We start from the raw sequence: 144179 nt of genomic DNA on the forward strand, positions 1-144179 counted from the left end.
AGGTATTGGAGCTTCACTTCAGCATCAGTCCTTCCAATGAATATTCAGGACTGATTTCCTTTAGGATGGACTGATTGGATCTCCTTGCAGTCCAAGGGACTCTCAAGAGGCTTCTCCAACACCACAATTCAAAAGCATCAGTTCTTTAGCCCTAAGCTTTCTTTATGGTCCAACTCTCACATCCATGCATGACTACTGGAAAAACCATAGCTTTGACTATATGGGCCTCCATTGGGAAAGTAATGTCTCTGCTTTTTAATCTGCTGTCTAGGTTTGTCATAGTTTTTCTTCCAAGTAGCAATAGTCTCTTAATTTCATGGCTGCAGTCACCATCTACAGCTTTGAAAAAAGCAGACATTAATATAATGAATGCTATAAGTAATTAAAACATGACTCACTCCTATTGTTCTTTACAGGTGTGAAAGTCTGAAATACATCTAAACTCTTAGAGTTGAGTTTTGAGCTGTATTTGAAAGATGGGAGAGTCCCAGTAGCACTTGCTTATTACCACATTTAGATTTCTTAATCCTATGCTTGTGGGTAAGAATGTGAACTCTTTCATGGCAGTAACCACACAGTATAACTTTATATTTGGAAGGTTTGATGGAGGATCAACTGTGCAGTAGGCATTCAAGAAATGTTGGTACAGTAGCATCATTTAATTAAAAAAGAGTGTTAAGAGTGCGGAGTGATGATAGACAAATCTAGATGGTCTGGAGGCACATTTTCTTCCTCCTTTAAGGTAACTTAGCAGAGTGCTGGCTCAGCTTGTTCAAAGAAAAGGCAAGAAAGGCAAAAGGCGTTTGATTGATGTCAGTGGTCCTGCAAGGCAAAGCTGTTTCCAGGGACCTCCCAGAATGGAGGCCTTGACCTTTGGTCCATGTGCTCTTTTACTGTGTTTCTGAGCCTGGAGTTATCTTTCTTAGAGTCTCACTTAGGAAGCTAGGTGTTCTCTAGCTCCTCATAAGTCATATAAAATTATTAAAATTAGAAGAGTTTAAGTTATGTTAATAGTATGAAGACTTGGCTGTGGTGTTTGTGCAAGGAGAGACAAATAGATTGATGGAACTGAGTAAAGAATTCCACGTATAACCACACTTATGTGTGTGTGTGTGTGTTAGTCGCTCAGTCGTGCCCGACTCTTTGCGACCCCATAGGCTGTAGCCCACCAGGCTCCTCTGTCCATGAGATTTTCCAGGCAAGGATACTGGAGTGGGTTGCCATTTCCTTCTCCAAACCACACTTATAGGGCCACCTAATCCACAACAAGGGCACTACTGCAATTCAGAAGTGGAAAGATTGTCTTTTCAATAAAGGGTGCAATGAGATATCTATATGAAAAATAATAATTTTTGAGATGGATAGACTTAAATATGAAAGGAAGACAGTAAAGTTCCTAGAAGAAAACACAGGATGGTCTCACAATCTTGGGATAGGCAGTGATATCTTAAAGAGGACACGAAAAGCAGTAACCATATAAATGAAAGGTTGATAAATTGGACTTCAATAAAGTTTAAAACTTCATTTAATCAAAAACATCATTGACAGTGAAAATGCAAGTCACAGAGAAGAGATCAACAATACATGTACTCCACTCGAGCTTATATTCATGATATAAATTCCTACATATTCAATTAAAATCAAGGTACAAACAACCCAATGAAGATCTGGGCAAAAGACTCCAATAGGCACATCACAAATTAAAATATCAAACAGGGTTATAAAAAATCAGGCAATATCATCTGGAAAATACAAACCAATGCCATGAGATGCCACTACCTATTACCAGCGTTACAGCTAAACAGGCTGATGATATCAAGTATTGACAAAGATACGGTATAGCTGGAACATTCATATTTTTAACAGGGATGTAAGTTGGTACAACCATTCAGGAAAATTTTTGGCAATCTATATTGAGGCTAAGTATATGACTCAACAATTCTATTCCTAGTTAAATGCTGGAAGACTACACTGTAATATAGTGCATATTCTATAAGTACTATCCTACCCTTTTCATTGCAGCTCTGTAAATCATCAACATCAAAGCAGAAAACAATCCCAAAGTCTATCAGCAATTAAATGGATAAATAAATTGTATCATATTCATATAAAAGAGAATACTGCATAATAATGAAAAAATATACTCTATTGGTACCTGCAACAGAAGGATAAGTAACACAGATAAGATGTTGAGTGAAAGAAGCCAGATACAAAAGAATGCATATTGTGTACCATTTATATGAAGTTCAGAACAGGCAAACAGCTTCTGTTGACAGAAATCAGAATCGTGATATATCTTTAGGGGCAGAAAGGGAAGGGTACGAGGGAGGCTTTGGTGACACTGGAAATATTCTATATTCTCATCTTGGTGGTGATTACATGATGTATAAGTAAACATGGATTGACCAATTATTTAAGATTTTTGGTCTTTATTGTAAATACATTATACCTCAACAACAGTAACAAAAACTATAGTTTTTCTTAATCTCATATTACAAATTTTCACTCATATGCAATATCAAAGACCAAAATTTCCTGCCTTCTCCTAATTCCCATTTAGAGACACCTCACCCATACATAGCGGCTATATGCTCAGGGGCAGTAACATGCAATTAAGGAAAACCAATGTGGGGCTTAGTCAAAAACCTGATTGTAACTGTAGTGAAATAATACTCCAGACCAGATTATTCATGTTGTCCTGATTCCTAGTCAGTCTGAGGGTAGGGTGTTACAGTGAACATAATTTTACTTAGTGTCCGACTCTTCCTCACCCATCCTCAGCCTCTTTTCACTCCATCATTAGAACGGGGGGTCTCCTCACCTCCACCAGCTTGCTGTTACATCTAACTCCAGCCCCATGTCCATGAACTCAATCTATAGCTCTACTGATGAATTATTCGGTAGCTTTTGCACAGTCTTTCTTCTAGCCTCCATTTATGGTGATAACATTGTATTCTCTTCTTTTAACATTGTTTAACCATCTGTTAACCCAGCCTTCTGCCCAAGGGGATTAGTCGGGAGAAATGATTTGAAGGCTTTGCTTAAGTGCTTTACAGTTGGGGATAGTCCATTAATTGTTGATTTTGTTTATATTCAGCATTCTGCTTCTATCTGTGGTTTTAATGATGTGAGGGTGTCCCAGGGCTTCTGCTGGACCCAGCTGTATAAATCAAATAAATAAATAAATAAACAAATAAATAAATGAAGTAAATCTCCCCTGAAATAAATAGATAACACAGCTTTCTCAACCTTCTTTTTCCAACAGTGCTTGTAAATGTGCCCTGAGGCTTATGTGTGAGGGATGTATCTGAAGTTTAAATAAATAAATAATAAGCTTCCCTGGCGGGCTACAGTCCATGGGGTTGGACATGATTGAGTGACTGAGCATGATCATGAGCTAAAGATGCAATCACATAACTGTATTCACCTTTCATTGTAGCATAGATGCTATGGGAAGATTTGGAAAATTGTTATTCACCTCATTACACTCATCCCTTCATTTCAGATTGATTTGGGGTTGCCATTGCTTTCTGTCAGTTTCTTTAAAAGGTAAAACAGAAGCAAAATAAAATAAACAAGCAAAACGTAAAAGGAAATCAAATCTCAGTGGAGTAGTACCACCCACAGGACACTGGAGAATTCTTAAGAACTGACTTTCTTCTCTAACAAGGGAATGGTTGACATCTGCTATGGTTCAAATGCGGGCTATTGAATGGGTACAGGGCCTGTCCTGGCCGAGAGCAGAGTGAGAGTAAATAGGATGGTTCTCACATTGGAACAGAGGCTTTACATGTGCTTTTGAGCTTCTGCCCTTGTGTGTGAACAACACACCCAGCTAGCAGCTGCTCCACGAACTCAAGTCCCAGCATGAGAAGCAAAATGAGGCCAGCTGGACCCTGACCTGGCCACAGCTGGCCCTGAGACCTGCAAGTGAGAAATAAATGTCTGTTGTTGTAAGACACTGAGATTTGGGGTTGAATTCTCCTGTGGCAACAGCCACCTACCACAGGGCCCACAGCTTCTGCAAATTTTCAGAGATGGAATCATAAAATCTCGGAACTGGAATGGTCTTGCTGATCGATGGCTTGAATTTCTTGTATCTCCACCATCCCACCTGGAGATGGTCATACTCTGTCTCTAGGATTGGGAGATGAGCTAAATTTTGAAAAGGGTTCTAACTATAAGAATTGCTTTCCTTAAGACAAATTCTGTATGTTGAGGAGGCAATTTAGCATTGTGTGAAGAATTTGGGCTTTGAATCAGATGTCAGTTTGAATAGTGATTCTGCCAGTTACTAGCTGTGTGGCCTTGGGCTTTGAACCCCAATTTCCTTAAATAATTGGATAGAAATACTACTACACACTCTTCATAGGATTAAATGAGGTGGTATGCATGCCTGGCACATAGTAAGGGCTCCTTAAATGGTTATTATTCTTCTTTCCTCAAACCACATAGCCTAATCCATCTTCCCTAGAGTGAACTTTCAAATATTTGGAAACATTTTTCAGCCGCTTTTCTTGTACAGTTGGTCCTTTGAGCCTTAGTTTAGTTAATTTCATCCAGATCAAATCTGTTCAGGCTGGATGTGGCTTACTGGCCCAGTGGCTAGAAAATCTAGCAATGGCTAGATTCTCAGCTCCTAATTCTGCCACCTGCTGTATTCACTATGACTCTCAGCTTTGTTTCAACCACAGATTTGATCAGTATGCTGTCCATTTCCTCATCCTAATTGTTAATAAATATACTGCAGGTGTTTCATTAGCCAGGCTCTTGGAGTCCTTCAGAGTTGTAAGCTCACATGTATTCACATGACACTCAGATGTTTAAAGAGAATGTAAGTTCTTTATTTCCAATAACTGATCTAATCTTCCTCGTGAGCCTCCCACCTCAGTGTGTTGCAGGTAAAAATAGCTTTATTTTAAACTTTTGAGTGCAAAATATTTCTTTTGTGTGTGTGAGTTTCAGTGGTTTTGTTTTGAGCTCAGACTAGAGGAGGTGAGTGCTTAGCCTTTCAGATTTGCTTTCTTCCCCAACTCTTCTTCAAGATGGCACCTGGGTAGGTTCTGTGACCTGGTGGGTTTGGGGTTGAAGGGGCCCAATCCTGCTGACCTCAAGCTGGTCCTTGGACTGGTCTCCATTGTGGTGGTGGTTGGAGGTGCCCAGTTCAGTAAGTATGCCTGGGGGCAATCTGTGGAGGTGTGGTAGTTCTGGTCCACCCTCTGTTTTGTCCACACTGAAGTTTATGGATGATGGACCTGAACGCTGGTTCTTCTTCTTCTGCATAGTTAAGACCCCAGCATGGACCCACCTTACTCCACCCTGGCTCTGTGGATCTCCAAAGGTCTTGCTCTGCCTCCCTGACTTTGGAGACCCCCCTGACTTTTAGGGCCCCAGGGTCGCTAGGCACCTGTTGTTCAATCCCCAGCCAGATATTCAGCCAAGTTCTTGATTTCCTCTAAGGGGAAACTGAAGGAACTTCTGATTAAGAGCCTGGACTTGAGCCGAACTGCCCAGGTTTGATTTCCAACTTGCCACTTATCAGCTGAGTAAGTTCAGAAAGTTGCTTAGCATAATGGGTACCCAACTGGCTTATTTAAAATGTGATTAGGGATAATGCTTACCTTCTAGGCAGGGTCCTTGTGAGGGTTACATGAGTTAATACGTGTAAATCGCTTGGAGTTGTGCTTGGTAAGCAAAGACATGACTCAAATGGTATCTGCCTATAATGTGAGAGGCCCTGGTTCAATCCCTGGCTCGGGAAGACCCCCTGGAGAAGATCATAGCTACCCACTCCAGTATTCTTTCCTGGAGAATTCCATGGACAGAAGAGCCTGGTGAGCTACAGTCCATGGGGTTGCAAGGAATCGGACATGACTCAACAACTTCACTTTCACTTTCACAGACACAGAGAACATGCTTGGTTAGTGTTAGCCTAGAAAACTAGAAAATCACATGTGGCAAGTTATTCAACCTCTCTATGCCTAAGTAGTCCCATATGTAAAACAAAGAACATGATAATAACCCCCTCACAGATTTCTTCTGAAAATTAAATGACTGAATATGTAAAGGGATTAGAACATAGTTTGGTACAAAATAAGCCCTTATCATTATCGTTATTGTATTGCTGTTCCCAGGTCAGCCGTGGGAAGCCAGGAGTGCCAAATCAGATTCCCTCTCTGCCAAGGCTGCAGCTGTCCGGGTGGCTGGTTGGGATATCCCTTAAGAATGGGATGAAAGCTCATTATCTGCCAGAATCCACCTTTCCCTTCAACCTGCTGTCATGTCGCTCTCCTCCCACACTTCACCTGCGGGCACACCTTTCCATGGCTAGCTTCCTCTCTCTGCCTCCTGTTTCCCTTCTATGCCAACCAGAGGCACACGTGCGCCTCTTCACTTTCTTTCTGGATGGCACCTCCCTCATGTAAAACTCCATTATCAAATCACTCATGTCTGATTCTATTTGTTAGTTAATGGAGGCTTCATAAAATTAGGATTCCTTTTTCTGTCCATAGAAATGTGATGCTCAAGTCTATTTCCAGCCTGTTGACTCAAATAGAAATCAGCATTGAAATAATGACCCTCAAATGGATAAATACCACTAATTCAATGAGTGGAATTCACAAGACAAGGAGGTGTATGGGAGATAGAAATATATATGAAAATATTTTTTAAAATATCCTGGTGAGACAGACAATGATGTCATTTAAGGATCCCTTTGCCCCCTTCTTTCTAGCTGCTGCAGGGTCACCACTTGGGAAATGTGCCCTAGAGCAGCTGACCAGGGAGAGGAATAAATTTTGCAATCACAGAGCATCTGGGATTCAGGATTTATTTCTTGCTTCTGCAATAAAGAAATGGAAAATAGGGGTTTTCCTGGTGGCTCAGTGATGAAGAGTCTGCCTGTCAGTGCAGGAGACATGGGTTTGGACTAGTTTCAGAAGACCTCACTGTGGGGAAACTAGCCCTGTGTATACCACAGCTACTGAACCTGTGCTCTAGAACCTGGGACCCATAACTGCTGAGCCCACATGCCACAACTACTGAAGTCTGTGTGCCCTAGAGCCAATGCTCCACAACAAGAGAAGCCACTGCAGTGAGAAGCCTGTGTACCACAATGAAGAGTAGCCCTCGCTCACCACAACTAGAGAAAAGCCCATACAGCAATGAAGACCCAGCACAACCAAAAATAATTATATTGAAAAAGAAGTGGAAAATAAGTTTGAACACCAACTCAGTGTCAGGCACTATACTTGGGGATTTACATATGTACTGTCTGTCAAGATGATTCATTCGGCCTCCTATGTGGCCAACATGGCCTATAAGTTTCTAGAAGTGCAGTGGTGAAAAAGACATATTGTCACAGAATTAATAATAGCTCTATGTGGGGGGATTATGATTATTTATAGAATGAAGGAATGAAAGTGTCAGAAAAGGTAAGTAACTTAGTTGATGTAGGGGAGTCGGTCTAGCTCTGAAGCCCATGCTCTTTGCATGGTGTAGCAGTGAGCTTAATGCTTGCAGCAGGTTGACAAAGACTCCAGAGATTTGTGTTCTGGAATGTAAGGACTGACACTCTGAAGTTTAATGCAATATTATGCTTATGTTGATATGTGTATTTTCCTTTTTCTCAGGAGAGAGAATCTATAACTTTCATGAGATTCTCAGGAAGCCCTGCCAATGGCAGAGATGGTTTCCCTTGAGAGTTTGTGTGCGTGCATGCTAAGTCACTTCAGTCATGTCTGACTCTTTGCTACCCTATAGACTGTAGCCCACCATGATCCTCTGTCCATGGGATTGTCCAGGCAAGAATACTGGAGTGGGTTGCCATTTTCCTCCTCAAGGGGATCTTCCTGACCCAGCGATAGAACCCACGTCTTTTACATCTCCTGCATTGGCAGGCAGGTTCTTTACCACTAGCTCCACCTGGGAAGTCCTGAGTATTTACAGATAACTTCATTTGGCATTAATGGTGGCTCAGTTCAGTTCAATTAAATCGCTCAGTCGTGTCCAGCTCTTTGCAACCCCATGGACTGCAGCACGCCAGGCCTCCCTGTCCATCACCAACTCCTGGAGTTTACCCAAACTCATCTCCATTGAGTCAGTGATACCATCCAACTATCTCATTCTCTGTCATCCCTTTCTTCTCTTGCCTTCAATCTTTCCCAGCATTAGGGTCTCTTCCAATGAGTCAGCTCTTTGCATCAGATGGCCAAAGTATTAGAGTTTCAGCTTCAACATCAGTCCTTCCAATGAATATTCAGGACTGATCTTTAGGATGGACTGGTTGGATCTCCTTGCAGTCCAAGGGACTCTCAAGAGTCTTCTCCAACACCACAATTCAAAAGCATCAATTCTTCGGCACTCAGCTTTCTTTATGGTCCAACTCTCACATCCATACATGACTACTGGAAAAACTATAGCCTTAACTAGACGGACCTTTGTTGGCAAAGTAATGTCTCTGCTTTTTAATATGCTGTCTAACTTGGTCATAACTTTTCTTCCAAGAAGCAAGTGTCTTTTAATTTCGTGGCTACAGTCACCATCTGCAGTGATTTTGGAGCCCAAGAAAATAAAGTCTGTCTATGTTTCCACTATTTCCCCATCTATTTGCCATGAAGTGATGGGACCAGATGCCATGATCTTAGTTTTCTGAATGTTGAGCTTTGAGCCAACTTTTTCACTCTCCTCTTTTTACTTTCATCAAGAGGCTCTTAAGTTATTCTTCACTTTCTGCCATATGGGTGGTGTCATCTGCATATCTGAGGTTATTGATATTTCTCCCAGCAATATTGATTTCAGCTTGTGCTTCATCCAGCTCAGCATTTCTCTGCATGATGTACTCTGCATATAAGTTAAATAAACAGGGTGACAATATGCAGTCTTGACATACTCCTTTTTCTATTTGGAACCAATCTGTTGTTCCATGTCCAGTTCTAACTGTTGCTTCCTGACCAGCATACAGGTTTCTCAAGAGGCAGGTCAGGTGGTCTGGTATTCCCATCTCTTGAAGAATTTTCCACAGTTTGTGATGATCCACACAGTCAAAGGCTTTGGCATAGTCAATAAAGCAGAAATAGATGTTTTTCTGGAGCTCTCTTGCTTTTTCGATGATCCAGCGGATGTTGGCAATTTGATCTCTGGTTCCTCTGCCTTTTCTAAATCCATCTTGAACATCTGGAAGTTCACGGTTCATGCCTGGCTTGTTGAAGCCTTGCTTGGAGAATTTTGAGTATTACTTTACTAGCATGTGAGACTCAGATGGTAAATAATCCACTTGCAACGCCAGAGACCTGGTTTTGATCCCTGTTTTGGCAAGATCCCCTGGAGGAGGTCATGGCAACTCACTCTAGTATTCTTGCCTGGAGAATCCCCATGGATGAAGGAGCCTGGCGGGCCACAGTCCACGGGGTTGCAAAGAGTTGGACACAATTGAGTGACTAAGCACAGCACAGCATTGCTCTAAACTGTATTTTCTCAGGTCCACCAGAGGGCAAGTTCTAAGCAGGGGAGAATGCTAGGTGGTCATGAAAACACACAGAAGGTAGAGAGAAAGTGGCTTTAGAAATTAATGCTCATATACAGTACTGAGCCTTTTATATAGTCAAACTCTGACCACCAGAAGGGTGGGACTGCCCCTGTCTTCCAGATGCCACCTGCTTCAATGCTCAGTATAGCCTGATCTCCTTGCATAAGAAAGTGTGGATACCTGTGTTGATCTGCAGCAACAGTGAATGGTGAAAAGAACAACAGTGTGATTCATTTCTCGTCTTATTCAAGCTGACTCTGGCCTCCATCCTAGCAACTGTATGATGTGCATGGATGAGACCCACTGGAAAAAGAAAGACACTATGTCTGGGCCAAAGACCAGGCACAATTGGCTACTGGTTCCTCCTGTTGCCAAGAGCTGCCTACTCAGCATCTGAAAGTGATTGACCACACTCTCCTAAATACTATTCTATCTGTGACTGGGCCTCAGAGGCTAATCAAGGAAGTGGAGGAGCGAGCAATAATTTCTATTTTGAGGTGGAGAGGCCATGTCTTGAAACTTACAGATGGAAAGAGAAAAACAGAACTGATTACATATCCTGAGGTCTCCTGGATGATACCTTGTAGTGACTATTATTATTATTCTTTATGTCTTGTTGTTCCTTCCTTCTCAGCATAGGGTTAAATGTCTGTGGATAATTCTCATACATCCCCATCTGACATATGACTTTGTCAATCATATTCTTGAATCCAAAATATTGTCTCATTTGAGGTGCTAAATGTATTAGTCTGGAGAGGTAACTTTGAAAAATGTTATTATTGTGGTGTTCTTTAAGCCCTTCTAAATATAGAGAACCACCACAACAAAACCATCTCTTTTATTCTTGGAAATAGGATTTAACCAAGCTAATGTTTATCACAGCATAAGATCTGGAAACAATTAGAGATGTGACATATATTTGCATTTTTGATGACATTTGCAATGTAAATGATAGAATAATGGAAGGTTTTGGGAGAGACATTCATTCCCCTCTATGCCCCGTGTGCCTCTTCCCACAGAGGACACGGATTTAAGGAAAGCAGCTCCCCAAACAGAATAGATAATCGAGGTGAGAATGTTATTTTAATTTCAGGTTGGTACATTTCTCTTTTATTGGATGAGGTAGGAAAGCATAGAATAAATGTCACCCAAATGACAGGTGTTAAATGTTTTTGCTGAGTGTGTTTGTCTGAGCACTTGTCAGCAGTGGAGAGGTGTCTTTGGAAGTGTGATCACATCTCGGGTATCTGTGGCTGTCTTCTGTGTGTCTTTGCAGGCAAGTCTATGGTGTCCAGCTGGTAGGGGGATAGCTCTTGGCGGGTGTCTAGGAGAATTTTTTGCTAGGATTTTCTGTCCATCTCTGGTGGTGGTAGTTTATGTATGTGTGTTCATTTTCTGTGAGAGCAAGAGTGGATGTTTATAAGGAATGAAAACATAAAATCATAACCTCTTATAATTAGAGACAGCTTTGCAGGTCATTGACTAGCACTTCCAAAATAGAAATCTCTTGTCTGTTGGGAAAGAGAGACTAAAGTGGAATAAATATCCCCAAGGTGAGGCCTGGCCAGTGAGTGGATATTCGATAAGCACCCACTGAACACTGGACACAGGGCTTGACCAGGGGAGGCAGTGGTGAGTGAAGCAGTCTTGGTCCTCTGGAAAGTTTCTAGTACAGGGAAGGAGACGGCCATTCAACAACAAAGTCAGTTATTTGATTATGTGTGTAAAGTGCCGCACAGGAAACAGGCAGTATTCTAAGGCAGCATGTAAGAGGAGATCCAATTTGAGCAGTGGGATTAGGGAGGGCTTGCAAGAGACAATGACAAATAGAAATTTCTTGTTGCCCGATATGATGGTAGTATTCTGTGCCCCCTCACAGCCCACAGGAGAGTAGTGGTCGGTACCACTTGCCGCCATCTCACATGATATTGGGGATTAATGCCCCCCTCAACACCTCCTTCTGCATGTCAGATACCTCCCTCCCTACTCGCTCTCAAATTTGGCTTATTTTAGTCATCTAAAAGAAGAACTCATGTACCTTACATGCATGCCAAGTCACTTCAGTATGCATGAAGCCTCTTTACAAGGCTATGGACTGTAGTCCACCAGGCTTCTCTGTCCACGGGGATTTTCCAGGCAAGAATACTGGAGTGGGTTGCCCTTTTCTTCTCCAGGGGATCTTCGAGACCCAGGGATTGAACCACATCTCTTATGTCTCCTGAATTGGCAGTCAAGTTCTTTATCACTAGCGCCACCTGGGAAGACCAAAGGCAGACCAAATGACAGAGCAAACAAGTGAACGTTTGTCAATGTAGAAGCTGATTTCCTGTTTATGCATCAGTCAAAACCAAGTGAGATAGGGGTTCCTGGTGTTGTGCCCTCCTTAACTGACCTCCTCTCAGCAGCGACTTGACCCAGGTTCCCTCTAACTGAGGCTTCACACTCCTCAGAGGTCTCCACTTTCCTTCAAGGCAGAAGACAGAGAAAGAGAAGGAAGCATGATCTTCAGTAGGCTTTAGTCTTGGCCTTGGAGGGGAGCGCACCTCTGGTGCTCATATCCCTTTGGCTGGAATTCAGTTACATGCCCCATCTAACTTCAGGGAACAGTGAAAATACAGTCCACCTCTCTGCCAAGAAGCAGTTTAGATGACTGCTTGGCAGTCTTCACTCTATGGCTGGAGAATCAGGTACCCACTTTTTAGCAGAGAAAGTGAATGAACGACACAGGAAATCGCAGATAGATGATTTTGATGCATTGAACTCTGAACTAATTGCTATACCATTATAGATGCTATCTTAACTTCCAGGGGACTTTTCTTCTGTCCTGCACTTTGTAGACATTAAAATCCTTAGAGGGGATAAAGAAAATCATTTGTATGTCAGAACTGTGATACATCTGTGAATCTACTTTGGGAAAAATCCACTATGAATTAAGGTCCTATAGTAGTACAGTATTTATAGTATTTCTATAAGATGATACTATTATAACATTTATTAGTACAGTATTTATAGTATTCTAAATATGTATAGAAAATTAATATTTTCACTAGTTATGTTATTAGTTCTATTACCAATCCACATCCCACCCACTTCTCTCTTTATCAGAATTATTGGCATACACACTGACCTTTTCTCTATGCTTCTGTTTAAAAGCATTTCAAAGTAATATTGAAATGATACATAACTATTAGGCTTAGAAGAAAGATACTTTATTCTAATAAGCAAAAGAGTTTCCATTCACTCAGCTATTAGGTAGCACAGTATTTGTAGTTTATTGCTTAAAATGATAATACCACCATTAAGAGAGAAAACAAGTTTCTACCAGTTTTTCCTGGAAAACAGATTTCATTCTTCAAGAATCAGCTTACTGTTTCCTTGGCAAACCTTCCCTGACCTACTTGGGTCAAGTAGATCATTCCTTTCTTTGTGAGCATGTTTTTAATGGAACACATCAAATTGTCATAATGTTTTGTGTGTGCCTGTTTTCACAATAAGCATGTGAGGCGTCCGTGACCACAGAGGTGTTCTTATTCATCATTTAATATTTTTAATTCCTCTTTTAAGGAATTATTCCCCTTTCACATGTCTGGTGTAGTAGGAACTCAGAAAATATTTGATGAATGAATATATGGCCTGATGGATGAAACAGAACACTTTACATGTCACTTTAATTGAAAGAATAAGCATGCCCCAAATGTTCAGTTCTGTATCCATCCTTTCCCTACTCCCTCCTTGTTCTGGGTACAGGCCTGGAATGTGAGGATCCACGGTTTCCTCAGCCAGCTGGCAGGCCTGCATCCCTGGCCCACCTCACCTGTGCAAACAAACATACTTACAGAGGCTCTGCTTGTGTTTACACTGCCCCATCTGGCAAACGTGTTCTGAGGGGCTCGGCTTCACAAGGTAGGATGCAACAGCAAAGAAAATTGCAGAAAGTGTGGCCTCTCTTCTGGAGCCTTTTATTTCAACGTGGCATGTGAAGTCTTGCCAGATTTGGATGACTTCTGCCCTAAAATGAGTAACCCCAGCATGGGATGGCTAAGGTTTAGCATAAAACTTGGCATAAAGCAGGCATTTGATCAATGCAGGCCATTCTTCTTCTGATGCTGTCACCACTGCTTGTTTTATTATTTTACCACAGGCTTTCTGCCAGCATCCCTATCTAGCCAGCTCACCCTGATTCAGAGAATGGGGAGAATGAAGTCCATTTCTTCCTTTGTGTTAAACTTTGTGAGTGTTGGTTACTGACCGCAGTAACTACTATTGTGGTCATCTACTGCATCATCATCTACTGCAGTGAAATACCCTCAACAACAGGCTGAAATCTCAATGTTCTACTAATCATCAGTTGGGTCTCCCAATTTAACATTCTGAAACAAGAAGCTGGCCTTTCAGAGTTCCACAAAATGGTTGTCTCTGGATAGTCTGCGATTGTGTTGAAATATAGAAATTGTAGCTAGAACCAAAGTTAATAAAATTGTGTGACACATGCAGCCCTATGACAAATGGCGACCGATAGTCCAATACTGTTTTATTCTCTCTAATATACTGTTTCTCTGCAAAGGCCAAGAAATTAAAGAACAGTTTTATTCTCCCCTTCCAGCCTGTGCAGGGTAATTATGTATTATTAATAATGCAGCAGCACAAATGATATTAAATGAACTACATTTGTTAATGCAGATCTTATCTAACTGCTTTTTCCATCAGTGGACTGTTTCTCATCAGGGGGTACTAATTAGCTGTAATATGTAGAAAGATGGGACAGAAATCCAATCAGATAAATGGGATCTATTTGGAGAGATCCAGGAAGGAGGAAGAAAGGCATTCATGATTCTGTGAGAATTATTACAAGTAGAAAAGATGAAAATTTCTGCTGTTTCAACTTCATTTACATTTTGTGGCCACAGAAGTTAAAATGCAGTACTGCTGAGTTGCCCAGGCTGCAAAGACCTGCACATAATTTTATTTATCGTGACTGTAACAGTGTTGTCTTTTGCAGTAATAAAAGTGCATATGGCTCTATAAAAATCCCAAATGGTTTACATGGCCCTTGCAAACATTAAACCTAATGTATTAGGGTAAAAACTGATGTTCTCCAGCTTTCCCTTAATAATGTGGGCTGACTTGCAGGAAGCACTCAGGCTCTAATTTTTTTTTTTTTTTTAAGTAAAGGATCACCTGAAGTTCTCAGATAGTATATGCTCGATAAACCCCAGGCTGCCCATAAACATACATGCCAGATTCTCACCCTTCATAAATCTCCTGGGAAAGTCCCTATGTTGAAGAGTTGATAAGTCAGATCCTTTTTAATTTCCCATCAACTAAGTTGGATGGACAGGTGGCCTTATTCCAAACTTAAAGCAATCCTACTTGCTCACCCAAGCCAGGTCTACCTCACCAGTGTCAGGATGTAAAGCAACCCTACTTGCTCACCTGACCCAGGTCTCTATCTCCAATGTCAGGATGCATCAGTGATCTATTTACAATTGAAGTGCCTCAGTAACCTGACAACACATTCATCACTATTCTTGGGGGACTATGGTCTCTTGAGGCTACCTTGAATGAGCTGGCAGAGACTCAGAGGAAGGACAGATACTCTCATTTGAAAACAGATGTAAAGTGAATTATTTCATTTCAGTTAGCTCAATTCCTCAAATGTAGAGAAGGGCTTGCCACACACTACTCAAAAAAAAAAAAAAAAGAGAGAGAAAAAAAAAGCTTGCTAAGATTAGGCGGAACACTGAAGCTAATTTTTAGAAAAAGCCCTGTTTTTGCCTGCCTATTTGGAGCCAGTGATACCTGTTTGATCCTTTCTAACTCCTAAGCCAGTAGGCACTCCAGTATTGACTTGCTTGTGTTAGAATATCGTATTTCTGGGAACAGCCATCTCACTAGGAAAGCATCCTGGTCCAAACCACAGTTTATGCCTGAAACTCTTAGGACAGTAGCATTACACTTAAGCCTTGGAAGATTTGAATTTATGAGTCCTCAGTGCTTCTCAATTGAAAACATTCATTTTCTTAGTTCTTGGTGGTTCTACAAAACAGCCTGGCAATGTTTTGAAGCATTTGAGCTCATACTTTAACTGCTTTTAAAAGGTGATGTCATCATTAATTGGAACAGGATTGGGATGGGCACAAAAGATTTTACCAGTTGAGATCCCATTGATCACTGGAACAGAGGATATGTGGCCTGGTCAGAAAGAATGAGGCCCAGTGCCTCAGCCATCTGCAAATATTCAACACCTTCTTGGCAAAATAATCACAAAAATGCAGGAGACATCATTATAATATAAAATCATCCAGGCATCAAGGGAAATATATTTGTATACCTCATGACAAAAGTTGAGTGGAAGCTCAGGAGTACTATTTACATTTATATATACTTATATCATGTAATTAAAGCCAACAGATAAACACATCAATATGTTAAAACAGATGTAAAAATATATAGATAGACATATTGCACTGAAACCTTGATATTGCATCCAAATGAAATCCTGTATTCCAAATATGCCCCGTAGGAGTTTTGCTCAAGGCTATGCTTAGGTATACTCAAAAATTCCCGATAGCGAGTCACCGGGGAAAACATGTTCTTTTACAGATAATTGCTACTGGCAGCCAGAGACCTAGAGAATTTGATGTGCAGTAATGTGACCTGACTATGTATTAAACTTTTTTGAAGGACATGTGTAAAGTAATTTTTATGTCTCTCACACATCTTGTTTTTTTTCCCCACTAGCAAGCACTTTTTTTTTTTTTAACAACTTGCCTGTTTTTAATATATCATTCAGGTTTTATATTAATAGTTTAATCATGCAAAATATGGTACTGTTTTCCTCATAAGAAAAAAAAGCAGTCTGGAGACAAGGAAAACTCCCATCTGAGTTGTAAGGAATATGTAAACAAAGCAAAGTTATATTATTTATTGGTAATGAACTTCATTTAAAAAGTGAGAAGTAATAGTTGCTGTTCATAAACAAGAGAAATTAGAGATGAACTGATTTCTTGAAGGTTGGGAAGCATCTCTGCTGCTATTTAAGGCAATAATCATTGCCTTAGCTTTTCATTAAATCTAGGGACGTTTAGGAGATGGTTCCTGAGGTATTTTAAATATATTGCTTCAGAAGCTATAATTAATAACTGGAAAAAATTATAAATTGGCAAGGACACACATGTGCAATGATACAATTCAATGAACAAGTATCATCGCTACTAATTACTTTGGTTCTATTTTTTTCTGTGTTATTATGCTGTCCTCATTTTATTGTTCAATATTAATATGTAAACCTTAATTAAGCATAATGTCAGAAGGTTCCAGGAATATTGCTGAAGATTTCACAAGGTAGTTTAAAAGCTTGTTTGGAAAGAATCCTTGGATCAACTAGAGAGTGTAATCTGTAAATAATGTGCTTTTGTGTTGAGAGGTACATGAATTATTATGGGCTAACATTGAAAATTAGCTTTTAAGATAAAAAATCCAGAGAGGAAAAAATGAGCTCAAACCAGCATGTAGTACAAAAATCAGGTGTGGGAACAGGCTGCAAAAGCGGGGAATGTCACATCAGTTTCGTTAATGACAGGCGGCAGTTCGTAGATTTACATGCTTGTATTCTGGTGCCAGGAAGATGAACATCCAAAATGACAACTTATCAGGAAAATGATATATTTCTAGTTTCCATTAAGATCATTAAAAGCCACATTCCTTCTTCAGATATGCAAATGGGTTCTCTATAGAAATCCATGAACAAGAGTAAAATTTGCCCTGTGTTCACGAAAAGTTGCAAAGAAAGTACTTTCAGAAAATGCTAGATACTTGATGGATTATGTAGGTCATACCTTTGTACCCTTGTATCTTGTGTTTTAGTTATTTTAGGTCAGTTGGTATCAATGCAAAGAAAAATAAGGTGAAACTAAGGCACACAATTTTGTCACTTATTAATACCTGGTAAAAAACGTGGTGGGATAAAATCAAGATGAAAGCAAAACTTAAAGAGATAGTCCCTCAATTTCAAGGTGGCCTTTGAAGTGTAGCAGATAAAACCAGGATGGAATTATCATCATGAAGTATCTTTATCATAACAATGAGAGTGCAGCACAGAGTCCAAAGCCAGGCTTAGCAGCCAGCATGCCTGTGTTGGTTAATCTTTTCTTCATGTTCATTACCTGTGTGACCTTGTATAAATTAACCCCTCCATGCCTCAGTTTCCCCATCTGTAACATGAGCATAAATTTTGTTTCTGCTTCAAAGAATTCTTGTCGATATTATATGAGATCTCATATGTAAAGCATTTACTAGCACCTGGTAATATATCAAGTACTTAATAAATGCCCACTATTAGTATTTTTCAAATCCTGGAGAATATCTTATGGGAGCTCACAAATCTGTGATTTGTGCCAATGGGGTTTCCTCACCCAGCAGTGAAGCCATTGTGTTCCTTTCGGTTAAACTTTGTTACAAAAATCACTCTCAAAAAACATAAAATACGATGAAAATGTAATCTATACCACACTCCTTGCTTCCTTTTAACACTTAAAACTTGGTCTATTAAAGTTCTATAAATGAGTTGGACTTTGCCAGTTTTTTTTCATTAGGAGTATATTCTCCTCAAGGGCAGGAAGGACACTATTTTATAAGTTCTTATACACACTGGGAACACCTCATAAACGTTAAACTCATTTCAAAACAGACTGAGCTTGTTGGATAAATAGGCAGTGCATGAAGGAAAAAAACAAAATATTTGATTACGAAAAAGCCAGTGTATAAAAATGGAAAGCAGCCTTCTTTGCAGAGGCTAAGTTCATTAAAAATAATGTGTCTAAATTTTACAAAAGTTTCCATGTCATGTCTTGAAGAGAAACTAAATAATAAGAATACACTTCAGTTTTGGTGTTTGAAAATTTCTTTCCAGAGTGTCAGAAAAACAAAAACCTCAAGTGTCTTTCCTTAACCAAGTTCTAGAAGAGCAATACCCAACAGAAACAGAATAAGGACCATGTAATTTTAAGTCTCTATTTGCTGCATTGAAAAATGTAATTAATTTTAAGAAGCACATTCTATTTAACCCAACAGAATCAAATATTTTCATTTCACATGCAATCAAATGTAAAAAAAAAAAAATAAATCAGTGAGATAGTTCACATCCATCTCTTTCCATACATAGACTTCACAATCTGGCATGAGCTTTGCGATTACAGCACAACTCAGCTTGGACCAGCTACATTTCAAATGCTTCATAGCTTCACGTGGCAAGTGGCTACCAGATTGTATGACACAATCCTGTAACAAGAGATGTGGGCTCTACTTTGAGAAAGTATTCTGAGTGGCAGGATGGTGCTTGTTGGGGCTTCGATATGAGTTCTTCTTCAAGTCTCTCCTTAAAAAGGGATTTTTACCAGGGCCTTTGGCTTTCAGTGTCACTGCTGTTGGACACATCACTGTTTCTGTCTGCTAATTTTCCTTTTAAGTGTATACAGGGTACTCCAGTGCCTTTTGACGTCTTGCAGCCAGGTTTGTTCTCTTAGAACAAATGGAAATCGGCTTTGGAATTCACATGTCTGAAGCAAACTCGTCTCGACAGCTGCTGGGGCAGATTCAAGCACACACAAGGTGAGACAAAGCCACCTGGGGTCTTTTTTTGAATCCTAGGAGGGGGAATAAGGAGGTGGAGGAATTCCTTCTTACAGTGCCAGATGAGACAAACAGGTGGCACGGGAAAGGAACAAATAAAGGATGAAGGGAAGGGCAGCAGGTTAAGGCCTCAGGCAGAGCAAATACAAGATTCAGCTGCTGCAGGTTCAAGCCCGAGGCAGGATAATAGAGCTAACCGTGGCAGAAAGGAAATCAGACCTGTCAACAGTGTGGCTCATCCGTGAATGTGTACGGATCCAAGAGAATAGGAGTGTGTTCTCCAGAGTCACAGGTCAGCCTCACCGTCCACAGAAGCTGCACCGCCTCACAGAGAAGCCCTGGACCTCTCCAGGACCCATCAGGTGACACCTACAAACACGATGTTGTGACAGGGACTGACAGAGCTTTCTATGGTTTAAATATTTCTTTTCTCACTTTGCACACCAAAGGGATATAGGCAGCCGACCCCCAAAGGAAGCAAATGCACCGTAACTGGAAAAAATATGAAGAGAAATAAAAATGTTTCTAAAAATATTTCTCTGCAAGGGGCCCTACATATCAATGAGGAAAAACCAATAACCTCCCTCTTCCACACAAATAAATCATCACAGAGCCAGCCCCAATGCCTTCTGAAATGAAACCTGACACTAAAAAATACAAATCCCCAAGAAAAAAAAAAGGAAATATGTGCAAAACCTACCATAGTTTAGGGAGAAAAGCACGTTTTTCTTTTTCTTCCAGTACTTAACATCTTCCACATCCGTACACACTCGAGGGATATTGAGACATAAACTGCAAAGATTCTTGCATCTAGCTACCTTTTGGTGACGAAAAAGCCCCAGTGTGAACAGCTCACAAGTGGTAAGGCTTTGCCTTCCCCCAGGAAATCCAACATCGTGGGCTTTGAAATGCCCTCACCAAGTTTCAAGGCCAAACTTCTTAAAAAGTCCAGAGATAAAAGTATATTTGGCATAATATTTAGAGAAAGCACTTAATTTCATAAGTAAAGAGGGAGTGATATTGAATTTTGGAATGACTCCAAAAATCTTTCTTGGAATTAGTTATATTTTCACTGGTATTTCTCAAAAAAAAAAAAAAAAAAAAAAAAAGGCTGACTAGCTGACTCCCGTACCCTCCGCTCTGTGTCTCTGTCCCTTTTTCTCTGAGTCCTTACCTTGTAAGAGTGGCCTCTGAGGAGGTGCTTCAATTTAACTCCTTAGCCCAAGAAGAGGATTTCAGTCTTAGAAGCCTTCCTGTAGCTGCTGACAACTGCAAACACAGCCTAGCAGGAGAAGGGGCCTCTGTCTTTCCACTGCAGGAACTGGATGGGCGGTGGGTCACCTTTGCTCAGAAGCCAATCAGAGCAGAAGGGAGAAGGCTTGGGTGGAAAGCCCTTGGTCAGTGCCAAGGAGGGGGGGTGGCGCGGGCAAGAAATTACTGACATTCATACTCCTCATGTTGGTGTCTGCTACTCACCAGCCTGCTTTGTTTTCTAAACTCTTCTTTCTTAGGGTCATGACGGTGTCTGTCTCTCATACTCTTTCCTTGAAACCCTAATAATTTAGAGCCAGCTGGTATCTTTAGGATCAATCTTTCCACTTTTTAAGTAAGAAAATTGAGGTCCAGTGGAAGCACCTCAACTGGTATAAAATCACCACACCGTTATTATCACAAACAGGAACCACATTACAGGAACTGGTGTTTCCCCTGACCCTTCATAGCACATAGACAGGCTTCCAAGTGTCAAAGCTTTCATTTGTGGGAGTTATGTCGAAAAGAAAGAAGGAGATTAGATAGAAGCTAGAAAGACCCTAGGAAGACATAGAATGGCCTGCAAAGATACGCACACCCTAATCTTCGGAACCTGTGACTATGTTACCTTATGTGGCAAGTTAGCTACTGTAAGTTGCTCAGTTGTGTCTGACTCTTTGTGACTCCATGGACCATAGCCTGCCAGGCTCCTCTGTCCATGCGGTTCTCCAGGCAACAATTCTGGAGTGGGTAGCCATTCTCTTCAGGGGATCTGCCCAACCCAGGGGTCAAACCTGAGAATCCTGCATTGCAGGTGGATTCTTTACCATCTGAGCCAGCCCCTTAATGTGGCAAAGGGCTTTGCAAATATGATTAAGTTTAAGGACCTTGAGATGAAATTATCCCAGATTATATAGGAGGACTCAGTCTGATCATGTAAAGCATGGCAAACAGAACATTTCCAGACTGTACAGAACCAGAGAAAAGGCAGCATGTGGGAGAGATGTGCCTTTGCTGGCTTTGAAGATGGAGGAAGGAATCAGCCTCTAGAAGATGGAAAAGGTAAGGAAAGAAATTCTCCCCTACAGCCTAGAGAAAGGACACAGCCTGTTCACATCTTGATTTTAGCCCAGAGACCTGGGTCTGATTTCCGTTTTACAGGCTCTAAGATGATTGATTTGTATTGTTTTGAACCACCAAATCTGTGGTATTACAGTAGCAACAGAAAATGCATGCAGACCTTCTCATAGCAAATATCCTCTTTGCTCAGCGTCCTTGTTTCAGCAGCTCTAGCTTCTGACCATCTAGCCAGATCAGTGCTGATTTATGCTGGGGCAAGGGGTGGGAGCTGGCAGACCCATTGAAGGATGAAGGATGGATGAAGCAAACAAAGATGGTAACTGCAGGAAAACCTACCACTCCTGAGGTTGGTTGAATGCAGGGAAGGAAGGGGTTAGAGTTACCAGAAACTAGAAGTTTGGAAGAGGGGCACCGGGCAGGTGAGAGTCAAATCTTGGAGGACAAGGAGTTATCCTGAGCCATGAGGCAGCTGGTCCTGGGGGCTCCCAGACTGGAGCCTGGGAGAAGCTGTGGGGTGGTGGGGCCCTGCTAGGGTGACACTGATGGGAAGAGCAAGCAGGGGAAGAAGGAGTCCTTCTCTGCCTCTCCTCTGCCAGTCTCTCTGTTGGGCTACTCAGGCTGCCACAGAGCAAGTTGAAAGCCTTACAACAGGAGTTTGTTTCCTCACAGTTCTGGTGGCTGGAAGGACAGCTCAAGGTGTAAGCAGATTTGGCTTCTCCTGAGGCCTCTTTCCTTGGATTGCAGTTGACCACCTTCTCCCTAAGTCCTCATGGGGCTTTCCCTCTGGGCATCTTGCTGGAGTGGGGTGCCATTTCCTACTCCAGAGAATCTTCCTGATCCAGGGATTGAGCCCAGGTCTCTAGTGTCTCCTGCATTGGCAGGTCAGATTCTTTACCATTGTGCTACCTAGGAAGCCTCTGAAAAAGGCTCTAAGTGACCCTAGACCTTAGAATCCCACAGGGAATAAACAACAGCTATCAGTCTAGGACCTGGGACTCCTTTTCCCAAGGTCATCACTACTGCTTTTATGAGACCTAAGGATTGAAGGGCAGAACACAAGGCAATCTGGGGAGGGAGCACCAAAGTGTTCTTGTCTTAGAGATCTGATGAACAAAAGGCGTTTTCAAAAGTACTTAATACAACACGAAGGAATCAACCTCCCTTGGTTAATTTATTCCAAGCAAAGAGAAAATCTCAGCACTATGTTAGTGTTGTAATCTTTTAAGTCAGTTTGCCTTTCTTGAACTGGAGCTAATTTGTACAGTTTGGATTGTCCTGCAAGTTCTCTTTGTCATCAGCGACTTAAAAATATTGCTACTGGGCAAAAGAAATCAATGATCTCTACATTGCAGGCTGAGTAATTACATAATAATGATTTGCATTAATGAAAAGACAAGTTGGTCCAGATACAGACGTGCCAGTGACCACAGTTCCCCGCAACATCTAAGCGGAATGCTGAGGTCGAAGAAATTTCAGCATCAGTTGTGAGACAAAATGACTGGTTAAAAAAGTCTTTCCTAATCAACATCACTTAATCGCTCTTTAATGACTGACTCATCATTTTCCTCCAAGTAAAAGTAAATTTAAATTTTAAAATAAAGCAAATTTTACTTATATCTGTGGTACAGAAGCAGATGTTTCTCTGACATGTACCCACAAGCTGTTGGCTGTGACCTTGCAGGGTAAAGCAGTTTTGAAAATTAGCTTTTGTCTCCCAATCTGGGGGAAAACAATGCTGCAGTGAAGATTTAATAAAAAGTCATAGCTTCTCACAGAAGCTTATTTCAGCAAAGTAAACTATTAATTAAAATAACAAATGTCAGCTGTTTCAGAGGCTGACAGTTAACACAAGGCAGCATTTGCTTACCTTGACGTTCAGGATACTTGGGACACTGGCAGGATCCATAATTCATTCTAGCTATGGCTCTCTCCTGCCCTAATATAGTGATAACAGAGTGATAAATTAGCTGCTCTTCAGCAGTTTCGTTTAGCAGAAGTACTTGGGGATTTGAAGAAAACCACCTAGAGAGGGTCTTTTGGCAGGCTGAAGGAATACATGCTCGAACAGCTTGAGGAAAAGTTTCATGGAATTCCTGGAAAACTTGAGTACCAAGAAAAACAGGTGGGAAAAATGTAAAAGTAGGTGAGAGAAAGAATAAGAGACATGGCATGCCAGAGCAGTGCGTTACAATCTGCTTTCTGCTGAAGTGGGGAAGAAATTATTAAGCAGAGGAAAGACCACATCACCCCCAAGAGACCAGGACCAAGAGAAGTTAGGGGAAAAGCAACAAGGGTCAGATTTCAGAGACAGAGGGGGACGGAGGAGGCAGAGAGAAAGGAAATTGACAAACCGTACCCACCGTCTCTAAGGCCAATGATTTGAAAGAAATTTTGGATAACATGAGGAGCAGTATAACATCTGGGGAGACTGGCTCAGAGCTATTCTTCTAACATGATGGCATAGGTGAGAATAATAAGTATAAAAAGCTATATTGACTCTATGAGGCGTATTGATGGGGAAGTCTATTTTAGTGTCTATTAAGACAGTTCAGTGATATATCTATCATAACATCAAGGAGGGAAGAAAAGCCCTTGGAGTTAGGGCACCCTGAAAAATATGCATAATAAAAGCCTAAAGAGGTGAGATGTGGAAAAAGAAAGTTGACTTAGGAGAAATGTCTGGGTATAGCAGAGTAGCAGGGTGGTGAGTGTGGTGTGGGTATGTCAGGTGGTGTGGAAGGAAAAGCACTCTACCATCAAGATAGATCCACTTAAAGAAATATAAACCCATTCTGTGGGTTCTGTGACAAATAAAAATAGTTCTGCGACATCTTTCAGTATTATAGAAGTCAGAACAAAAGCATGCATCCTACAGTTCAGGTGTTCCATGCTTCTTTTCAAAACAGTAGAAAAGAAAAAAAAAAGTAGGAACCAATTAAATTAGGAGCTGGCTACATGAGGTAAGCAGTTATTCATTTCTCTTTAACAAAACCCATGATGGTCCAGTGAGGGTTCCCTGCCGCCACCCCTCACCCGCCCCAGATTTCTGAGACTATTTTTAGTATGTTTTTACAGTATCAGAATCTACATTTTAAAACTTACTTATTGTCATTTCTGGGACTTCCCTGGTAACTCAGCTGGTAAAGAATCTGCCTGCAATGGAAGAGACCCTGTTTCAATTCCTGAGTCAGGAAAATCCCCTGGAGAAGGGATAGGCTACCCATACAGTATTCTTGGGTTTCTCTGGTAGCTCAGACAGTAAAGAATCTGCCTGCAATGCTGGAGACCTGGGTTCGATCCCTGGGTTGGGATGATCCCCTGGAGGAGGGCCTGGCAACACAGTCCAGTATTCATGCCTGGAGAATCCCATGGATAGAGGAGCCTGCTGGCCTACAGTCAATGAGGTCTCAAAGAGTCAGACACAAGTAAGTGACTAAGCACAGCATAATGTGATTTCTACTGGAGTCAAAGCTTAGTGCATTATTAAGCATGATACAGTTCACTGGACTAAAATGAGCCAATACTAATTAGAGTCCAGAGCAACCCTTGTGCACCATACCTGTTCCCCATCATTCTTTCCTTTTGTTGGCTTGGGGCTTCAGCTAAGATACAGGTTATAGGTGAAAGGTGTTTAGCTTTCATAAAAATGAAGAACATCAGAGGCATATAAACAAGTCTTTTGGTTATGTGGGCTTCAATCAAGCTAACAAAGTGAAAGAAAGTGAAAGTGAAGTCGCTAAGTCGTGTCCAACTCTTTGCAACCCGGTGGACTATAGCCTACCAGGCTCCTCCATCCATGGGATTCTCCAGGCAAGAATACTGGAGTGGGTTACCGTTTCCTTCTCCAGCAGATCTTCCTGACCCAGGGATCGAATCAAGCTAAAACCTGCCCCAAATTAGTGACAAAATCAATATGTAAAGCAGAAGGATGATGAGCCAGTTTGGATGAAATCCTATCTGAAAACTTTATTAAAAATACAAAGCAAGCTGAGTCCTTTCAAGTGATCTGAGTTGGCAACCTTCAAGCCAGATCTTTCCTGTTAGAGGCAGACTTCTTAGGTTCTAGGTAATGCTGCCTTTGTAAATATGATAGAATAAGGGGCCCTGAGGGTTAGCGGGGGTGGGGGGGGAAGCACTTTTTCTCTCAGGGGTGCCTGATCCACGTACCAGTCATGTGCAGGCTCTGCAGGGCCACCTGCTCCCCGTGGGTCCCCCCAGCCTTGAGATCAACGTTTGCATCCAGTATGAATGTGGTGTGAGCTTCCTGCATATCTTCCAAAGGATCCTGTCAACTCACATCCCAGTGTAAGAAACCCCTGCACTGCATAGCTCTCATTTTCTCACTTTCCTAGTGCTAAGACCCATAGGAGTTTTAAGGCAAGCTGGGTCTGGACAGTGTTATTATAAACTCCCGGAGCACCAGAGAGAATCGCATTCCCACACTAGTTTACTGAAAGCAACCTAAATCAAGGGCAGCCAGTATTATATGATTTCTGCTTTCTCCTTTTTATTTTCCCTGCAAATGCTCGGCGACACTAAGTTGTCCCATTTGATGGGCAATTTGCTTCTGTGCTATGCTGCCATTAGCACTTGTCTCCAAAGCACTGCTTCTCCCTCAAGGGGCTTTTCCACCAGAGTTCAAATCTGTGGCAGAGCTCTGGCTGCACTCCAACTTCAGTGCTCCTGTACGATATGCAAAAAGAAAAAAAAAGTTGGAATGCCATTGAAGAAGTAGGACATGGCTATATCTTTCTATTGAGTTTATTTAGGGATGAAAACTGAGTTCTGTCACTGCTGTAGTTTGCGGATGCTTTACTTCTGTGTAATTGCTGAGGAATTAACGTGATTTAACAGCCACAACAATAAATATAGCCTTGACAAGGTGATTATCCCATAAGACTAAAATCATGATATAGCATAAATCAATAGCAGCCCTAAGTATGTCTCTGAACGGGGTATATATTTCTATATTCACTGCGAGATGTTGAACTAATTTTGGAATTAGAAGCTGTATGAAATGCAAAAGCTATTTTTCTCAGTGAAAAATTACAGAATATGTATGATGATCACTCAGAATATATATTGCTCATAAAATGAGTAGAACGAAAAAGAGTAGGTGAAAGTAGGCAAACTTTGAAAGTAGTTCAAGTGTAAACCTCTGCTCCTGAGGGCATGCTTCTCTCTACTTCAGACCAACCCAGCTCAGCCAAGACCCTCTGACTGTTCTTTTTCTGCCACACTTGTGGACCATCAGCCCATCCAAGAGACCCTTCTTGTGCGAATTGGCCCTTTCAGCCTGTGCTACTAAGGCAAATCAATTGATTCTCCTGCCTGAGAGAGCTCTGCCTACTGCAAAAGCCTCTTAGAGTCTCTGTGCCTGGAGTTGAGTCATACAGAAAGAGAGGGTTATTGATCAAGAGAAATCAGGCTTAGCTTGCATGGGGAAGCTTCCCGGGGAGACATAGGCACTTGATTTTGAAGGTCAATATTAACCACTCTCTTAGCTGTCTGCTAACTAAGGTAATCCTGTTTGAGCTGGCTTTTCTGGAAGCCTGACTCTGCTCATGTCAACCACTCCCCACTCCAGGGAACCTCCTTGGAGGCAAATTGCTCCTTATCCCTCAACACCCGACATGCTCAGACACACATCCTTCTCCCCCACAGCCCACTGCACATCACGGGCAGATACTAGACCCCTTCCGACCTCCAGAGCAGCTCTTGCTTAGTCAAGAGGGCCCTAAAAAATACTATTTAAAACCTTAATATATGAAGTGCCTTCTCTCAGAGTTTCCCACTGCCAGATAAGTGCCACCTTAACTGCATTTTTGTGAAGTAGCTGCAGTGGCACTTGATAGCTGATTATGTTAATCCTTTAGGGATATTTGAGAAAATATCTGCAGATTCTTCCTATAGGAGAGTAATCAAGATTGATTCAGGTATCAACCACCGACAGGCCTTCTAACTTACATGTTCTCCGTGTGCCACATATTGTATTTTTACTTTTCAATATTGTACATTTTTTCCTTTCCACTCCCCCCTCCCGCAGTGCACACAGAGATTTCCTTAGTCACAAAGGATTAAATAATTCACCTATGAAGAATCCTTTTAAAGCATCAGTGCCTTGAAAATTGCTTCCCCTCCTTGCTTTTCCTTTTTTTCCAAACAGAACAAAGGAAAGTGTTAATCTTTTGATAATTGACTCTATTTTTACTGGAATTTCTCTTGTGATTATTTAATACATCTGCAGTCAGTTTCAAACAGTGTCTGTTTTCAGTATCTATCCTCTAACCAGAGACAAGTTGTCCAAGCAGGGGGGCTGGGGTGGAAACAAAACCCTAACAGTAATGAATGCAGCCCAAAGCACACTGTTTGAAAATGAATTTGGCATTACTTATTTAGACAAAGACACAAATGTACTTGCAGCTCTATTTACCACACAGAGCTCTTACAGAGAGTCTGTCTGCAAAGGGACAGAAAACTTCCTACTCTGACGGGCATATCAGTAGGGATTTTATTTGTGTCTTCCTGTAAATGCAGGCGAGCTCAGCTATTGATGACTTTAATTCTACAGGCACCAGTGGTTTGTATTTAGCCTGAGAAATAACATTAGGCAAGTTTATCTGATGAGCCCCAGAAAGTTTCCCCTGTGTGGGATGGACAGCGGGTCCAGTGTGACTACCTTGCTCCTTCTGGAACCTCTTTCCCTCCTCACCTCCATTCCCCACCTGGCTCCCACAAGCCTCCTGTCTTTTCACAAAAGCAGAGAATTCAACAGATGTACACCACTTCCTTCATTATTTAGGCTGATGCTGCGCTATCGATTTAGTCAGCGCTGTCGAGGTTGTGAAAATCTGTATTAACACACGGGTTAAATGGAAAAATATTTATTTAATGCTTTTGTTTACTCTTCCTCCTGCTTCTGACCCTGGGAAACACCCAGGGACAGGAGCGGCCCCAGCCGGCCTCTGTCTGGCCCCTTCCCGGGTTAATCACATTTCACACGTCCCCGTTCTGGCGAGAGCAGCACCTGATCTCCCCTTTGTCCCTCTCTGGATGAAAGTGTGAGCTCCGTCATGTCCCCCAGGCACCAAAACAGTTTGCTTTCCTGCTAGAGGTGAAACTGATTCCGGGAGAAGGCACAGCTGGGGCTTTTATCTCCCCTTCAGTAAGTACCCGGCGGCTGCGCTCTTTCACTTTGCATGAAAATAAGACCGAGGTTGGAGCCACGACATTTGGCTCCTTACCACGTCGCTGGTAGGGGTAGGGGTGAAAAGGACCCGGGGGGGCGGTTCGCAGTGGAGGAATTAAGCTGGGAGCGGAGCCGGCTTTTTCGGTAGGAGGTGGCCTGCGCTCCGGATAGAGGCCGCGCTGGGGCTGCTGCAGCATCTGCGGCCGACGACGAAGCGTGCTTTGCAGGAGTGAAAGCGCGGGCGCAGCAGGGAGAGCTGCGGCAACTGTCTTGGGGAGGTGGTGGAAGGGACAGGTCTGTGACAGGAGCTTTAAGAGCGCAGACAATCGGGAGCGTGTTGGCTGGGGCATGGCTCACCCTGGACAGCTCCGTGATGACTCCGAGACGCACATCTCTCCCTTCTTTCCCACTGTTCTCGAGGCAGCCGGCTGACCCTTGCTCTCCAGGGGTTGGCCTGCTGCGAAGTCAGTAGCGGTTCTCGGTGGAACTGAAGTCAGCAGATCCATTAGGTTGACTAATGGTGATGGAAGGCTCCGTGGCCATTGGGTTAAGGTGACATTTACATTTGGACACCCTGTGATTACTGGCAGGCACCCCCGTTGCTTGGGAAATGTTCTGGGAGCTGGGGCTGCGGAGTGCCTCCCTGGGAGGGTGGCCGGGGTGACAGGCGAGCCATGACAGGGAACGAGCCCAAGTGGCAGCCTCTCCGGTGGAGACCATGCCGAGTGGCAGCCGCTCGCGGGCGCCTGGCAGCGGAAGGCCATGTCCTAAGGTGTTCTGCCGACATCCACCAGAGCAGCTGGCGCCTGGTGGAAGGCAGATGGTGTTGGATCCCCCAAGTGTCACTGTCTAGCAAGATGCCATGTCCACTGATTAAAAATAATTAAACATTCCTTCCTCCAGTGAAGGAGGATGGCACGGCGCGCCAGGCAGGGAGGTTGACAATGGCATTATGCAGCAAGACGTGGCAACAGCAGTGAGTGCCTGGGGTAGCAGGTGCGCCTGGCTTGGAGAAGGTGGAGTGGGAGTGGGGCGCCTGGTTTAGCAGTGACAGCAGGAAGTTTAGTGAGGATGCATATGCATGAGGGAGGCATGAACAGATCATATTGGATGACTTTCTACTGCTTAGCCTAGTTTATGGAGAACATTTTCCACTTGCTGAACGAAAAGAACACATTTTATGTATATGACCTAATCAATATGCACTAATCTGCTGGTATATGTCTCAATGCTAGGTGCTGTGGATAGAATATATTAATAGATGCTACTGTCCATGTCCTCATCATTGTGTGTGTGTGTGTGTTAGTCACTCAGTCATGTCTGACTCTTTGCATCCCTATGGACTTGAGCCCTCCAGGCTCCCCTGTCCATGGACTTTTCCAGGCAAGAACACTGGTGTGGGTAGATATTCCCTTCTCCAGGGGATCTTCCTGACCCAGAGATAGAACCTGGGTTTCCTGTATTGCAGGCAGATTCTTTAACATCTAAGCCACCAGGGAAGCCCCTCTCATTGTCCTTGTGCTGTGCTGAACTTAGTCACCCAGTCGTGTCTGACTCTTTGCAACCCCATGGACTATATATGGCCTGCCAGGCTTCTCTGATTCTCCAGGCACGAATACTGGAGTGGGTTGCCATGCCTTCCTCCGGGGGATCTTCCCAACCCAGGGATCGAACTCAGATCTCCAGCATTGCAGGCAGACTCGTTCTTACTTTGGCTGAATTGACCCACTTTGCTCCTCTATACGTGTGTATTTTTTTTTTTTTTTCTTCTGCAATATTGAGTCCTGGAAAGAGTCTGACCAAAGGGTTCAACATACTGCCATTTCTCAGGTGTACTGTCATGTTTAAGGACTCAGCTGTATTATCACGAATGGGACCACTTTCCAAATCTACCCAGACTCATGAATTTCACTATCCTGTCCCCTTCCCCACACTCTTTTCTCATCCTCATTCAATCCCCTTTCCTTTCCCAAACAATTTCCTGGATATTGTCAGGAACCTCTGAAAAGGCAGGCCACTTTACTGTGTATCTGTTAATTGTCTTGAATTTGTACAGTGCTAGTGTGTTTTCCTAAGTTTCTAAGACATATGAAAGATTTTAATGTGGATTGGATAAATCTGATTTCAGGCAAATTGAAATGTTCTAGTCTCCTGTTAACTCTAAAAAGGAATTTTCTTCTTCCTCTTATTTGTGTTTGAAATCATCAGTATTTATTTGATAAATATCGACTGTATGAGTTCTACATGTCACTCCATTGTGAGAGTAGGGTTGTAAGAACAATGTATTGTATACATGAAAAAATGAGTAAACTCTTGTAAATCAGTATCACTCACTCAAAGGGAAGACTGAGAGGTTTAGGATTGAAGGGGTGATTACAATATGATAACATTACTTAGGGAAGTGAGGTATACACTGGTTCTTGGAATTTGGGGTTGCATACATTGCTGTGGTAAGGAATAGAAGCATTTCCCAGGGATGGAGGAAAGATTTCAACAAAGGCATTAAAAAACGAATGAGTGAACAAGAAAGTATGGCTTGGCTAGTGGAGAGAGCCTACATTTTTAAAAGGAAAGTGAGTACTTCCCTGATCATTACCCAAATAAGGACAGCTGCTTACCCAATAAGGTATTCTTTATCGTGATCTCTGTAGACTGAATGACAGACACTGGAATGTTGACATTCAGAATTCTACTGTGGAGGACTCTGTATTTTGGCTTTTTCAGCACCCATTCTGAACAGTGACCTTGTTTGATTCTTAAATCACAAAGGTTTAGAAAACTAAAACTTAACAATTCCACAAATCCTTTGTATCTAGGACTTTACACATGATCTAACTTCTGCTTAATTGATGCCCTCTTGTGAAACTTGCAAGTGGAGATGAACTCCTTGAGTCAGCAACACCAGAGGTGAGACTTGATCACCAGGTAAATTCAGTGACAGAGGCACCTGGTCCTTTAGGGAAGCCAGGGTAGAATTTCTGGGGTTACTACCAAATGACTTTGGTGCTGAGCAGTTGTCAGAAATGGTCTTTCTACACACCAGTCCTCAGTGATTGGACATTTTTCCAGGTTGCTGTCTTCCTGAGTGTGAATCATCTAAGCCTGGTTTTCTGGTTTTACTTGAGATTTTGTAAGTTGTCTAATACCTTTGACTATAACATTTTTCAACCTTAAATTAAGTGGATATTTTTGCCCACAAATAAGAACACTGATTATTATAGTTCTCTTCTGAGTGTTCCTTCTATGTGGTGCCATGTAAGTGAAGAAATCTTAATATACATATGGGTGATTACGTGATATCCCATCTTGCCTTGGATGCAACTGACCAGATCAAGGAAGAGTACCTGACCCAAAGGGGCAAATTGATTGGTTGACTAGTAACCTAAGAAAGAAAGTGAAGTTGCTCAGTCATGTCTGACTCTGTGACCCCATGGACTGTAGCCTACTAGGCTCCTCTGTCCATGGGATTTTCCAGGCAAGAGTATCGGAGTGGGTTGCCATTTCCTTCTCCAGGGCATCTTCCTGACCCAGGGATTGAACCCCAGTCTCCTGCATTGTAGGCAGACAATTTTACCGTCTGAGCCACCATGGAAGCCCAGTAACCTAAGAGGTGAGCTTAAAGAGACTTTTTCCAAACAGGACCAATAATTACATACTCAACCAATATGATCCTCTTTGTCAAGAGGTGCAACTGCAAATATTAAAAAGTCAGTTGACTAAAAAAATTATGAAAGACTTACAGAAAAAGAAGGCAGACAGTAAGTTCACGTGTAATGAAAAGCTGAAAGCATAACAGGATATAGTGATCATGGTTAATAGTAGCAGGATTAGTAAAAGAATATTAAGAGTTTTAAGGTTATGTCAAGATGGTACCTGCTAGATCCAACTTCCCTTTTTAGATGATTCTGCCTCATTCACAGCTTCCAGCTTCAGAATGCAGGGTTGGTGGATTCTCTGTTCAAAGAGAGCCATAGAATTAGACCAAGGAGCCCATCTGCAGGCTTGCAGGTAATTCATGGAATCACTGGTGTGAATGTCTCAGCCCCTTAACCAGTGTAGTACTAGCCAAGCCAATCAGACCAGTTTATTTTCGAATGGGTTGGCAAGTCTATAATGAGAGAATATAATAGACATAAAGGGAAAGCAGAGATTCACAGGAAAGAGAACAAGTCAGTGAAGCTGACTCCTAAGTAGGCTCACTCTGGGCTGGCGTCTCCCTCCCAGTCCACATACGGTTCTAGGACAGACAGTGCCCTCTGAGCCCTTTTGCTGAAGGTGGTGTAAGGAGCCTCTTCTTCCAAGAGATTTCCAAGAACGTGACCACAGCCTGAATTCGACCTGAAGAGATTACCCAACTTGCAGAATAATACTGGGTACTGAGTAAACTCTCCAGTCCCCAAACTAGCTTGGCTCATCAAAGCCAGCTTCATTATGCCTTCTCTTCTGACCGCCTGCTTCTTCACCTATTGTTTCTGTGCTTGTTCTTTTTGTTTTTGTTTTTTGAGACCAGGCTACCCAACTGGGGTTCTTGCTATGTTTTCACAAAAATACCTGAGGTTCTGCCCCCCACCTCACCCACAGCACTTAAGCTACCTTGAGCATTTGTTTCTTGTGTTCTAACGAGCCCCGTTTACAGAGGACATTCACCTTAAAAAAAAAAAAAGTCATTCTTCTGTCTTGCTCCCTTGGGAATTTCAGAAGGAGGAAGAGGAACAAGGGCAAACATCCTTGACTTGGATTTAGAAAAGTCTGAAATGACTTGATTTTAGTTTTTTAACTTTGAAACATGGGTGAATAACCCGTGGAAGTAGAATGTTGTCCAACTGACATGTGGGCCGCTATTAAGTCACCCTTTAAATGTAGTATTTGATTACCACGCCTACTGAATAAGAGTTCTCAACTAAAATTATCACCAGTAGAAACCGCACGAGCAGATCTCAGCACAAGAGTGGTAATATACCCTTAAATTAAACTATTTTGGCCTTTTTGATGGTCAGACCATTTTTAGTAAGTGCTTTCTGAAACCTCATTATTATTATGACTAGTACTAATTTATGCCTATATAATGCATTCTGCCTTCTTGTGCTCTGAAAATTATATTTCAGAATCATTTTACCCACCTGTAGAGAAGCATAACAGCTATTCCATAGCACTCATGTCTATGTCTCAGACCTGGCAATGAACAGAGAAAATGGCCATAAATATGCCACTTACAACAGGGAGGTGGAACATTCTTTCAAAAGGGAGTTTGGCTTTGACAGGTGGGTCCAGCTATTTGGGAGGATTGTATTTCTTCATCCTTACCTATCATTCATCTCAGCCTTGTTGGGTGCAGAAAAACACCCACAAATGATTTTCAACTTTGGCTGAATATTAGAATCTCCTGGGGAACTTAAAAAACATCTATACCCAGGTTTCACTCCAGCCAACAAGAGTTATTTCTGCAGGTAAGGCCAGGGGTTTAAGTATTTTAAGCTTTACAGATGACTCCCATGGACAACTATATTTGAGACTTACTCACTGAAAATCAGTTTGAAAGTTGATTTTCAAATTTTGGTTGCCATTTTCATCACTGGGAAAGAGTCTACTCATACTTACTGAATCCAGATGGTCCTGATGCACAAGAAAGTTTACAATCCACAGACTCATACATAATGAATTTGGTCCTTTTTGTCCCAAGGTTCTGTCCTCTACCTTCCTCAATATTCTGCTCCAGTCCTGGCAATAGCTACCATTATCAGTTCAGTTCAGTTGCTCAGTCGTGCCCAACTCTTTGCGACCCCAACGACTGCAGCACGCCAGGCTTCCCTGTCCATCATCAACACCTGAAGCTTACTCAAGTTCATGTGCATCACGTCAGTGATGCCATCCAACCATCTCATCCTCTGTCATCCCCTTCTCCTCCCGTCTTCAATCTTTCCCAGCATCAGGGTCTTTTCAAATGTCAAATGAGTCTTTTCAAATGAGTCAGTTCTTCGCATCAGGTGGCCAAAGTATTGGAGTTTCAGCTTCAGCATCAGTCCTTCCAATGAGCACTCATGACTGATCTCCTTTAGGATGGACTGGTTAGATCTCCTTGCAGTCCAAGGGACTCTCAAGAGTCTTCTCCAACACCACAGTTCAAAAGCATCAATTCTTTGGCGCTCAGCTTTCTTTATAGTCCAACTCTCACATCCATACATGACTAATGGAAAAACCGTAGCTACCATTATACATCCTGGTTAAAATGCAATAATGTTAACTGGAGTAATAATATATCAAATCTGCCATCATCAGAATGCTCTCCACAGAGAGCAGGAGGGGACAAAGGATGGGTATACTTCACAGATGATAAGAGGAATTGAAGGCTCTGCTCCTGTCTTCATAGATTCCTAATGCATCCAGCAATCACTGTCCACCACAATCAAACACTGAGTCATGGTTCTTTTACTCCTGGCAAAAAAATAAAGTGTTATTTATTAAGGGTCCACTCCAATACTGGGACACTCCTAGGATTTTCTCCTTCTATTCTTACTATGGCCTCTTGTGATGTGTATAATTATTTTTGGGACCTAGACGAGAAATCTGAATTTCAGAGGAAGCAAGCATTCATCTGAGGGCCTCTAACTAGTGAATGACTGATTGAAGATTAGACCTCAAGCCCTTAGATCAAGGCTACTCTCTCAACTTCCATGTTATCTTATATCTGGCAGATGTTTTGAATAGAGAAGGAATCTGGGTTCAAATTTTTGAGGAGCTGTCATGCAAAGGAAGCAGATCCACCCTGCATTGCTGCAGAGAATGGAATATGGCTTGGTAAGTAGAAGTTCAAGAGAGGCACATTTCACCTTAATAAATTATGTACTGTGCTGTGCTTAGTTAGGTCCGATTCTTTGTGACCCCACGCACTGTAGTCCACCTGGCTGTTCTGTCTATGGGGATTCTCCAGGCAAGAATACTGCAGTGGGTTGCCATGCCCTCTTCCAGGGGATCTTCCCAACCTAGGAATAGAATTGGGATCTACTGCATTGCAGGCAGATTCTTTACCAGCTGAGCTACCAGGGAAGCCCAATGATAGCTGTTTCTTGAACACTTTGTGGTCATCACTGAACTTTCAATGTTTAAGCTAGTTCATCTCATCTCATCATCCTAACAACCCCATGGTGACAGAGGTACTATTATTAACCCTATCTTTAGGTCAGCAGACGCCCCACATGTGCTCACACTGGGACAGGCAGGATCATTCTGTGAGCAGAGGAACAGGCAGAGCAGGAAACTTCGTGGAGGGATCTAGGGGCATAGAATGTTTGCCTGCTCTCCTTTCCCATCTTGAAATCTGTTTGTAACATCTTGCCACACTCAGGGCTTTCCAGATTTTCCCTTGTGTTTGCACCCAAATGTAGAGGAGAAGGAGTGACCCTCAGTGGCTGTGTCCGGTAAGAATTTTTCCAAAACCCAGTATTTCATTTCAAAAATTCTTATGAAGCTTTTCATATATAATATACCTACATTTGTTTTATTGTGAAAAAAATGTAATTTTCTGCTGTTTTTGAATAAAAACAGTGGGTCAACATCTATGTCCTGCTTACTTTGTGATTGGTCTGCCCCTGACAGCTACAGCTTGACTTGGAGCTAGCATTGCTTCTGTGTATCCTTATAAAATGTGAATCTTCTGGACAAGGTAGCGGAGTAAGGCCTTAACACCTTAACCTAATTCTACTTTTATTTTCTAAAATAATTTTTGTATTTACCAAAATACTGTCTACAGATCATTACAGATATTCAATACTAAGAAAGTCCTTTAGCCCCTCTCTGCCATGGGTTTTCCTAAGACAGTCCGATTGGTTCTACTAAATAAAAAACTCTGGAAACTATTCCCCTGAAACTAGGGTGGCTACACATCCTGGAAAGCCCTGATTTATATCTTATCACTTGTATAAATTATTAATATTATTTTACTCCAAAATATCTTGATTTTGAATGTCAAATTTTGTGGTCACTGTAGGTACCTACAGGCTGCCACTTTTGATGCTGTCCGTGTTTGTTTTCTAGCAATAGCCTCCATGTTTTAAAATTTATGGTTCTGTCCTTATTTCTTGATAGTGTATCTAATTTAGACATTTCCCATTGACTTCCTGCTATCATGATTAAGTATTTAGCTCACACATAGCCCCATCTCTTTTCCTCACTTCCTTTGAATAAGTACATTGCTCTTTAGTTCCTTTGCTGATTACCTCTGTAACTCTATTTCTTGTTCCATTAATTATAGATCATTTCCCTTGACTTTTTAGTTTATAAAGTAAAGATATTAGCACCTTCACAACTTTCTTTACCTGCCTTCTCTCTTTCACTCAAATCCTTCTCTTTTACATTGTCAAAGTTGATAATAATTATATTCTGTCTTATAACTAAAATGAATTTTGTGTTTAATCTATGGGATGACTCTGTTGAAAATCAGTTGCATTTGTGCTATTATGTCCATGTGTTTATTCCATGCTAAATAAGGCAGAAGTGTTCTGTGATTCACTCCTTTAGTCCTAATAGTAATACTGAACTAGAAAACTATTATGATTTTTTTTTACAGAGAATAAAACTGAGGCACAGAAAGCCTAAGTCTTGCCCAAGACCACACAGTTATTAATAATAGTCAAATTTGGTCACAGCAGCTGGTTCCAGAGTCAGTGTTCATATGTCAGCTGCTTGGGCTACTGTTCAATGGCCAAGATGTCTTTACTCTTCACTTTTCCTTTAAATCCAATATTGCTGATGAAAAGTCAGATGTCAGCCTGATTGGGGCTTCTTTATCAACGTACTTTCTCCTCTGATCTCCGCTCCAGTCCTATGGTTGCTTAGGATAGTCTCTTTATTGTTAGTATTCTGAAATTTTACAATACATTGTCTAAGAATGAGTCTCCTTGTCATTCATACTGGTCATTATCACTAAGTCCTTTAAATTGGAAGATTCATTTTTCTAACTCTGAGAAATGCTTTTTACTTTTTTTCATTGAAAATTTCTTGCCCTCTTCTTTGTCTTGTATCTCTTTCTGGAATTCTTATTAATTGCATATTAAATATACCATGAATCTTACATCACTTATATTTTATCATATTGTCTCCTTGGTTTTTCATTTATTTTAACTCCAGAAATACTCATTGGGCACTTTATATTTTCACCCAGAAAATAGAGTAACACAAAAAATAGAGAAGTAGACAAATAGTCTGATTTCAGAAAAATGTCACTATATAGGAGAAAATAAAGCAGTGTTTTGGGGACACTTGTCTTTTTGTTTCATCAACTGTAAGATTTCCTTATCCACTATTCTATGGACTGTTTTATTTTGATAATCAGCTTATCCTCATACTTTTTTCAAAGATATCTATTTTTGTGTACAAATGTAATGTATTCTTGAATATCATGATGGCAAATCTCTGAGGATAAAAACTAAGGTATAATGAAACTTCTTTTTAATTCCAAATTAACTCTGCTTGCTCTTTTTATTTTCTTCCATTCTTATTATGTTGTTATTTCTCTGTCATATTTCTGGCTTTTCTCAAATATCTTGGCTTTCCATTCATATTTAAGAATAAGGCTTCAGAGAGGCCGCCTGGAGTCTGTGTGTGTATGGTCAGAGATTGTCAACTGGCCAGCCATCTGAGGGAGGAAGCCTGAGTGCCAGGATGACCAAGAATTTTATTTGAGGCACTGAAGCTCACGTCACCACCCCAAGGCTTTTCAAATTACTTGTTCAGTTTATTTAGAGACTATCCCTCGAGTTTTATTATATGGCTTTGAATAATTTTGGATGAGGAGGTGAGTTCAGGGTGGTTCCATTCCAAATTAACTCCCATTCTCCACCCTTTTTCTTCCTCCTGCCCACCCCCCCATGATAATATCCTCTGTGCCTCAAGCCTCAGAAGGATTTGGTCAGGAAGTTTGGCTGCCTCTTTGCTGTACCTTCACATCAAGGAATTGTGGCTTCCTCCACTTTGTTTCAAAGTTTTCAGCTTCCAAGACATTTGAAAATCTCTCATCTTTGACCATAAGTGTATTTGGGATTTAAGTTGCTGTAGGACAAAAATATATCTGTTCAGCTTGCCATCGAATTCTCATATTTTTAGAAGATGGTAGTCCAAGGGTGGGCTTTATGAGTACAGAAGCATGGCAGAATTATCCTGGGAGAGGAGCTTTGATGGAAAAGAGAGAGAAAGTCAGAACTGAAGAAAGACTGTCCCTGAGAAGGACAAGCTGGTTTTAAAGGAGCTTCATGATTCCCAAGGGGCCAATTACTATGAACTGACTTGTGGCCCCCACTCCAGATCATATGTTTAAGCCCTGATCCCCAGTGCCATCAAATCTGGAGATAGAGTTTCAGGGAATAATTAAAGTTAAATTAGGTCATATCAGTAGGACCCTAATCTGATAGGACTGTGATCTTATATGAAGACAAAAAGATCTTTCACTGCATCATGTGAGAATACAGAGAGAAAGAGACCATCTGTAAGCCAGGGAGAGTACTCTCACCAGAGTCTGTATAAGCCGGCACCTTGATTTGGATTTCTCATTCTCCAGTACAATAAAAAATAAATGTCTGCTGTTTAAGGCACATAGCCTATGCTATTTTGTTATGGCAGCTTGAATTGACAAATATACCAACATTAGCATGAAGTTTCAGGGAGAAAGCACAAAAGGAGTTGCTGACATGTTTGCTGTGCACCACGGTACTCTTGAAACATTGAACTTGAGCCAGGAGACCTGCTGAACAAAGTTCTAGCTTTGCTATTAACTGGAGTGGCTTTAGTCAATCACTTTACCCAATGAGCTACGGTTTTCTCATCTCTGCTGCTGCTGCTGCTAAGTCACTTCAGTCGTGTCTGACTCTGTGTGACCCCATAGATGGCAGCCCACCAGGATCCCCCATCCCTGGGATTCTCCAAGCAAGAACCCTGGAGTAGGTTGCCATTTCCTTCTCCATCTCTAGAGTGGAGTTAATAATTCCCATTCCCTGAGTCTTGGTATGAATATTAAATCCATTATATTTTACCATAATCATTTATTGTACCTAGTTATTTATTCACAGTCATTTTCCATGACTGATCCTTAACCTTGGCAATTGAGTCTGTAAACTAGAAAAGGCAGACAAATATTAACAGACATGGCCAGTGTGGTGCTTGGCATTCAGTAGATGCTCACTAAATTCAACTAAAGTCTATGTGTAAAGTCTATGTGTAACCAGGTGGTTTTAAATTACATGACTCTCTGATTGTGGTATCCCCCTAGGGAGGCTCATGGAGACCTTGGAAGCTGCTATTCTCAGGAAGGTGTTGCCCTTGGCCAGTCTGAGCTAGCAGGCCTTCCCTGGTGGCTCAGCAGTACAGAATCTGCCTGCAATGCAGGAGCTGCAGGTTCAAGCCCTGGGTGTGGAAGATTCCCTGGAGAAGAAAATGACAACCCACTCCAGTCATCTTCCATGGGAAATCCCATGGACAGAGGAGCCTGATGAGCTACAGTCCATAGGGTCAAAATTTGGACATGATTAAACAACTAAACAACAACAGCAGTCTGAAACAACACCTCTGGGTTACCACTGCTATGTGTCCTAACCAGCCTTCTGCATTTCTGGGAATCCCTCTCTCTATCTAATATTTAGCTTTTAAATCAAAATTTTTTGGCTAGCATTTATGTCTGTCTTTCTAGACTGAGATTTTCTCAAAGATGTGACTATATCTGAATTATTTTTTGCCCAGCCTTTAGCCTATTACCTGTTAAACAATAAGCCTTCAACAAATATTTATTTCATGGGTGGGGGGCAGGGGGGTTATCTGGGAGACATTAGGACTTCTAACTTCCCTCACTTTCTCTTTAGAATTGTTTGAGGTTCTCCGGTGTGCATCCATCTTTCTGCATATGTCTAGGACAATGGGTCTCATTTCTAGTTACAGTGACTTAAATGAGATCAGACTGTATGACTCTAGGGCCATGTTGCTGCCATTTTCAACTTTATATTTGAAGTGAATTATGGCACAAGGGGGGATTCTGATGAGATGTTGAAGAAGCTATATGTGTCATGTGTGGCAGCGTCCAGTCCCACTGCCATAGATGATGTTGAACACAACTTCTATGTGATTGACCTTTAATCTGAGTCTGGAGGTGAAAGCCACGTTGACACTATGCTTTGTCAGCCTTTCTCCCAAAGGACAACCTGATCTACTGATACAATTTTCCACTTTGAATCTAACACATAATCTGTCATTGTTCTCTCAAGAAAGTGAGAACGGTAGTAATTTCACTTCTCTACTTCTAACAGCAATAGTGGGTGTTAGTGCTAAGTGGTACATGATGTTAGTTTCTTAGATAATTAGACCACAGTACTTTGTGGAGTCTGCAGTGTGGTTTAGAACTTACCAGTTTGTCGGTGGTATTTATGGTTTCAGGATATTGTAGATAACTGTAATAAATTAAACTCCTTTTCATTTGTATTGCTTTATTCATCAAGCATATAGTAAGAACTGTTTTTGACAGGTCAAGTGTAAGCCTCTGACTTTCTCATACTCAAACCTTTAGATACTGATGTTCCCAAGCTATTAAACTGAAAAAATAGAACAATAAGTGTAAGCTCAGTCTAATATTAGCTTCCAGTTAGTTTGCTACATAGTAATATTAATATATTGTGCATAAATAAATGTATGTATAAGTGTATACAAAAATACATTTATGTATGTGCTCATTTATTCTGCAACCTCAGACACTAGCGCACCAGGATCCTCTGTCCATGGGATTATCCAGGCAAGAATACTGGAGTGGGTTGCCATTTCCTATCCCAATATATGCATGCACACGTTGCTAATACTAATATCTCACAGAAGTGCATGGAATTTTTTTTTAATTAATAAAGTACTTTAGCACTTAAAGAAAAATCTTATCTTCAATAACTCTGAAAGGCATTCAGCATAGGCATGTCATTTCCACATGACTAAAATGTTTCAGAGTAGATAAGTAAATTGTTCAAGACAACAACATCAGTAACTGGCAGAGGTGGCATAGATAGATGACTAAGGCAGTCTTCTTTTTACTTAAGATCATTGCCTGCAAGGAATTTAGGGTTGAGATATTATTTAAGGCATGCTGTGCATACACCAGCAGTGAAACACTGCCCAGCAGCATGTGTTTATGCATCATTGCAAAAAGAATGCAACATTTTCAAAGATAAGGCAAAGCAGCACTGGCTGGAGAAGTGGAAGAGCTTGATTTTGCAGTGGTAGATCTTAAAGAAGAGCTTTAATTGGGGCTGAGGAAATAAATTTGGATAAATCTGATGAGAAGAGAAAAAAAGTGTACAGTCTAAAATATCAGGTTGAAAACAATGAAGTTTATTATGTAATTAGCAGTAATTCATTAAAGGTATGTGTGTAGGTAAGTAGTTTGCTGTAATAAGCAATTTCTCTGTAACAGTTTGAAGAAAGGATTAGAGTAAGAAGATTCTGGAAATTTTGTGTTTTATTGTATTGGAGAGTAGTGACAATATTCTGCTGGTTAATTCTTACACATTTCTGTCATCCCTTTATCCACAGCTGGGACCATTTGGGGCCTGCTCTGTCTATTGAACTTTGACTAGCTTCAGTGAAAGGCTGTGTCTCAGATCTCTACTCTTTGAGTGTATCCATTCCTGGGCCGTGAACCGGAGCAAGCCTGTCTCTGCCTGAAATATGGCTGTGCCACGGACTTTGTCTCAGAGTCTTGAAGAGCTGCTCTGAACATCCAGGCTAATTTACTAGCTGATAGATTCTAAATCTATCAGTACCGACAAACATGACAAGGACACAAGCTTGAACACGTGGCTGGTAGGTCTTGATTAAAATGAATCTTAGCAGGATCTTTTTAAAATTTAATATTGCAAGATTTCCTCAATATTACTTCAGTCAGCTTAATTTTCTTTTTTCTCCTTAAAGATAACAATCTAATATTCTCAAACACTGAGGGCATTTGTGTTAGGCTCATTTGCTGATGAACAATCTGAGCCTACATTTAAGTAGACTCTCTCTTAGTTTTTCCTGTGAGCTTTGGTTGGCAGAGATCATCTGTCACACATGGAGATGTGGTAAGGAGAAAGGTGCTCAAGTCAGCAACCACAGTGTCACAATCCTGGGGGATAAGTGCTGAGCTTGACTCATGTAAGGCCTGTTTGGGGACCTCAGAAAAAGAAATGACATTTGGTTTACATAGGGAAGGATGGTATAATCTGTGGAGCAGACAGAGGGCCACTGATGGGTACTTCCTGGGGCAACAGTGTTATCAGATTGGATTTATAGAGCTCACTTTGGATTGTGGGGATGATGGAGTGAAACAGTGAGGAAGGGGCCTAGAGCAGGAGATCAATTAAGGGCTATATTAGGGTTCTCCAAAGAAACAGAACCAATAGATGTGTGTGTGTGTGTGTGTGTGTGTGTGTGTGCACATGTGTGTGGAGGGTAGGCTAGCAAGCCAGAGATTCAGAGAAGAGTTGATGTTACAACTCAAATCCAAACGCAGTCTGGAGGCAAAGTTCCTTCTTTCTGGGGCACCTCAGTCTTTCATCTCTTCAGACCTTCAACTGATTTTATGAAGTCCACTGACACTATGGGAGTTATTCTGTTTATCAAATCATACTGATAGATGGTGACTGCAGCCATGAAATTAAAAGATGCATGCTCCTTGGAAGAAAAGCTATGACAAACCTAGACGGCAGATTAAAAAGCAGAGACATTACTTTGCCGACAGAGGTCCATCTAGTCAAAGCTATGGTTTTTCCAGTAGTCATGTATGGATATGAGAGTTGGACCATAAAGAAAGTTAAGCACCAAAGAATTGATACTTTTGAACTGTGGTGTTGGAGAAGACTCTTGAAAATCCCTTAGACTGCAGGGATATCAAACCAGTCAATCCTAAAGGAAATCCGTTCTGAATATTCATTGGAAGAACTGATGCTGAAGCTGAAGCTCCGATACTTTGGCCACCTGATGGAAAGAACCGACTCATTGGAAAGACCCTGATGCTGGGAAAGATTGAAGGCAGGAGGAGAAGGGGATGACAAAGGATGAGATGGTTGAATGGCATCACTGACTTGATGGACGTGAGTTTGAGCAAGCTCCGGGAGTTGGTGATGGACAGGGAAGCCTGGTGTGCTGCAGTCCATGGGGTCACAAAGAGTTGGACATGACAGAGTGACTGAACTGAACTGAACTGATAGAAATGTTAGTATCATCTAAAAAGTGCCTTCACTGCAACACCCAGACTGATCTTCAATCCGACAACTGGCTACCATAGCTTTGACACATTGACACCAAAAATTAATCATCACAAAAGCCAATGAAATTTTATCCTTCAGGTGAGAGGTGAGAGAAGAGAAAGAATGATAGGAGAATTTGATTTGGTGGACTCACTGAGTAATTGGATGCACAGTCTGAACATCTGGGGCACGGATACCTAGGACAAACATGGTCCTGCCAATTCATTCATAGATGTGGTCCAGCACTCCTACTCCCTTCTGAGTTCACTTTTTCTATCATTTATTGGGTAACAATATGCCAGATGGCTCATGGTAAAGAATCTGCCTGCAATGCAGGAGACCTGGGTTTGATCCCTGGGTTGGAAAGATCCCCTGGATAAGTAAATGACAACCCACTCCAGTATTCTTGCCTGGAAAATCCCATGAATAGAGGAGCCTGGTGGGCTATGGTCCATTGTGTTGCAAAGAGTTGGACATGACTAAGCAACTAAACGATGCCAGTTACTCTGCTGGGAACTGAGGGTATAAAGGACAATGGAACACACTGTTTACCTGAGATGGTCTCTCAGTCTATTCATTGCTCTGCAGCCTTGCAGGCAAGGCTGAGAGCCACTTCATACCTTTTAGTCCATTCTTCACGTCACTCCGGCATTTCCTGGAAGTGAGGACAGGTATGCATGGCAAAAAAAAAAAAAAAAAAAAAAACCACCCAAGCAAAGCTAAAGCAAATGCAATTCCTCAACCTTGATTAAGTTGCTCTGGGTCCATATTTCTGGTGAGGGTGAAGCCAGCTTTGTGATTCTCTTAGCCAGTTGGTCACAAGCTCCTGAGTCCTACAGAGAAGCCTAGGGTGGTGTTTGTCCTACCTTTGTCTCTTCACTCCCAACGCACAGACTTCCTCACTTGAACAAGTGTTATGATGCAGGATTCCATACATTTCCTGAAAAAACAAACAAACAAAAAAACTGAATCTCTGCAAACTCTTCTGTCCTGGTCCCCAAGAGACTTGCAGAAGTTGCCATCAGAATGATGAGAATAGGAGTGAGGAAAAAAAAAAAAAAGCTTCTTTGGAGAAAGATATACTTTAAAACGTTTAGTATAATGTTATATGGGATTCCACATCTGGTTTTGCCACATTTATCATGCCAATAAAACATGCACCTGTTCGTTTTTCATCACAAGCCATATTTCTCATCAGTCTTGTTTGACCTTGTCACAAGACATTTCCCTTTTAGTACTCACTTGGATTTTTGTTCTGAGTGGAAGTTGGAAGTGATTGTAAAGGAAGGCAATTTTTTTTTGACATCTTGTGTATGATCCATTTATCTCCTTATGGAATATGGGGAAGTACTGGAGGGGAGCACTAGAGAATAAGAAATATTTCTATAAATGACAGGACTCCAGTTTCATTTTAGGTCTGTCTTAGTGATTTTAGCTAAACAATATGTTATAATTACGTGGGTGTTTGGATTTGGAGACTTGGGATGCTTTGGAGAGGGACAGAGAGTAAAAGAAAAACCATTTCTTATATTCCTAGGTACTGGCTTCTTTCTGTTCTGTCACCCATTTTATTATGGGAATTTCAAACATGTAGGAAAGTACAGAGAAGAGTATAAAGCACTCCATGTACCTGTCATCTGGCTTCAGCTATCATTAACAAATGACAAGCTTGTTTCATCTCTACCTCCTTCCCCCAAACTCCTTTGGATTATTTTGAATCAAATTCTAGATGCATCATTTCATCTGAAAACACCTCAATATGTATGTCCCTAAAAGGTACATAGTCATTTTATAATGTGACTATGATACCATCAACATACATAAAACACAATTTCTTATTATCACTAACTATTCAGTCAATACTAAAATTTACTTAATGATATCATTTGTTCAAATCAGAATCCAAACTAGGTCCAGACAACACATGTAATTGATATTTCTTTAGTAGCTTTAGATCTAACCTCTTACTTTTTTAACATTTCAGTTTACATGTTGAAGCGACGGGATCGTTTGTCTTATAAATGAAAGTGAAAGTCGCTCAGTTGTGTTCGACTCTTTGTGACCCCCACGGACTATATGGTCCATTGTTGGTCCTTTAATGGACCGGAACCCGGTGGTCCAGAGTCGACGATGATAGAGTGGAAGAAGTAAAGAGGCTAATATTCCCTGGGTTATGCAGCCAGCTTCCGCACTCCAGGGAATCAGCCAGAAATAGAGAGATAGAGAGAGAGAGAAAGAAAGAAAGACAGACACGGGGACCAAAGCTCTGATGGAGCAAAGGTGTTTTAATCAACATGGCGTGAGCATATATACTGTCTTACAAGGTGGTTATTCTCAGCAAAGATAAAGATTAAAATTTCAGACTTACAAAACACAAGGTGTTTATCACCATAATGAGAAACTAACAAAGGAAATGCCTAGATTCCTCAGCTCCGGGAAAGGCGTGCCTCTCCTCTTAATTCCTAAATATTCCTGTTAAATGCATCCTGACAGTCCATGGAATTCTCCATGCCAGAATACTGGAGTGGGTAGACATTCCTTCTCCAGGGGATATTCCCAACCCAGGGATCGAACTCAGGTCTCCTGCATTGCAGCCAGATTCTTTACTGTCTGAGCTACTAGGGAAGCCCAAGAATACTGGAGTGGGTAGCCTATCCCTTCTCCAGGGGATTCTACTGATCCAGGAATTGGACCGGGATCTCCTGCATTGCTTAGCTCATTTACCAACTGAGCTACCAGGGAAGCCCATTTTAAACCATAGAGCTACTCATATTATTGATGTGCTGACTGAATCCTATAATGTCACATAACATGTTTCTCTGTTATATACCCACAACTTATATTTCTGTAAATCTGGAATTTGATTCAAAATAATCCAAAGGAGATTTGGGTTAGTTTTTTTTGGCAGGAACACTTCATAGGGCAATGTTCTATTGCATCATGTCAGGAGACACATACTGTCCACTTGCCTCTTTTTAAGTGATGTTAAGATTGATCAATGTATTTAGATATTGTTGGACTGGTCCATTATTGTCAAATTCCCCATTCAGCTATAGAGGATCATTACTTAGATCTAACTTTTATTTTCATTAGAAGTTGCAAAAGGATTATTCTCTATCAATCTTTTTTTGGTCAGTGAGAGATTTTTGGTTGATTCCAAAGTCTTCCTTTTTTTTTTTTTAAACAAAACCCCTTAACATAAAATAAGGGGCTTCCCCAGTGGCTTAGATAGTAAAGAATCTGCCTGTAATGTGGGACTCCCAGGTATGATCCGTGGGTGGGGAAGATCCCCTGAAGTAGGGAATAGCAACCCATTCCAGTATTCTTGCCTGGAGAATTCCATGGACAAGAAGAGCCTGGCAATCCCATGGGGTCGCAAAGAGTTAGGCACGACTGAATGACTAACACCTTCAGTTTTCAAAGGGTTAAGTATTTGTAAAAGATGGAAGCTTATTTAACATTGCCACATGAGAGAGAAATTCAACAGCACTCATACTTTCCTAAAACAATGGTTTGACTTACCAGGACTTAAAGGGAAATTCTAATAGATGAACTTTTCACTCCACAGATAAAGCAAAGGGGAAAAAAAAAAAAAGGAAAATTAATTGCCACTGATATGACTAAAACCTGAACAATAATACTAAGGCACATTGCCAAGAAAACCAGTCAATTAGCAATTCATAATGTCTAACCTGTAACTTTAATTCAAGGCATTAAAACAAATTAGAAAACTATCTTCACTGCTTTTTTTGTGCGTCTGTTTATGTCTGTACAAACAGTTTATGTCTGGATAACTCTAAAACAAAGGCATATTTTATTTTGGTTTTAAAAAATTTGAGGGCTGAAATACATGTACTTAAGTAGTAGAATGTATGATATATATCATTCATGTTTTCTGTGTGGTTTCGATAATTGTACCTCATAGACATCTAATATCTTAGAAGGATTTCCTGAGGTTCGTTTTCCTGAGCTTTTATAGTTTCCTTTAAATATGGCAGCCATTTACAAGATCTGTCTGTCGCTTTCTGCTTAAATTAAGCCAAAACTTATTTGAATGCTCCTCTTGTTACCTGTAGTTTATCAGATGTGTGGTGGGATAGCATTTTAAGTCACTGTTTGTTTACCACATTAGGTGATGGTTGGTGCTTCCAAAGTGGCACTAGTGTTAAAGAATTTGCCTGCCAATGCAAGAGATGTAAGAGACATGGGTTTGATCCCTGGGTCGGGAAGATCTCCTGGAGAAGGGAATGACTACCCACTTCAGTATTCTTGCCTGGAGAATTCCATGGAGAGAGGAGTCTGGTGGGCACTGTCCATAGAGTCACAGAGTCGGACATAACTGAGCAACTTGGCACACAGGCACAGGCACATCGTGGTTTTAGAAAACTTGACCTGTTCACTGTAATAATGCATAGTTGGGAACTGAGAAAAGAGAGTGAGAGGCAGAAAAGCCATTTAGTACATTCAGACATGCATGTTGTATGTCCATTTAATTTCCCCATATTTGAGTGGTTGGGAGAGTTGGGGGATGCACACAGATAACTTTTCATAAATATCAGTAGACTCTCACTCTTGCTAGATTTTTTCACTGAAGCTAAGTTTTAAAATTAGTAGAGAACCATATTTGGTAAATATTGTTGCAGTCATTTTGGAGACAAGGAAACTGAGACTCAGACCATCATCTGTGCAAGTGCAAACAGCTAACAAGGGAAAGAGCCAGCTCTGCACCCACACATCTGTGCAATTCAGAGATCCTGGCTTTCCCCTCTGTCATTTATCTGCCTGCTATCCATGCCCAAAATGGGGGCAATAAACAAACTAGCTCAGTTTCCAGAAAATGTACAGTGTCAGTTGTTTAGTACAGATTTTATACTGACTGGATGTCACCGTATGCTTGTTTTTCTTTGCAAAGAACACACTGTCCGGGAGATAGGGTCTCTCAGAAGGTGCACAGTGGCCGGGTTGTCCTCTCATTGGAAGGATTATAGAAGGTAGAATCGTATAAAATAAAGTAATCTGGTATGGTGCTAGGCGAAGAGGAATTCTGAAAGCCCTGGCTCAAGCAGAAAGTCAATATGTTAAGAGCCAGAAATCACCAAGGAGCAATGTGCTTGGAAACTCAATACAGTAATAAGTAACTCAGTACTGTGTCTGGGAAAGATCCCTTATTGTTCACCAAAAAATGTTAATGCACTGCCCTTCAGTGTCAGTCAGTCCTGCGTTTTAAAATATACACATAAAACAAATCAATGAGAGGACTTTTCCCTCCTTGAAATTTGCCACGCAGTCTTGATGATATTATCAAGGCAAAAACTCTATGGGACTATTTAACAACCCTGGATGCTTTTATTGTAAAATGGATATTGAGTACATTCAGAATATGCATTTTTGTGAGAGGTTTATAATCACATACATGTAACTAAAATTTACAAGAATATAACAGAATGAAATCTTGTCATTTGCAGTGACATGGATGGACCTTGAGGGTATTCTGCTAAGTGAAATAAGTCAGACAAGGAAAGATACCATATGATCTCAACTTAAATGTGGAATCTAAAACAAACAAAAAAATTTCATACATACAGCGAACAGATTGGAGGTTGCCTGAGGTGGGGTGTAGGCCTGTGGACAAAATGGGTGGAGGTGATCAAAATGTACAAACTTTCAGTTATAAAGTAAATAAGTTCCCTGGTGGCTCAGATGGTAAAGAATCTGCCTGCAATGTTTGTGTGTGTTAGGCTGATTTTTTACCACTAGTGCCACCTATGAAGCCACTTCCACTTTCATGGATATCTATTATAAAGCATGGCTACTATAATTAATAATACTGTACTGTATATGTGAAAGTTGCTAAGAGAATAAATATTAAGACTTCTCATCACACACACACACAGAAGAATCAGTAACTGTGTATGATGACAGATGTTAACTAGAATTATTGTGGTGATCATTTTGCAATATATATAAATACTGAATTATTAAGTTTTAAACCTGAAACTAATATAATGATATATGCCAATTATACCTCAATAAAAATTAAATTAAAATAGACTGTTTCTCTCTATACAAAATATTTCATCTGTTATCCAGTCATTGTGTTAGTGGTAATTGTGAATGTATCTAATGTAATAGACATTCTGCATTTTATAGCGTTGTATGGACAGGCACCAACCTACCTTAATCAAGACTCTTGATAGTCTTATAATTTTATGGAGTGCCTATGATATGCTGGGTTCTTAAGTCAATTCATTTCCTTGTTTTGGATTATATATTACAGGTAGAAGGGGCAAAATCACATTTTGAATCAAATGTCATACCCACCAGAGATGTTCAGAGGGCTGAAACAAACCTCGTGTGCACCAGGACCCAGAGACCCCACAGAGACTGAGCCAGAACTGTGTTTGAGGGTCTCCTGTGGAGGTATGGTTTGGCAGTGACCTGCTGCAGGGGCAGGGGTTCTGGATGCAGCAGGCCTGGGTATGGCATAAGCTCTTTTGGAGGAGGTTGCCATTAACCCCACCATAGACCTGCCAGAACCTACACAGCACTGGGGAAACACATTCTTGAAGGGCACAAACAAAACCATGTGCACACCAGGACCTGGGAGAAAGGAACATTGACTGAATAGACTGACCCAGACTTGCCCGCGAGTATCCAGGAGTCTCCAGCAGAGGCGTGGGTCAGAGGTGACTTGTTACAGGGTTGGGGGCACTGAGTGTGGCAGTGTGTGCATGAGACCTTTTGAAGGAGGTCTCCATGATCTTCATTACCTCCACCACAGTTTGGCCTCAGGTCAAACAGCAGGGAGGGAACACACCCCTGCCCATCAACAGAAAATTGGACTAGAGATTTATTGAGCATGGCCCCACCCATCAGAAGAAGACCTAGTTTCCCCCTCAGTCAGTCTCTCCCATTAGGAAGCTTCCATAAGCCTCTTATCCTTCTCCATCAGAGGGTAGACAGAATGAAAACCACAATCACAAAAACTAACCAGTCTGATCACATGAATCACCGCCTTGTCTAACTCAATGAAACTATGAGCCATGCCATGTAGGGCCACCCAAGACAGATGGGTCATGGTAGAGAGTTCTGACAAAACATGGTCCACTGGAGAAGGGAATGGCAAACCACTTCAGTATTCTTGCCCTGAGAACCCCATGAACAGTATGAAAAGGCAAAAAGATAAGCCACTGAAAGATGAACTCCCCAGGTCAGCAGGTGCCCAACATGCCACTGAAGAAGAGTGGAGACATAACTCCAGAAAGAATGAAGAAACAGATCCAAAGCAAAAATAACACCCAGTTTTGGGTGTGACTGGTGATGGAAGTAAAGTCCATTGCTGTAAAGAGCAATATTGCATAGGAACCTGGAATGTTAGGTCCATGAATCAAGGCAAATTGGAAGTGGCCAAAGAGGAGATGGCAAGAGTGAACATTGACATTTTAGGAATCAGCAAACTAGAATGGACTGGAATGGGTGAATTTAACTCAGATGACAATTATATCTACTACTTCTGTGGGCAAGAATCCCTTAGAAGAAATGGAGCAGTCATCATAGTCAACAAAAGAGTCCGAAATGCAGTACTTGGATGAAATCTCAAAAACAACAGAATGATCTCTATTCCTTTCCAAGGCAAACCATTCAGTATCACAGTAATCACAGTAATCCAAGTCTATGCCCTGATTAGTAATGCTGAAGAAGCTGATGGTTCCATGAAGACCTACAAGACCTTCTAGAACTAACACCCCAAAAAGATGTCCTTTTCATTATGGGAGACTGGAATGCAAAAGTAGGAAGTCAAGAGATACCTGGAGTAACAGGCAAATTTGGCTTTGGAAGACAGAATGAAGCAGGGCAAAGGCTAACAGAGTTTTGCCAAGAGGACACTGGTTAAAATAAATTAAAAAACAACAATAACAACAACAAAAAAACAATGGTCATAGCAAACACCCTGTTCCAACAACATAAGAGGAGACTATGCACATGTACTTCACCAGATGGTCAACACCGAAATCAGGTTGATTATATTCTTTGCAGCCAAAGATGGAGAAGCTCTATACAGTCAGCAAAAATAAGACCAGGAGCTGACTATGGCTCAGATCATGAACTCCTTATTGCCAAAATCAGATTTAAATTGAATAAAGCAGGGAAAACCACTAGACCATTCAGGTATGGCCTGACTCAAATCCCTTATGATTATTCAGTGGAAGTGAGAAATAGATCGAAGGGATTAGATCTGATAGAGTGCCTGATGAACTATGGACAGGGGTTCGTGACATTGTACGGGAGGCAGTGATCAAGACCATCTCCAAGAAAAAGAAATGTATAAAGGCAAAATGGTTGTCTGAGGAAGCCTTACAAATAGCTGAGAAAAGAGAAGCTAAAGGTAAAGGGGAAATGGAAAGATACCTATCTGAATGCAGAGTTTCAAAGAATAGCAAGGAGAGATAAGAAAGCCTTCCTCAGTGATCAATGCAAAGAAACAGAGGGAAACAATAGACTAGGAAAGACTAGAAATCTCTTCAAGAAAATTAGAGATACCAAGAGAACATTTCATGCAAATATAGGCTCAATAAAGGACAGAAATGGTATGGACCTAACAGAAGCAGAAGATATTAAGAAGAGGTGGCAAGAATACACAGAAGAAATGTGCAGAAAAAGATCTTCATGACCCAGATAACCACAATGGTGTGACCACTCACCTAGAGCCAGACATCTTGGAATGCAAAGTCAAGTGGGCCTTAGGAAGCATCACTAGGAACAAAGCTAGTGTAGGTGATGGAATTCCAGTAGAGCTATTTCAAATCCTAAAAGATGATGCTGTGAAAGTGCTGCACTCAATATGCCAGCCAATTTGGAAAACTCAGCAGTGGCCACAGGACTGGAAAAGGTGAGCTTTCATTCAAATCTCAAAGAAAGGCAAAGGCAAAGAATCCTCAAATACCACACAATTTCACACATCTCACATGCTAGCAAAGTAATGCTTAAAATTCTCCAAGCCAGGCTCCAACAGTATATGAACTGTGAACTTCCGGATGTTCCATCTGGATTTAGAAGATGCAGAGGAACAAGGGATCAAAATTGCCAGTGTCCCTTGGATCATTAAAAAAGTAAGACAGTTCCAGAAAAATATCTACTTCTGCTTTATTGACTATGCTAAAGCCTTTGACTGTGTGAATCAAAACGAACTGTGGAAAATTTTTAAAGAGATGGGACCACCATCTTCTGCCTCCTGAGAAATCTGTATGCAGATCAAGAAGCAATAGTCAGAACTGGACATGGGACGACAGACTGGTTCCAAATCAGGAAAGGAGTATGTCAAGGCTGTATATCATCACCCTGCTTATTTAACTTCTATGCAGATTATATCATGTGAAATGCCAGGCTGGATGAAACATAAGCTGGAATCAAGATTGCTGGGAGAAATATCAATATCTTCAGATATGCAGATGACACCACCCTTATGTCCGAAAGTGAAGAACAACTAAAGAGCTTCTTGATGAAAGTAAAAGAGGAGAGTGAAAAAGTTGGCTTAAAACTCAATATTCAGAAACCTAAGATCATGGCATCTGGTCCCATCACTTCATGGCAAATAGATGGAGAAACAATGGAAACAGAGAGACTTTATTTTCTTGGGCTCCAAAATCACTGCAGATGCTGACTGCAGCCATGAAATTAAAAGACACTCCTTGGAAGAAAAGCTATGACCAGCCTAGATAGCATATTAAAAAGCAGAGACATTATTTTGTTAACAAAGGTCCATCTAGCGAAAGCTATGGTTTTTCTGGTAGTCATGCATGGATGTGACAGTTGGACAATAAAAAAAAACCAACAACTGAGAGCCGAAGAATTGATGCTTTTGAACTACAGTGTTGGAGAAGGCTCTTGAGAATCCCTTGGATTGCAAGAAGATCCAACTAGCTTATCCTAAAGGAAATCAGTCCTGAATGTTCATTGGAAAGGCTGGTGCTGAAGCTGAAACTCCAATACTTTGGCGACCTGATGGGAAGAACTGACTCATTGGAAAAGACCCTGAGGCTAGGAAAGATTGAGGGTGGGAGGAGAAGGGGAAGACAGAGGATGAGATAGTTGGATGGCATCACCAACTCGAAGGACATGAGTTTGAGTAAGCTCTGAGAGTTGTTGAGGGGAAGGGAGGCCTGGGGTTCTGTAGTCCATGGGGTTGCCAAGAGTTTGACACGACTGAGCGACTGAACTGAACTGATTACAGGTGAAGACAGATAAGTGAGCAATCAATTGTAATATTGTGTAATAATTGACACTTTCCTAAACATATAACAAAGCCAACAAATGCAGCCCGGGGTCCAGGTGAGGAGGGATTTCTGAGAAGGCTTGTAAGAGAAAGTGACATTAAGCTGAGGAAAGGATAATTTGAACTTAGACTAGAGTGCAGAGGTTACAAGGCTCAGGATGGAAGTAGGCATGTGTGTTCAGGAGAAAGTGAATGGTATCTGGGAAGGCATACAGACTAGAGAGGGTATGGGGTATTGGACAAACTTGACAGTCAGAAATGTGGAAGTGAGGATAATGGAAAACATAGAGGACTGGTGAAGGCTGAGGCTAGAGAAATCAGGAAGAGCCTCGGAAGCCATGTTCAGATAACTGGACTTGAGTCTGGAGACAATTGAAGGGAAGTGAGGTAGAAAGAAAAATGGTTTAGTTTGTGTTTTATAACTGGCTCCTGGGGAAGAATCATCATCATCACATAGTCATCACATAGTTGCTCAGTTGTGTCCAGTTCTACGCAACCTCATGGACTGTGGCCTCCTGAGCTCCTCTGTCCATGGGATTCTCTAGGCAAGAAAACTGGAGTGGGTTGCCATCCCCTCTTCCAGGGGATCTTCCAAACACAGGAACTGGACCCACATCTTCTGCATTCAGGTGAATTCTTTACCATCTGAGCCACCAGAAGAATGAATAGGAGCAAATAAAACCACTTGGGAAGCTTTGCAGCAATCCAGGTGAGAGACGATGGTGGCCTCACCTGGAGGACAGTCAGTGGCAAAGATAATGCACAGAGATGGAAGGGTTTGATAGTTGATAGGACATGATGATTGTTTGGATGAGGGTGGTGAGAGAGGATAGAATCCAGGATGATGCCTAGTTTCTGGCTTGGGCAACTAACTGAGCCAGTGCAGATAAAGATTACAGGATGAGGAACACTGGTTTGCAAGAGAAGATGATGAGTTCATTTCTGGTTGTGTTGGGTTAAACATAGTAGGAAATGAATCTTCATTTTCTACTGTTTTACAGAGAGTGAGATGCATTGTAGACAAGCATAGACAAGCTCTCAGCTTAAAGTCTATGTGGGTGCAATGGCATTCAATAATCATAAAAAGCTGAGTTTCTTCTGCTAGTACTCCTTTATAGTGACAACCGATATTTACCGGGCTCTTAGAATTCATGGAGAATATATTTGGACAGTCCCTGTGATAATCTGTGTGGCTAAGAATTATAAAAACAAACAAGCTGGGGTGGCAGTGATGAGCAAAGGTATCTCTTTCCCAACTACTGTCCCATCCCCTGCTTCCTCACCAGTTTCTTCTTTTCTAGAGAAGATCAAGGCTTGGTTGGGAAAAACCTGGAGCTGTATTCAGGTAATTGTGACTTACTCTCTAGCACTGGGGAGGCTGTGGGAGTTCCCTGATGACTGTAACTGTTGGCTTTATTTTTTAAAATAGCTTTATTAAGGTTTAATTCACATGCTATACAATTCACACATTTAAAGCATACAATTCAATAGGCTTTATTATATTCACAGAGATGGGTAACAATTACTACTGTAAATTTTAAAGCATTTTCATTACCTTAAGAAGAAATCCTTTACTCTTTGTGATCCCGTGGACTGTAGCCTGTCAGACTCCTCTGTCCATGGAATTCTCCAGGCAAGAATACAGGAGTGGGTTGCCATTTCCTACTCCGGGGAATCTTCCCCACCCAGGGATTGAACCCAGGTCTCTCACATTGCAGGTGGATTCATTACTGCCTGAGCAACCAGGGAAGTCCATTCTTTAGCTATCACTCCCTTAACCCCACTGCCCTCCAGTTCTAAGCAACCACTAATCTATTTTCTGTCTCTATGAATTTCTCTATTATGGAATTCATTTGAATAAAATCTTATGCTATATAGTCTTTTGTGATTGGCTTCTTCACTGAGTGTGATGCTTCAAAGGTTCTTCCATGTTATATCTTATATCAGTAGCTTGTTTCCTTTTTATGGCTGAATGATATTTTGTCATATGGATATGTCTCTTTTTGTTTCTGTTTGTCTGCTGATAAACAATTAGGTTGTTCCCACCCTTTGGCTATTATGAATAATGCTGCTGTAAACATCCATTTATTCGGTGATAGCTTTGTCTTCAGTTGTCTGCCTCCAGGCCTAGAAGAAGGAAGGATTAACTTTCTTGCCACTGATGTCAACTCAGAGAGGCTCTCTAAGGGCAGTGATAGTGCTTTCCGGTAGCCTCTAGGATCCTAGGCGCAATCGGGAAATAGGAACATTTGCTCTTGATTATTGGTTCATGGATGTAGGTGCCCTTTTATTGTCCCCTCCCTCTTTCCTTCAGAGCCTTAGACACTAAATTCTTGACTCCTTTCAAGGACTGCTGTTTAGGTTTCTGAAATTTCTACTCCTTTAGCCTCCTCTAATCCAAGCTGCCATTCTTTAAATATGCCAAAATAGCTGATAAATTCACATAGAGGTATGAAATGAAGTGTTAGTCACTCAGTTGTATTCACCTCATTGCAACCCCATGAACTGTAGCCTACCAGGCTCCACTGTCCATGGGATTCTCCAGGCAAGAACAATGGAATGAGAAGCCATTCCCTTCTCCAGGGGATCTTCTCTTCTGGGGATTGAACCCAGGTCTCCTGCATTGCTGGCAGATTCTTTACAATCTGAGCCACCAGGGAAGTCTATGCAGGTATGAAAGAGGTTTCAAACACAAAGTTTCCTTTGCTCTTTCAAAGAGGGGAATTGGCCCCAAAAATCTTATTTTAAGAAGGGAGATTTCTTTAAAATTCAAGTATGCAAAGATTCTAGACTGCTTCCAGAAATTCCTTACCCTCTAACTCCCAAGCCTCCTTCTTTTTGGTCTTTGCAGTAAGTCTGAGACTTAAATCATGAGGAATCACTTGATAAGTGTCTAAGTAAATTCTACAAGAAAAGTAAACACACGAATCAGAATGCAAAATCTTTACTATTTCAAATAATTAATACAATGAAGTCAGGACAATCAAAAATCATGTGTTTGTATGCTTACCATCATAAAAGTTATGATTTACCTTCCTAGGAGATATCTTATTTAGAAATGCCCATGAGCAAAAATCTGATTAGCTTTGCCTGAATGTGAAGGGAGACTTTTGTAGAATTCTTTAAAGTGTGATCTGTGTACCAACTGTATAAATAATAACTCTGCACACAAATTCCAGGGACCTCATTCCAGCTACTGGAGCAAAGTCTCTTGGAGATGTGACCCAGGAATCTGTCCTTTGAGCAAAACTCCCTGGATGATTCTTATACATATTCATGCATTGAAAAGAAAAAATGAAAGTGAAGTCACTCAATTGTGTCTGATTCTTTGTGACACCACACCATGGACTGTAGCCTACCAGGCTCCTCTGTCCATGGGATTTTCCAGACAAGGGTACTGGAGTGGGCTGCCATTTCTTTCTCCAGGAGATCTTCCCAACCCAGGGATTGAACCTGGGTCTCCCGCATTGCTGGCAGAAGCTTTACCATCTGAGTCACTAGGGAAGCCATTCATGCATTAAGGCCATTAAAAAAGGTCAGAGCTTCAATTATTTGCATACTAGATAAGGAGAAGTTGTTGTTTAGTCGCTAAGTCATATCTGACTCTTTTGCGACCCCATGGACTGTAGCCCCCAAGCTCCTCTGTCCATGGGATTTCCCCGGCAAGAATACAGGAGTGGGTTGCCATTTTCTTCTCCAGGGGATCTTCCAATGCAGGAATCGAACCTGCATCTCCTGCATTGGCAGGCAGATTCTTTACTACTGAGCCACCAAGGAAGCTCTAGATAAGAAAGGGTGATCATAAAATTTTCCATCCAGACTTTGGAGAGTATAAAGAATTACTATTAATAATTATGCTAAGAATATAAGTGTAAAGCAGAACTGCCCTGGCAAACCAGAACACATTGTCACCTTGCAAATAAATACCACCTTGTTTGAGTGAGAACTTATTTTGCCATCTTACCCTGCCTTTCCAACTCACCAGAGCCACATTCTCAAAGCTTGACTATCTCACAAGTACCACCTATAAGTTTCCTACTTTTATTGATTACATATTCCCTAAGTAGACTTGACTTCAGCGTGGCAGTCATTTGTGTGTGCCCAGTTCCATGGTCCATCTTTGTTTGACATAGACCAGGCTGAATGTTCTGTCCACTTTGTGGTTGGATGATGGGGTCATGGGCCTGGCCTGGTCAGTGGAAGGAATGTTGACTCACCATGGGAGACCCAACAGAGCTCCCAGTACCTGTAGTGACAAAGAAGTAGGGATGTGAGAAATACTCCTTCAATGCTGCTATTGATAACCCTGCTGTGTTACTGAATGGTGTTTAGTGTTTAGTATCTAGTATACTGCCATTTATTGTCCAGCAGGACTCAGACGTGATTCTGAATTTGTCACTGCAGAGGCCAAATGTGGTATTTAGTAGTACATGTAGGTGTACTACTATCAGGATCATACCTATTTACCCCAGATATCTCTTCTCTCACCATCTGTTTATAAATTACAAAGAACTTTCAGATACTTTGAAACTTGATAGTTGTATTAACAAACCTGTGGCTGCTAGAAGAAATTACCATAAACTTTTTGGCTTAAATAAATGGGAATGGGACTTCCCTGGGTGGTCCAGTGGTTGAGAATCCTCCTACCAATGCAGGGGACATGGGCTCAATCCCTGGTCTGGAGGATTTCAAATGCCATGGGGCCACTAAGTCCATATACTGCAACTACTGAAGCCCATGCACCCTAGAGCCCACGTTCTACAGCAAGAGAGTAATTCCCTTGCCCAGCAATGAAGACCCAGTGTACCCAAAAATTAAATAAATAAATATAAAAAATTAAAAACAAAAAAACAAAACAGAAACATGGTCTGTCACAGCCTGGAGCCAGAGGTCTAACATTAGTGTCACTGACCTGAAATCAAGGTGTTAGCAGGTGTGAATTTAAAGGTCACACTCCCTTGAAGGCTGTAGAGGAGAATCTATTCCTTGCCTCTTCTGGCTTCTGATGACTATCTGCATTTCTTGGCTTGTGGCTACAATCAGCCTATTCCATAAGGCCCCACATCTTTCAGTTTCTCTGTCCTCTGTCTTTAGATCACCCACTGTTCCATATGTGTGGCTCATCTCTCTCTCTCTTACTCTTATAAGGATATATAAATATGTGACTGCATTCAGGGCCCACTGAGATAATCCAGGAAAGTCTCCATTTTGAGGTCCTTAATTTAGTCACATCTGCAAAAACCCTTTCTCCAAAAAAGGTAATATATACAGGCTCTAGGAATTGGGACCTGATATCTGTGGGGACACCACAATATTGAGTAAATCTTTGGAGGGTGGTAAGAGCAGATATGCATCATCATCTTCATTTCACAGTCAAGGAAGTCGAAATTCAGAGAATTTAAGATAGATCATGAGCCTGTCCAGAGGCAGGCAAGGAACTAGAAATACTGAGCAAGTGCCTCTAAGCTGTGCTGCTTCTTCAAGAGAGCCCAGAGGATGAATGGCACATGGTCCATCTCCTTGCCTTTGTGTGCACCATTGGACAAAGTGCTTCAAAAGCACAACCACAAAAAGCGACTCTTGGGGCTGTCTTGCTGATGGAAATCTTAACCTGTGTAGAACTTTCCTGGTACCCTAAGGACCAGTAAAAATCCTGGTGTGGACATTTGGATCCAGCTATGCCATTTCGTGAGTTATGTGAGCTTGCACAAGTTTCTATGTATTTCTGCTCCTCAGATTCCTTATGCTTACAACAAGGGGTTTAGGCCTTATGCTTACAACAAGGAGATTGTGAAAACATAGATATCATGTATTGAGTCCCCACAGTGTGCTAATAATCTCTGTGCTGGGCTAAGAACTTGATCTACGTTATTTCATGCCCTCCTCACAAACAACAGATGAGAGGGTAAGTATGCCCACTGTTCTGAGGATGTTTAAGGAGATTGAGCAGTTTGACAAAAGCTACACTGTAAGCAAGCTGTGGGACCAAATCTTAACCATCTATTTGGCTCCAAAGTCCTTTCTTGTCCTTCTGTCCCCTTGATTCCCGTCAGGCACCTCCTCATCTACACCACTGTGACATCATGATGCTGGCATGGCACAGGGGTCTGTGGCATGTCATGGCCACATGCTGACCAAGCCAGTTGTCACCAGATAACCCTCTTGTCTCTGCTATTTTCTAAGAAGCTGGCTGCTGGCTGTCAGCCAGATGCAGGACAGTCCTTTATTCAGGATAGTTTGTGAGAGAGATGCAGTCCTGAGGAAAGCCAGGAATTCCTAGGGAAAATTCCCTTATGGGAATGTCACAGGAAGCAGAACTCTGTGATTCAGTGGCAAATAGTGGTCTGCTTTTACCGGTTAAACAGCTTTTACTTAGTAAGCATGTGTGTCTGTTTTGGTTTATAAACCCTAGGTTGTTTGTCTCCCTGACTTTTGAGGCAGCTTCATAGAATCATTGCATATCAAGGCTGGCAGAAGCCTTGGAAACAGGGTAATCTCACCTCACATTTTCTGTTTGCTTTTGAAGAAATGGAGGCATAATTAAATGAAATTCATTTATTCAGCAAAATATTTAATGAGAACCAATGTTTCAGATACAGTGCTAAGTGCCAGGATGCAGGAATGAAACAACACGTCACTGTTCTAGGATCTTTGTGTCTAGTGGGTGGGGTAGGCTCATAAACATACAATTACAATAAATATGGTAAACACTGCAATTGTGCTGAGAATTCTATGGGAGCCTGAGGGAGTCAGCAGAGACTGATGTTTCAGCTAGAAGACAAAGGAGGAAAAGACAAACCAAGCAAGGGAAAACGAACCTGTGGGTCAAGTGTATATTCAGAGAAGAATGGTGAGAAGTTTTTGGTGGCTGGAACCCGGCTCGTGTGAGAGGAGGTCTCTGAAGGGGTGGGAGACTTGCCCCAAGTCAGATAACTCCTGGCCTGTTGAGATTCACACATTTCAGTCTATACCCTATTGCAGGTTTTACTGTTGCTTTCCTTTTACCGGCTCTATTTTGCACACCTTAGTTTTACCGGGTTAGACTTGGCATCCTTCACCTGGGATTGCTTTCCCATGCTGCAGAACTTCTCAGGGTGGCTAACAGGTCTGCTGTCCACATGGCGAGTTCTGTGATGTGCATGGACCGGCCCAGGCCCTGGTGCCCGCTTTTCTTTCCGTTTCTAGCCTGAGGCAAAGTCCTAACCCACCCCCACCCCTCCCAGCATGGAGGCCTCAAGTTACACCATGATTCTGAAAGAAGCTGGTACACCTGTGTGTGCGTATGACTGAAATTCCTTCTGAATAGAGTCATTTGTTTTTTGATGCTTTTTCTCAGTCCTCAGGTGCCCTCCTTCTCCTAGCACATCCCACACCTGACACCACTGCCCCCTGGGTCCGAATCTCGCGAGAACTCCTGGTCACTCTTTTTCAACCCCCGAAGAACAACGGAAAATTCTGAAACTCGGGACTGTTTTGTTTTCAGGAAAGAGCAGAAGAAAGATCTACTGCTGCTTCTCTCAATTTCAAGATTACTCCTTTGCCCTTTTAATCCAGATTCCAGGTTTTTCTGTAGAATTCATTAACCACAAGTTGGTTTCAGGATCCCCATGGTGCCTATGTATATTTGATGTACTTTTACTGGCTGGCTGAACAGTGTGATGGAAATCGAGGTGAAGATTCACTGCTACTAGTGGTTCCATGGTATTCTCTTGTCCCTTGAAATTGGTGGGTTCTGCCAAATTCCTTTCCATTAATTATAATAACAATAATAACAAAAACTTCTTTTAGGGACTCCTCTCTGCCTTCATGATCCAGTTCTTTTTCTCCTACATTCCCCTTAGGATATTTTCTGCTTAATGAGATACAATGATACATGTTCTTCCTCACTGTTTCTCTTCTGGCTGAATGTGCTTTTTGTACCTACAATGGTCCTGCAGTTTGAATCTTGAGTGCCAAAATAAGAATCTTTAAAGAAGAAGGAAAGAAAATACTGAAGCTTAAATTATGCACTATGGAGAAATATTATTTTCTTCCTGTAGTATTTATTGACAGCCTACTATATGCTATAATTTGAGGGTGTAAAATTAAATCAGTTTATGTCCACAAGAAAGTGAGTTGAATGCAGAAAACTACTGAGTAAAGAAAGAGACACACGGAAAGGATGGGATCCCTATAGGGCTGTGAAAGTATGAGGCAAGGACCACTTAGCCTGGTTTCAGGGTGGGAGAACAAAGAGGATGTGTTTCCAGAGATATGCTGAGTTGCCTCTTAAGGGAGAGAATTGAATAAGAATTGAATGGCACATTGTGGAAGTGGAAGAAGGGGAGGAGGGAGAGATGACACAAAAGGGGATAGAATAGGAGGGAACACCATTACAAAGACCTGGAAGCCAGAGACTGGCATACCAGAGTGAGTGCAAAGGACTGTATTAAGAAGGGGATAGAAGTTTTAACCGATACCTTGTTGTATACCATTATTTCACAAATGTTGTTTGAATAGATGGCTGTGGTAGATATATATATTACTCTATATAGATAAGGAGAGTCTAGGCCAAGGACATTAAGTCTTTCTTCCAAGTCCTTGCAGCCATCTAGTAAGTGAAGAAGTTGGGATTTGAGTTCACCCCTCTGGCTTTTAGTTTGGGTTCTTTGCACCTACCTCATGTCCATAAATATTCACCTCATGTCCTCATTAAACAGTCTTTCTCAAGAGGAAGGCCCAGTAGCATTACGTTAATTAATGACAACAGTCTAGGACTTTGAAGAAATCTATGTAATGTGTTTGGGTGTATGTAAGAAATCAAGGAAGAAAAAAAGTGGCTCTCTAAAGGGCATTGGATGAGTAGAGAAACCAAGGATAAAGAAGATTAAGCAACGATGAAGAAAAGGAGGAAAGTAATTAGAGTTCAGTGAGCTAAAGATACAATTTAAAGACTTTTCAGAGATGAATCAAGGTGGTTAGAATGGAAGAGATTCGATTGCAAGGTTTCTAAGGGCTGGCAAAAGCTTTAGGGTAAATCAAAGGACTGTTACCAATTCAATAGAATTTTATATTATTCTAGGAAATTGAGTAACAGTCCATTAGCTGCAAAGCCCAGGATCAAGAAGAAAGTTAGAAGACAAGGCAAGTTCTGGAAGCCTCCTATATGTAAGGGTTTTGGCCTAGTCACATGCCGATACCGGAAGGGTCTCAGAGATCATCTCCTATGATGTTCTCACTCTGAGGTCAAGGAAACTGAGGCCAGAAAGATAGTATTAGTTCTATATGTGATAGAGTCTACTGCTAAGCTGGGACTTGATTATATACTTTCAACACTTAATTCAGTGCTCTTTGCAATAATGTGAATTTAGACAAGTGTTTGCAAATTGGTTGGAAACTTCTATATCCTCAGGTCAAGCATAGAACATGGAGTATAGCAAATGGGACCTGAACTACAAAGAACAATGGGAAGAGAAAGAGAAGTGTGACCTGGGAAAGCAAACTGTAGGAGGAGGTGACTTTATAACAGAAGACTGGGGCTTCAGGAACGATGGAGTGTGGTAATGAAAGGGGTGAAGAAGCACAGGCGGAAGAAAGAGGGCTAAAATCTTGTTAGCAGGTGTATCAGAAAGCTTCTTTCATTTCATGCAGAATAAGCCATCACTTACGCTTTTGTTAAAAGGTTTTTTCAAAGATTAAAGTGTGGACACTTCTCCAGAAAAGGCAACATGCTATAATGAGGAGGGTGTGGGCTTTGACCTCTGTTAGTCTTGATTTATAATCCTCACTTGGAATCTCTGTCAGGTTTCAGCTGAGAGGGTGTGAACTGCCAAGTTAATTGACAGAGATAATTTACTTTAGAGAAGCTGTTAAGTATTATGGAAAGATGGAAAAGAGTAAAAGGAAGAGGGAGGAAGCCCAGAGCTGCAGGAAGCAGCTACAGGCCCTCAGGCCTGGGAACAAAGGTAAGAGCCTGATGTTTTACAGCTCAGAAGTGCGAAGGAGGGGCCCTTCCAGACTTCAGAGGAAGCACCTGTCAGTTGGTGCCCTGAAAACAGGGGCTCAGACCTTAGAGGAGGGAAGGCCACCTGCGTGGCTCTGACATTGTAAGCAGTGGTTTAAGAGTGACGGTAAAAAACAGACAGTAGAACTAATTGCTGCTATTGGGACCAACTACTGCCAGGGAGAGAAGCATTGCTGGGCTGGTGCTGATGGGAACAGCAGGAAACAGGAAGGCGTCTGGGCCTTTTCCCTCCTCCAGTCTTCCAGACTCAAGCGAGAGTCCCCTACTGGCAGAACATGACAAAGAGCCGTCAGAAATGGAAAGATACAGTTTGTGAATTCTCAGTTCCCAAATTTAAAAAGCAGAGTATAGAAGGGTAGATTTGAGACTGAAATGCAATAGCTTAAAACCAAAACAACCTCTCATTAGCTTCCTAGTCCCCAGCAGTACAGATCTCAGATCCTAGAAACTGACTACCCCTCTCTTGATGTTATAACCCCTTCTTGATTCTGATCCTCTTTTCCTGTTCCCTTTTATGGTAAAACTCTTCAAAATGGCTTCAGTATCTCTACTTGCTTAACTCCTATTTTCTCTTGAAGCGTTTCCAATCAGGCTTTCATCCCTAACACTCCATGGGAACCAACTTGTTTTGCATTCCAGGAGGCTATTCTTCCTCTGGTCATGGTTCTAAGTTTTACCTAAAAGCATGCTTTTTAGAGGGACTTCTTCTAAAAACTCATTGCTCTCTAAAACAAATAAAAACAAACAAACACAAAACTGTTACGGCCAGAAGTATAACTTTACCAGAAAAACCTCATGGAGAGATATCAGGATATCATCTAGAGGAGATTACTAGCTCCAGCTCTGGCTTTTCAAGTGGCTCATTTGAACAGCTGATTTGGGACTCAGGGAAGTATAGAAAAATCTGATCTGCTTTTTAGAGAGAAATTATGGCTGATGAAACTTGTCTTTCGTTCTTCTCACTTCCTTTAATAATGCTCACCATCTCTTCCTTGTTCTGCAAGTTATCAGTGCAATTTAGACTTGAGAAAATTCTGAATAGCCATTTTGATTTCATAGATAACTATTGTTGGTTTCAATCTCTGGTCCAGAAAAATCCCACCAGCTTTGAGTAGCTTTGAAGCTACTTTTAATTCACAAATAGCACTAATCTGAGCTCTGTATTCATGGGGAAAACACAGGCACCCTGTAACTGGAACAAAGTATATTTTACTGTAATAAACAGTTTGAATATGAGCTTGTAGAGGCTGGAGAAGATTTCTTTTGAAAGAAATCATACTAATATCTTAAATACTAGAGCAAACCTCACCTACATGTATTCTTTAAATCCTTCTTTAAACCTCTTTAACCTCACTCTATATCTTTGATTTAGTATTATAGCTCAGATATTTGTCTCAAATCTTCGGACACTATCTTGTTCTTCATCATAGGTAAAATGGGACAAGAAATTAGATTTAATGTGACAATTAATGTAATATCATGAATATGGAAAGAACTTGAGTATCCATAGATGAATGAATGGATAAAGAAAAAGATACAATCACTTGAGTATCCATAGATGAATGAATGGATAAAGAAAAAGATACAATCGACTATCATTCAGGCCACAGAAAAAAAGAAAATCTTGCTATCTGCAACACCATGGAAGGACTTTGAGGGTATTATGCTAAGGGAAACATGAAAAAGAAATGCCTTAAAATTAACTTACGTATGGCTCCTAATTAAAACTCAACATTCAGAAAACCAAGATCATGACATCTGGTCCCATCACTTCATGGCAAATAGATGGGGAAGCAATGGAAACAGTGACAGGCTTTACTTTTTTGGGCTCCAAAATCACTGCAGGTGGTGACTGCAGCCATGAAATTAAAAGATGCGTGCTCCTTGAAAGAAAAGTTATAACCAACTTAGACATCATATTAAAAAGCAGAGATACTACTTTGCCAACAAATGTCCTTCTAGTCAGAGCTATGGTTTTTCCAGTAGTCATGTATGGATGGGTGTGAGAGTTGGATTATAAAGAAAGCTGAGTGCCAAAGAATTGGTGCTTTTGAACTGTGGTGTTGGAGAAGACTCTTGAGAGTACCATGGACTGCAAGGAGATCCAACCAGTCCATCCTAAAGGAAATCAGTCCTGAATATTCATTGAAAGGACTGATGTTGAAGCTAAAACTCCAATACTTTGACCACCTGATGCGAAGAACTGACTCATTTGAAAAGACCCAGATGCTGGGAAAGGTTGAAGGTGGGAGGAGAAGGGGACAACAGAGGAGGAGATGGTTGGATGACATCACCGACTCAATGGACATGAGTTTGAGTAAGCTCTGGGAGTTGGTGATGGACAGGAAGGCCTGGTGTGCTGCTGTCCATGGGGTCGCAAAGAGTTGGACACGACTGAGTGACTGAACTGAACTGATGGAGTTTAAAAACCAACCAACCAGAACAAAATGAACTGTTAGGTACAGAGCAGTTGGAAAGTGAAAGTTGCTCAGCTGTGTCTGACTCTTGGTGACCCCATGGACTATATAGTCCATGGAACTCTCCAGGGCAGAATCCTGGAGTGTGTAGTCATTCCCTTCTCCAGGGTATCTTCCCAACCCAGGGATCAAACCCAGGTCTCCCACATTGAGGGTAGATTCTTTACCAGCTGCGCCACCAGGGAAGCCCAAGAATACTGGAGTGGGTAGCCTATCCCTTCTCCAGGGGATGTTCCTGACCCAGGGATCAAACAGGGGTCTCCTACATTGCAGCTGGATTCTTTACCAGCTGAGCTACTGGGGAAGCCCCAGAGCACAGTTTGGTAGTTACCAGAGGATAGGGGTTGGAGGAGGGTAAAAAGGATGAAGATGGTCAAATAGGACAACATTAGCTATAAAATTAAAAAGTCATATGGATGTAATGTACAGAATGGTGGCTATAGTTAATAATACTGAATTGTATATTTGAAAGTTGCTAAAAGAGTAAAGCTTAAAAGCTCTCATCACAAGAAAAAAAAATTCCAACTATGTGCTGTGATGGATGTTAATTAGACTTATTATGGTGATCATTTTGCAGTATATGCAAAAATTGAATCATGTTGTGTACCTGAAACTAATATAAAGTTATATGTCAATTATGTCTCAAAAAATAATATTATGAAAGAACCTGGCTCATTGAAGGCACATGGTAAATGTTTGTTTATCTTAGCTGTAAAGATGTCACAAATGGATTTCAGGAGTCTCCGTGGTGTCTTTGCTTCCAAAGAATCTTCAAGGCTACTGGGCTTTGGGTGAGGGCCTCAGATGACTAAGGGCAGCCTGGACTGCTTGGCATTTCCAGGGAGTTTCAGGCTCTTCAAGGATAGATACTATTAGGCTCAAGGTATCACCTGGCCCTTTCTATTTCTTTTCAAGGCATTAGGTAAGCTTTCAAAGGGATCTTCACACTTCAGTGCATTTTCAGACTTCTAAACAAACCAGCCATGATTGATTAGGAAAATAGGGTAATTAGAGCAGTCCTGATGTCCTCAAGGAGGTAACTGACTGTGGAAAGATGCAAGGCTGAAGATGAGACAGCAGAACAGAATGCTCATACCTGCATGCTCAGTCCTGTCTGACTCTTTGCGACTCCATGGGCAGTAGCCCACCAGGCTTCTCTGTCCACAGGATTCTCCAGGCAAGAATACTGGAGTGGGCTGCCATTTCCTCCTCCAGGAGATCTTCCTGACCCAGGAATCAAACTGAGTCTCCTGTGTCTCTTGCACTGGCGGGCGAATTCTTTGCCTGCTAAGCCACCGGGGAAGCCCAGGACAGAATGAGCAGATGCATTTATATATTGAATTGGCTATTGATACATAGAATTTTAAAAATAGGGCTGAAATTCTGGCTCATAACTGTTAAGAAGAACAATGCCAACAAGTTACTATTAAGATGTATATGGCAACCAGCTACTTTTAAATACCCCAGATTAAAAATTCCCCTAAGTAATACAGAAGATTCATCTACTTTATCTGTTAATAATCTTGTCTCTCAAACACTTCTATTATAGTTCGAAGGCAGCTAACACTTCCAATCTTTCAACAAGTATAGAAGAAATAGTTTAACTGATATGTTAATTGCCACCACCCTCATTTGGGTAGACAGAAATGTGTGAGTCTTTTAAAAAAATTTTGGGAGTCTTTTTTAAAAAGTTTAGGATTGACTGTGGTTATTTTGAAAGTTCTCTTGGGCACTTTTCTTTGACTGAATTCCACAGATATTTTTCAGCTTGTCACTTTTGCTCAAGGACCCACAGTGGCTCCCCATTGATCCTGAAATCTGATACAAACATCTTCACCTATTATCAGTCACTCAGCCCATACTTCCCAATCTAATTTTCATTAAAACTCAACCTAACACTCTGGCATGTCAAGGTAACTTGGTTCTTCTCTAAAAGCAAATTACAAAATTACAGAGTTTTGGAAAAGACCATCTCATTTACTCCCTTAATTTCAGATAAAGGCAGGCTAAGATTGGCTGAGTCAGAAGGCTGTTTACTAAGAGACTTCGATTTAGGCTTAGGTCACCTTACCTTCCATTTCATTATCTTTCTCCCAGACTACTGCTTCCTGATTCTCATTTTCACCTCTGAGCCCCTGATCAAGCATGGCATTGCCCCAAATGCCATCTGCTTTCCTTTTTAAATGCATGTCTTTCCATAATTCCAGAACACTACTTCAAAACTCGACTCCCCTAGAACCCTTGGCCTTCAACCCTGGGTAGCTCTCACTTGCTTTCATCTTGTGCCAAAATCTTTTTTTCAAATCCCACTAGCCCTTCCTCCTATGTACACACATGAATGAATTCAAAGTCAAATTAATATGACTTTGGGTTTACTCTACTTTCTAATATAATTATGTGCTTTTTGGTTCCCTAAGCATTAACTGCTTGATAGAGTTTTGCCCATCATTTCCCCTTCTAGCCTGGAGATGAACACAGTGGTTCTTTACACAGACAGTAGTTCAATATCTATTGACAAAACAGCAGAAGTGAAGTAGCGAGGTGCCTTATCTTGTTTACATCTTATTGCTTTTAAAATACACAGAATTCTCTCTCTGATGATGAAGTGCATGTTCAAAGCTGCCCATTTTAGGCCAAATACATGCTACGTCAATTCTTTTTGGCCTTGGAGCTGTGATGTGGTTGAAAGGTATAGTGCCGGTAAATTGTTACTAATAATAGTTATAGTACTGACATTTGGAAGTAATTTACGTTTTTTAAAAGAGAAAATTCAGAGTTGTTATCCATATAATATTATCCTAACCTCTTATATTTTTGAATGGTTATACAGGGGTGGAGCTCTGGCTTTAGACTAGTCACCCTCTTTTAAGATAACCTTGCATTACACTTTTGTGTAGGGGCCTTCTGTTCATCCCTCTGCTTAGGCCCATGTACTATCTCCTCTAAGAGTATCTGGCTGTCACCTCAGCCCAGGCTAAGTGTCCCTCCCCTGTGCCTCCATTGTCCTGTTTGTGATATCCCTTCTACATTGTATTGAAACTGTTTCTCCTCCATGGACTATAAGCTTCTTGGAGACAGAGACTCCATCACAGAATAAGCTTTAAACATGGCTGTCAAAATCTATAGAACAGACTGTTCTGAGTGAGTTTGGCTTGGTAGTTTACATCTTTGTTATCCAGAAAATCTTCACAATGGTGTCTTACATCACACACAATAAGAAGAAGCAAATGGAGGAAAAAAGAATTATCATTTTTAAAGGAGAAAAAGTTAATTGGTCTCAAACTATGTATTACTGAGTGTTACAGGCAGCTTTCAGACTAGATTGTGGAGGTATTACATTTTGTCCTTAGAGATAAAGGAACAGTGGTTACTGGTAACCAGCCCAGGATCCCCCCGGAATATCTCTTGGTTCATAGTCTTTTACGGAAGATATTCTATGGGCCAGGCTCTGTACAAAGGTAACTGATCTTAGCCTTATAGAAATTTCAGTTCTTATGGGACAGCCATACCTGAACAGCCTTCAAAAAGATATGTGATGGAAACCTTCATGACTTATGGAAAACTTTACTCACGGGCTGGTGATTAACAGATTAATGTCTACCTACAGATATATTTAAAGTGATATGCACTGAGACATTTCCCTGTTTTGTCTTTACCTACCTGTTCTTGGTGATAAATAAAATGATAATGGAGAGATAGGTATATTGGTGGCTGGATCAAAGTTGGGAGGAATGGTAAATATGGTGAATAAGATCTACAACTATCTTTGTGGTTTTAATAATAAACAAAATTCATTAATGTGAATAAAGTTCTGTATATCAGTCTCAAGGTTCAATGTTCCTAAATGGAGGCTGCTGCTTGGTCATTTCAGTTGTATCTGACTCTTTGCAACTCCATGGACTCCACCAGGCTCCTCTGTCCATGGAACTCTCCAGGTTAAGAGTGCTAGAGTGAGTTGCATGCCCTCCTCCAGGGGATCTTCCCAACCTAGGGCTTGAACACAGGCCTCCTGCATTGCAGGCAGATTCTTTACCACTGAGCCACCAGTGAAGCCTTGAGCCTTAATGGCTATAACAGAGGCTAAAGCAAAATGGACAAAATGTGGTCCACTGGAGAAGGGAATGGCAAACCACTTCAGTATTCTTGCTTTGAGAACCCCAGGAAGAGCATAAAAAGGCAAAAAGGTAGGACACTGACAGATGAACTCCCCAGGTTGGTAGGTGCCCAATATGCTACTGGAGATCAGTGGAGAAATAACTCCAGAAAGAATGAAGAGACAGAGCCAAAGCAAAAACAACACCCAGTTGTGGATGTGACCAGTGATAGAAGCAAGGTCTGATGCTATAAAGAGCAATATTGCATAGGAACCTGGAATGTTCAGTCCATGAATCAAGGCAAATTGAAAGTGGTCAAAAAGGAAATGGCAAGGGTGAACAGTGACAGTTTAGGAATCAGTGCGCTAAAATGGACTGGAATGGGTGAATGTAACTCAGATGACCATTATATCTACTACTGTGGGCAAGAATCCTTTAGAAGAAATGGAGCAGCCATCATAATCAACAAAAGATTCCAAAATGCAGTACTTGGATGCAGTTTCAAAAACGACAGAATGATCTCTGTTCCTTTCCAAGGCAACCCATTAAATACCATGGTAATCCAAGTCTATACCCCGACCAGTAATGCTGAAGAAGCTGAAGTTGAATGGTTCTATGAAGACCTACAAGGCCTTCTAGAACTAACACCCCCCAAAAATGTCCTTTTTATTATAGGGGACTGGAATGCAAAAGCAGGAAGTCAAGAAACACGTGGAGTAACAGGCAAATTTGGCTTTGGAGTGCAGAATGAAGCAGGGCAAAGGATAATAGAGTTTTGCAAAGAGAACGCATGGGTCATAGCAAACACCCTCTTCCAACAAGACAAGAGAAGGCTCTACACATGGACATCACCAGATGGCCAACACTGAAATCAGATTGATTGTATTCTTTGTAGTCAAAGGTGGAGAAGCCCCATACAGTCAGCAAAAACAAGACTGGGAGCTGACTGTGGCTCAGATCATGAACTCCTTATTGCCAAATTAAGACTTAAATTGAAGAAAGCAGGGAAAACCACTAGACCTTTCAGGTATGACCTAAATCAAATCCCTTATGATTATACAGTGGAAGTGAGAAATAGATTGAAGGGACTAGATCTGATAGACAGAGTACTTGATGAAGCATGGACAGAGATTCTTGACACTGTACAGGAGACAGGGATCAAGGCCATCCCTAAGGAAAAGAAATGCAAAAAATCAAAATGGCTGTCTGAGGAGGCCTTACAAATGGCTGTGAAAAGAAGAGAAGTGAAAAGCAAAGGAGAAAAGAAAAGATATACCCATTTGAATGCAGAGTTTCAAAGAATAGCAAGAGAGATAAGAAAGCTTTCTTCAGTGATCAATGCAAAGAAATAGAGGAAATGCAACAGAATGGGAAAGATTAGAGATCTCTTCAAGAAAATTAGAGATATTAGCTCAAGAAAATTAGCCCATCATGCAAAGATGGGCTCAACAAAGGACAGAAATGGTATGGACCTGACAGAAGCAGAAGTTATTAAGAAGAGGTGGCAAGAATACACAGAACTATACAAAAATGATCATCATGACCCAGATAACCACAATGGTGTGATCACTCACCTAGAGCCAGACATCCTGGAATGTGAAGTCAAGTGGGCCTTAGGAAGCACCACTATGAACAAAGCTAGTGGAGGTGATGGAATTCCAGTTGTGATATTTCAAATCCTAAAGGATGATGCTGTGAAAGTGCTGCACTCTATATTCAGCCAATTTGGAAAACTCAGCAGTGGCCACAGGACTGGAAAAGGTCAGTTTTCATTCCAATCCCAAAGAAAGGCAATGCCAAATAATGTTCAAACTACCACACAATTGCACTCATCTCACATGCTAATAAAGTAATACTCAAAATTCTCCAAGACAGGCTTCAACAATACGTGAACTGTGAACTTCTGGATGTTCAAGCTGGATTTAGAAAAGGTAGAGGAACCAGAGATGAAATTGCCAACAACTGTTGGATCATCAAAAAAGCAAGAGATTCCAGAAAATCATCTACTTCTGCTTTATTGACTATGCCAAAGCCTTTGCCTGTGTGGATCACCACAAACTGTGGAAAATTCTTAAACAGGTGGGAATAGCAGACCACCTTACCTGCCTTTTGAGAAATCTTGCAGGTTAGGAAGCAAAGTTAGATCCAGACATGGAACAGCAGACTGATTCCAAATTGGGAAAGGAGTACGTCAAGGCTGTATATTGTCACCCTGCTTATTTAACTTATATGCAGAGTATATCAAGTGAAATGCTGGGCTGGATGAAGCACAAGCTGGAATCAAGATTGCTGGGAGAAATATCAATAACCTCAGATATGCAGATGACACCACCCTTATGGTAGAAAACGAAGAAGGACTGAGGAGCCTCTTGATGAAAGTGAAAGAGGAGAGTGAAAAAAGTGGCTTAAAGCTCAACATTCAGAAAACTAAGATCATGGCATCTATCACTTCATGGCAAATAGATGGGGAGACAATGGAAAAAGAGGCAGACTTTATTTTGGGGGGCTCCAAAATCGCTGCAGATGTTGATTGCAGCCATGAAATTAAAAGACACTTACTCCTTGGATGAAAAGTTATGACCAACCTAGATAGCATATTAAAAAGCAGAGACATTACATTGCCAACAAAGGTCCATCTAGTCAAGGCTATGGTTTTTCCAGTAGCCATGTATGGATATGAGAGTTAAACTATAAAGAAAATTGAGTGCTGAAGAATTGATGCTTTTAAACCGTGGTGTTGGAGAAGACTCTTGAGAGTTCCTTGGACTGCAAGGAGATCCAACCAGTCCATCCTAAAGGAAATCAGTCCTGAATATTCACTTGAAGGACTGATGCTGAAGCTGAAACTCTAATACTTTGGCCACCTGATGCAAAAAACTGACTCATTGGAAAAGACCCTGATGCTGGGAAAGATTGAGGGCAGTATGAGAAGCGGAAGACAGAGGATGAGATGGTTGGATGGCATCACCGACTCAATGGATATGAATTTGAGTAAACTCTGCAAGTTGGTGATGGACAGGAAAGCCTGACATGCTGCAGTCCATGAGGTCGCAAATAGCTGGACATGACTGAGTGACTGAACTGAACTGACTGAACTGATGGCAAGACAAATTTGAAATTAACACAAGAAAGAACTGTCTATAGTCAGAGCCATTTTTCAGAAATGGAACAAACTATTCTAGAGGATAATGTTTTGTCCTCACTGAAGCTTTCGGGTAGAGGCTGGGAACCCCCATGGCTGCAGGCTGGAAGAGGGGCCCTGAAGCCCCAGTGGTCCATGATTCAAGGGTGGTGGATAAAGAGGATTATGGTGGCATGGGAATGCATAGGCCTGGGGTTACAGCAGAGCTGACTTCCCAGTAGGCAGGATAAGCTTAGGCTCAGAGCACCAGAAGGCAAGGGAAATCTAATATGAGGAGAAAATACCTCTGAAAGCATTTTATAGGAAGTATTTCTAAAAAGACATTTTAAAATGAATCCTCCTGGGAAAAATCAGAACATCATAGTACCTCATTATACTTTGCTTAATACATTTATATTGAGTGACATATGGGCTGTCACCATAATCTCTTTAGAGGTTACGAGAATCTCTGAAGACCTTTATCTTGTCCTCATTTGAAAAGATAAGTCCTGACCCTGGTTCTGTCTTTGATTCACCCTGTTCTTCGGGCTGCAGTTTTCTTTTTTTTTTAAGGCGGAGTTTGATGAGGTAATCACTCAGAGGCTGGGATAGCCCAGGTTGCTTCATTTTTTCTCTTCCTTTCCAGTCAGCTGGCCGAGGTGCTGGGCATGCCTGAGAGGCCCTTCATCTCTGTGGAACCCCAGCAGGCTTGAGGCCTGAACTGGATGCCTCCAGCCTGTGGCAGGAAAGAGCAGGCTCGCCTGGGTCTGGCAAACCTCTAGGCCACACTAGACACTTCAGTTGATATTAAAAAATAAATCTGGAGCCGTTTAACATTCCCAAGCTGGTTGTGTGCATGCATGCATGTGTGTGTGTGTATGTGCGTGCACAACATGCAAAACTTGAAAGTAGAGAATTTCGGCTGGCCCACAATCCGCCATCTCCGACCAGCTGTTGGCCTCATGCCTCACAATACACACACAGCCTGTCGTCCTTCATAGCCCCTGTGAAAGGTACTAGGAGATTTTACCCAGGCAACAAGATTCCCAACACCTGGGAGGAACGTATTTTGACCCAACAACAGACAAATAAGATTCTTCATCTGGTTGGGGACTTGGGGTCAGGGTGTGTGACACAACACTCAGATCTTTCTTTTTCAGAGAATCAATGTCAGTTGGTTCCTCACCAGAATAAAAAATAAGATTTATTTACCAGGATTCCACGTGAAATACAGACATTTGTGTTTTCTGTTTTATCTCTCAGTCATCATGCTCCTTTCACAGATTTACCGTGAAAGTCACAGATGTACTCAAATCATGACGGAGAGGAACGGACGGCAGAAGGGTAAAGCGCCACTTTCAGCTGCAAGGATGTCATCTTAGGGAAGCAAGCAACATTTTTGGTAGGATTGTTGTTACCAAGCTTTCAGTTTAAAGTGATTAATAAGAGGATGTGGGAGGCGGGAGAAAGAGGTTCTTTTCCAGTCTCTGCTGTTGTGCCTACTGTCGTCTCTATGATGTTAGGAAGGACACCTAATGAGTTGAGGTCCCTGTTGATCAGCTGGCCCCAGACAGACCACACGATGTCTTCTGTCAGGGAGACTCATTGGCTTTTAGCAGCCTCCATTCCCAAGCAGAGCTTTTACTTCTCAGCTCTTGCAGTGATGTCTGGTAGCTAACTAACCACTTGTAGCTTTTTAGTTGTGTCCACATTTTCTATCTTGCCCACATTTTGGAGATGAGCTGAGAGAAATGTTTGCGTTTGCTGAAGGTCTGAACTCAAACAAGCCTTCAGGATTTTCTAACTGGAACCAGACCCTGTCAAGCTAATTTGCTAGGGTACTATTAGAAAACTCAAACTACATCTGAACAGATATTTTCAGATCTTGACTGAAGACTTTTCTCATCTTTATTCAAGGGTCTTGATTCAATTAAAAAATAAAAATAAAGACAATGCTCCACCTGGCTCCTACTTGGTTAAAGCCAGACTTATTGTTACTCTAAAATACTACAGCACTTATTTCTTACTTGTTCTTTGGTTTTCAAGCTATTCAGCATCTGAATATAAAAATTCATTGTTCTGCCCCAAATAACCTCTGTATATTGTGAAGACTCAATGGCAACATAATTAGCTTATATACTTTTAACTCAATTATGTATCAATTTTTGTCATTTTGAAAACAATGTCACAGTAAATCTGAAATGATATTATCAGGAGTTTGTTACTTGGAATCCCATGCTATATTTCAGTAATTATGCAAATTAATGAAGTAAGACAATCTTATTTAGAAGCAATTCACATGATAAATGGAAAATAAAAACACAGGAACATAGTTAAACTCAATTCTCATTTTTACAAACTGTCTTATCATATTACTGGACTGAAACATATTTAGGCTTTCATTGTGAAATGCTGTAATTGTAACAAGTAAGATCATTATTAAAATTAAGTGTTAAAGAGTATATTCTTTGCTCTTTCTTTATGCAGCTTCAGAGTATAATGTGTTCCTCAGATTGCTACCATATTGTTTCAGAAAAGCTTATCAATGTGAAGTGTCAGTCAATTTCACAGAATTCTCTGTTCCCATTCAATTGTAAACTAAACAAGAAAACAGATACATGATTGCAGCTCTTTTGAGTAATAACTTTCAAAAAGACGTGCCTTTGGCCAAAATCCCAAATAATTAAAAAAAAACCACCCTTCTTATTCCAGTTAGCTTCTTTCTGCGACTAGGAGAGGCAGTAGGCAAAACGATACCATGAAAATTCACCTTCAGAACCACCAGTCTTCTCTCACCTCTTGGGGAATTTCTCCCCTCCCTCTGCCTCCATCTTCAGGAGTTCTGTGCTGTCTACTGCATTTTTCCAACTGTGAAAGCTAGTACCTAGGAAAGTGTGTGTCTGTGTGTGTGCAATGAAGCACGCTAAGTCGCTTCAGTCATGTCCAACTCTGTGCGACCCTATGGACCATAGCCAGCCAGGCTCCTCTGTCCACGGGATTCTATATAGTCAAGAATACTGGAGTGGGTTGCCATGGTCAGGATCTTCCTGACCCAGGGATCAAACCTGCATCTCATGTCTCCTGCATTGGCAAGTGGGTTCTTCACCACTTAGTGCCATCTGGAAAGCCCCAGGAAAGCAGCTAGCATCATTCCCTAGTGTGATTCCATGTCCAGGATTCCAGGGCTATTTCATTTACTGTGTGGAGAATTAGAAACTTGACTCTGGGAGAGATCCTAGCAGCCTGATTATGCCATCTTGCTTTTCGTACTTCGATGTCAGAAAGTAGAGAGTTCACTCTTTTCCTGCTGTTGCTGATGAGTTCTGACTTCTTCTTTTTTTTTTTTTTTTGTGGGTAAAATCTGTTTCTCTCTACTTTTTAATCATTGACCTTAATTTGCCCTCTGGTAGTAATATAGACCAAACCGAACTACCTGTTCCACTTGACAGCTTTTCAAATATCTGAGGAGAGTAACCATGTCTTCGCTTTGCCTTCTTTTAGTCAGGTTAATCATTTCCAGGTCTTTCATTTGTTCCTCATTTGACATGGTTTCCAGATTCTGCCAAGCATTTCCCCTTTCCACCACCTATCTTGATCCCCAGCAGTGAGCAAATTCTAATTTCCCCATGCTCTATAATATGGTATCCAAGACTGAACATGACATTCCAAGATTCCCTAATTGACAGAGGGACTACTAGTGACTTTTAATTTGCTATCAACACTCCTTAATGAGGTCTCCTGGATGCTCCCGTCTTCTTTTACATAAACTTTTTTAGACCTGTTTGGCATCAGGCATGGCACTGGAGAGATAATAATGAACAAGACCCAGTCCTTGTCCATGAAGAGTCTATAATAGAGATCCAGCCATGTAAACAAACAATTAAAATGAGAAACGGGCACACAGCGATAGGCCCGTGAAGAAGGTGCAGGAGCCAGAGCGCATGCGGTGATTGACTCTGGGTACCCTTGCCGAGGAAGCAGTACTGAGTAGAGATTTGACTGCTGTCAAGCCAAGTCTTTCTTTCTAATAGTAGACGTTCAAACGTAAGTGTGCATTTTCTCTGGCAGCTGTCGAATGACAGGCTTTGTTCCCTGTTAAAGGAATTTCAGGCCTTCCCCTCCAGTGACTCTGAAATTTCAGCTCCCTCCTCTCTGTGTAAGACCAGCGCAGACGCTGCACCTGGGATTCTCAAGGCAACAGGCACAGATCTGGTAGTAGGTATCATCTTGTTACCTAAAAGGTCTAGAACTTATACATGCAGTGATCTTTTTGCAGGTATCAGCAACCTGTCTGTGACTGTTTTATTTCTCTAAAGGAGGATAGCTACGATTCAAATCCACAGTTACAAGCATGTCCTTAAGGGAGATACACATCCAGACAACACTTTGGAAAAAATGCACACATGCTTTTATAGCAAGGACAGGGTTGTCAAATTTTGGCTTGGTTTCTTACCCTATGAATTGGATGACGATTAATATTAATAATTCTCTGCTTTCTTATTTAAGATGGAAAGCAGAGATAAACAGATCACCTAACCTTCATTGATTGTGGGCCCTTCTTGAAAAATAGGAATTTGTTCCATTCATGTCTTGTCATATTGCTCCTATTTATTGGCAGCTTATTCATTCTTCCCATGAAATTTCTAGCCCCTAACACAGTGGTCCATTTTCTTCTCAGCTTACATCATAACTGTCCCTTGATAAAGACTGAGTGCAGGTGCAGAGGGAGCGTTGATGAGAGAGATGGTTAAGAGGGTATGGGTGGTGAGAAGGTGGAGAGAGGTCTTGAAATTATCTTAAGGATAAATATTGAGTCTAAGAAGACTTCTGAAGATTGCAGCTCAGCTTATTTGCCAGGGAGTAGGAAAGAGTATGCTCACTGTGCTTAGCCCGGTCTTGCCTATGTGAGGCACCATGAAAGAAAACACAGGTTGGCTGCCTTTCCCATGTGAGGTTTCCTTTGCCTTTTGCATGTACTCCTGCTGATAAAGTGTGGATGACCATCTGGACCAAACACAGGGGATAAACAAAAGCACTCAAGGAAATGCTTTATTTATGTTGCCATTTACCTCTGTAATTATAGGCATAGATCTTTCCTTACACAGGGTTGAAATACAACTTCATCTTCTGTTGTTAATCTCTGAGAGATTGGAGTTTTATGGCTCTAAGCTTTAATTCTTTAGCTTCAGAGGTGACCTTGACAGTGCAAAGTTGTTTTTATGATAATGCCCTAAATTTGTGCAATATTTTACAGTTTAATGATATCTTAATACATATTATCCCAATTGGAGTTAAATAGAAAGGTGTTATTTCTATTTTATAGGTGAATAAACTGAGGCTCAGAGGGAATTTGAGTTGCTTCAAGGTCACAGGTAGTTTAAACTATGAAATTGGTAATAGATGCCAGTCTTTGCATTCTGGCTCCAGAACTTTCTCTCCTGAATGGCAGCCTCTCATTGCAGTAGATGCTACATTCTATCAGGTCCTAATACAGATCCTAATCCTCATAATGGCCCTCTAAAGGAGGTTTGTTGTCATTGTTCAGTCAAGTCCAACTTTTTGAGACCTTATGAACTATAGCCTGTCAGGCTCCTCTGTCCATGGAATTTCTCAGGCAAGAATATTGGAGTAGGTTGACATTTCCTTCTCCAGGGGATCTTCCCAACCCAGGGATTGAACTCAAGTCTCCTGCATTGCAGGTGGATTCTTTACACTGAACCACCTGGGAAGACCCTAAGAGAGGTTAGGCATATTGTTTCCTCTGTTCCTTTTCAACTAATGGCTAAATTAGAAGAGAATTATGCTCAGTTGAAGACCAAATAAACCTTTTGCTATCCATGATATTTTATTTTTCCTTTTAATCCCTAAGGCTCTTGAATACTATCATTCATGCAACATAACTACTAATACTTAGAGAAGTTCTTGTTGCAAAGTATAGTTCAGCAACTGTGGCTATTATCAGTTTTGATTAAAAGAAAGAGATGTTTCTAAATAAGAATTGACACTCTGTGGTCTCTGGGCACGACCCCTGGCTGAACTTTGGCTGGCAAAGTATAAAGTCACATTGTTAATCTTCCTTCTTCCTTTTCTTCATCTTTCTTGCCTACACTCTTCGAATAGCAAACTCAGTCACCACCGGTAGCTTGTGACTTGTCTATACCTTGAGACAGTCACTCATTACCAGACCACTCCGGCTACTCCTAATTGGTTCCAGGGTGACTGCCAGCTGCCCTCATCAGATAAAGCTCTCTTCTTCATGGGCTTGTCGTCTGTGTAGTTGTACAGGGCATAATCTTAAGAAGGGCCCCAAGCTTAGTTGAATGCTCCTGCTGTCACCAACTTGAAAGTTTGTGAACAAGGGGCCTTGCATTTTCGTTTTGTCTTGGGCCCCACAAATCATGCAGCTTCTCTTGGCTTTCTAATGGAACTCACTATAGCACACAGAGAGGTTCACATTCTTGTTCCTTTCATTTACTTCAGAAGTACAGACCTCTAGCCAAGAGACTACATCTAGTCTTTGACTAAATTTCATCTAAAGGTGAAAAGATTTTCTAAGATACGTGGACTTCTGTCATATTTTCCTTTCTATAAGAAAACTGAACCATGCATCTATTAAAGAAAACCTCTTACTGCACAACTCAGGTCCCTGTTTTACAAGAAAATGGTCTATTACATAAATATTCTCTTAACAGAGAATGAAAGAGATAAAGATAGAGATGAGAGAGAGAGAGAGTTGTAAACAATTAACAAATAAATTTCGAAGTCCTGAGGTTGAGAGCTGAGGAGCTCAGGAAACTGGAAAAAAGAAGATATATTCTTATATCTTGAGAAGGGAAATGCTCACCTATCAAGCACTGTAGTAGATGAAATTTTATGTGGTTCTGAATTTTAAATTCTATGGAGGGGGCTTCTGAGAGTGGAAATGATTAAGGGGTTAAGAAATGTGAAACTTTTTTTCATTGCCCCATCCCTTGCTCTGCTGGTGACTTCTGCATAACCCCTCGGCACTGTTTTTTTTCTTTTCCTATTTTCTAATTTCTCCTCGATTCCTAGATATTTTTTGCTCTTCCTTCCTTTCCCATTATGCATATTATTTTATTAAACTTATTGACTGTAAAGATACGTCCTTAGCTCTTAATTTAAAAAGCAATTAAAATTTTTATGCATTCCCATACTATTTGCTTTTTTTTCAAAGCAAAACCTGGGGAATAAAAAATTCATTTGAGTAATATTGAAAAGTAATACTTAAAGATTCGATTACTTGAAGAGTCCATGATTTTCTGTATTTCCTCTCTAGATAATTATCAAAATGTTGAAATTATTAGCAAAAATTTAAAAATAATCCTTAATTATTTTCCTGTTTGTCAGTAGCCCCTGATGAGTTATCAAGTCCTCCAACTCAAATTTATTTAATGACTATTTTTTCTACATCAGACTATCTTGTCATTAATACAATTTGATTATGGAAGTAGTTTCAAAACTTAAGCTTAGTGCACTATCCATGTTTTATAACTATCCTTTGATTTGAAATTTAATTTTTCCCTGTCTTTAAATAGACACAGTGAGAGGCACTGGAATAAAAAGATGATAAGTCATGACACTCCTTCAGGAAGTTTACAGTAATTGGGAGAGATATACCAACAATCACAATATGAGAACTGATAGATGGAAAATGGGGCCACAGTGTAATAGCAGGACTTTCAAAAGTGTGAGGTTTGCCAAAGGATTAAGTGAGATCAGAGAAGGTTCTTAACTAGAACAACTGGTAAACTTTTCTCAATTTCCAAAGTTACAAAAAAAAAAAAATACTGCTGAATTCTAATAGGAATGGACTTTTCCTTTTGCTGGAAGTTTAGGGAGGTTTGCTAAGCACTGGTTTATAAGATACTTTGGGAGAGAGATGGAGGTAATGTAGTTAGTTCTCTCCTTGAGATAGTAACAAATATTAGGAGCTAGTATGATTTGGGGTAAAATACCTAAGCTCTCTATGCCATTATTCTCTTATATTTAAAACAGATATAAGAATAGTACCTATATCTCATGTAGAGTTATTTTAAAAATAAAGAGAATTTGCCTGGTTAACAGAGTAAAATGTAGCAAATATTCACATTATTATCTTGACAGTTTCAAAGAAATGTCCACATTTAAAGGGATTTTCTTCCTAAGCAATCAAACCGTATACAGATTGTCCTCTCATGCATCTTTTAAAGCTGAGTGTCAGGCAGGCAAATTATAAGACAGTTTCTTAATCAGCGGCATTGATTTTCACTTTCTATACATATCATTGCTCATTTGTATTGAGGTATGCCAGCAAATACTGAAAAAAAAAAAAAAAAAAGTCAACTACTGGCCTTGATTACACAGGGAGTGCTGAAAAGAGGACTGGCAATAATGGAAATGACACTGGGCTTCCTCAGAACGGTGCAGTAGGTCATGAAAACAGTATTTTCAAAGGTGTATATGTGACTAAAAAAGTATGGGCTTAAGCGCCTAAAAGGCCTCTGCTGCTTTCTAGCTGTGTGACTTTCGGCAAGTCTCTGGGCAGCCCTGAGCATCAGTTGCCTGTCTTTAACCAGGAAATACAATTTACAAAAATAAAAAAATAAAAATAAGAATGAATACTTTGTTTTCTTCACAGAGTTATGTGGATTATGTGAAATTGTAAGTGGGAAGATGTATGGAAAGCTAGTGTATAATTTGGCATTCAAATTCTAGTTTTTTTCTTTCTTTGATCAAGACTGAACCTGTGTATGAATAGTAAAATGGTGCTTACCCTTCTTATGTTAAGTGTTTGATTCTTCCCCTGCTTATTTCTCCATAATGGGTAATCCCAGTCAGCATTCTGCTACCCTGGCAGTACATTAGAGTCACTTCAGGGACTTTTAAGAAACACAGGTGTGTGGGCCCTTCTCCTTGGGATCCTGATTTACCTGTTCTGAGTTCAGTCCCATCGTTGGCAATTATAGGTTAGGAGAAGGAACAAAAGAGGTATTTGCAAACCATTTATGAAAGAGGCAGAGCTGGGAAATGGCTGAAACTTACAACTACACAGGAACTAACAATCATATTCTGCCTTAATTTTCAAAAGCAGCTTTTCAGAAGCATGAGGCATGAATGAAATTGGCATGGTGGTGTTCAGTTCCCCTTTGCTGCCTGGCCTTGCTTCTCCAGTTTTACTTTGCACAGCTGTACTGAGAAAATTCCTTTTTCTATATACCTAATTTCCATGGGTGAACTTAAAGAACCCTATATTATCTATTTGTTTTGCATGAAATCTTCTCCAATTTCTTATTACCCATTATTTGTTTTGATTTAGGCTCTTGGTCCCCCTCTCCGCTTTTGCCTTTTGGGCCACCTTCACGAAGCTTTGTGAACTTCCTGTAGGCAGAACTTCATGGCACGTGACATATTCTCCCTTCTTTGCACTCTGTCCTCCCCTCCTTACCATCCATCCAGACAGGGGGAGGAGACACTGGGCTTTCTCAGGATGGTGAACTTGGCCATGAGAAGAACATTTTCCATGGTATGTGGGTGACTGAAAAAGCATCAGTTTCAGAGCCTAAAATTATTCTGCTGCTTTTTAGCTGTGTGATCTTGGGCAAGTCATTAGGTATCTCTGAGCAGCAGCTTCCTGTTGCTGTCTAGTTGCTAAGTTATGTTCAATTCTTTTCCATCCCCTTGGACTGTAGCCTCCAGGCTCCTCTGTCCATGGGATTCTTCAGGCAAGAATACTGGAGTGGGTTGCCATTCCCTTCTCCAGCGGATCTTCCTGACCCAGGGGTTGAACCTGGGTCTCCTGCATTGCTGGAGAATTTTTACCACTGAATCACCTGGGAAGCCCAGTTCTAAATGGGAAATATAATTCATACCCTCTCTCCCACAGAAAAAAAAGAAAAAAGGAATAGTCTGTTTTCTTCATAAGATTATGTGAATTACATGGAACCATAAATTTTTTCCTGGACCCAGGGATGGGCCAAGGTCAAGTGTAAAGACAATAAGTGATTTTTGTAAGTCCTAGTTCTGGCACTGGTAATTATCTTCTGTTATAAGAAATCCAGGGGCCATTTCACTATAAAGGACAAGGTCTCCTCAGGATATAGAACTTCAGAAAGTGAGTAGTCAGCAATTTATTTCTGGACTTGGATGCCCAGGAAATCTGAAAGCCCTTCTTCGACCGACGTGATTTGTCATCTAGGATAAAGGGCATTTTTATGGCCCTTGGATCTCCCTTCTAAGAGGATGGTTATAACTTTTAGGGGGAGCTAGTTTGTGTCCAAAAACAGAGAAAGTAAGGGGAGAAAACAAACTGCCTTTGAAAAGAAGAAGAGTTGCTTCTAGCCAAAAGGTAATTCATACTCATTGAAAGTTCTTTAGGGAAATGATACAAGGATTATTATAGATTTGCTTCTATATAGGTTTTACTTCTATATAGAAGTAAAATCATCTGAATATCTACCAGCAAGAGAGACAATAGCTGTTAGAACTTTGTTGCATTAGATAGCCAGTTTTTCCTGTGTATGTAGAATTTTAAAAAAATTAGGAAAATATCCAAAATGCAGTTATCTTGTTTTCCATTTAACATTTAATTTTATTAGTATTTTCCACATCCATAAATACTGGCTGCAATTTCACTTTTAATGAGTATGTAATATTCCACTGTGTGTATTTACCATAATTTATTCAGTTCTTATTTTGAGTATTTTGTGGTATTTTTGATTTAGTATAAATGAAGCCTAAAATACATCTTTATACACAGACTTTTATGGATTTCTCATTTTTCATTAAAGATATATTTTATAAAATAGAATTTCTGCAAATAAGAATCCAAACTTTATGAATTCTTGGTACATATTCCCAGATTTCATTGGAGTAACATTATTCCTTTCATATATTTGATGGTGGCATACCAGAGCACATTTCAAGTTATTGTTTGTAAGCAAGGTACACAGTACTCTAAACTACATTTCTGGATGCTTTCCATATAATTCATTATAGAAAACTGAACAAGAATCACTGTATACCCCAAATTGAAGATTCCATCAGTTACAAGATGCACCATTACGTTACACACCACTGAGGAAAAAAAGGCTGCCAACAAAATTAGGAGGCATTATCATTTCTAAGATGCATTCCAAGTTCAGAAATGTTAAAGTGTGTAAAAATGTACAACTCAGAGTGAAAGAAATACGTGTATCATTTTATTCCCTTTGAGAGTTCATCCTTGGACTTTTTTAAAAAAAAACATACAAGCACACTTTATTTATGGCTGTTCTGAGTCTTCATTGTTGTGTGGGTTTTTCTCTAGTTGTGGAGAGAGGGGACTACTCTAGTTGAGGTGAGCAGGCTTCTCATTGTGGTGACTTCTCTTGTTGTGGAGTATGGGCATTAGACACGTGGGCTTTAGTAGTTGCAGCTCTGTGGATCTAGAACACGGACTCAATAATTGTTGGCATGGGCTTCGTTGCTCCGTGGCATGTGGGGTCCTCCTGGATCAGGGATAAAACCTGTGTCTGCTACATGGCAGGCAGATTCTTTACCACTGAGTCACTGGGGAAGCCCTCCTTGGACCTTTTGTAAGCAGTTCAAGATGGACATGACACCAAATACAGGCAAGGGGGTTCTGTCTTTTATCCTATACACGACTCAACTGCTTTGCCGTCTCTCCATCTCTTTCCCACATCTAGTTCCTCTCAGGGATTGCCCCCACTGGGGGATTGCCCGCATCATCACAGTTCCCCTGTTATCTGACCTTAGTTTTCTGTTCTTCTCACTGTGCTTCAGAACTATCTTGCTGTAGTTAGCATAGTCATCTGGGGTGATGATGGGGATAGGAGTAGACTTTACATATAGACTTCTCTTAAAATTTTAGCTGACCCATTTCTTACAACATGCTCTTATTACTCAAATATTTTGGATGACCATTCATGCCAATCATTCCTTCCTTTTTAAGGTTAATTCCTATTTTTCTAAAAGTGTACTCTCAAATTTTATAACCATCCTTCCCTATTTATATGGAGAGAAATGTTCACACACGTACAATTTATATCTTCCTCCTTTATCTCTGAGTATATGTATGTTTGTAATAGAAACATTATTATGTATATGTACTCATATACATACTTCTATGTGTAAGTATTTTGTAAATATATACCTTATTCTCTTTATACTTCTTGACAAAAGAGAGAACTCATAATATGTTCAGTGAAAAACACATATCCATACTTTATTAATATACATAGTTCATAGAGAAAACATAATGTTCACATTTACATATTTATTTATACTTAGGGCCGTGGAAGAGCTGCGTGTGTGTGTGTGTGTGTGTGTGTGTGTGTGTGTGTGTATGGGGTTTCCCAGGTGGCGCTAGTGACAAAGAATCTGCCTGCTAATGTAGAAGACACAAGAGACCCTGGTTTGATCCCTGGGTGGGCAAGATTCCTTGGAAGAGGGCACGGCAACCTACTCCAATATTTTTGCCTGGAGAATTCCATGGACACAGAGGCCTGGCGGGCTACAGTCCATTGGGTTGCAAAGAGTTGGGCGTGACTGAAGCGACTTAGCACACACACACATTTATGTGTGCTGTGTGCTCAGTCGTGTCCGACTCTTTTCAATCCTGTCCATGGAATTCTCCAGGCAAGAATACTGGCGTGGGTTGCCATTTCCTTCTCCATATGTATGTGTTCTGAACCAATTGAAATCAACAACAGAATAGGTGGATGGAGATCAGAGTACACTTTTATTTCTGACAAAGTGTAAGTTAGAGAATGTGGTGTAGACAAGAGCCATGAGAGGTATACAAATGCTAACAGCCCCGAATTAAACTGACTCAGCCTTCAGCCACAGACATTATAGGACCTCTACAACCCTCTCTGTCCTATAAGGGGGCACTAATTTAATCACAAGATTACTGCATGGCCCAGAGTAGATGAGATATACTTTCCACAGGCTGGCCAATGAGGGGGAAGGGGCTGAACTGGCCACATCTGTTTTCTCAGCCTACCTCATCCATCACGCTAAGTCACATCACCACCCAGAGGGGTGCTGCAGGAGATTGGAAACATTTGAGGAAAAATCAGATAGAAACCTAATGGATAGAAGAGATAGGGTCCTCCCCCTCACTGCTTTAAGTTTTACTCACTTTGCCAGAATCACGAAGCTAGTTAATGGCAGAGTTTATCTTGTATTCATCTTCTCCTGATTTTTACTTTGGTGTTCTTTGGTAGAGAAAAGAGAATGGGCTCATTCATGATTAAAAAAAAAAAAAAAAAAAGCTATTCACTCATTCAACAATAGTTATTGAACACCTATATGTGCCAGCCACTGTGTTGTCTCTGGAATTAGTGCTGAACAATATAGAAAAAATTACCTGCTTTATGGAGACATACCTCCTAGCTGGAGAGATAGATAATAAACCACTCCCTAGGAGTATAAAGACAAGTACAACAGGGTATGGGTGACAGAGGTTATTCTCATAAGAGTGCCCAGAGAAAGTCTCCAGGAGAAGAGATTTGAAGGAGTTAGCCATGGGTATTTTGGAGGAAAAGCCTCCTGGGCTGAGGGAATGGCCAGTGTGAATGCCCACTGAGTCCTAATGTGTTAAGTTTTGAATGTGTATTCTTGCTAACTCATAGAGAGGAGGAAGGTCAGAGAGGGTAATCAGCAAATGAGTAGATATTTTGTACCCTGCATGGAGAAGGGCTAGTTTCCTCTGTTCCTAAAGCTAATTTTGCCAGCAGTCATTGGTGATTAAAATCCTGGGTGACACATCCCTGGAAGACCTTGCCAACTCCCCGTTTTAATTCTCAGCTGAGCAGTGTTATTCTAGGTTACTCATCTGGAAGAATGCCTTGGAACGATCTTTATTGTCCTGTGGTTCTCCCGTGGTAATAATGCGGCACCCTCTCTGAGCAGGGAATGCCGCGCACATTAGGGGCGAGAGTGTCGGAAAATCCTGAAGCCTATTTTATCGCTTGTTCACTGTCATCCCTTATTAGTGAAGGTGTCACAGACCAGACTTATATCCTGTTGGGCATTTGGTATGTTTGTAGTAAATGCTTGTATTACATTGATTTTGAATTGCCAGTGGTGTTAGGGGGGTAAACAGCACAGCTTTAGAAGAAATCCTCTGAGATTTTGGATATTAAGATATTCTTAACTTCTGCTCTATTTTTGTTACAGCAGAGTCTCTGGTAAGTTCCCAAGGATCGGATATCCTGGCTCATCATTAGGTTCAGAATCCATGAAACTTGTGTTTCGAGCTGGTTACCGTTGTCTCTATGGCGTGACACAATGGGGACCCATGGTGATGTGAGATTTCAGGGAAACTGCACATTAAGAGCCAATCCATTCAGTTCACCTGGAAGGAAAGTCATTGGGCAAGAAGTGGGAGGGTAGCGATGCCCAGGAACATTAACTTGCTCAGCGTGGGGCTGAGCTAGTGTCTGCCAGGGGGGCTACATAATTAAGGCACGAGGACTCTCCTAACTATAGTAGGGGAGGAAAGGTAATGGGGACTGGAACAGATCTGGGGAAAAAAATCAAGCTTTGTGTGTGTATTAGTGTCTTTCAAAAGCACAGGTGAGCAAAATGCCTCTCAAAAGTAAGGAGAGAGAATTGAGGAGGGTAATCACATCTCTCTTTCTTCCCCATCTCTCTGGGAAAAGCCAAGAAAAGCAGTGATGTGAGAATAAAGCATTGTGGACTAAGAGCAGAGGAAGGGCTGTGGGTGCAGGCTGTGCTGCGCTGCCTCTGTTTTCACTTCCCTACATTTTCTAACACAGTGCCCAGAACACAGTAGGGGCTTAATTCTTATTTGTCGAAAAACTTAATACATGAGTGAATAAATGAAAGAGGTGTGGGCTGGGGGCATTGACTCAAAGCCCAGTGCTCTTCTCAGGGCTTACTCGATAAACTGGCATTTGTTTTAAAATGTATACAGAGAGGTTATTTAAGTGAACTCCATTCAAAATCACATTGTATTTGATAGTGTGACTTTGAAGGTACTCATCTCATGCTTTCAAAAAAAATTTGAGAGAAATCAGCTATACTTCAATAAAAAGTAAACTCCCAAATTTTAGAGAAGATCATGGCCCTAAGACAAAAGAATACATATGAACCTGTCTCTAGACTTAATGTAACACAGAAATGTTTGTCTGAAACATTTCATTGTAAGGTTTGTCATACCAGCCAATTTACTATGGGTAAAATTTTACTATTTGTGCACACAATTCACTCCCTTTGGCTTCAGCAAGAGCTAAAGAAGTGTCTCAAAGACCTGTGAGGTTCACCCATGATCCTTGAGACAATGCAGGTCTTGTCTTCAGTTTCTTTCTGGCTTCCATACTACTTAATAGTAATAAATTATCTGAATATTCTTCCATAGTCATTCACATCTATTCACCCAGCCTTCATCTTCCTACCCTTGTATACACATATATCCATCTATCTCTCCACACATCTCTTAAATTTTCTATTCACACATCTAACCATCAATTCATCTAAATGTCCCTCTACACATCCATCCCCACATCCATCCATCCAATTTTTATTTACAAGCATATGCTATGTGCCAGATTGTGTGTATTGGGAATAGATATAATGAAAACAGAATCCATTGTCTCTGTAGTTTGTTGTCATTTTAGTCTACAATTTGGACTGATCCAGCAGACTGTGTAAACTTCTCATGTTGTTAGACTTGTCTGTTTCCACACAGTAAAACTAGTTAATTGAAGCCATGATTTATTCCAACCTCCTAATTGTTAGATGGGAAATCTGTGCGTCAAAGAGGGCATGTGATTTGCCCATGTTCTCTCAACTCTGTTGGTGGCCAAGTAGAAATTAAGATTTAGTAAGACTGTGTTCTCTCTTACAATCTGGGGTTCTTTCTGTTACCTCATATACAGTGAATTTGCCTGTACTTGTGTTTGCAGGGGGGTTGTATCTGTTTGTTTTAGTTGCTAAATCCCATCCGGCTCTTTTTGCGACCCCAGGGACTATAGCTTCCCAGGCTCCTCTGTCCATGGGATTTTCTAAGCAAGAATACTGGAGTGGGTTGTCATTTCCTTCTCTAGGGCATCTTCCTGACCCAGGGATTGAACCTGTGTCTCCTGCATGGGCAGGCAGATTCTTTACCACTGAGCCACCAGGGAAGCCTCAGTGTGTGTCTGGGACTAAGGCTGAATTGGGTGTTCCCTTCCCAAAGAGAATGCAGACTTTGCAAATGGTCTGAAGTTTAGAGTCTAGCTAGTACTCACAATGATCCTCTGAGCCTTGGGTGCCTAGAGACTGAAGAGTCCTTAAAAAGCCAAAAAGAGATCAATGTTACTGTGTCTTTTAATTTTTCAAAGAATATTTATGATGTGTCATTAGAGGCCTTCAAGCCTCCACAAAATACTGCTTTTACAGATGACACCCACTTCAGTAAGAGCCTAAGGGGGGACTCATTAGTAGACAATTAGTTATTCAACTTGTTAAACATTAATCCCTCTTATGCTTCTGGTCTGCCTAGTGCAAGCATAAGGGGTGGGGGGGTGGGGGGGAGATAGGAAACTAAAGTTGGAACAAGTTACCAGTGCTTGCCAGCAGTTCTGCTTTTTCTCTGTGGGTCTAAATATTGCTTTGGTATCTCTTTCATTTTCTGGGGATCTCATGGAGCTGGAGGGCTTCTAAATAGTTGGGCCATTGCCTCTAATATTTTAAATTATGAATGGATGGTCTTTCTACACAAGTAGCATGGTGGTCAATGCTCCTACCACAGAGGGCAAACCCCAGATGTCTTAGATGTTAGTGTTCTCAAGGCAGTAGAAATTTGTCCCAGGAGGCTATGGATGTCTACAGGCGGGATGGTCAAGCCATAGGAGAAGAGCAGATCCCTTCCCGAGAATTTTGTAAGGGAGGAAAGGGACAGAGAAGAGGAACAATGAACACAGATTCTAGATTCAAAGCATCTGGAAATCTGGGCAAGAGAAGGAAAGGAGCATAGGTAGGGAAAAAAAGAGAGGCCGAAAACTATCAGAGCAGAGATGCTGTGTTCCAGAATGCAAAGCACATCTGGGTGCACCGATGATCAGCAGCGCAGCTCCCCTGAAGCACAGTCCAGAGTAGAGCTGATGTGAGGTAGGCAAGATATCAGGGCCTGGGCTACAACGTAAATGTTTGGGGCAGGACTTCAGAATTAGCAGTTTGCTGCCATCCAGAGCATGGCTGAAGAGAAAATCAGCCAGGAGGTGGATAGAGAAAGACCACAGCTTGCAGGGCCTGCTATGCCCAGATCTCTCCCTGGGGCTAGAGCCCAAGGTGGTTGGCAGGGTGAAGATGTCTGTCTTGGCCAGAAATGGCTCCCACACACCAGGTGCTCAGGACAGTGAAAACCATGGCTTTTAGTCACCACCTTCCTTGGTCATACAAAAAAGGCAATAGTTTGGGTACAGATACCTAAAGAGAAGCAGAACCAAGAAAAGAAGGAAGGGGAACAGCCCTGATGGTGTCAGTGAGACTCTATACCGAAAGTACCTATGCCCCTAGACGCCCTAGTAAATGAGTCAATGCACACTCTCTGTTCTGCTTAAGCTTCTCGGTTGACCATCTAGTGTTAATATTTGTGACATGAAGTGTCCTAAAGCACTAATTCTGATTCTGGAGGTTAAGGTTCCCCTTAAATTAAATTTCAGTAAATCATTATCTGGGACCGTTCCCACCGTGAGTCCAGGTCACACACAACTCCTCATGGCGGAGACCCTTCTTCTCATTTTACAAGTGGGAACACCCAGATTTAGAAAAGGGAGTCTCTTGCTCAAGACCACAAACCTGGGCAAGCTGAAAACCTGATTGGACTGAATGTCAGTTGTTGCCCTCTCTGCCATGTTGTCCCCCACCATCTCCCTGCTGCTGAGGTTGATCCCTGAGTTCTCCCTGACCGCCTTTGTCCTCCTCTTCACCCTTAGGCTTCCTTTCCACTTTGCAGCCTGTAGCTTTATCCCTGTCCCTTTCTCTACTCCCATCAACATACTTGGGTCTTATAACTGGGCCCCAGGACCTTGCTCATAGGTGGAAATGACTGGCTAATTATCTGTGCAGCATGCTGATGAGCAAAGACATACATAATTTGTAGAGAGCTGCTGCTCAGGAAGTGGTCACAATGTAACTCAAGAGGGGTACATATTTTCTCTTCGCAGACATTTACTTAACCCACAGGAGGGATGCTAATGCAGGCCAGGCCAGTAGGGTTTGGAGGGGAGCCCCGTTTCCTCTCTGCTCAGCCTCTTCTTGGGTGGCTGTGTTATGCTCTGCATGCCTGTCTGCCAGCCTGCCAGGTGGGTCTTCCCTGTTAGCACAAGCCTGCTGCTTCGTGTGGCACTGTGTGACTGATCTGATGACCTGTGAACTCACTGTCCATCTGGCCACCTCAGAGTTCGCCTGGCTGTTTCTCTTTTTTTGCTGTGACTGAATTTCCACAGCTTTTCTCAGCATCTGACTTGCAAACCACTCTGCTCCGTCTGTTAAATGGATGAAAAGAGAGGGTGACCTCCTGCTGCGGAAAAGAATCTGGGCCTGGGTGTCCTCTGCTTTCTCCTGAACTGGCTGGGGCCGCTGCAGCCACCACCCCAGTCAGCCGCATACAGGATGCTCTGTGAGAGGAGAGACATTTCATTTTGTACTTGGCAGGCGCTGAACTCAACTGGACAATGAGACCCAGGAAATATGACACCATCTGCTTCCTGCCATGTTCTGGCTCCGGTACTTGATGTCCGGGCATCAGCTGTTACCTGAGTGTGCCTGGTCTTGTGAAGCGAGCCGTTCAGGAAACACCTTCACTAAGACTTTCCTCAATGGCATAATTCATCCTGGCCAGGCTGCCTGCTGAGTGTTTTTTTTTTTTTTTTTTCCTTCTTGGCTTCCAGAGTAAAACACCTCTTTCTGCTTTCTATGTTTTCCAGAGAAAATATTTACACATGAATATGTACTGCATCATAGAAATGTTAGCTTATTTGGCCATCCTTTCCCGCATGTGGACTTTTTTCTGCTCTAAAGGTAGTCTTCCTAGATTAGTCTCTAGCTGCCTTGAACTGTATCCAGTGCCCCGTGCTTTGCTTGCTTCAGCCTTCCAGGTGGGAATGACGTCCTTAACTAGTGGTTAAGTGAGGATTAGCTACTCTAAGGGGAGGATTAAGGAAACAACAGTGTCATAGAAAACAGGAAAGACCAGTTGGGCCCCTCCATGCTGGGAGTGCTCAATCCAGCTGGCAGTATTAAGGGGTAGGGGAGGCGACAGGAGTGCTATATCCCTTGTGCCGTGACCTCTGCAAACCTCAGATTTCTCTGAACCTCTGACATGCTGGTCTCTAGTTCAGGAAGCTGCCAGACAGGTGGCATGGGCAGTGCATTGATGACTGACTCCTCCCCTGACTCAGTGGTTGTAATCCTTTTGTGCACAGACAAACCAAGCCACCTGTGCGGAGTCTTAAAAACGAAGCAAAGCACAACCCTCTCGATCTGTGAATAAATTTGCAGACTCAGAGTATGCCATCTGGACCAGACACAAGGGCTGCTGGAATCTGTGCATCTTTTTTCTGATTCTGGTATGGTTTTGGTTATCCATTCCCATTTTGATGCCTAAAGAGTGATATTAAACATAATCTGAATCTTAATTGAAAATGTATGCTTTTCTCATTTAAACTGTTGGCTCTTTGAAGAATTATGACATTGCAAAATTTTGCTGGAGGGGAAGTCCCTGAGAAATTTCCCTTTGGCTGCCAGATTGCTTTCTAAATCAGTGGAAGCCTTCAAGTCCTAGGTCAGAAGGAAGATGGGACAATTTGTTACAGTGTTAGAGTATGACGGGAGAGCACATGCTTTGTTTGCATTGTAAGAATGACAGTGGTTTCCGTGAAAGACTGGGGGAATGGGTGGGCTGTTCAGACACCTGGTTTCCAGCCCACGACAGCTGGCCATCACCGTGACTTCCATGAGGCAGGAATACACTCAGCCAGCTCTTTGATAGACAGAGCCCTTTGCTTTAGGAAGACTGATGAAATGCACATGTGGATACATTTGTGCACGTGGACACACACACACACACACACTATGGTCCATGCCTTTGTGGTTGTACCTGCTGGAACCTATGGACAGAATTGCTGTCCTCCCTCCGACCAGATGGGGTCAACCCAGAGCCCCTTCCCACTCACTCTGCCCTACCAGGTTAAGCTCTGCCCTGTGAGGAGTGGTAAAATCAGTAACTCATAGTCTTACACCTAGAAGTGGCAGAGGAAGCACTGAAAACTTGCTTATATTTTAGGCTCAGTGGATTGTATCATTATGTAGACTATGGTCTGTTTAGTTTTTAATTACTGGTGAGCCCTGTTATATTGTTTAACGTGCTATTATTGAATATCTTGACACTTTGATATTTATAGAATGTCTCTGTGAACAACATGGTAGAACTTCAATCTTCTCATTCCCTCTCTCTCTTGATTGAGGTAGGACTATGCAAATGGAGCATTCAGCCCTTTAAAGGATCAAGACTGACCTTGTGCTCCCAGTAAGTAAATCCTGGCTCAGACTTGGCTCTGGCTGCGCTGGGCAACTTGAAGCCCTAAGGCTTTACAGGCAGTGGCCACTTTGTTGGTGAGGAAATAACCTTGGGCATCTTGTATGATGCCATGTTCTCTTCAAAGAGCCCACCACACGCAGAGAGTAAAGGATTAGCAGTCCCATAATGGAGATCCATTAAATGTTGTAGTGTTAGTAATAATTAAGCAGCGTTTTATGATAGCACCAGCAGGCTAGTCAAGTGAATAATTCTTTGCAGAGTTCACTCTCTCTTTCTCTCCATAGGTAAAGGATTTAGATGGATTTATGACATTGGCTGAAACAAATCAGCAGATGAGTGATTACAGGATTTGAGTGTGGTTAAGCCAAGATTAATGCCACTAATTCCTGAGAATGAAGGAGCTGACTGTCACCCACAGAAGTGAACTTGCACGTCAAGATGTGTAGGCTTCTAGCCAGCAGTTCAGATCTGCTGGGCATGCACACATGTACACACGGTCTCAACCCAAATCCAGCATCTTCGTGTCATGCTGTAATGGATGGGAAGCAAACAACAATAATGATAGAGGCCTTGAAATACGGCGAATAAAATACTCAGTGTGAGTAAACTGCTGCTTACTAACATTCTCAGGTCACCGGGGTACCATTTCGGCCGAGGCCTTAACGAGGTCATTTACCTTTACCTACACCAGGACCATTACCTTAATTGCCACTCAGCCTTCATGAAAGTGTTTATGGGTAAACAGTTTGCACCAAGGGAGTTATTAGCTGCCCCCTGGATTACCATAGGATCAGGAATCATAAAAATAGTAGCAATTGTAGTCATAATAACATATACTGTGTAAGTATATGTTATAAATATGTCTTAAACTTTCACCACCACCCAGAACAGCTTTAGGGTGAAGCCTGGCATAAGAAACAGAGCACTGATTATTGAGACACATGGATGGATAAGAAGGATTGCCTCATCTATAAAGTCTGGAAGACAAAGAAGAGCAAAAGTACTGCCACATCTCAGCCCATCTGTTATCTATGGCATTTCATGTGGTTCTGAGGAACTAGTGGTAGACATGTGAATTCTTCTCACCTCAATAGGGGGAGAAAATATGCAAACCAAATATATTTTAAATGTATGTCCAAGGTCAAGGGAGCCAGAGTGTTGGAAAGAGTGTCAATTCTATCCCCATTTGCTCCTTTTATGTTCCATGATATCCAGATAACAAGTTGAAAGCATCTGTTTCAATCCATGCCCAAGAAATAATTAATCAAATTCACTAAATTTGGGGGCTGTGGAGACATAGACAGCCTACTTTGCAGACTTCTTCTCCAGTTCCTTATCAAGTGTTCCACTAATAGTAGATTATGGTAAAATGAGAAATGCCTAGACTGAATTCCTGGCTGAATTGGCCTAGAAATGCCACCCACTTCAGTTCTTGGGTGTCCTTGGGTATTCTCCATCCATGTGGTCTAATAAAGTCCTCCTCGCTTCTGGGCTATTGTGATATGCCTTTTGTTTCTTCTTAGCTGTTTGCATTACCTGAAAAATGAAGTTTGACCTGAAAGTGTTGCATTTTAGGCTGTCTGCATTTGGACCCTTACCTGCCTCTCCATCTTTCTCTCAAAGCATCCTTACCCGTGTAGCACTTTGGATCAGTAATGCTGCCCTCTTTATTCCTGCCCTACCTCCAGAAAGTAGGATAATGCAGTTCTCATATTTCTCAAATTGAGCAGTGAAAAGACTGTCCTTAGAGGAAACAAATGATCATGGATTTCTATTCCTGATTCATTCATTTAAGTAAGTACAAATGAAAAACCAGGTTTAAACTTCTGCACAGATTCTATCAACTGAGTATGATTCTCTTTCTTGGCCAGGAGAGAACAAGATAGTACCTCTTCCATACAGGAGCTTTTGAAATATTCTCGAAAAAAGCAATCATAGATTCTTCAAGTCCCTTCCTCATTAGGGTAACATTTCATGTTTCTTCAGCTGTTACTTACAGGAAATGGCTTTCAATTCCCCCCATTCAGCTTACTTCTCAAATGACATCCAGTTGCTTAATGTCTTTGTGTGAAGTGTAAATGGTGCAGCTCACAGACACATCCTTCCCTTGATCTGGATTCCACACTTCTAAACTTGTCACCACAAATTGTTAAGAAACTTTTTTTGCAGTCACATCTTCTATGATTGACTTCTGTTGAGCCTGCTGTCAATGAAAAAGCCTACATCTTTTTAAACACAGGCATGATTATTTTGAAACCATTCTCCTTCGTTCTGTATTTATGCAGCTGGTCTATTGAGCATAAAGTGAAGGACTTCATACCGCTCCCTGTTAAAAATCTATCTTGTTACTAAGCTCAACATTCTGGCTTCTCAAAGATTTTGATGATCCTGATTCAGTTCAGTTCAGTTCAGTTCAGTTCAGTTCAGTTCAGTCGCTCAGTCGTGTCCGACTCTCTGAGACCCCATGAACCGCAGCATGCCAGGCCTCCCTGTCCATCACCAACTCCTGGATTCCATCCAAACCCATGTCCATCGAGTCGATGATGCCATCCAACCATCACATCCTCTGTCGTCCCCTTCTCCTCCTGCCCTCAATCTTTCCCAGCATCAGGTCTTTTCAAATGAGTCAGCTCTTTGCATCAGGTGGCCAAAGTATTGGAGTTTCAGCTTCAACGTCAGTCCTTCCAATGAACACCCAGGACTGATTTCCTTTAGGATAGACTGGTTGGATCTCCTTGCAGTCCAAGGGACTCTCAAGAGTCTTCTCCAACACCACACTTCAAAAGCATCAATTCTTCAGCACTCAACTTTCTTTATAGTCCAACTCTCACATCCATACATGACTACTGGACAAACCATAGCCTTGACTAGACAGACCTTTGTTGGCAAAGTAATGTCTCTGCTTTTTAATATGCTGTCTAGGTTGGTCATAACTTTCCTTCCAAGGAGTAAGCGTCTTTTAATTTCATGGCTGCAGTCACCATCTGCAGTAATTTTGGAGCCCAGAAAAATAAAGTCAGCCACTGTTTCCACTGTTTCCCCATCTATCTGCCATGCTTCAATCTAACTAATCTGGCATGAAGATTTGGCCTACATACCAATTTTGCCCTTTGTAAATTGCTGTAGCAGCCCTATACTCTAACCTGAAGAGATCTGCCATTGTCTAAGTTAATAGGTGCTGAAGGCCACCTGCAAGGGTGAAGACATAGGTACTAGGGAGTGGTGGGGCTTGTGGTCAACCATAGTATGTTTCAGTTCATGTTAATTAAGAATCTGAATAATACATATAGCTGATTCACTTCATTGTACAGCAGGAACTAACACATTATAAAGCAATTATACTCCAATTAAGAAAAAAAGAATATGAATAACAAGAACTCTAACCAACAATAGCCAGTGAACCTTAGGAAGTGGTGGGTAGAAGCTCCTCTGTTGTCAAGGTGTCACACTGCAGTAGTGTTTAAGCAGCTCCTGCTGCTCTTGACAGCTCAAGCTGCAATGAAGTGCAGTCTATTTTTCATCTTAAGATAGTGTTCACCATACAAGCTAATCAAAATAGGGCACAATAAAATCATCAAACAAATCTCCTCTCCCAGGAGAACACAGGCCTTGCTGAAATTCTGCCCAACAAGGACAAGGAGATTGCAAGAAAAAGCACCCCTGAGGCCATAGCCCAAACTCCTTCTTATATACTGCTGGGGGCAAATGCAGCCCAGAGAAAGGGCAGAGCTATCTGTTTATGTATCACTGGCTAGCCAGTGGTCAGATACATGGATGGAAGTGTTGTAGGAAGGGGGACCCCCTTCCAGGGCCCGAAGTTGGGCTCTTGTCTAACACTCGGAAAAGAATTGTCCGAGGAGACACGTGCTGACAAAGCAAGAGATTTTATTGGAAAGAGCAGCCGGGTGGAAAGCAGTAGGTAAGGGAACCCAGGAGAACTGCTCTGCCGCGTGGCTTGAAGTCTTGGGTTTTATGGTGATGGGATTAGTTTCCGGGTGGTCTTTGGCCAATCATTCTAATTCAGAGTCTTTCCTGGTGGCGCACGCATCGCTCAGCCAAGATGGATGCTAGCAAGAGGGATTCTGGGAAGTGGACGGACAGGTAGTGTCTCCTCTCGATCTTCCGGCTGGTGGTGGCTTATTAGTTCCGTATTCCTTATCAGGATCTCCTGCCATAAAACAACTCATGCAAATGGTTACTATGGTGCCTGGCCAGGGTGGGCGGTTTCAATCAGTGTGCTTCCCCTAACAGAAGGATGATTTCTCAGCAAAACAGTAATAACTGACCCATACTGTTGCTTTTTTAAACTCCTTTATGACACACACACACACAAATATACCCACACAAATATACATATAAGTCCTTTGCAGAAATGGAAACACTAAATATTTGAATAAATGAATAAACGAAGAAAAGGTCCATCTATCGTAACCTGTAATAAACTCACTGCTGTTTTCCCAGGTAATGAAGATGGCTATCTTTGTCCAGAACAGATGCTATGAGATCATGTCTCCAAGAGGTGAACTGAGAATGAATTCACTTAAATTATGGTGCTCACAGAGAGGATTTTAGCTCGAACATTTGTTCATATGATTTATGGCACCCTCCATCCGGCAGAGTCAATGCAAAAAAAATGAAACTTAATTACAGCATACAGACAGCAGTTTGCTTAAAAGAGAGCTAAAAGTTTGTAGGGACTTTTTTTTTTTTTAATGAGACAGGAAACTTATCCTAAAAGAAAAAAGCAAAAAGCTTCATACAACATTTGCAACTCATCAAGTGTGAGTCTGACCCTTGTGTGAGGGGAGGGGAGGGGGCTGACTATGACTCCACTTGGCCTCTGAGCAAATTATTCCCAACCCTAGGTTCCTACCCAACTCTTAGCTCCTCTGATGCCTATCTCCAGGATTCCCTTTTATTTTAGTCTAGTCCTTCCCTTGAGGGAAAAGAGTATTATTGTACTTTCTCTCTGGCAACTCAAGTCTGAAAGTTTAAATTTATAGTCTAAGAGCTGTTCCACTGTATATAAGGCTCAGAGGGTGTTATTAACAAATCCAATTAAAAACATTCCTTCCACTAATAAAAAAGTCAGCACCTTCCTATTACACTAGGACCCACCCTTAAGTTAATTACTGGCTGTTAGCATTTTATTTGCTTTCAAGGGTCTCTTGGGTACCAAGCTTCTGAGACAAAGCAGATTCTAGTTGGTAGGTCAGTGGCTTTGTTTGATGCTCATCCCTGACTCTCAATTTATTCTACATCTGAAGCTGAGTCTGTGTCTTGAGATCTCCTTCTGAGACACCATTCAGAGGGGCCTGGCTAATGGCACTTATTTAGAAAAGTTTTTAAGATCTACAGATGAACCTGGCTGACAAATAATATCAGTGCTTATAATAGTCAGTGAATGATAATTGGCGCTTTTGGGGACCATTTAGGATTCAAGTCTCTCCATCCAAATCATTGCATGAAAGGCAGTCGGCCCCTGAAGTTTAGATTTGTCTTCTGCACTTAAATTTGCAAATTGGCACTACTTTCATCAAGAAAGAAAATATGACAATGAAATGCTACTACTAACATTTGGATAGCATTTTGTATTTTCAGCATGCTTTCAGATAATACATTATGTAACTTGCAAGCAAACAGCATTTTATCATTTGCAGGCGTGCGAAGACAGCAGGTTTCCTGAATTCTCGAAAACTAATCATGAACACCTCTGAGACTCACTGTTGGGTCTATTTTCAATAGATTTTGCAGTTAAAAAAGTGATCGATGATTCAGTTTCCTTTCCAAGAGTCGAGTGAATTTATCAGCTTCTGATTTCTGCATTCACCTAAAATAAGGTGCTGGTCTGGGCACTGAAGCTGGGATTCAAGGGGCACCCACCCAATTCATCCTCTTCTCCTTATTACTCGCCCGACAGTGCTGCTCCTGCAGCTTAAGTTGTGGGCATCAGCCCTGAAGAGCAGCTCTACAAACGAAAGTGTCTTCTGCGGGCAGAGGGGAGAGAAACCTCTATCAACCAAAGGTTCACCTCCAGACAATTTATCTAACCAAGTCCACTTCCTGTGTGCCGTTCACAGGGATTTATCTTGTGTGTAGGCTCCCAGGGAGGTTCCTCATAAACGATTGTTCTGTTATAACCCAGAGTCATATTTTTTCCATCTAAATAATGAAGAGGCTTTACCTCCCTTTCTCTTTTGTTTCCTGCTGCCTAGATGAGATGTCCATTTTCAGAACATTTCATTAATATGAAGGTTGCCCAGATAGGAACCATCTTTATACTTTCTTTACAAAAAAAAAAAAAATTAGTCTGGTGAATTTAAGCGGGTTTCCTTCCCTCCTTTCCATCCTACCCCCTCCCATCCCTCCTCCTCTCCTCCTTCCCCACCTCCTTCTCTCCCCGTCTCTCCTTCTCTCTCTCCCCTCCCCTCCCTCCCTCTCCCCCTCTCCCTTCTCCTTTCTAAGACAAAAATTGCCAGCTTTTCTATGTCAAATTGTCTTCCTTTAGAAATTAAAATATATGGTAATAAAATGCCATTCATATAATCACTTGACAGGTAAACTGTGCTTTTCTGACAATGTTTGAAATTAAAGGTAACCTAAATAGCACAGAGGACTCTGCATTAGGGAAGTTTCTTTCTTCTTTTTGCAATCCTCCAACAGCAAGCCATTCATTTTTACATTTCCATGTTAAAGATACAACACTAAAAGTGCATTACCTTAATAATCAATAACTCAGTGGGAGGTCCTAATGGGGAGAATTCACTGGAAGCTACATTCCAGTTGAAGTAGCAAAGGACCACCCTAGGCCTGCGGGCTATAATTAGGCAACCATAAAACTAGGAGCTAAAGGGTGGCAGGCTACATTAGCAGTAAAATGCTAACTTGCAAGTAATAAGTCTCGAATCTTTCATGTCTACTCGAGTGTCACTTATACTTGAACAAGGAAAATGTTATGTTAAAGAACAAATTTACATTTAGGATCCCTAAAGCTTAAGGACTGGTGAAGGTTAGCATGGCAATGAGAAAACAAATGAATACAGATTTGCACACTTCACAATTTTCACTTGTTTGCCCCTTCCCTCTCCCTTTCTTTTCCATCCACCGGTTTTTCATCCCCCCTCCAGGGTCTGAGTAACATCACAGAATTTAAACACAGGAAACCAATAGAAAAACCCTCTCATGCAAAGAAATAGTGCGGCTGACTTTACATTGTTTCTATTCATGGCTCACTAGTTTTACATTTTCTGATCAGTGACTGCCACTGAGACCAGGAAACCAGTTTCTTCAAGAGCATCGGTGGCTTGTCTGAAGGCCTTGCATTATTGATTTTCTGCTCGTAGATTCCAGTTGCTCTGTCAATCATGGGCCAGAAATACAAGATGGCAGTCAATAAGCAAAAGGACTGAGCTCCCATGAAGACAACAAAATAATTCAGGAGATCTGACTGAAACAGAAAATGCCAAAATCCTCAAGAGAAACAAAATCAGTTAAGCCTTTCTGGGAAAGAAAGCCCGTAGTACCCCCGAAAGACATATTATATTTGTAAGGGAGTGTGTTCTTGCCAAGTGAGTCTGGAATTCTCTCACCAGATTAATTCATTCATGAAAACATTTATTAAGTGTCTGTTAGGCAATCACAGGCACTGAAGACAAAATGAGAAGTGTTGTTCTCTTCCTGTTGGATAGAAATGTATAGGTTACACACACAGTTATAAGAAACTGTGCTGAGTACTGTAGTCTAGAGAAGTCCAAATGGCTTTGTGAGTAGAGAGCAGGGAGATAAAACAGCCTGGGCGAGTCAGGAAGATTGCAGTAGTGACAATTGAGTTGTATGTTGAAAGCTTAGCAGTTTTACAAACAAAGAGGGAGCCCAGCACGCCAGGCTGAGGACCTAGCATGTGGCAATCACTCTGCACTTGCTCACCTTGTTCATACAAATTTAATGGATACATGCATTATTAAAAGAGACATTCTTTAAACTGAAGACATGAACTGGATACTGTTGCATTGGTTTTCAACCAGTTAATGATTTTTTTTCCCCTTTATCTTCGATAAGGTGTGATTCCCCACTGTTTTAACTCTTGCTTTGTACAGAGACGAATCTCAATAAATATTTGCTAATAGATTTATTAGAGAGAGGAAGGCCAGATATGAACTAAAGGAGGTAGCAAAAGGTCTTTAAGCAATTGTTAAATATCTTTAGGACCCCTCCATGTGATCTTCAAAATCTCAAAATTATTATGTGGTAAAAAAAAAACAACTATGAATTCTGTAGTAAAGACTCCATTACAAATCCAATGTTTGGATAGTGGGATTTTCTGGCTGATACAATTTTCTGGTTAAAGAAAAGCTATCTTAAATCATCAAAAGATTTTCACAAATCTTTTGAAGTTGTGTTTGTTGAAGTTACTACTGTACTTAATAAGTACAGTACCCTAAGAGTTTCCATTGCCCCCTGAATAAGCTGACTCCCATGTCCAGTTTTTTTCTCCTACCTCTCCCCCTTATTGTGCTCCACTCACAGTGGCTCATTTAAAAATGCCAAATGTCTTCCCACTTGAGGACATTCCAATATGTTATTCTTCCTTCCTGAAACGCATTTCCTCCCCTACAAGGTATCAGGAGCTCACACAACTCTTGGAGGGCTGGGGCTCAGTCTCACCAAGCCCAGACTGCAGAACTAATCTCTAGGAAGTTGTCGCTATCTTTGCAGCCACCTATAGCACTGATGCAAATCACTAGCAGGAGCTCATTCCCAAACCCACTTGCCAACCTCCTCACTGCAGTCTGACTATGCATCTTCGCATCTGCCACGAGAGAATGACACCTTCCCCTCCTTCTCTTCTGTCCTGCCTTCTGTTTATTGTAGGACACTAATCAGGGATAATCAAGGAGAGAAGATACTGGGCAATGTACTTCTCAGTTCTTCTAATCTGCTGCAAGATAGCAATAGAAGACTGGATGATTAAGTTGAGTTGACTACAGATAACCCAGCACCGTGGCTAATTTCTACACATCCTTCATGTTCATGAACTGTTGCCTAATCCCTAGGTAAGATTGTGTCCCTCTGTCATAGCCTTTTTATTAATAATAGCACAATTGTAATATGGTTTTTTGTGTAGTTATGAGATAAATATTTTTCTTGTCCACTGTAAACACTAGTTTTCTGTGTTTGCCAAAATATCTTCTCACCCTCTGGAGCCTATTATTGTGATAGTGCGTTCGGTCATGTCCAACTCTTAGCGACCTCATGGACTGTAGCCTGCCAGGCTCTTCTGTCCTTGGAATTTTCCAGGCAAGAATACGGGAGTAGGTTGCCATTTCATTCTCCAGGGGATATTCCTAACCTAGGGATTGAAACTGTGTCTCCTGCATCACTTGCATTGGCAGGTGGATCCTTTACCAAAGAGCCACCTGGGAATCCCCTGGAACCTATTAGGCTTTCAAGAAATGTTTGCTGAAAAAATGAATGAAGTACCTCAATTTTTTCACTGATTTATGCTCTTGCAATTCCTGAGTGTCGTCCTGTTTGTACACTGCACAGAGGTGAGATTTTGCTATGGATGTAACCAGTGGAAGAGACTGGGTTAAATCAATAACTGCAGGATAAATTTTAAAATTGTTTTAGAAGTTAAAAGCCAGCAGGACAATTTGGCATTCTCTATCAAAAGTTGTTAAAATATGTCTATCTGTTGACCTAGAAATTCTGAGGATGTTTTCTGTTGACATTTTAAGCTGTGGAAGAGATTGATGTATAAGGATTATTCATTGCATGATTTTTTTAAGCTCTGGAAAGAATTGTCCTTCTTCACACCACCCACTCAGTTTTTAAGTCACTGTTAAATGGCTTCATTCCCCTTAAACCTATTGAATATGTCTGTCTAAAATCTCTTCTCATCAATAAATCCAATGGATATTTGTAGTTTGCATCTTCCTTGACCTCTTAGAGCAGTTGACTTGCTGATGATTTTTTTTCCTTTTTTAACCATCTCCCTCTCTGATTTACAGTACCAGGCTTTTAATATAATATAATATCAGGCTCTTAATATACTTAGGCAGACTGGCTTCTTAAACTGAGAAATATGGACTGGGCTTTTGAGAAGTTCAGGGAGTGGCAAGAAAGAATATCTTGGATGATGTGAGCAGTTTTTCCAAAGCTGCTAGGCTGGGTTCAATGACCACGTTCCCGGGTGACGTTCTTGTGGCCAAGTTCTCAGCAGAGTTTGGATCTTGGTGCTTTGCGAGGTTTCTTCTCAGAATTATTTAGAGGCTGTAACTCATGCTTGACACAGTTTGGGCTCTTGCTTCCTGCAGAAAGCTGAATCAATGAGTTTTAATGGCCATCATTTGATAGGAAAAAAGTCTGAGTAGTGATGATGGTTAGGTCATTTCAAACCAGTCATTCAACAGAATGATGTGTTTCTTTAAACACACAGACATTTTTAAATGACAGATATTGACCTTTCTTAGCATGGTTTCTCATCTACCCTCCAAGAGAGATATCTTAGCTACATGTATCATTATGTTTGCTATTTTGATTACAATACTGAGAAAATATGATTTATTATATTATCAAGAACCCTAACGTTGTACATGGAAGCTTGAATCCAACCACAGATGGCATTCACCAAATGTTTCCAGAGGCTTTTCTATTTTTTATACGCTTTACCAGGACTTCGCTTCCTTCACTCCTTAGCCCACTTTTTTTTTTTTAAGAGGTCATTAACTGGCACAAAGTTTAATCATTTGTTACTAATCAATCAACAATGTTTTATGTAGTAAAATATGTTTATTTCCAAATGGTTTTGTGGGCTTTTTAGCTGTGCTAAAGATTTTTCTATTACATTAAAAAACTGCTCTTATTATGCACTCCAAGAGTAAATAAATTTAGATCCATGAGTTTTACATAGATTCCAAACTTTCTAAAACTACATACTTAAGTACGCCGAAATGAATGAGCAGAAATAAAAACATTCTCACTTAGGCTTTTGGAAATTGAGACAAAAGTCAGTTTCCAAGGTACAAATAATAAACTCAGAGCAAGACTTTTTCTTCAGTTTTTCACTTTTTATTACTTTATAGAGAGTTATCATTTGGATTAATCTTCAAGAAAAGTAAGAAGTATCAAGGCTAATAATTAAATTTCTGCTATAGGTGGAATTGTCAAAAATTATACATGGTATGGTGATCAAGGAATTACAGGGAGTTTAATACCTATCTCTTCTCTGGATTTTACTGCAGGCAGAGAGGAAAAACAAACAAACTTGAAATATTAGGAGACTCATGTTTATGTATAGAGGAAAGTCATATTTGGGAGTTTCAGGAGAAACAAGAACTGTCCAGATGATAACAAGACATCAGTACTGAACCTGTCCCGTGTCAGATGTTAGCAGTCACTCTTCTTCCCTGGTCTGGAAAGAGCTGCTATCAGATGGTCACATGGTCCATCCTGACTTCATCCTGGTCTCTGCTCAAATCTCTTCCCTTCAGAGAGTCCTTTCTTGGCCATCCGATCAAAAGTAGCAATCCTTGCCCCTCTCTTCTTGTCTCTATTTTTTCTTCTTGATATTTATCACTACCTCAGTTTACATTTATGTTCATTTGTTATTTGTTAGTTAGTTGCCTTCCCCAACCCTCAGAACAGTACCTGGGACAGAATGAGTGCCAAGTACATATTTGCTATTCCCACTGAACCTTCATTCACACTTTAATTACAAACAAACTCTGTTTGTTTGTAATTTAGTGCTTATGAATAGACACTGTGGAATTTCTTTAAAAGTCCGTTTGATATATTTCTAAATATTTAAAAGCAAAGAAACAGGAAGCATAAGATATAAGAACGCATTTTATAGATAAAAGAAAGCTGAAAGAGAGAGAAAAAAAAAGAAGAGTTTAAGGTCACATGGTGAGCTGGAGGTGCTGAGGTTTTACCTACTGGCAAGCTAGCAAGTTACCCTTCCGTAGTTTCATGGATGCTGGAGAGACACAAGACTCTTGAGTCAGAAACAAAAGAACTGCATTTTCAAGGCAGAGCAATCTTCATGAGCATCACATTTGCCTCATTTCTCCTTGTCCTCTCCCCTCACTTCCAGCCTCATTGGTGTGATGTGGAGTTTGCCCAAGTGGATGTTTTATGTTTACAGTGTGGGTTTGTGTCACAGCTGAGGAGCCCTAAGCTTAAGGAGTTGAATCTTTTTTTTTTTTTTTTAGGAGTTGAATCTTTTATAACAAGCAAACCTAACCTCTGATCCAGAAGAGTCACTATCTCTGTCATTCTGTCTTGTGCAATATACTTGAAAGATACCAATACTCATAAGATATGAAGAAATACTAGAGATCTATGCAGAATTGTCTGTCAACATCAGTCAGTTAGTAAAGACAATTGGGTGCTATGTCCTAACTCTTAATAGACATTGCTGTATCAAATGACCTAAAACCTGTACAGCCCTCAGTACAATGCTTAATAAAAGTTAAGCTCTTTATTCTCAGTCTACATATATCTTTTCATCTTTGGGTTATATATAAGGTGTCTGCTTTATTTCCTTTTTAAATTATGTGTTTACTTGGCTGCCCCAGGTCTTAGTTGTGGCACATCGGATCTTCTAGCTGGGGCATGCAGAATCTCTAGCTGCAGCATGTGAACTCTTAGTTGCTGCATGCGGGATTTAGTTCTCTGACCAGGAACCAAACCCGGGCCCCCCGAATTGGGAACATGGGGTCTTAGCTACTGGACCACCAGGGAACTCCCCAAGACTTCTGCTATTTATGATGGTGTATCATGGATACTGGGATAGTCTTGGAAAGGGAAACATCAGGAAAAAATAAAATCAGTTACACATAATCTCATCAGTGCTAAATTCTATTCTGAATGCATCAACAGAGGAAGCTGATTATAATAAGTCATTAAATGAATATAGATATAGATATTTCATAAGTATTTCAGACTTTGTAAAACAGTAAATACACAGAACTCTTAGAGTGGGGACCTAAAGATCACCTCACTGAACTGGCCCTTTTCTTGGCTTTGCCAATTTACTGGTGAGGAGATGAGCTGAGGGACTGACTAGCTTGTCTGCAGTCATATTGAGCTGATAGCAGGGAGGGGGATGTGACAGTCTTGATATGATAGTATGCGTGTAACAATAACTTCAGTCTTATCTTCTCTTACTGCTTTTTAAAAGGACATTCACAGCTCGAGTGGTTTGAATTAATTGCCTCCTGAAGTACTTAGCCAGGAGAATAAAAGACCACCCAGACCTGAAGGTGATGAACTTAGGTTGTATTGCAAGAGAAACTAGAGACCTTTTGAAGTTAAGAGTAAAGATTAAATGTGGAAAATCTTAACTGCATCAGTTAATCAGTACTTATCCACTGAGTGGGAGAGGGTACATCATAGCTACATCCGTGGGGTTGCAAAGAGTTGACACAACTGAGCACATACCTTCATTTAACTTTGCTTTGCCTCAGATTCTTCATATAGAGTATGACAATAATAATTGTGCCTTTCTTATAGAAAAAATAATGAAGTGTATATATTGTATGTAGCATAGTTCATGTATAGAAAGAACTCAATAATATTAGGATCAATTGTACTATTATGTGGGCTTTCCGGGTGTTGCTAGTGGTAAAGAACCCACCTGCCAATGCAGGAGACAAGAGATCCCAGTTCAGTCCCTGAGCCAGAAAGATCCCCTGGAGGAGGGCATGGCGACCCACTCCAGTATTCTTTCCTGGAGAATCTTCAAGGACAGAGGCACCTGGTGCCCTACAGTCCATTGGGTTGCAAAGAGTTGGACACAACTGAAGTGACTTAGCATGCACATACTAATATGTACCCTGGATTTTATAAATCATTTGGGCCAAATGTTATTTGTTGGTCCTTCTAGACTGTTTCACCAGCCTCTATGCTGCTCTCTGTCCTTGGAGAAGGAGCCGTATGTACCACCTCAGTGGACAACCTTAGGTTGAGCCAATGGGGCGCCCTGGCAGACAATTGGGGAAAGAAAGTAGAGAACCATGCATATTCACTGTGAAGTCCACCAAGAGCCCTAAATTCTGGCAGGCTGCCCTCTCTACACTGCTGTCTGCTCAGTCGTTCAGTCACGTCTGACTGCTACCGTATGGACTGTAGCCCGCCAGGCTCCACTGTCCACGGAATTCTCCAGGCAAGAATACTGGAGTGGGTTGCCATTTCCTCCTCCAGGGGATCTTTCCCACTCAGGGATCGAACCAGCATCTCCTGGGTCTCTTGCACTGCAGGCTGATTCTTTACCACTGAGCCACTGGGAAAGTCCCACACTACCCTCCGGACTTCAGCATTCAGTCAACTGCCCATACCTCCTTGGCTGTGACCCACTAATCCTGTCATGGACTACTGCATTTTCTCTCATGGCCTTCTGATACCTTTTTCCCACTTTTGAAAAACGGACCATTACTCAACTCTTCTCAAATTATCCTAATCTGAATAATGTGCCCTCTATTTCTGGCTGATTCATCATTCTCCTCTCATCATTTCATCTTAGCAACAGCTCCATGAGCTAAGTATTACTTCCATTTAACATATGATGCTACTGAGGCTTAGGTAGTTAAGTCAATTGACCAGTCAATGACAATGACAAGACTGGAATCCCACTGCTGTGGCTCCAGAGCCCCTGGTCATTCTGATACACCATGCTGATGTGCTTCTGTTGCATCCTCTAGATCATATTCCTCAAAGTCAGGACCATGGTTTATTAATCTTAGTTTCTAGCACCATTTCATTCCAAATAAATAAAATATACTCAAATACATGTTTTTAAAATTGCTATCAAATATAATGCAAACTTAAAGGTTATTTTTGGTATTATATTTCACATCACACAATTTGAACATTTGTTTTACTATATGATCATAATCATGCTCCCCATTGACTACCCAAGAACAGCACATAGTTGAGGAAATGCTGTTTGTGGGTGGTAGCGGAAAGAGGAGGTGACTTCATGTGTCAGCCTGGGGAGTTGTTCTGGCTGAATTCTTCAGTGTTTTTCTGGGCCTCTCTCTGAAATGTAAAGAGCCCTGGGACTCTGGCTGCAGATGAAAAGGTGGATTTTTGTTTTGAGAGCAACTGAGGGAGGTGGGTGTGTTTCTCTGTGTTTTGAATTTGGTTCTTTTCCTTCGTTACAGAATCTGATTTCCTACAGAAAAGTTTAGCATCTGTTTTGTGATTTGATGAATGGCTTTGAGTTGTTCACTTAATTGCTTCCTAGTAAGACACTAATGACCTTTTTTGTTCCACTAAATACTAGTGTGTTTAGTTATAAATTAACCATAACTAAACACTGGGAGCTCCAGTACCTACACAGTTCACATGATTCAGATTCAGGTTGTAGCAACTAGAGTTAGTGTTACAGGTGGCCTGTGGATTTTGCCTCCAAAATCTGTAGCAGAGGGAAGCCCATTAACTTTCTCATAACAGCAAATTCAGGGGCAATGCTCACTGCAATATGGACAGACAAAAGAGAAGAAAAGAGAAAAGCATACCAACACATTTTCAGGTCTGAGAAGTCCCATTTGCATTCTTCAGCCAAGGAGCTGGAGGTCTGGAATTTGGATCTTTGCAGTCTCAACTTGCTGAGATTTATTTGTTCTCTGGGTAGCTATAAGCATGGGCTAGGGGTAGGTGAATTAAGCTGAAAATCTGGACTCTCCAAGTTGTCTATGGATCACCAGGTTTCAAATGTTCCTTTAAGAGTGAGGGCATCTTTATATATTTGACAGGAAGAATTATTAATTTGTAATTTCTGCAGCCCTTCTGGCATGGCCACTGAGTGCTGATTTCATTGGTAATTGAAATTAGGACATTGCATCTCCCACTGGACTTTAATCAGCTTCCTCTTGGAATACCACCAAGTTAGATCTTTTCCTGAAGGACCCCAACTAAACAAGGAGGCCACAGAAGGTCTGGGCCTGCCTTTGGCAACCGGAGTCATGCAATTGCCTGGGACGTCAGTATCATCGGGAGATTTATTCCCTGCCTTCTTTGAAATAGCACTTTCTCACCAACTAGGAATTCTCCCAGAGATCCAAGATAAATATTTTTGGAAACCTAATGATATTTGATTTTCTCAAAAAAGACAAAGATAAGGTGCATTTTCAGGAAGGAAAAAGGCAGGAATCTCACTCCCCACTCCTATTTGGTTTCCAAACTTCCTGCAAATGGAGCAGTTGAAAGAAATTCAGAGTGAACTGAAGCTCCAGTGAAAGGGCTGTACGGCTATTTCATCTCTGGGACACAGAGGGGGCTGCTGCGTGGAATGTGGACCTCCCACACATGGACTTGATTTTATGTTTTTATGTCAAGGCTGAATGAGGAGCTAAGGGACACTTACACCAGAAGAAGCAAGGACTCTAAACTTGAGCTTTGCATGGTATTGTTAAAGAGAATGAAGGAATGAGTGGTAGTGGGTAAGCCAAATCTTGATATCTTTTTTCCTTAATCACTCCCACCTCCAAACTAAAAACATTTTATTCAGCATTTCAATGATCATATTATGCTTTAGATGAGTGATGCTTTATTAATGAGATTAAATTTGAATCCTTTTACAGGAAGCCTGTAAAGATCCTTGTTGTTAAACCTCAGACTCCCTATCTCTTTAGCTACTAGAAAGGAATATATAACCATATGCTTAAGAGAGTGATTTAAATGTTTCATTTTTTTCTGGAAAGGTATATTTCTAAGTTCAATTTGCTCATAGCTCTTCCTGCTAAGCAAAGTCATGCAATTCATATGAACAGTGGTCTCTCCAAGTGAAACTCTGCATTGAACACGCAAATCACCAGCATCAGATTCATTAGCAAAAACTGTTAGCTCAATATGTGGAATAAATCCAGAATTAGACCACTTCTTACCACCTCTCTGCTATCATTCTGGTCTGAGCCACTGGAACCTCTTATACTTTCTGCCTGGAATCCTTAATTCTATTTCTGGTTCCCCTCAGTCTCTTCACAACCCAGAATGTTTTATCAAAACATGTTTACCCTCTTGCTCAAAACATTCCAAGGACTTTCATATCACTCAGAATAAAAGCCAAAGTCTTACCACAGTTTCAAAGGTCCTATGTGATCTAGTTCTTGGTCCTACCTGTTCTCTCATCCATCTCCTACCAATTTCTACCCAGTTTCTACCCCTTGGTCTCCTTGGGTATGTGCGTGTGCGTGCATGTATGTGTGTGTGTGTGTTCGTGCGCGCACGCGTGCATGTGCGCTTAGTCATGTCTGACTCTTTGCAACTCCATGGACTGTGGCCCACTAGGCTCTTCTGTCCAAGAAATTTTCCAGGCAAGAAATACTGGAGAGAGCTGCCATTTCCTACTCCAGGAGATCTTCTCGGCACAGGGAGTGAGCCTACGTCTCTTGTGTCTCCTGCATCGGCCGGCAGGTGGATCCTTTAGCAGCGCACCACCTGGGAAGTTAACTTTGATCTCCTTGAAAGTGAAAGTGAAAGTCGCTCAGTCATGTCTGACTCTCATCATAGTCTCTTGATTAAAACTTATCTTCCCGTTTCCAGAGTATACAATACAAACTTCTTATAATGATTTTGAAGGTGCTAAACTTGCCAAACTTATCTCTAGCTGGAGTTCCCAAATTCAAGCTCCAGTCATACTGAATTGCAGCCTCTGGCAGAGCTCTGAGCCTTTGGCAGGTGGCTCCTTTCCTCCATAATACTTCATTTCTTATCTTCTGATGGACTGAACCAGAAAATCACCTCACTCATGAACTTTTCCCATCATTCACAGGTGGAATTGGTTTCCGACTCTTTTTCAAATACTCAAAGCTACTCCTGCCTTAAGACATTACCTCTTGCTATGTCCTCTCCCTGGAAAACACTGCTTACTTAGCCACAGGGCTTCCTCTAATGCTTTCTTCAGATCAATGCTAAATATTGATATACCAGAGAATTGTTCTTCAATGACTCAGTGAAAAAGAGTCAGACCTACCCTGATCCCCCCTCTGGCACTATACATTCTCCGATTGTCCTCTGTGTGATACATATATGTACTTATTTATGTATTCTTGGGTGCTTCCACTGGAATGCAAGCTCTATAAGGGCAGAGTTTTAAAACATTTCTTTCTTCACTGTTGTTTTCTCATATACCAGTACGAAGCTTGCCATATATTATTAACAGATGCTCAATAAATGTTTGTTGTTGTGTTAACAGATGACTAAATGGCTGTCTTTCTTACTATATCTGGTCTATAGATTTTATGAGGGAAGTTACTAGGTGCATTTTATTCATAATTGTAGTGAATAATATTTGTTTAATAAGTGAATGGATGAATAAATAAATGGAGTATATCTTGAGCACTTAATGCAAAGTTTGTTCCCTTGAATTTATGGGAAAGATTTCTGGGCAGAGGGATCAGTGAATGCAAATGCCAATGGTATGTACACACTTGACACATTTTAGGAATAACAGAGTCAGGGTGGATGGAATGGAGAGTTAAGGAGAGAATAGTAGGAGCTGGATTCTAATTGGGATTATTATTTCAAAACTTGTAGGTTATTTTAAAGAGTCTAGCTCTGTTAAAAATAGGAAGACATTGGAGGATTTGAACATGGAGTGACAAACACGATCTGGCTCACAGTTTAATAGAATCACTCTACTTGCTACGTTAGAATGGTACAAAAATAGGTTGAAGGTGGAAGAAAGCAGGTCAGTTACAAGGCTATTGAAATAATCTTTATAAGAGAAAATGGTGGTTAGCACCAGTCACGATTTGATAGCCATAGAGATCATGAGTAATAGCTAGATCCTAGATGCATTTTAATGGTGAACTCAATAGATATTTCTGATACAGTAGGTGTGGGAGTGAAAGAAAAACAGTATGTTAACATTTTGGCTTGTGGATTTCCACTTCCAAACAAGATAGAGTAACAGACCAGATTTATTAATTGCATTGTGGTAAGAACACTAACACAAGATCTACCCTTTTAAAAAATATTAAGTATACACTATGGTATTGCCAACTGTAGGCACGAGGCAGTAGAGCAGATATCTAGAATTTATTATATTTCCATAACTAAAATTTTATGCCAACAAACAGCGATTCCTTATGGTTAAAGAGGAGAAATTGAAAGAAAAATTAGTAAAGTGAAAACAAAAGCAAAAACAAAAACAACCCTCAGACTTTGGCTTAAGCTATTGAGGAATAAAGTTGCCTTTAACTGTGAGGGAGATGCTTGTGGGTGGAGCAGCTTTGCAGGGAGGACCAAGAATTCAGTTTTGGGCATGAAATATATAAGAGTTTATTAGACATCCAAATGAGATTCCAAAGCAGCAGTAGAAAATACAAATCTAGAGTTTAAGGGAGAGCTCTGGCCCTGAGACAAATGTGAGAGTCTCTGACACACAAATAATCCTTAAAGCCTTGGAAGGCATTCAGAGGACATTTGTAATTGCCTTGGGAACCTTTTTCCTGATTCATCCACCATTTACCAACCACCTACTTCAATCTGCTCAATACAATTGATAAAATAGTGATGCACATGCATATATTATGTAACAAACAATGTTTTTATGCAAGTGATTTGCACATGACACATCCTATCTTTTTCAGAGAGGATGTTTAAAAAAAAAAAATGTAGCTCTGTATGCTTTGGATGTCTACTAAAGCTCCCTCAGACTGTGCTAGCTGCAGGAGCTGAGGGTCTATCAGAGTTTTCTTTAGTAAGAGGGAGTTTGAAAGCTAGTGCTTAAAAGTCCGTGCTAATGACCTGGTAATTGTTTTAATGGATTTTCAATGAAGTGTGAAGTTCTCTGCTGAGTTCTCAACAAAGTGTAAAGTATGGTAAAGTATGTGAGAGAGTTATTCTCACTCTTGTGAATTTGTCTCTATCTGTTTACAGAATCAAGAAACATTGCCAAGTGCAGCTTTGGCTACTTTATCAATACAAACTTGCTTGATGTGTGTAAGATTCAAGCAGCCTTTCTGGGATTCCCGGCAACTGTCTGGCTCAAGACTTCTCTTGTCTCTCACCTGGAAGGGAAGGATGCTTCTCTAGGCTTTTTCACTTCTTGTTTCTGATACATTTTGTCTAGAGGACCAAATATTCCAAATGTGGCCTCCCAGTCCCCATAAAAGGAACGCTCTCGTGTAATTGACCTTAGTGCTTTCATTTAGGATTACTGCCTTAAGCTATTTTTGGGTGTGCATTTATGCTAACCCAGAAATGATTGAGGACTGGCAAACTTTCCTCATAGTGCTGAAGGGATAAAGAATACTTAATTTTTGTGTTATGAAATCTGTTTTCTTCTGCCTTTGTTTGGTGGCATGTAACAGATTTGGAGGGCATGGAATGGTCAATCGTTGTTGTTTGAGTCTCTAGGGCTTAGAGTTTTTGCACTGGATGTTGGCTCTTTAGGAGGAATACTAAAGAGCACAGAGCATAGAGCATAAGAGTGCAGAGAGGCCACTGACAACTCTACTCAAGGGTGGAATTCAGCCCAGGGCAAAGCAGTTGTGCCTTAGGCCCTAGTCAATAAGTTTTTAGGTGATATTATGAATGAATCAGTCTCATAGATCTGAACTCCATTGAGATTCTTAGTGTTGCAGTGAATTTACAAGAGTATGACTGCCTTAGGTTGGGTTCCTTGGAGACAGACACTGAGATGGAGATTTGTATCCAAGAGGCTTACTTGGGAGCACTCTCAGGCACAGCACCAATTGGAAAGTAAGGGGAGTAGGAATGGGTGGAGGGAGAACTTGAGCTGAGATGCAGTTGTAACAGAGCCTTAGTTTATCTCTTGGGAAGCCCTGAATTTGGGGGGTGGTCCTATAGAGTTGTTGCAAATTGAGGCATGATGGTGGGAACTTTGTATCTTCCCATCTACTAGTTGTTGGATACAGGCTGCTCTTGGGGCGAGAATGTAAACTTGGACTCTGTCCCTTTGGCAGAGAGTAATTCTTGGATTGGGATGCAGAACTTAGCCATCGACAGCCAACACACCTAGCAACAAGGTTAATGAATGCCTCAATTTGAAGGAAACATCTGAGTCAGGCAACACAGCATCCTTTATATGATTGATAATGAAGGAAATTATATAGTAGCTCTTTTATTGACAACAGTAAGGTTTCATTTTGCTTCAAAATTTTGTAAGTTATTTGTTGTTGTTGTTGTTTAGTTGCTAAGTTGTGTCCATCTCTTTTGTGACCCCATGAACTATAGCCCACCTGGATTCTCTGTCCATGGGATTTTCCAGGCAAGAATACTGGAGTGGGTTGCCATTTCCTTCTCCAGGGGATCTTCCCAATCCAGGGATTGAACCCACTTCTCCTGCACTAGCAGAAGGAGGATTTTTGTATCATTGAGCCACCTGGGATGCCCTCAGTTAATTGCACTGATATAATAAAAAATAATCTTATTGAGAGTTTACTCTGTGCTGCTTCCATATACTGTAGTTCCTTTTTTCCCCCTTCTTTTAATCCTCACAGCAACCCTGTAAAGTAAATACAATGTTACCATTGTTCTCAAAAAGTATTGTTCAGGAAGATGAATTGCCCAGTTTCATATAACTGCTATCTGATCACATCACATGTTCTTTTCTACATTATTGTCTCTGTTCAGCGATATTAAACTTTTTGTGTTTCTCAAATTACCTTGCTTTTTCTTTTCCATATTTCTTTGTATTTTATAAAAGTGTTGATTATCTGGAACGTCTTGCCTTGCCTGTCTGCCCATCAAATGTCTATTCATCCTTTAAGGCTTATTCTAAAGATGATTTGCATGTGAAGCTTTCCTGAATTCCCTTGCAGTTATTCTCTTCATCTATGATCTCAGAGCACTTTGTATGTGACACCTTGGAGGTGCTTGATACATGTTCATTAATGAAGGCACGGGTTCATCTTCTCAGTGATGTTGCTTAGCTTTGGGGTTTGCCTAGTACATTTCTTCTAAGAAGACATTCAATCTTGGAACTTCTTTGTTTTCCTGCAGTTCCCAGTGAAGCCTGGGATGCGTACCCAAGGAATTTCTCTTGGCTGACCAAGTTGAACATCATCACAGCAAATTTTGGAAACTGCTGCCAGGTTTTCCACTTCAGGGATTCTTATGATGGATTTGTCTGAAACTCATATAACCAACACCCAAATTGTATTCCCTGGAAATTATTTGATTCCACACTGGTGATATGCTGAGTTTGTCCATAGCCAGAAAGAATAAAAAATATCTTAATTCCTTTTTTTTTCACTTTCTTTTTTGGAGAACTTCTGACACATTGACAGAATTTCAGTGTGGGGAGGAATAACATAACACTTCTCAGCACTGATACTGCTGATGAAATACCTGAGGTTGTAAGTAAAGATGAACGCTGTTAAAATGAACTTAGTGATGATCTACACACCTTTTCTAAGTTCTAGATCTCTGTCCGTGGACACCACAATTTCAGCTCTAATCCCTGTTTTCATCTGTGTTCATTCTTGGACGGGACTAACCAGGATGTGAAAGCTGCATGATCACTGCAGGATATGTAACTCTTCCCAAGCTACTGAGTTAGAAAAGGAATCTTGTGAATTAAAAGAAGTGATAAATACAAGTTTATACAATCTTAGTAGCAGCTTTCCACAAGAATAGAAATAATGGACCCTCTTTCTAAATGGACTCCTTACATTGCCTGACCTCTTTTCATCGGCATTTTAACCAGGGACAAAAGCCAGCTCTGCTATCATGGAGCAAGTTTTGACCTTTTTTCTTGAATGCTTCTGAGCTGACAAACTGGTCGGGATCTGGAAGTTTTCTTCCATCAGACCAAGTATGATAGGAAGGATGTAGGTCGGAAAGTAAATTTTCACTCCCGTGGGGCTGCACTGAGCCTGTGCCTTGCTGGCACAGTGTAGATGGTCACAGAGTGAGTGCCACCCGCTAAGCTCCTTTCGTGATCAGCCTCACCTCATGTTTAGCCCTAAACATTCCTGGAACTCTCTTGTATATTTCATTAACCTGGCTTCTTCTGTTGACAAAGCCCCTTCTACACTGTAAAGTACACATCTTTTCATGTCCCTTTCAGTGCCCGGTGGTACTATGCCCTGTAGTAAAAAGGTGAGTCTAAGTAAGTGGGTCTATTGGAATACTTAATGCAGATATCATAAGTGACAATTAACGACTCAGGGGTGGCTTAAGTAAGAGAAGGGAGAGGCTGATCTTCTTTGCCTTTTTGCACATTTTTTTTTTTTTTACCACTGACTTACAGAATTTATGCAACTAAATCACTGTCAATGCTGAACATTAAATTTTTCTTCTAATCATTTCTTTCCCTTTTAGGTACTCGCACTCATAAATACACTGTCCCTTAAATATCAACCCAGCTTTGTTATATAATCAAAAGGCTTCTGTGTTCTTTTCTTACTTTATTCTGGATCCACCATCAGGCCTCATACCTTGGAAATGATATGGCTTTAGAGGATCTTATTCAAGGCTGCCCAGACTCATGACATTCTTTTAAGGGGCTGAAAGCAGAGTGTGGCATTAGGAATTACCTGTGAAGTGGTGACAACAAGCATGGAAACAAGGGGGTGCTCAGAGGGTGGGAACCCTAGGTTGGCAAGGAGGCACAAAGAGATGGGGTGGTAAGCCAAGCCTGCTGAAGGTCAGTGGGCTTCTTCTGGAGGATCTGACATCTAAGCTACAACTTGAGGGAAAAAAAATGTTCTCCAAGTAACGAAGGAATGGAAAAGTATAGCAGGCAGAGAAAATAGCTTAAGAGTGTGTTTTCAAATATCAGAGGATAGTTGGAATTACGAATAACTCAACACCACCAGAGTGAAAAGAAGGGCTTCTCAGGTGCTCATTGGTAAATTATCTGCCCAGTAGTTCAGGAGACACGGGAGATGATCCCTGGGTCAAGAAGATCCTCTGGAGGAGGGCATGGCAACCCACTCCAGTATCCTTGCCATGGATAGAGGAGGCTACAGTCTAGGGTCACAGAGAGTTGGACACAACCTAGCGGTTGGGCATGCACACAGAAAAGTGAAAAGAAGGCAGGAGTGGGAGTAGGGATGTGGGGAGACACAGCTCTGGAGGTGGACAGAAGCCAGCTCATAGCAAACTTTTTATGCCTGGCGAAGGAACTTGGTTTTTATTCTACAGACAGCAGAGAACTGTGAAACAATTTTTAGCAGAGGAGGAAATAAATATATTTTTCAGGTCACTTTCTGGGGTGTGAGAGAAACACATTAGAGGGGAGTGAGTTCAAGGGTAGGGAAATAGTTCGGAAGGTGGCTGCAGCTGTTTAAATGGGGTGTGTGAGGATGGCTGAAACTCCAGTAGAGGTAGTAGAGCTGGAAAGAAAGGGACCCATTTGAAAAATCTTTAGGAAATACTCTCCTTTGTGGAAGGGGAGTGGATTGCCCGTCCTGTCATCCATCCATGAGAGGGAGTAGATTCAACCTTTGTGGCCATCCTTGGAGTGAGAAAGGCATTGTCCTTTCTTGAAATGATGCCCAATATCTCTGTTCACTGTCAATACTTGAGGCATCTGATTTCGCAGGGGTAATGCTCATGAGACACCAAGTTTTCTGCAGTGGGTCCAATGCGTTATTCAGAAGTTCTCTTTTTTCCTCTTGAATATCTGAAGCTTAATCCTAGTGAGGAGAGCTGTCATTTTCTTCCCAGACAGGAAGCTGAACTGTCTTTTCAAATACCCCGGAGCTTTGTGAACTCACAAACCTTTCATTGTAAGTACTTGTCTAACTTACAGGGAAGTTACACAGAGTTCTCACCATGCCCTATGCTTAAGATGCATCACGCATCTACAGTTCTGCCCTTGGTGCATGGGCCCCTCAAAGTAAGCTGCCTTCGCAGAGGTCAAAGGAATTGTTCTTTGAATCTGAAGATAGGTCTCAGTACGGGGGTGTGTGATGTCTATACTCGAGACTGCTGGTAGGTATGCATTAGATCTCTAGTCTGTAGAAAGTTACACAGCTGCCAGAAGGAAAAAAATTTCTTTAATTCATTCATTTATTATTTAATATATTTATTAAGATGCTATTCTGTGGCCTGGTGCTAGCTGAGGTACTGATTGATTTACTCTTCCTCTGGGTTTAGGTGATTGGTAGGTCAGGGCTAGGAGATGCGCTATGTGAGACTGATGGGTGGGAGTGAATGAACACCCAGGACAACCATAAGCTGGGGTGGTAGGTGGAAGGATCTAACCAAAGTCCTGGAGCAGAAGCCAAAGGTTAGGAACTAGTGGCTCAGTATACACGTGTGAACTCCACAGGGGAGGAAAAAGATGGAAAGGCAGGACACAGCTAAGAGACAAGACCAGATGGGGGTAGTGCCAAGTGGCAGCAGGTTCAGAATAAGAGCAGAAGTCTAGGGACACTGCTGCAAATTGATGGGCGTGTGACGCTCACCATATAGGAAGCTGGGGAGTTATGTGTGTGGGTACTTTCTGCTCGCTTAAAAAACATAGGTTTGTGGCAGCCATGACTTTAGAGGTACAAAGGAAGGGCTCTTTAAAAAAATCACTGTCTGCTTGTACCAGACAAGGCTGAAATGAATGGAATCCAGCAGGGACAGAGGGCAGACAGTGTCAATTGACTGTACTATTTTGTGAGGAAGAGTCCAATGTGGACCAAATTTGTAGGAATTTGGCCAATGAAGTAAAAGTTAAGTTGTACAATTGTCCTCCTCAAAAGCCTTATTTTCTTCATCCAAACTCACTATGCTTTTCTTGACTCCACATTAGTCATGCCCCCTGTGTCATAGGTAGAGGCCTGTGACATTACGCTTCATACTCATGCTCAGGAGACACCTCCTTGATGAAAGCCCATCTGGAGTCACTAAGTCAGCTTATATCACCTCCTCCCGGCTGGTAAATCACTTGAGCAATCTAGCAGAGGCTAGACCATGAGGTCCATGACATATTTTACTGTTCATTACTGATCTCCCCGGATATCCAGCCCAACAAAGGATGGAAAACATGACTCTAGCATTTCTCTCCATCAATTATTCCCCCCTCTCCACCACCTACTCTCACAGTTATGAAAATGTCATCTTTCATTACTCTGGAATCTACCCCTTCACTTCAGGGAAGCCTGTCCTTCACCCTTCTCCAGTGACATTTTATTCTTTCCAAACTCTCTTTGTTCCATTTTCCCATCTTCATTTTCCTTTCTTCCTTCTTCTGCCATCGCTTTTCTCTTTCCCACTTCTTGTTCCCTTTTTTCCCCCTTCAGGAACCATCTTCAAGAGCTTGCCTTTGTGACTCTTGATACTTAGTCACCATTTGCACTGTTATTCTTCATTTGTCCATACGTTTGTAACTATCCTTATACCATTCAGTCATCAGAACATTCATTCATCCATTTTTTCTCATCAAATCCTTTTAGGTGGCTTCTATGTGAAAGCAAGGGTGTTACACGCTGAGACATGTCAGGAGATGGGACACAATCCCTGCACCCAATGTTCAAGGCTGGTAGAGTTGGATTGTCTCCCTATGTGAGTTTATTTTACTTTTTATTTTTAACTGGAGGATAATTGCTTTACAAGGTTGGGTTGGTTTCCACTGTACAACAATATGAATCAGGTATACATGGACACATATGCCCTCCCTCTAGGGCCTCCCTCCCACCCTTCCCATCCCACTCATCTAGATTGTCACAGAGCGCCAAGCTGGGCTCCCTGTGCTATATAGCAGCTTCCCACTAGCTAGCTATTTCACACATGGTAATGAATATATGTCAGCGCTAGTCTCTCAGTTCACTCCTCATCCCTTCTTCCCTGCTGTGTCTACCCGCCCGTGGTAAACACGGACATTCACACTTACTTCACAGTTTGCAATGTACTTTCAAACTTTATTTCCTATGTAATTTGATATTTTTCACAAATTGTATATGCAAGTTTAGTGGAACAAGAAGTAGTTTCAAATAACATTGATTTAAAATGATTTAACAGATAGCTCAGATGTTCTAACTCCAAGTTCAGTGCTCCATCTACCCAGGGATACTTCAGGGCAGAGACTTTTTCTTCAGGGTCTTTAATAACTTTTCAACAGGGCAAAGAATGGCTCTCCCACACAGTTAGCACTCAGTAAATCTTGGGTCATTTTCCTGAGGAATTTGCCATTGCTTGATATTCTGACTAAAAAAAAAGAGGAGATCAAAAGTGATTGATCTATCTGATTTTATTTGTCCAAGTACATTGGACCCAAGGAAAGGTTGTGCCTGGAAAATGTCATGCAGTCAAAACGGCACATCATAAAACTTGGATCCTGTAAGGAAACAGAATTTAGCTCTGGCTGTTCTACCTTTCCACAGAGTAGCAGCAGTAATGGTGGTGTGTGTGTGTGTGTGCATGTGTGTGTATTTGTGTAAGTTTTACCCTCTAGCTCTCTGAATTTTTAAGAGTTTGAAGCATCTAAAAAATATTTGTTTGAAAGTATCACGAAGGCTAGTGGGAGATTAACTGTCAGAGTGCAGACAGGAGAGGTATCAGGTGTACTGTAGTGATGGTCACCCTAGTCATTCTTTTTCCTTGGACCCAGTGATATCTGGTTGCTCTGGGTGGGGTCTGTGGTTCCCAAGACCCATGTACTCATGGAGTTCAACATTGGTGGAGCTGAACTTGGGAGTCCAACATCAAAACCCAGATACATAAGATTAACCTTAAGTATATTTCAGCAATGCCACCGCCATGTAGAACTGCCTGTTGTTCCAACCACTGCAATTCAGTAAAACTTAGTTCAGTCTCATTAAACTAAGATTTTGTGATCATTGGCAACATTCTGGACACTCAGTGTTATAAGAAGAATAATTCTCAGACTCTGATCTCCAACAAAGTCAAGTGGTCTTTCTTTTTTGCTTTTTCTCCTACCATGCCATTTTTCTGGTTCTATTTCTCTATGATCCCTGAGGGATATGGGGAAGACATCAATTATCTTTTCTTTTTATGAAGAAAAATTGGTTGATATGTTTTTCCCTCTAGTCAACAGAATCCTTTCAGTCTTAAGCACATACTTCCCTGGCACTCGGTACATCTGAACACCTCCTAACTGCCCCAGCTCCCCATAGAGAGCCAGGGGAGGACCACAAAAGCCATTTCATTTGTTTCAACTTGGTTAAATTCTTAGAGTTCACTTTCCAGTTGGACAAACATTACAACAAACTGAAAGGCAAAAAAAAAAAAAAAAAAAATCAACCTTTGAAGAGTTTTTGTCAGAACAACACCCTTTTTAGAAGCTGGTTGATTTGCCCTATCTCTTTATTCTCTGCACAATGGAAACTAGTGTCAGACTGATATAGCCTTGACATTCTTTCTCTCCAAATATCCAGAATGGCACCTTCTACAGACCCTGCTAGTTTTTCTGAAGCCTGGCTTCACCTTGGGTGGGAAATCACACTAAGACATGTGCTCTGAAACTTCTACTTAGATATCAAAGAAATGGTGGTGGGTGCAAGAGTGTGTCCCATTGATGAAAATGGATTTGTGAATGCAACAAGAAGCGGCATGGAGATTCAGGGACTCTCTTAGCTTATAATACTGGAAAACTTCAAGTTCTGTGCTAGGAATGAGAGTGAGAGGAAAAAAAAGTGCAAAGAAATAAAGTGAGGAGACAAGCTGTTTGCATCTAATGTCTCAGGAAACCCACATATTTTATACACATTCTGGCAACAATACAGATATGCAAAACTGGGGTTTTTAAGCCCCCAGATATTTCAACTATAATGATCTGTTTCAAGATCTTTCCCAGCCATGAAATGATGAACTGGGGGAGTGAGGGGCCTGGAGCAAGGCAAAGACTACTGAGAGTCTAGGAAGTTTTTATTAAATGACTCATAAATAGCAGGAAGAAAATTATGGTAGTTACAATAAGCTCATTTTAATTAAAGTGAAACTTTTATTTTTTCCTGATGTGGGACTGTATTCTGAAAACATCACTACAGGGTCTGGATAAATTCAAACACTTAAGAACTAAGCCCTGATAGGAGCAGATGTGCTCTGGGTATGTTACAAATGGGTCCACTCATGGGATGGATTCATTTTCCTGCTTAGCCATGGAAGTGCTGTGACCTCAGTGGCCCCATGTGTAACATACCCAAGCTCTTTAAGCTCTCTGGGTTCTCTCAGCATATTTTTTCCACCTATGAAATGGAAAGGGATGTGGCAGGTGCCCTGTGGGCAATGTAAAAGCAGAAAAATTTTACAGGAGTGGGATTTAGGAATAGTAATGGAAGTTTATTTCTCCCCTACATTTTCTTTCCCACCCTGACCAGTCCTTTGTCTTCACAGACTAAACTGCCTTGGGGGCTCTTGCTCTCCTTTGCACAAGCCTTAAGCCTGCTTTGGTGGATTTGACCTGTGATATACATGCACATCAGAATCACTTGCAAGAACTCCCTGAAAACATGGGTATACCACGCATGTCCAGTGGTAGGAAGAATGATGCTCTCCCATCCCCCAAGATGTCCATATCCTTATTCCTGGAACCTGGGAGTATTACTACCTTACATGGCAAGAGGGGCAACATACTAAATATCTTGAGATGGGAGATTATCCCAGGTTATCTGGGTGGGCCCAAACAAACCATAAGGGTCCTTAAAAGTTACAGAGTTGGGGTAGAAGAGTGGGTGTCAGACTCAGAGAGAGACTTGAAGATTTTCCAGCCTGCATTTCTAAGCTGGAAAAGGCAAGGAATGAGTTCTCCCTTAGAGCCTCCAGAATGAACCTACCCATATCTTGATTTTAGCCCAATGGAACCCATTTCAGACTTCTGACCTCCCAAACTACAAATCTGTGTGTTTTTAAGCCACTGATATTGTGACAATTTGTTACAACCCCAACAGGAAGCCAATGCATATCCCAAGACCATCATTTCATTGTTTGATAATAGAGATTGGAGTGAATGAAAAAAGAAAAAACCTCCGTCAATCTTCTCCTTTAAAGGCAGTCTACTGAATGCAGGAGAACTAGAGCTGCTAGGAATGGACTGAACTTTACATCCTTACTCAAGTGCTCAAGTGCGTAGTGTGTAGGGATATCATTTAGCATTATTTTATTTATCATAATATATTTCACCTCACACTTTCCAGAATGATCTTCTAAGACCAGAAATCTGATTACACCACTTTTCTGTTTAAAAATTTTCAATGTATTTGCCTTGCCTTCAAGCGAGGGACTGAATTCCTTAGCATTGTCTATAAGACCTCCAGTGATCAGTTCCTGACTGAGCCCCTGGCTATGTATCCAACCATACTTGCTCCCCCAGTTGGACTCTAAGCTCTGCCCATGGTGAGTTACCTACAGGTTTCCACATGCTGTGGTTTCCCACAGTCTCTTGTTTTCATTTAAATGTCCTTTACTTTTAGATCTTGAGCACTTATTATTATAGCTGGCACTTATAAATGCTTTACAGGTATTAATTCATCAAACGTCATATTTTAAGACTAATATTATCCCCATCTTATAGATAAGGAAACTGAGGTACAAGGAAGCTAAGTACCTTGGCCAAGGCCACATGCCTAATACATGGGCAAAGATACTGACCTGGGAGCAAGAATGAGGCACATGGGGAGATGAAACAGGGAAGGAGGAAAAGACAATATAAGGGCATATTATTAGTTGGTCATGTTTTGGGGCTCCTAGAGCTTGATCCTGCTAGATCCTTCTGAGTTCCAGAAATTGCCTACCTGGGAATGTATAAGGCACATGTTTCTCCACTGGTTTCCATTTCCCACTGATGGAGGCTTACCAATAATGGGGATGTTGACTGTCTCACGCTATTTGGTAGCACACGGGTGGATGGCAAGCAGACACCTGTATTTCACTAGTGTTATTCTATAAAGTGACTGTGGAAATCCTTAGAATTGGAGATTTTCGGGGCAGAAAGTTAAAGGCACCCAGTATGCACTTGATGTGACACATTGACATATAAATTCTCATAAAACTCTACCACAGTTATAGTGGAAATTGGAGGTAAGACCAGAGAGGTGAGACACAGTACAATAGGCTTCTGATACTATGTCTTAGGTTTCCTGATAAAGTTAATAGTTTCAGGGTGTGGGCTCTGTGGAACGAAGCTCCTTCTATAAATGTGCATAGATCTCAAAAGCTGAACTAGGTCCTTGCTGTTCCTGTCCAGCCTTTCATAAACACTGTCTTAGAAATTATTGTTTAAAAATGGTCATATAATATAGTTTTATAATGCTTTAACATGCTTTTTTAATTGTTATTATAATTCATATTTTATTCATGTTTTCCTTTCATTCAGTTAGATATTTTACAAATGTAGGCTAATTACAATTCTTTGATGTACATTTTTTTGAGAAAAATAAGTAACAAGTTAAGCAAGGCAAAACCACACAGATACACACCAGGAAGAATCCAAGAATTCTGAGGCTGATACCAACCACACTAGGAGTTATGCTTCATGCCATCCGTAAGAACTAATCTACTTTAAAGAACCTTTTCAAGGAAGGGCTGGAGTGGTGAAAGGAAAGAACCTAATTGAATTTTTGGATTTGGTTGATTTGATAGAATCACGTAGGTTCATCCTTCACTCACTTTCTGAATGTAAAAATAAGTACATTCAGATTAGGTGAAGGACAATACCTTCTTATGACACCTAACTTCTTTCTAGGCTTGAGTCAGAAGTGGTAAATTTGAGCAGGAGTCTCACAGACCGGGAAGTTTGTTGATGACAACGGCAGATGACAGAGAGAGCCATGCGGGGGAGGGCCCCTGGAGGTGATGTACCCACTCTGCTGCCAAGTCTGGCTGGCTGGCTGACAGAGTCACGTGCTAGAGGCTGTGGGGATGAGTTTTGCGTGGACAACAGGGCATTGATATCCTCAGGAAGAAAAACAAGATGAAGAATTAGCCAGAGGTCTGACTCTACAGGAATGCCGTGATTCCTCAACCTCTTAAAAAAAGATTGTTTCCAGAGTCTATTTGTTTTCTGGCTGGAAATCAGGTGAGCAAGATGTAAGGGCTGTTTGTCAACTCCCAGGCAGGGAAATCACTAATTCATTTCTTTCTGAGGTCAGGGGACCCGGTCTCCTTTTACCAAGAGAAAATTACTTCATGGAGAAAGAGCTGTCATCAAAAGGAGAAAAGGAATTAAGCAGCACTGAATTTGCAAGTTGCTCTTTTGCTTCCAGTCTTTAATTGATTTTTGAGTTGGTGCTTACTTGGGAGCTTTCTGCCTAGGAGTTTAAAACTAGCCTCTTGTTTGATTATAGAAAGTTATTGAGCTACATTTTGTTTTTAATAAACACACACACACACGGATACTTATACACACCTCGATCCTCACAGGTCACCTTTACCTAGAAGGTTGAGTGTAAAAATTCAATTTAGTAAATATATACTGAATGTGTTCTTTGTGCCCAGATGCCATGATGAATGATGGGGAAAAGAAAGACATGGTTCATGCCTTTCTGAGCCAGCAATCTCTTCAGCAAGAAAAAAGCTTGGAATGAGAAACCATTCATTCATTTAACCATTCACTCAACAAATATGTGTTGAGTGCTTTGTGTTATGGACTGAAGTATGTCCCCTGCAAAATTCACATGTTGATGCTCTCACCTTCAGTGTGACTGTATTTGAAGATTGAACCCTTAGGGAAGTAAAGTTAAATGAAATTGTAAGAATGGAACTTTACTCCCTTAGGATAGGTGCCCTTATAAGAATAGGAAGAGACGCCAAAGAGCTTTCTCTTTCATGCTGAGCATGAGCAGAGAAAACAGGCCATATGAGGACAGAAGGAAGGCAAGCTGTCCTTCTCAAGCCAAGAAGAGAGGGCTTACCAGAAAAATGCTGATAGCATATTGATTTTGGGCTTCTAGACTCCAGAACTGTGAGAAATACATTTCTCTTATTTAAGACACCTAGTCTATGATGTTTTGTTACTGCAACCCAAGTAGACTAACATAGGACCTAATTACTAGGTGCCAGGCACTGGGTTAGGTGTTAAGGGTAAAACACAACACAATTTGTACAGTTCCTGTCCTCAAGGGATTTCTTTCCAGTGGAAGGTTAAGTATAATGTACATTATGAGAGCATAAATAGAGTTAGGAAAGTGAAAATGAAGTCGCTCAGTCGTGGCTGACTCTTTGCAACCCCGTGGACTATAGCCCACCAGGCTCCTCCATCCATGGGATTCTCCAGGCAAGAATACTGGAGTGGGTTGCCATTTCCTTCTCCAGGGGATCTTCCCAACCCAGGGATTGAACCCAGGTCTCCTGCGTTGAAGGCAGACACTTTAACTTATGAGCCACCAGGGAAGCCCCATAAATAGAGTTACCTGTGGAGAATTCATGGAAAGGATATAACTTATTTTAGGAGTCAGGAAAAATCTGCAAGAAGTGTTTTTCTTGATCTCAACTGTAAGTTCAAAAATGGTGGAAGTTGAAATTGGGGAGGTTCATCTAGGCAGTGGTAACAGTCAGTGTGAGGACTTAATGACAGAAGAGACCTTGGCTAGTTTGAGATCCTGGAATGAGGCCAGCATGGCAGAGTTTAGTTGATAATGAGGAAGACAGGTATAAGTCAGCTCAGACTCCCAAGGTCGTGTTCAGAAATGTGTACCTGAGTCTAAGAACTCAAGAAGGATTATAAATGAGAAAAAGAAATTAGAGTATTATGGAAGAACTCTAGTGGTGGGTAAGCAAATCAGGAGACCCTCAAACTCCAAAGATTATCACAGCCTAAAGCATTGTTTCCCAAGGCTAGATGGAGAATGTGAAAGAGGTGATTTTGTCCAGGAGTAGTCATTTTTATATGCCTAAAAGGATCTGTCCCTTAGGCATGTTTTGTAATTGTACTTTCTGCAACCTATCAGGAAGAAAGTGCCTATGGTATTTCAAAGGAAAATACTTTATGTGTTTGTGGTTTTAAGGCCATCACATGCCATATCAACTCTACCAAAAGAGACTATGCAAAATGCAACTTGTTGAAAGACATGTATAACTAAATCATTCACTTAGAAATATCTTTCTTTACTTGTCAGCTGAGAAATGGTTGGAACTGATAAACGATCTGCTAGAGTACTTGGTTCATTGGGGGTACGTCCATCTAGAAGGTGTTAGCAGTTATACTCCTTTGACAGGGATTCAGGCCTACACCTCAGAACAAGCTTCACCAGTGACTAAGAGTGTTGATGGGAACACTATTAATTATGGCGAAGCCTGGATGTTTTTGCCAGGTTGTCACACCCGGCATGAATGTCATTCTCCACTCCAGAGAAGAGCTCAAAGGATGTGAGAAAAAGGCTGGGATTTGAAACTGTGGCTATAGGCAGAGTTGAGTGTGGGAAGGACAAGGGGGAAAGAAAAAATGCATCAGGCTGTGAGACCTTGGTAGAGTCCAGGCAACTAGTTCCTCATCTCCCCATGTAGCTAAGCCAGTCCAAGCTAAGCACACAAAACATTCCTCTTAATTTTCTACGAGTTTCACAAGAGTGACTTTACGGAACCAAATCAGATGTTTCTATAATTTCCTTGACTTAGTTTTCTTTCTTCTTTATTTTTGTGGACCCTATTCCCTTAGTTGCTACTCTGCCTTGCTTCATCCACCATATAGCATATTAGAGACTATTTTCTACAATTCCTGTAAGATTTGAAAACCGTAAACTTGCAAAGTCATAGCATTTCCCCTGATTGTTAATATTATGCTTGCTTATTTCTTTTTCTCTCTCTGGAATGCCCAGCTGGGTTTGGATTGAATTCTCTCTGATCTGCAGAATGGAGATTTCTGTACATGCATTCCACGAATAGGCTGTCTCAAGTTATCAGTGGGAACTCTGCCCAGAGAATAAAGTGCAGAGCATGTTCTAGAGGGCTACTGTACAGGCAGGGGAGAAGTTTGCCTTTTGACTGTGTAAGAACAGTCAATTACTGTGGATCCTTTTAGCTCCATCTGCATCATTTGGCACTCTAACACAGGGGATGGCTGGGAAATCTGGTATCTTGGAAACTGAGTATTCTTTAAATGCAAAAATGGAAGGCATGGCTAAATAAAGAGAGAAATAGCAGAAGAATTGTTTCAAGGTGGAATTGTCATTTATCAGCGTAATATTTAGACAACCTCTCCCGTCTCTCATTCCTTTCTTTCACTGACCTAGTTTTAATTATGCCATGTGAAAAATGTACTTGGTCTTTACAGTCATAAATTAAGTTGCTTCTTGTAACAGGTTCTAAATTTCAGGGGTAAAAGACTTGGGCTAGTCTTTGATCATATACTGCAAAAATGTCAAAAACCACAAGAAAAATAGACAATGTGAAAGCCTGTCAAACAAAGGTTTAATTTTGCCAAGTTTCATTTTTCCTGAGTTCTTGGCTTCTTCAGTTACAAATTGATTAGGTATTTAAAATTAAATTAAGATTAACATGAAATTCTTCCAACCCTTCTATTCAGTTTCTAGAGTTCCTTTTGGTTTTCTATACCTATGTACGATAAAAAATTGTTGAGTTTATTCAAGTTGCCTTTTCTCAATTTCTGAGATGAAACTCCGGAACTCTGGAAAGAGTTCTTTGATTCTGGAAGGAGACTTGTTCCATCTGTGCGATATGAATGACAGCATTTCACTCTTAGTGGTGGATTGTATTTTCTTTGAAGCAAGGTTTAGCTGGTGTATTAAAAGAAATATTAAAGCCTGTCTTTAAAACCATCAGAGATGGAAATTATAATTAAAATTTTCCCCCAGCCAAGAAGCCAGTAGGACTAGCTAATCTTTATCATAAGTGACACATATTGGTGCCTAACCCGCCTGCCATTTCAGCAGATATGACAGACATGGGTTCTATCCTTGGGTCAGGAAGATCCCCTAGAGGAGGAAATGGCAACCCACTCCAGCATTCTTGCCTGGGGAATCCCATGACAGAAGAGCCTGGTGGCCTATGGTCCATAAGGTCACAGAGTCAGACACGACTTAAGGGACTTAGCACTGTGTGTAAAGCACTGAAGCTGTAGCTATTTTATCACCTGTATCTTCAAAATAATTCTAGAAGGTGGGAGATAGGCACTGTTCTGCATATTTCGTAGTTAAGGAAACTGAACATAAGTGATGTTACGGGACTTGCTCAAGGGAAGTCTTGGTGGGCCTTAGATTTGGGATTCACACTAATGCTTGGCAGCTGCTGGTCTTCCCACCCTGCCTCCCTACCACCAAGTGACTGTAAGCTACTTTCCCCTGTGTCTCTGTTGGCTGACAATTTTGGGAAAACGGAGAGTCATCTTTGGGATCAATGGGAAGCAGATTCATGTGAAGTTTATTTGGACAGATTCTTGCATCAGGTTGATGTTGAAAATGTCACCTAACCTCTGTGCCTCAGTTTTTTTCCTTGTCTGTAAAATGGGGATAGTAATAGTGTCTTTTATAGGGCTGTTGTTAGGACTGAATTATGTGTGTCAATTATTTAGCATTTTGCCTGGTACAGAGAAAATTATTAAGTACTCTTATTTTCTTTCTCTGTCTCCCTCCTTTCCAACAGCAACCATTCACTGAGTATTTAGTAAATACCTATTATGCATGATTCTAGATATGGAGTTTATCAGATATGAATGCAAAGAAACTCCTTGAAACTCAAAGATATTAAATTCTTAAGATCCTTGGGAACACTAAATTGTGTAACAATAGGATGCTTGCATGCTGCATATTAAGTCACTTCAGTCGTATCTGACTCTTGGCAACACTATGGACTGTAGCCCACCAGGCTCCTCTGTCCATGGGATTCTCCAGGCAAGAATACTGGAGTGGGTTGCCATGCCCTCCTCCAGGGGATCTTCCTGACCCAGGGATTGAACCCAAGTCTCTTATGTCTCCTGCATTAGCAGGTGGGTTTTTACCACCCAGGAAGCCCACAACAATAGGGTACACACTATTATAACATTCTGAATGATAAAACACTGGTTGAGTAGAATTTTCCCAAACGGAGAAACAAATGAGAAGGATATTTGAAGTGAAAAAAAGAATATGTGCAACATATGTGGCAAGTAGCCTGATGAGGGAAGGTGTGAAGAGTGTGGTCAGGAGCGATGGAAGTTGAGGTGAAAAAAATAGCAAAGTGAGCAGAGAAGGGCCTCAATGCCTTATGTGAGGGCATCATTTCACTTATATAGCAAAAATTGTGTAACCTTCACTGTATGTCACTATTCTGTGCCACTGACTGGTGTTAACTCACTTAACCCTCACAACACTGAGAAAGGTACTATCTTTTATAGAATAAGAAACTGAGGTGCCTCTCAAGTCACCAAGTTAATAATTGGCACATCTGGGATTGGAATCTTAACAACTTGGCTCTGGAGTCCTTGTTTAAACATCTTGCTTGGCTCCTTTGGAAATGTGGTTCCAACTCTGCAAAAATGGTAATCTGCTCACTAATCTGGGATGTGATTTTTTTTTTTTTTTTAAATTTTCAAAATAATTTTGTGTGTGTGTGTATTTGTGGCACCATAGGTTGGTTTGGAGGGGGAGGAGTGAGACTGAAGGCAGATACGTTGCTTACATGGGTATAATAACCCAGGAAAAAAATGATAAGGGACATAGATGTCATGGTGGGTAAGTCTGTGAGGGTCAGTGGAGGCATCATTGTGGGGTGGTAAGGAGGGGAAGCAGGAGAATGAAGGTAAAGGTCACTTCGGTTTTCAACTTGGGTGTCTGAATAGATGGTAAAACCATTAATGTTCAAGAATCAGTGATGTGGAAAAAGGGAGATTAAGGAAGAAAAAGCAAATTCTTCTAAATCCAGAAAGTATAAAATGCATTGTTAGATAAGAAATAATCACATGGTTTCTCAATGTACCAGTTCAAACCCCTACCCAAACACCCACAGAATTGATACAAATGAATCAACTAGAATGTATATTTTAAGTTATAATGGAGAACAAAGGTCAACAGAAATAGAGGAATTTATTTGGAAAATTATCCCTCTTACCATGAAAATATCCAATTTGTATTGGATATATTTTAACGCAGCAAGAGGCAGGAGTGCAAATAAGGTGAGGAGGGGTTGGGAGGGCTGACAATGCTGATGCAAGGCTGAGGGACTGTACCACTGGTACAAACCAAGGTTCTTGGCCTTCCCCAATCAATGGAAATTGATAAGAGGCCAGTCAAGAAACTCAGTCAAGTTTTTAAACAGCAATCCACTCCAGTATTCTTGCCTGAAAAATCCCATGGACAGAAGAGCCTAGTGGGCTGTGGTCCAGACGGTCACAAAGAATTGACTTAAGTGACTTAGCATAGAACAATGGCCTCAGGAGGGAGCCAAAGAACAGGTTCCCTTGATTGTTCCTGAGGTGGGAGGCAGGGGAGTAGCTAGCTGCTCCTCACATGGGGTGAGGGTAGGGGTGTGTGTCTGGGTGTCGGGCTGGAGGGACGGTTTAGACGTTTTGCCCATCCCTTTGGATGTGTTGAGTCAGGCGGCATGTACAGTACCCTTTCTCTCACTCCCTGTTTTTGCTCCTGGCTCTCTACAAGTAGCAGTTGGGCTTTTTGTTTATTTGTTTTTGTATCTTCTTGTCCATAATTTGCCCCAACTGCACATATACACAGTTATTTTTAGTTCTGTTTAATTTCTTTGTGTTTTGTGCAAGCACTGCAGCAAAAAGTCCCAGTTTCCCACCTGTCTTAAATTCACTGGTTGCTTGTAGCCTGGCCCCTACTTACCTATAGTTATTACTTTGTAGGACTGGCAAGCAAAAGAAGAAAAAGTACCAAGTGAGACCATTGAAGAATTGCTGCTTTTGTTGGTCTTCTCAGTCTCAGTTCTCCCCTCCTTGGATCCCCTCATTATTGTACTCTCTCTAGTTACTCATAAGTATTTTCTCCAACTGAAACTAGTCACCTTGGTGCTGATTCTTTAACTGTGTTAGGAGCCTGGAAAGCCTTATTGGGGTTGCTTCTGAAACGGGGTGGAGAGGGATTGGGACTATCAGAGAATAATACATAATCACTCAGCAACTTGTCGTAGGTCTAGCCCCCAGAGCTCATTGCTTTCTGCCTTCCTACTCAGCTTGTTCACAAAGCTGTCTTAGACAATCTCTAAAGAGCCTTGAAGCTTTGCAGACCATTTGGACTACGGATTGGAATATAGTTGCAGAGAAATGGATTTATTGTGTCTGAATGCAAAACTAATCAACTCAGAATGACAATTTCATATGGTTAAGCCTATAACAATTTTGCTGGACTTGTTTCATCTCTTCTGAGTATATGGCATGTCATTAATGTTACCAGCTGCCTGGCTTCTCTGAATACCAACAGCAGAGGGGGGAAAAAAATCCACCCTTAAGAGCCACTGGCTCTCCTGTTTTCCACTTAGATAGCTATTGTACTGTCAAGGCAAATGTGGAACAGGCTCCCACAATAACAGCAATTTTCCAAAAGCCCTGTTAATTTTCAGTAAACCAAAATAAAATGTGTTATTATTTATTAAGAATATATACTACATACGGTTTCCAGATGATAAGTATTTCAGTAAAGTATCACATTGAGAACAATTTGAGTTGGCTTGCAAGCTGTACCCATAGAGTAATAGGTATAGCCCAGGGTCAGAAATGTCACTTTTATTGGGTTAATTCAATGTTCATGGTTTACAGGCTATGATATAGGACCAGTGAAAAGTTTTTCCATCCCCAGTATCAGCCGCATTATACATGCAGTTTTACGTAAAAGAGTAGTTCCCATACATCATTATTTATTCATAATGACTTTCACTAAATAACTGCGTGGCACAGGATGATAGTGGAGTCTAGGGTACAGAATATGGAGCACAGATTCTAAACACTGGGTATGAGACGAGTCCTTCAATTATGTTGACTTTAGGAACAAGACATAGAAAAATATAATTTTACAGTTGTGACATAGCATGTCTTGTTTTATAAATAGAATACAGTAATTTAAAGGATCACAGGTTTGGGAAATGATTTGGGCTCCTTAGAGTTCAATACTTTAGAAATCTTTTCTATAACACTGGTCTCTGAATCTTCTCCTGAATTATGGGGAGCCTTGATACAAGCTCTGATTTCTAGAAACTTCCATACTAGGAGGGGAGGATGACTGCTTCCAGCACAAATTCTGGTGGTCACAGGGCATACTCTGGATCTGGCTCACATTTGGTATTTTTGCTGTAAATATCTCTGCTGTAGATATCTTTGCCACAAGCATTATTGCCACAAACATGTTAGCAGCATAACAATTGGCCATGAGGCAATTTTGCCATAAAAGATGAAATGACTGGTTGACAGTTTGCTCTGACATAATATACAAAAGTCATGATAAAAAAAAAAGTCATGATAATGACAGCAATTTGCCCCAAAAGTTGGTTTCTTATTTGAAACCCACTATGTTGGAGGAGAAACAGGTTGAGACTGAGGGCTTAGAAGCTGCAGAGTTGCACCCACATTTTCCATAGAATGTTGGAACGTCTGTCAATGGGCAAGTGACAACATGCTGAGAGCAAAGAGCAGAGAAGAGGCTCTCACAATGCCACACAAAACTTAGTTACAAATGTGCACCCTGGTGTTTGGAACCTGATACCTCTCTTAATGAAGGGGGGAATTTTAGTGAAAAAGAAAAAAAGTGAACCAGGATAGGACTCAACAAACCAAAAATAAAAAAAAGAAGCCAATAAGTTTAAAATAATATAAATGAAAGATTTGGAAGACAAGTGTTTGGATAAAACCCACAAAATAAAATCAGTTATATATGCAATATTGAATTTCCACATATTTCAAGTGTATTCTAATATTTTGTGTTTCACAATAAAACTCTTAAAATTTTGTTCATTTCTCACGTTTTGTTATGTCTTTTTCCATGTTCTTCTTTAATTTTTTTTGTTGTTTTGTCTTTTACAGTAAAATGGACTTATAGTCAATTAGTGATGCTGCAAAAATATAGCAAAGTTGTTTAAGGCAAAGAAGTTCATGGTGAAAATATCTAGAACCATTTGGCCAGTGCCAGACCTCCAGTGAGGGCTGCCTGCCTTGGCTTTATTTCTTCTCCTCTGTGTTCCATGACCTCACAGCTGGGTCTTTGACCAAGGCTGGACAGGCCTCACCTCAGGTTCTTTCTCCTTGCAGGCCCTGCTGCTAGAAGTTAGTCCAGGCCAGACGAAGGTCCAACACCCTGGGAAGAGTCTGGGCTGTGTCACTACCACCCGTCCTGAGGTCAAACCTTCCTTGTTCTCACGGCTTCAGGTCACTCAATTAGAATTCCAATTTAGTTCTGGCTATTTACCTTGAAAGGAAGGAACTTATACTGCTTTGAAAAAAATTAAACATAAAATATATATTCATTTAGGAAAACCATAAAGTCTCCTCCCAGATTACACACACTTCCTCTGCTTAGATCACTAACATTTTGAAACATATTTTTCAAGACATTTTCCTCTGCACATATATACAAAAACTTACTTTTCTTATAAAAATGAGATTATATCTATTAATCTAACTCTATATATAAACTTTTACAACTTGAATATGCATTTTTTCTTTTCTTGCAGGAACATAGTTCAATATAAAAACATTTTACAACATTATTTTTAATGGCTGCTTAGTGTTCTAATTTACTTTAAAAAAATTCTGAAATTCCAAAATTCAAGAAGACTGCATTTTTACACATCCATTGCCTTTATTACCTCATCTGTTTTCATCCAGTTTCTTTGTCTGAAGCCATATGGTGGGTCTCTGTGACCCCAAAGGAAGCATCATTCTTATAATACATAGAAGAATCATCTCTGACACTTGTCTGAAGTTTATTCTCTTAGGTCCTAATCACAAGTATTTTTATTCAGTGACTTTGAAGTGGGTTCTGAATTTGTAAAAGTGCCTGAAATGATTTTGCTTTAGTGTTCATACCACCTTGCTATAAGCACCCCTAGAGGATCCTTGCTCCCCGGTGCTTCTCAGCCATTGTACCTGGTCGCCCTCTGCTCAGGAGACTCCTCCATATATGGTGGCCTGGGAAGCTGCTTCTCATCACTTCCAACTCAGTTCTCAGTTTGCCATCACCAACTAGCTCTCCCTGGACTGATCTGGCAGTTTTATTCTCTCATTCATCTTGTATGCATTTGTGACATCTATTGGTGGCAGTGGTTTAGTCGCTAACCAGTGTCCAACTCTTGTGGTCCCATGGATTGTAGCATGCCAAGCTCCTCTGTCCATGGAATTTCCCAGGCAAGAATACTGGAATGGGTTGCCATTTTTTTCTCCAAAGGGTATTCCTGACCCAGGGATCAAATCTGGGTCTCCTGCATGGCAGGCGGACTCCTACATTGCAGGTGAACCCCTGCATTGCAGGTGGATTCTTTACTGACTGAGCTATGAGGGAAGCCCCTTATGTACCCCCATTTCTATACACACCTTCTTTCCCTCTAGGCTGTAGGGTCACAACCACATTTCTCTTGTGTGGGTGCCCAAGATCAGCCTGGCGTCTGACATGGAGGATTTGCTCCATGAATGCTTGTGATCTGAAATGATGAAAGGAAAAAAGAAAGGAAGGAAGAAAGGGAAGGAGGGAGGAAGAAAAAAATGAAGGACTATTTTATTGGGGGTAATCAGGGGGAGTTCCTATAGGGGATTCCACTTGAGTTAAACCTTAAAGATAGGTTCTATCTGATGAGTGGTAATACATCATGAGAAATGCTGGTCTGGAAGAAGCATAAGCTGGAATCAAGATTGCCGGGAGAAATATCAATAACCTCAGATATGCAGATGACACCACCCTTATGGCAGAAACTGAAGATGAACTAAAAAGCCTCTTGATGAAAGTGAAAGAAGAGAGTGAAAAAGTTGGCTTAAAGCTTAACATTCAGAAAACTAAGATCATGACCTCTGGTCCCATCATCTCATGGGAAATAGATGGGGAGACAGTGGAAACAGTGTCAGACTTTATTTTTTGGGCTCCAAAATCACTGCAGATGGTGACTGCAGCCATGAAATTAAAAGACACTTACTCCTTGGAAGGAAAGTTATGACCAACCTAGATAGCATATTAAAAAGCAGAGACATTACTTTGCCAGCAAATGTCCATCTGGTCAAGGCTATGGTTTTTCCAGTGGTCATATATGGATGTGAGAGTTGGACTGTGAAGAAAGCTGAGCGCCGAAGAATTGATGCTTTTGAACTGTGGTGTTGGAGAAGACTCTTGAGAGTCCCTTGGACTGCAAAGAGATCCAATCAGTCCATCCTAAAGGAGATCAGTCCTGGGTGTTCATTGGAAGGACTGATGCTGAGGCTGAAACTAATACTTTGGCCACCTCATGTGAAGAGTTGACTCATTGGAAAAGACCCTGATGCTGGGAGGGATTGGGGGCAGGAGGAGAAGGGGACGACAGAGGATGAGGTGGCTGGATGGCATCACCGACTCAATGGGCATGAATTTGAGTAAACTCTGGGAGTTTATGATGGACAGGGAGGCCTGGCGTGCTGCGATTCATGGGGTCGCAAAGAATTGGACATGACTGAGTGACTGAACTGAACTGAACTGAACTTCTTTATATTATAGTCTTTCTCTGAACTCTCCCAACAGCATCTTACAATTTTACAACTTCCAGAGTTACTTCTGAGTCCAGGGAGATTAACTATCTTGTTCAAACCCTCAGAGATTAAACAAGGCAAAGTATTTACACCAATGCAGTCTATGTGGAGTTAGGATATAAGTTCATCTTAGATACACAGAGCTCAGGGAAAAATGTGGAGTAAGAATGGTTTGTATGAGGGGGTAGTGATATCCCACAGCAATTCAGTTTAACTGGAATGTTGGGTAGAGACAGAAAAGAATAGGATTGGGGGCTGAAAAGGGAGTTTAGAGCTGAAGTACTGAGTTTATTTCACCAGATTTTGGGGAGTCACTACATTATTTTGAATAAGAAAGTGTTTGCTTAAAGTCTGAGGCAGTGTGCTCATTAGATAGGAAGGGAAATAATAGGATGTGGGGAAACCAGTTAGGAGCTTATTGCAAAAGTGCAAGTGCAATGTATACTGGCTGATGATAGAGGGCATGGGCACTGAGAGTGTTTGAGACATACTTTCAATGTAGACCTCAAACACTTAGTGACTGAATGTATTCATGCAAGGTTAGAAGAATCAGAGTTAATTCTAGGTGGCTAGTCTGCAAAATGTGCAATTCCTTTGGCAGAAGCAGAGTGGAGAACTGCCATGGGCAGAGGGATTCTGTGTAGGAGTGGTGCAATGTGAGAAATGATTCTGATGTGGTGGATTTGAGATGTCAGAGGAATTATTGCAGACAGATATATGATAGGTACTGGGGGAAAGTGAATCAGAGGAATTAAGACAGACTGGACAAATGTTAGGAGAAAAATTGTAGGCGTGCCAGTCAAGTTGTAGGAAACACTAGCTTCTCCTGACTTTGAACATAGGAAGGTAGATTGGGGAGGAGGTTTAAGGGAAACTCATGTCATCAGGGAATACTAGGAGTCCTTTAAGACAAGCCATGAGTGGAAGCAGGTTAAAGAAAAAAGGCAAAAAATATAGGGAGTTTTTTTTTTTTTTAAAGGGACCTTTCTCTTGGGTGTGGCCTTGAAAGAAATTAGAAAAACTGTTTCAAAAACATGAGATTCATAGGTAATTTTTTTGCATCATCGGAAGATTTTGCTTTCTAATAAGGGTGGAGACTCTTCTAGACCCTTAATTCTTTATCCAAAAAATAATTTTCCAAAAGTAGAATTTCAGGTACATAACAACTTGATGGGAAAGGCTATTTGGGGTCTAGAGACCTTATTAATACACAGAATAATAGCTAGCATTTAAGGAGTTTCTGTTAAATGAATTAACTTATTTAATTCCAACAAAATAATCATATGAAATAAATACTATCATTCACTCCATTTTAGAGTTGAGGAAACAGAGACAAAGAGAGGTTAAATAACTTGCCTACTGTTACACAGCTGGTAAATGGACATCTGAGTGAGCTAAAGTTGCTCAGTTGTGTCTGACTCTTTGGGACCCCACGGACTATACAGTCCATGGAATTCTCCAGGCCAAAATACTGGAGTGGGTAGCCTTTCCCTTCTCCAGGGGATCTTCCCAATCCAGGGATCAAACCCAGGTCTTCCGCACTGCAGGTGGATTCTTTACCAGCTGAGCCACAAGGGAAGCCCAAGAATACTGGAGTGGGTAGCCTGTCCTTTCTCCAGCAGATCTTCCTGACCCAGGAATCAACCCAGGGTCTCTTGCATTGCAGGCAAATTCTTTACCAACTGAGCTCTCAGGGAAACCTAAATGGACATCTGAGGTGTAGACTAAACGGGCTGGCCCCCAGCCCACCTGTTTCACTTCTCCACTGTGCCTCTAATCGCACAGACTCTTTGCTGCCCCATCAAGAGTGAGCTCAAGCCCAGACTTGGCATCAGGCACTGTCTCCCACAGGACATATATTCTCATTTGTCAGAAGCTCGTTTTTTCTCAGAGGTGCAGATGGGGTGGTACATTGGTGAGGAGAGGCCCAGGGTTGTCTGTTCCCTAGCCTGGCATCTCTTTTTGGATCACTGCCTGCTGTTCTGTTGGAGTCATCTATATTCTAGGATATGCTAAAGAAGATTGACAGCCTCAAATTTTCTTTCCTCTGGAGCAGTGTGGAGGGAGGGTCAGGATAGGGGAGGTGAGCAAGCAAGTGGTCCTCGATCCTTCCTCCAGGATATCTGACTACATCCCCATACCTACACCTTCCCTCTTTCCACTTATTTACTTTCCCTCTCTGGGGCTTCAAAGGTGGCTCAGTGGTAAAGAATCCACCTGCCAAACAGGAGACATGGTTTTCATCCCTGGGTCAGTAACAGCCCCCAGAGGAGGAAATGGCAATCCACTCCAGCACTCAAGCCACTCCAATATTCTTGCCTGGGAAATCCCATTGACAGAGGAGCTTGGTGGGCTAGAGTCCATGAGGCTGCAAAGAGTTGTACACAACTTAGTGACTAAATAGCAGCATTTAGGTACTGAGGGTGTGGGAGGGTGAGAATTGGACAGAGTAACCGAACGTGTAGGTTTTATGTGAGCCTCAATCCCCTGTTCATGTGTGTATATGTATGTGTGTGTGTTGGCTTTGCCTCTGAATGGTATGAAGATACAGAAAGAATGGATACATGATTCATCCAAAATATCTTTCACTTGAGTATAGCTCCCAGGAGCAATGCTAATTTTACATGAACCTTGGTAATCTCTTATCTGCAGGTAGAATTTATGTATTAAAGAACCATCATTCTCTGGAACTGTCCCTCAGTAAAAGGAAGCAATCTGCAACTTCAGTGAACAATTGAATCTTACATATCGATGGACAACTAGAGACCAATGTACACTTTTCTGATATCTTCCACTTGAAGAAAACAGCACTCTGACATGTGCCTAAAACATTTCAGAGTGGTGTAAATCTACAGACATTCCCTGCTGGTAACTGTCCGGTCACATGACTGGTAGGTGAAAAGGACAGGACACCTCCTACAGTTGTGGGAAGAGGTGTTGAGAATGCTTTCATCTCCCCCTGTCACACGCTTACTTTGTGGGAGTCAAGAGCATGCTCTCACCTTCCTGCCCCCGGAGCACAGTGGCATTCTGGAGGCTCCACTGTAATGCTGCCGGGTGGTGTCTCTCTTCTTCAGCATGAACTTGTGCTTTCCTTGAAATTAAACAGTGACCTCTCACTTATCTTCAGGTCTGATGCTGGGCTCACTGTGATCCTGCCCCAAAGCTTGTCTCCTGATTCATGTAACCAATAATCGGGGGCTCATCAAGAGGGGGAAGGAGGACTTTGCTTTTCAGTACTTGTCATCAAAGCCAAAGGAGCTCACTTTCCTTGGGGCAACATTTGGCTAGAATTTATATGGTAGACATGGAAATATTCTTTTCTAGATATTATGATTTCTTTGCTTTGGCATCACTAAACATGGCCTGCCACCATCACCAGAAACTACCCATGTCATTTTCCTCATGTCAACAAGCTCCTTGCCACTAATAGTAATGATTTCCTGTCATTGCTTTCCAGTTTCTGAAGAGACCACGCTCCACTGGTAGCACACTTGAGGGAAAAAAAAAAATATCAAACCAGCTGGGGAGCCCTTGAGGTAGGGAGTGCCTAGGCCAGGGGAATTGACTTCTTTAGGATTCCCTGCTACACTGATAGTTATGGTCTGGACTCACTCCTTTGATGCTTTATCAACAGCTCCCCCTATAAATCTCTTCAACCTCTTTACTCCCCAACTATTTCTCAAACTGAAATGCAGTTTTGGCTCAGTTGCTATTCTCACTGTCCTCCCCTTCTTTGCATCTCTGTGCATGGCTCCCTCCTTCCCAGTGCTCTCTCCGCCTTTGCTTTCAAGGTCACTGGACTCCTCCGAGCCCTTTGACTTTCCTCTTTAGTGTTTCCTTGTTTCTGTCCCTCTTATTCCTCTGGCCTCCTATCTTGGGCGATGTAAGCCTTTAAGCATTCTGTCCTTGTGCCCTTTCCTCTCTGCTCATGCTGAGAGGTCACCCATACTCACAGCTTTAAATACAATTTAGTGATACTTAAACCTTTAACAGTGGCTTAAAAATGTTAAAGTTATACAAGCACATAGTTTAAAGAGTAAAATATTTCTACAAGACTTGATAGAATTAGTTCCCTAAAGGAAATCCCTCATACTATGCCATTTCCTACTTGTGGAAACTGCATTCAATTCTTTTAACTGATTTGGTGGGGCACTTATCTCTAAATCTCTAAAAATGATGCTTACTTTTCTATTGCTTTCTGTTTTTTTAAAGGTCTTCACTGTTGACTTCCAACACAGACACTGATGGTTGAGTTTCTTTTCCTATATACCACATCATACCTATACACTTTTCTTAGTCTTCCAGAGTGGTCATCTCATAATTTGGGATAAGTGAATAATCACTGTGTATATTTGACTATGAAAATGTTGCTTACAATGGAGAAAAATAATGTCCTATGGCTATTTTGAAAGGCAATGTAATTTATTAGACTGGTATCTAGAATCCAACTGCCTAGATTCAAACCTCATTGACAGTACTCACCATTAGATTGAATTTGAGTAATTTCCTTAATATCTGTGTCTCGGTTTCTTCAACTGTGGAATGAGGTAATCATAGTACCTACAACATTGGGTTGTTTTGATGATTAAAAGTTAATAAGTTAGCAAATACAAAAGAGTTAGAATGGATTAAAAACCTAAATGTAAGACCAGATACTATAAAACTCAGAGGAAAACATAGGAAAAATTCTCTGACATAAATCACAGCAAGATCTTTTTTGACCCTATTCCTAGAGTGATGAAAATGAAAACAAAAATAAACAAATGGGACTTAGTTAAACTTAAAAGCTTTTACACAGCAAAGGGAACTGCAAATAAGAAGAAAACACAACCCTCAGAATGGGAGAAAATATTTGAAAATGAAGTAATGGACAAAGAATTAATCTCCAAAATATACATGAAACTCAATAACAAGAAAACAACCTAATAAAAATATGGGTGTAAGACCCAAACATACATTTCTCCAAAGAAGACATACAGATGGTCAAGAGACACACAATAATATGCTTGACATCATGAATTATTAGAGAAATGCAAATCAGAACTACAATGAGGTATCACCTAACACTGGTCAGAATGACTGTTGTCAAAAAATATATAAACAATAAATGCTAGAACGGATATGGAGAAAAAGGAACCCTCTTGAACTGTTGATGGGAATGTAAATTGACTCAGCCATTATAGAGAAAGGTACAGTGGTTCCTTAAAAAACTAAGCATAGGACTATCATATGACCCAGCAATTCAAAAGGCCACATGTACCCCAGTGTTCATTGCTGCACTATTTACAAAAGACAGGACTTGAAAATGACCTAAATGTCCAACAGCAGATGAATGGATAAGGAAAATGTGGTACATGTGGAATATTACACAATGGAATATTACTCAGCCGCTAAAAGGAAAAAATAGGGTCATATGTAGGATTGTGGATAGACATAGAGACTTACAAATTGAAGAAAGTGTGTTCAGCATTACAGAGTGCAGGATGTCAGAAAGAAAAAAAAAAGATAATGTATATTGATGCATATATGTAGAATCTAGAAAAAAGGTTCAGATGGACCTATTTCCAAGGCAGGAATAGAGATGCAGATGTAGAGAATGGACATGTGGACACAGAGCTGGAAGGGGAAGGTGGGACAAATTGGGAGATTGAGATGAACATCAAATTTTGCTGTGTGTAAATAGATAGCTAGTGAGAAGTTTCTATAAAGCACAGGAAGCTCAGCTCAGTGCTCTGTGATGACCTGGGGAGTGGGTGAGGGGCTGGGGTGGGAGGAAGGTCCAAGACTGGGTGAGGGGTATATGTATGCATATGGCTTATTTATTTCATTGTACAGCAGAAATTAACACAATGTTGTAAAGCAATTATATCTCAATAAAAAAATAAAAAAGAGTAGGACAATGCATGTCATCTAAACACTAAAGTGTTAGAAATTTTGTTTTTATTTTCTTTGTGCAACTTTTAATTTTTTCTGAGATTAATAATAATAACATACTAATAATTTCAATTTTTATTTGTATAGTTTTCCATGTACTTAAATAGTTAATTTATTCCTAATTTCCCCTCAGGCAATCTCTTTTCAATGATATTCAAATGTATTTGTTGAGATAATAACTGCATTTTTGTGAAGTCTTTCCCAGAGTCTTTGAATCTGTTCCAGTTAACTCTGGGTGACCTTCACACCATGGAGGCATTCATCTCTCACTTTCTCTTCACTATTGTCCTAC

The 144179-nt window shown here is 41.1% G+C and overlaps 1 long non-coding RNA gene across 1 annotated transcript; it reads left to right on the plus strand.

Annotated features, from left to right (window-relative positions):
* Positions 1-28481: 28481 nt before the first annotated feature.
* On the plus strand, positions 28482-94871 carry LOC122427690. Its single transcript, XR_006265512.1, has 3 exons — positions 28482-28652; positions 93323-93466; positions 94722-94871. It is a non-coding gene; the product is annotated as an uncharacterized LOC122427690 (long non-coding RNA).
* The last annotated feature ends 49308 nt before the right edge of the window (positions 94872-144179 follow it).

This window comes from Cervus canadensis, chromosome 2 (assembly GCF_019320065.1).
Source record: "Cervus canadensis isolate Bull #8, Minnesota chromosome 2, ASM1932006v1, whole genome shotgun sequence".
NCBI lineage: Eukaryota > Metazoa > Chordata > Mammalia > Artiodactyla > Cervidae > Cervus > Cervus canadensis.